Source organism: Erythrolamprus reginae (genome assembly GCF_031021105.1).
Source record: "Erythrolamprus reginae isolate rEryReg1 chromosome 13 unlocalized genomic scaffold, rEryReg1.hap1 SUPER_13_unloc_1, whole genome shotgun sequence".
Lineage (NCBI taxonomy): Eukaryota > Metazoa > Chordata > Lepidosauria > Squamata > Dipsadidae > Erythrolamprus > Erythrolamprus reginae.
Genome location: NW_027248436.1, coordinates 1,046,617 through 1,190,795, shown reverse-complemented (window position 1 = coordinate 1,190,795; position 144,179 = coordinate 1,046,617). Strand labels below are relative to the sequence as shown.

General features: G+C 41.9%; 2 protein-coding genes and 2 long non-coding RNA genes across 4 annotated transcripts; 2 read left to right on the top strand and 2 right to left on the bottom strand.

Annotated features, from left to right (window-relative positions):
• Positions 1-52,655: 52,655 nt before the first annotated feature.
• On the bottom strand, positions 52,656-80,265 carry LOC139155135 (vomeronasal type-2 receptor 26-like). Its single transcript, XM_070730218.1, has 8 exons — positions 80,194-80,265; positions 74,818-75,052; positions 68,638-68,818; positions 67,922-68,210; positions 63,541-64,332; positions 55,557-55,769; positions 54,865-54,991; positions 52,656-53,566 (listed from the first exon to the last, which is right to left on the bottom strand). Exons 1-8 carry the CDS (start codon positions 80,263-80,265, stop codon positions 52,656-52,658), a joined length of 2,820 nt encoding a protein of 939 aa, XP_070586319.1.
• Positions 80,266-86,627: 6,362 nt separating this feature from the next.
• LOC139155128 (uncharacterized) lies at positions 86,628-88,048 on the top strand. Its single transcript, XR_011557031.1, has 2 exons — positions 86,628-87,026; positions 87,950-88,048. It is a non-coding gene; the product is annotated as an uncharacterized lncRNA (long non-coding RNA).
• Positions 88,049-89,112: 1,064 nt separating this feature from the next.
• LOC139155123 (vomeronasal type-2 receptor 26-like) lies at positions 89,113-104,327 on the bottom strand. The gene is made up of 4 exons (XM_070730212.1): positions 103,539-104,327; positions 92,740-92,952; positions 92,034-92,160; positions 89,113-90,638 (listed from the first exon to the last, which is right to left on the bottom strand). The coding sequence occupies exons 1-4, from the start codon at positions 104,268-104,270 to the stop codon at positions 89,728-89,730; spliced, it is 1,983 nt and encodes a 660-aa protein (XP_070586313.1). The 5' UTR covers positions 104,271-104,327; the 3' UTR covers positions 89,113-89,727.
• On the top strand, positions 94,175-97,265 carry LOC139155129 (uncharacterized). The gene is made up of 2 exons (XR_011557032.1): positions 94,175-94,270; positions 96,883-97,265. It is a non-coding gene; the product is annotated as an uncharacterized lncRNA (long non-coding RNA).
• Positions 104,328-144,179: the final 39,852 nt, after the last annotated feature.

Here is a 144,179-nt window from a genome sequence, read left to right as displayed (position 1 = left end):
CAAAGAAATGCAAAGGTGGCCACAACGAATGAGAGATGATGCCGACTCCTTTGGAGGTTTTTGAGGGAGGATATGCCTTGAGTTGGACGCAGAATCAAATGGGAAGTCAGGATAGTTTGAAGTGAGATCAGTATGTGCAAAAGAAAAATGGTCTCATGATAAAATGTGTGCTTTTAATAGGCAATGTGTGTTTATAGGTTTGTTAGTCAAATTTTGTTTGTTTTATTTTAATTCAAATATTTAATAAAGATTATTTAAAAGAAAAAGAAAATTAAAAAAATAATATTTCCTTGGCTTCAGTTGTACAGATAGCTGCTCTTTGGCCTCAACCCACTGCAGCCAGGGCTGGTGGCATGGCAGTTGCAATTTAAAACAGGACTCAATGTTCTGATTCCATGGGAGCAGACTTTCAGTTGCCTTGCGATGATTTGAAATATTGCTTGTAGGCAGATGCTGATTGCCACCTGAATTTGCTTTCTTAGCCAGAGATAGGGGGACAACTGCTGTTTTCCAGCTCTGCCAAATTGCTAATAGCTCATAAGGTTTCCCTAATAAATCCCCCTTGGGGGCATGTTTGTTTGTAAGGGATTGCTAGTGCTGGATTTTGTCTGCATCTTACACAAATGTTTGAATGGAGGTGAAGTACTTAGAGTTGGCGTAGTTCTAATGTAAAGGCATAATTTACTGCATAATCGGTGAGTCTTCTTATCTCAACTAGGTTATATCTTGTTCTTCTCAAGTAAGTCTTCATTTTTAGTTAACTGAAACTTAGTTAACAATAGCTAGTAAACAATAGTGTCAGTTAACCGTTGCTTAACATTGCTAAATCTATGCCTGACTTCTCAAATTATCTCAGTGCTGGTGTTTTCCACCTGGTGCGTAGATATTATAGTTTATCTATGGTATGTTGTGTGTATGTCTTTTTAAATTATGGGTTTTAGATTTTTAAATATTAGATTTGTATTGTACATTGTTTTTTACTATTGCTGTCAGCTGCCCAGAGTCTAGGGAGAGGGGCAGCATACAAATTTAATTAATTAAATAATAATAACAACAACAATAATAATAATAATGGCTTTCGGGATGTGTAAAGCTTGCCTGCTGTTAAATGAAGAATTACCTATCCAAATTGTGTACTATGACACACAAAAATCCTTGTCAAAAAGTAGATCCAAATTGTTACCATGGCATCAACTTGTTGGAAAGTTATGGATTTGGACTGGAGATGGTTGAGTGGAGACTGGGTGAGTGGTACAGTGGCTGTGAGTTTGATCCTAGGTAGAGGATCATATTTCTCCCTCTGAGCATGATGAGAATATGTCTGCTGAATATAACTCCACATTGGTGACAGGAAAGGCATCCGGCCAGTAAACCCTCATCTCAGCCCTATACTGCTTAAACCGTTGTCTGGATTCTAAGACTTCTTCCCTAGCCTGGGAGGCCCTAAAGAAGATCTCCCTGCTAAAAATGTCCCCTTCATGCAAATAATGATTAGCCTGTTGAGAAGAGATTTAACTCTTTGAAATCTTATCTGTGCTCTGAATTGGTGGTTGAGAGCTTTTCACTGCTTCACAATAATCAAATCTATTCCCTGAGTGCCTTTTCCCTATGTATTGTTAAAAAAGGTTTTTTCTTTCTTTTATTCTTCCTGCAGAACTTATCCTTGAGTTGCAGGGACTCTTGGTGGCCTGTTTCTTGGGATTTGGCAGAATTTGATGAAGCCTGCATGCTGTGTCATACAGACACAGTAAGTTGTGTGTGTGTGTGTTCGGTGTTTATTCTGTAATTAATTGTGTGTGTGTATGTGTGTCTGTATCTGTGCAAGTGATTTTTGGGTAAGAAAATTAATAAATTAAGGCTTGCAACAAATTCAGTAGCGGGTTCTAAAACCCTTTACTACCACTTCTGCACAGAAGCATCCCAGGCTTTTAAAAAAGTCCCTATACAGAGTTTACAATCTATGTTTATTCTTTAATTTAATCTATGTTTCTCGTAATGTTAAATTCCAAAAGCAAAAGGAAGGAATTAAATGAAGAATCTGCCGGTTGTTATACCTCCTGCACCTGCTTAAAAGGAGTCAGAGATTTCATATTAACCTCAGTAATAGCAGTATAAAGGGTTGAATGTATGGGTTCAGCTGTATATTCATTTAGGGTCCAATTTATATGTGGTAGGTTTAGGTCACCAAGAAATATAAGAGGATGTGGGTAGGAGACTGCCCAAGTTAGCAATGAGGTTAGCTTGTCATAATCAGGAGCTCTATAACATAGAAGGAAGTGAACTGTGGTATCTAAGGTCAATTCACAGATGATAGTTTCAGGAAGTTGAAGTTCATGTTTAACTTTTTTTAGGTTCAGAGATTTCTTATAGAAGATTGCAACTCCACCTCCTCTATAGGTTTCTCGATCAGATCGGTAGACATGATAGTCTCTGGTTGAAATAATGGAGTCAGGAAGGGATGAATTTAGCCATGTTTTGCAGAATAATATTATGTCGAGATTACCGATTTTCAGCAGAAGTAGTTCAGTTATTTTGTTGACTATGCTTCTTGAATTAATGAGTTTGCATTTAAGATTATTAGAGGTTGATATAGAGGAAGTAAGGGGGGGGTGCATACCTAGTCTTGGTTTGTTGGGAGTCAGTTTAGGTTTGAGGAGGATTGAATTTTAAGATAGCTTCGGGTAATGTTGGTTTGGGGGACGTGGTTTAAGGTTGGTTGATCTTGGTTGACGGTGGATTGGAAGATAGAATGGTTTTGGTTGACAAATGTTGCAGGGTTGGTTGGTGGGAGACAGGTCTTTGTTTTGATGCAACCAGCACAGTAATTGATGTAAAGGTCGGCTTGTCCTTGGTCTTGGCGTTTTTAAGATCAGCTCTGAGTTCACGGGATATTGATAAGTTGGGCCTTGAGCATAGTATTTTTGAATTGGAGTCATTTCTGTTAATAGAGTTTATAGTGTTGATGAATATTTGTTTGCTGAGTTCAGTTTCGCAGACAACTCTACAAAATATAGGTGCTATCGAGCCATCTCTGAATTTAAATTCAGGGCCATCTCTATATATTTCAATTATTTCCTCTGCTGGTAATTTTGGTGCAATAATCTTACGTATCTTATCTATATCTGGTTCGTTTGTGACATCAAGACCAAAATAGAATGGCATTATTGCGTTTCTGCTCCCCTTCCAGGGTGTCTTTGATAAGTAAGTATATATTGTTTGGGTTGTTTGTGTATTGATGAGGGAGTGGTTGTTGAAGTCGGGAGTATGGTGGAGGTGGTGATTGTTGAGGTGGTTGTTGATGAGTTGGAATAAGATTATGATTGTTTGAGTTACCATTTTCTTGAATTGAAATTTTATTGTCCAGAGATGTAAAGTACGCTTGTAAGTGGGCTTCAATTCTTAATTCCATAGAATCAATGTATTCTTTTTGAGATGATAAGGTTATTGGTCTCTGGGAGGTATGCGGCAGGAGACCGTTTATATATATATGGGGAGTGGGGGTGGGTGTACACTTACATACACACACAAAAAACTTACAAAGAACTGATAAAGAAGTAAAGGGAGACTCAACATTGACCTGAAAGATAGGCCCCCTCCCTAAGGGGTGACATTCAAATTTCCCCCTACTGGTTCTGTGGGCGTGGCTTGGTGGTGGGGTCATGTGATTGAGTGGGTGTGGCCAAAAACTGAGGAATTTGGAGGCAATATGCTGACTTTGTAACCTGCTTAGAGAGGGCTGTAAAACACTGTGAAGTAGTATATAAGTGCTCTTACTTCCTCCCTCCCTCCCTTCCTTCTCTTCCTCTCTTGTCCTTCCTTCCTCCCTCCCTCCCTCCCCCCCTCCTTCTCTTCTTCTCTTGTCCTTTCCTTCCTCTCTTCCATCCCTCCCCCCCTTTCCTCTCCCTCCCTCCCTCCTTCCTTCCTTCCTTTGGGTTCGGGTTCGGGTAGTTAGTGTTAGTGTTAGTCTAAGTGCTATTGCTGTAACTGATCATTGTTGTAATCCCCATGCAAATAGAAGAAGGATCGGAGATGAAGTGTGGTGAAGAGGTCAGTTACTTATTTTGGAAGGTCATTTGGACAAGATCATAAAGACAAAAGAGAGAGTAGATGAAAGATCTGGACCTGCTGCTATCCATGGCTCCGAAACAGGAAGACTCAGGTATTATCTTGGACCTCCTGAAGAAAATCTGAGAATTTCCAGATCATGACTTGGAAAACACAGTCTGAGGGATTGAAGAGAGAATTCCTGCCCCTCCCTCAGCCACCTTTAGCCTGATCTTAACCTCTTCATTATCTGGGGGTTGTACATTCCTAGGCCTTACCTGCCACCTGATCTGGAGCTGAGTATAAGGGGATTTTAAAATTTGCAATCCCAGGTCACCTGGACATGGAAGCTTCTTTGAGGAGAAACTTGCCCCGAAATATTTTTTTTCAATTAAATGTTTATGTACATGCTCCTGTAATGAATATTATTTGCAAGGGGATGTTGGATGATTCATAGATACCATGAGCTACTTATTTTGAATCGCTTTAACAGCAAAAACAACCAAGATTACTCCTTGACCTTGGCAATTTTAGGGAGGTTCATGATACATATTTTTTTTTGCTTTTATTGGGGGAGAGGACATCTAAGTTTACAACAATGAAATCAATGCTACCGATATATAGTATAGCACAGTGATGGTGAGTCTATGGCACAGGTGGCACGCGGAGCCATATCTGAGGGCACGCAAGCCGTTGCCCTAGCTCAGCTCCAGCATGCATGTGTGCATGGGCCAGCTGATTTTTGGCTCACACAGAGGCTCTGGGAGGGCATTTTTGGCTTCCAGAATTCCTCTGGGAGGATGTGGGAGGGCGTTTTTGTCCTCTCCAGGCTCTGGGAACCTGTGAAGCCTGATGATGGTGAAAAACGGGCCTATCGGGCCCACCAGAAGTGGGGAAATAGGCTGGTTTTGGCCTCCAGAGGGCCTCTGAGGGGCAGGGGAGGCAATTTTCACCCTCCCCAGAAATTGAATTGTGGGTATGGACACTAGCGCAGGCGTGACTGTGTGTGTGCACATGCTTTCAGCACCTGAGGGAACAATGGTTCGCCATCTCAGCTATAGCATCTCCAAACTGCAGTCTAACCCATTACAATTAATGGGATGTTTTTCTTGAGGCCGGCTTCCCCTGCTACTGGGGTGCTCCGCGTCCCGCTCTGTGTCTCCAGAGGTCATGCACACCTGTCTGATTCGAGATTTTGCTTCTGCGCATGCATGGAGAGCAAAATCTCACGAGTGGATGCGTGCACTCACTAAATATTGGCGGTTTGCCAATATCACAAGATAGAATTTCGCTCACATGAAGTAATTATTCCTCTCTAAAGTACTTTGGTACGACCAGAGTGCGCCTTCTCCGGGTCCCGTCAACAAAACAATGTTGTTTGGCGGGGCCCAGGAAAAGAGCCTTCTCTGTGTTGGCCCCAGCCCTCTGGAACCAACTCCCCCCTGAAGATTAGAATTGCCCCCACCCTCCTCACCTTTCGTAAGCTCCTTAAAACCCACCTCTGCCATCAGGCATGGGGGAACTGAGATATTCTTTCCCCCTAGGCCTTTACAATTCATGCATGGTATGTTTGTGTATAGACATGGTATATTTGGTTTCACAATAAGGGTTTTTAGTTGTTTTAGTATTGGATTCACATGCTGTTTTTATTACTGCGTCTACGGAGAGGGGTGGCATACAAATCTAATAAATAAATAAATAAATAAAATAAATACTGTGTTCAGTTCTGGGGGCCCCAATTTAAAAAGGACATTGATAAACTAGAGCAAGTTCAAAGGAGAGTTACAAGGATGGTGAGTGGTCTGGAAACCATGTCCTATGAGGAGCGGTTAAAGGATCTGGGGATGTTTAGTCTCCAAAGAAGAAGAGCCGGGGTGGCGCAGCAGGTAGAGTGCTGTACTGCAGGCCACTGAAGCTGACTGTAGATCTGCAGGTCAGCGGTTCAAATCTCATCACCGGCTCAAGGTTGACTCAGCCTTCCATCCTTCCGAGGTGGGTCAAATGAGGACCCAAATTGTGGGGGCAACAGGCTGGCTCTGTTCAAAAGTGCTATTGCTAACATGTTGAAGGCGCCCTGAGTCTAAGGAGAAGGGCGGCATAAAAATCGAATAAATAAAAATAAATAAATAAGACTGAGAGGAGACTTGATAACTGCCCCAAATATCTGAAGTGCCGTCACAGAGCAGAGGGATCAGCATTGTTCTCATTAGCACATGGAAGGACTAGAAACAATGGAATGAAACTGCAAGGCAGTAGATTTAGATTAGATATAAGAAAAAACTTTCTAACAGTAAGGGTGATAAACCAGTGGAACAGTTTGCCACAGGAGGTGGTGGCCTCGCCTTCACTTGAGCTCTTCAAACAGAGACTGGACAGTCATCTTTCTGGGATGGTTTAATGAATACTACATTGAGCAGAGGGTTGGACCTGATGACCGTAGAGGTCCCTTCCAACTCTATGATTATATGATTCAGATATATTCTTAAAATATGATGTTCTGAGTAGCCCAGTTTTTTGCAGTTCTGCTGTTGTTATTGCAGGAAGCTGCAATTTCTTGATGTCTTTTGTGAAATTCCAAGTGGTTCCAATTTCCACGATGACAATAGGTATCACTGTTACATGTTTCATCCATAGCTGTGTAGTTTCGATGGCCAGGTCACGATATTTTGTAATTTTTTCCAGTTCTTTTTCTTCGACTCTGGCATCTCCTGCTGCAGCGATATCAATAATCTGTACGCTTTGCTCCTTGACAACCGTGATATCTGGTGTATTGTGTTCCAAAGGACAATACGTCTGTATCTGAAAGTACCACAAGATCTTCACCATCTCCTTTTCAGTAACGTTTTCCACTTTGTGCTCGCATGGCTTTTCAGATACAGGTATGTCGTATTTTTTACATAATGACCAGTGGACTAATTTAGCAACTCAACCATGTCTAGCTTTGCAACTGGTTTGCATGATATTGCTGCACTCACATATTAAGTGTGAAACAGTTTCAACTTTGTCATTGCAAACTGGGCAGTTTGGATTGTCAGTGGATTTCTGTATCTTTTCCTTCATGGCAAATTCTTGAGCAGCGAATATTAAACCTTCTGTTTCTTTCTTGAGGGTTCCCATCTTCAGCCATTCCCATGTAACGTTGTCATCACATTTTCCTTCAATGTTTTTCAAGTGTTGTCCATGCAAAGCTTTGGTTTTCCATCTATTTAATCTGACAACCAGCAGTTTTTCCTTATATTCTGCCTTTGTTTCTGTTGTTTTTATAACTTTCTCTGTTATTACAGCTTGCAGCATTTTTTCTATACTTTGGTTCACATGATCATTCAAACTTCATTTTCTTCTTCTACAGTTTGATGGATTTGCAAGAGCCCTCTGCCTCCTATTTTTCTTGGCAGGTACAACTTGTCGATGTCACTTCGTGGATGTAAAGTGTGGTACATATTCAAGTGTGTTTTCCAGCCCGTTTTCCAGTTTAGCCAAAGTCCATCTTGACATTTAATCCTCAGTTAGGCATGAAAATCATCTGGTTCAGAGTTCTAATCCTCCCTTAGCATATCAACATCCTGGATGACTTTGGGACAATCACCAGGAGACTCCTGAGTTCCAACTCCACCTTAGTGCTTTTTGATTGTGAGCATGAAACTTGCAAAAAAATGTCTCCGATTAATGGGGGGATACCAGAATTGGGGATTCCTAGAATCAGTGATGGGCTCCTATGGGTACAGTCATGTACGCAGAACTGGTAGAAAAATTTTGGTCAGGTAGGCAGAACCAGTAGGAAAAAAAATTGATCCCCCCCCCCCCTTCTGGGCTCTGTTTTTCCTACTGCAGTAAATGAGGTTCACTATGAATAATTTCAGAAGAGCTGTGCATGTGTGTCTACATACACATACAGTTTATATAGTAGATAATGTATATTTTTGTGTGCCTGTGTGTAATATGTATGTACACATATAGCATATATGCATAGGATTAAACAGTATATTTTGGATGTTCAGTAATAGTAAATAGAGAGGGAAATTGTGTCTCTTTGAGGCAAGGAGAGGCCAGGCACCTTAACCCAAATTCTTGATGTAAGTGACGTCACATTGACCAATTTTAAGTCAGTCACATGACCTTTAAGTTACCCCCTGGTCACATGGCTGGCTCATAAAATAAAGGTCAGTGTGTTAGTAAAAATGTTTGCAGCCCTTCACTGCCTGGAATGTAAGATGGCTGAGTGTCCAATCTTGTGTGGTGAGATGGAGGAAAGGGAAATCGAGGGAAAATGCCTGTTCCATGTTAGACAAAGCGATAAATCTCCACCTTCTGTTTATTTGTGTGGTCACTGTGCATCTGGGACTGACCTTCATCTGATCCATCAGAGCTTTTCTTATTTCCTTAAGATGGAAGTTGCAAAGGAATTTCATTTACTATTAGGAGTAATTTTGAGACCTAAACATTGATTCCCAATTGATCAGCAATCTGTGTTGTTGGAAAGCAGAACAGTTTCCATGGGAGCCTCTTCCAAAAATCTATATGTTCTTAGCAGTGGTGAGATTCAACCAGATCACACCACTTCAGTACTGGTTATTAACTTTCTGAGCAGTTTGACAAACTGGTTGTTAGAAGAAATGATTAGGGGAGAGAATAGGTTGTTAATGTACTTGAATCCCACCACTGGTTCCCAACCTTATTCACTCCCTTTTTGGACCTGGATGAATATTATGCAGCATTGAACTTTTGCCTTTAGACAGGCAACCTCTTCCTGGGAAGAGTCCCCAGGTTCTTTTTCTCTGGAAATCTTCTCTAGCCCTTCACAGACAAGACAAACTTTGAAGATGAACAGAGAAAATGCTTTAGGCAGAAATTGTAGAGTGGAAAATTAAAGGATCTGAAAACTGTCATTTTATTTTTCTGCTTGAAAGAAAAAAAACACAGCGGAAATTTCATTGGAAACTTTATTTTTTAAAATTTACTCTCTTTTTTGGTGCAAAATACAGAAACAAAAAAATAATAATCCCAAATTGAAATCCCAAACAGCTGTTCTGCTGAACACTTTCTGCACAGGAGGTTTTATCAGGAAATCAAGAAAGAATTATATAAAAATAAAAACAACTTTTTTAAAAAGAAAGAATTATATAAGAGGGATCAAGATTTCTCTTCCAAGTCAAGAACCAATCAAACATGACATTTCACATTATTCTGGCATTCTCACAGAGAGGATCAGGCAACCAGGCTGGTACTTGGTCCCAACAACTTCATCCTGGCCTCTTTTCCTACTCATTCTCTCCCACAAACATTTTTAGCTGCTGTCAATAGGAAAGAGTGTCCACAGTATTTTATCTAAGCTTTCACATTCAGTAGTGTTGCTGAACAGCTGAATTCTTCTGAATTTTACAAAGATCTCTAGCAAGATTTATTGAAATGGGATGGAGCTGCAAGAATTCCCATCGTTCAACAATTTCCCACTTTGAAACATATAGACATGGTTTTCTTTGACTTTTGCATACTATCTAAATGGAAATCAAATAAAAGTCACATTAACAATTTTTCCAATATCTCAATGGTGTTATATATCATGTTTTTACATTTGATCTGGCTGTGAGATGCTCCTTTGTGTTCAGGTCTGGCCTCAGAAGGATAATGTAGCACTTGGGGATGAAGATGCAACCTAGCAGACCAGCACTGGAGCCCAGGATGGAGAAGACTTGAACAGCTACCATGTATTTCCCTTTGGTGCTCAGGTAGGTGGGCACAAAAGTCACCCAGACACTGCAGAAGACCAGCATGCTGAAGGTGATCAGCTTGGCTTCGTTGAAGGCCCCAGGCAGATTCCTGGCCAGGAAAGCCACCGTGAAGCAGATGGCAGCCAAGAAGCCCATGTAGCTGAGGGTGACGTAGAACATGACAACAGCCCCTTCGTTGCATTGCAGGATGATCTCTCCATGCTGGGAGAGGAAGTCAGATTCAGGGAAGGGTGGAGAAACTCCCAGCCAGATGGAACAGATGACAATTTGGACAGCAGAGCAAGACAGGATGATGGAGTTGGCCAAGCTCTTCCCCAACCATCTCTTCATTTGGTTTCCTGGCTTTGTGGCTAGAAAAGCCAGCACCACTGTGATGGTTTTGGCCAAGAGAGAAGAAACGGCAACTGAGAAGATGATGCTGAAAACTGTCTGTCGGAGAAGGCAGGTGGCTTTCCTTGGTTGACCAATGAAGAGAGAAGAAGACAAGAAGCAAAGTAGGAGGGAGACCAGGAGGATGTAGGAGAGGTCCCGGTTGTTGGCTTTGACAATGGGGGTTTCTCGGTATTTAATGAAGATGATTAAAACAAGGTCTGTGATTAAGAACAACAGTAGGGCAAAAGAGACCAGGATTATGCCCAGAAAGTCTACATAAGACAGGAAGGTTATAACTTTGGGGATACATTGGAATCTGTGCTCATTTGGATATTTATCATCCGGACACTTGGTGCATTTTTCAGTATCTAAAAAATAAAAAGGAATATTTCTTTTATATTTTTTTTACATTACAAGAAATATCTTTTTTGGACAACACCTAATTCCAGGAACATTTTCCAAGAACTATTTCTGAACTATTTCATTAAAAAGAGCTAAGAAGGGTATTTTAAAAAATATAGCTAATTATATGAAGTTGAGTAGAGTCATAGGATGTTAATTATTCTCTTTGTAATGTGTAGAATCTTCATAGGAACCTATATTATTACAGGTTCATAATGAATCATAAAATCTTTTTAGCCAAACATCCTGAGTCCTGCCCCATGGCAGTTAATATAAAAGGCTTGGAGGATGCCTAGATGCCTATATCATCTGGAAGCAATATGGAATTAAGGAGAAACTTCCTAACAGTGAGAACAATTAACCAGTGGAACAGCTGGCCTCCAGAGCTTTTGGGGTCTTCAATATTAGAGGTTTTTCAGAAGAGACTGTACAGTCACTTGTCTGAAATGGTATAGGTCCGTGATGGCAGACTCTGGCACGAGTGGCAGAGGTGGCACTCAGAGCCCTCACTATGGGGACGCATGCCATTGCCAGCTGATCTTCTGATTTCCAGTGTACATGTCAGTCTTTGCAGGCACTGGAGCACTGGGAAACAGCCTGCAAACAGCCTGAAAAATAGTCCAGGAAACAGCCAAAAGATAGAGAGTTTTCAGGCCATATTTCAGACCAAAAATGATCTGAAAAACTCCCTGAAAATGGCCCCCCAAAACAGCTAAAACAGGCATGTATGTCTTGTCCAACTGGTCTTTGGATTTCTGGTGTGTTCCGGTTTGGTTCTCCATCACTGGTATAGATTCTGCCTTTTGAGGAGGGGGGGCAGATTGGAAGATCTTCCTTCCAGCTCTATTTTGACTGATTGATTGATCGATATGACTGGCAGAATATTTGTGTATTGAGTTTCCCCCAAAACTATCCACGGCACCACAATATGGACCTTCTCAGTGATCCTCAAGGAAAAGCCAATATATAGTGAATTGCCAGGTTGCTCAAAGGTGGATCTGAAAGACTTCATTAAGTTTCAAAGATCTCAGATGTTCCTAGATGTTCTGTCTGGGTCCCCCCCAGACGCCAACACCAACCAAAAAGAGTAGCCAGACAGACTGGTAAAAAGCAAAGGCAGTTTATATACTGGAAAGCAAACACAGGTAACAAAAACTGTTCTTACAGACAGGAACACGATGAAGCTTCACAGAGGTTTCACGAGGGCCAGGCAATAAAACAGGATTGTGTTCTTACAGACAGGAACACGATGAAGCTTCACAGAGGTTTCACGAAGGCCAGGCAATAAAACAGGATTCTTGCTGGCAAAAACAACACTGGAGATAATAAAACCCACGCCTCCCCCAAGTCTTTCAGCCTTCTAGGCCACAAGCCAAGATCAGAGACGCCAAGAATCGAAGCAAGGTCACAGGACTCCCAGTTGATAACTCTCCACAAGACTGTAAGGGCGGGCCTGCCTTTTCAACCCTGCTGAGGAGAACCACACCCAAACCCAGCTGTTGCCAATTCAGGGATGGAAATACCTTTCTAATTGGCCCCTTCTTTGAGCTGCACGTCTCTGCCTCATGTCTATTATAGCCTGTGCGTCTTCATCCAATGAATCCAGGCTACTAGCTGGGGAGAGCCCCCCCCCCGGGGGTCTCAGGCTGCTCTCCCTCCTCCTCTTCCTGACGTTCCTCTCCCCCGTCTGCCTGGTCCTCCCCCTCCTGGTCACTGTCCACCTCCTCTGGGCATGGATCCAGCAGAGCTCCAGCCGGTCCCTGAGGAGCCTCAGGCTGAATCACAGCACTAGAAAGGTAAACTTAGCAGCACTTATCCAAACTAAAAAGCAGAAGAGATATTTCCTGTGCTGTTAGTAAAGATTGACCAGTCTTCCACCACCTCCTCCCATCTTTTTCCAGCCCTCCTTCAAAGTCTTTTTGATTTACTGCCTTTTAGATAAGAAATTGTGCAGGTTAAAAATAAAAATCCAGGTTTGCTTCAATCTGCCTTTTAACTTACACTTTCTTGAAAAGGTTCTGGATGGATCCAGTTCCACGAAGACTCCCACTTTTCTCAGTGTCACCCACCTTCCTGAGTGGAGAAGGTCCCCTGTGGACAAGGAATGCAGTCGTAACAGCAACCTGGCTCTCCTTCTCGAGCCCTCTTGACAAAACCAGGATGACAACTTTCCACACATTTGGACTCAGGCAGGGACTGAGCAGAAAAAAGAGAATGTGTTAGGAAATATGTTAGGACTCTCCATCTATAGAAAACGGAGATAGAAATGGATGGAGACAAGTAGCCCCTGGTCTTCACTGAGGTTAATATGAAATCTCTGACTTCTTCTGAACAGATGCAGGAGGTATAACAACTGGTGGATTCTTCATTTAATTCCACCCTTTTGCTTTTGGAACTTTACATTACAATAAAGTACTTTTCTATTTAATAAAAGTCTGGAGGGATGTAATTGCAGAAAAAAGATTTAAGTATGAGGATATATTCATATTAAAACTGAGAATAAAGTTTACTGTAAAAGATTTAGGAAACATTCAGTTTTTTAATATGGAATAAAACTGTGATGAAGAAAGAAACTTGAAAGATCTTGAAACATTTCCATAAACCATGACAAAGCTGCTGCACTTAGGTCCTGTCTCTTGAAGAACTTCCATTAGATGACAGCAACTGGCATGGAAGGCCAACCACCCTGGAGACTCTTGACTTTCCCCACTTGAAATGGAACCTCAGGCTTTGGAAAACAGAGAAAAGACAGCAAAATATCTCCCACCTTATTGAGCAACTTTAGCCGTGAAAGAGCATCTTGGTCAATAGAAAATCTCTCTCTTTCAAAATACGCCAGATCCTCTCTCCTGGGATCCTCGTTGGGGAGAACCAAGTAGTAGGCAATGCCCACATCTGCGTTTATCTCTCCATTTTGGTCCAAGTACAGTTTAAAGTGTGAAATATTCCAATATTCATTCTTCTCCAGAAAGGGATGAAACTAGAATGGGAACATCCAGGAATTTGAAATACAGAAAACATTGTTTCTTATCCCACATTAAAATATTTCTTGTACAATTGTTGAATCTCCAAATATGGTTAAATAATGCTGCCATTGTCTTCAAAAGTGAATGAAAATGTTTGAGAAAATTTGTCAATCATATCCTGACAAAATATAGAGAAAATATAATTGACACAATTGGTCAATTATAGGGAGCATTCTAGAGCAGATGAGAAATAAAATGAACAGAGAGAGAGAAAAAAGATGATTCATAAACTCTTTAGAAACCACAGATAGATTCCCAGAAAGCATGGGTGTATCAAGAAGAAAGGTGTCAGGCTAATCATCTCTCTTGTCATCCTGATGGAAAACACCTCCAGATGTCCTAATTCTACTTGATTGTAATGCAACATTAACCAAATGTTGCAAATCTGAAAGAACAAATCTCCCACCAACTCTTTTCTCAGCCTGAAAAGTTAGCCAGGATCCTTTCTGAGTTTCTTTCTCTCCCATTATGCAGCTGCGGGATTCTCCCCTCTGATCTGATCCTTCCCTAGGCAGCCTCTCTTCTCCTCATCCCTAAAGTCGTTCTCAGATACCATTACACTTCCTAAATACCATATTTTTGGAGTATAAGACACACTTTCTCTCCCCCCCAAAAGAGGGTGGAAATGTTGGTGCATCTTATACACTGAACACAGCCATTTTTGGCCTCCCTAAGGCCAGATCCCTGTGAAAACTGGTGAGTAGAGGGTTTGGGAGGTCTGAAAATGATCCTGGGGGCTGAGGGAAGGCAAAACCTTTTTTTCTTATTTACCTCTTTGAAATCTTGGTGTGTCTTATGCACAGGGACCACACTGGAAGTTATAAAGATGATGGATAACCATTTATCTGAAGCGGTGTAGGGTTTGCTGCCTAGTCAGGGGGTTGGATTAGAAGACCTTTAAGGTCCCTTCCAACTCTGTTATTCTATGTTCTAATACAGAGATCCTCAAACTACAGCCCATGGGCTAGATACGGCCCACCAATGCAAAGTATCAGGTGCATGGAGTGGTGAAATTAAGCCCCTCCCCTTCCCCCTCCCCTCACCATTGGCCTTATCTTCCCGCGAGCATCTACTCCAGTGGTGTTTCTGTCATTGCTTGAGCTGCCCTTCTGATGACACAGCTGCTGCCGGTGGGTGAGATGGGGAGGGGCTGCTTTGAAAAGTAGCCCTTTAAAAGTGGGTGGGTGGGTGGGGGACGTGTCTCCATGTCTCCAAGCTTATTCAAAATCAGCTGAAGTTGGCTAACACTCATTCAAGTGCAACCGCAGTGTAAAGCCTGAAGGAGAATTCACCCACTGCTTTCGTTCTTGCCATATATAACATATCCACTCAATTGGTTGCTGAACAATTTTGGTAGCTTTCCTGTGTGTGGATACATATGCACAAGTGTGGCAAGAAGCAAATCAGAGTGAATTCTCCTTCTAGCTTAAAATCTGAAATAACTAAAAGAAGGAGGCTGGTCTCCCCCCCCCTTCCCTGGCCCCCTCCCCTGCTGGCAGGCACTCACAGCTCTGCAAAGCCAGAAGCCTTTGGCTGGAACCCACGGGGAAGGACCTACATGGGCCCTTAGAGAGGAGAAGGGGGGGGTTTGATTGACAGCTTCTCTCAACCTTTCATGACTTCTGTGCTCTGTGATCAGGAGTTATTTTTAAGGAAATCCTGTTCCTTTCATTCTTTTTTTAATGGCCTCATCAGCTGTTTCAGTCTGCAAGGATTGCCATAGGCTATTGCCATCTCTGCATGCTCCATTTTCTGGGTGGTGGGGATCAGAATGGGTGGGAAATGGGGCACACGGAGGCAGCAATGTGAATCTCTCAGCCTGAAACAGCTGAGGGCCGTGTGGATGTTTGTGTTAATCAGGCTGTGCTGAAACTGAAACAGGCTGTTTACCCTTTGCTGCAAGGAGGCAAATTGCTGGGAGGCAGAGGCCAAAGGGTGGGGATCGGTGGGTTGGTGGTGGGTCCACATTTGGTGTGTAAGATGGACTCAAATTTTCACCCTCTTTTTGAGTTGGAGCAATATTGGGTTGCTACCAGTATGGAAATGGGTGGCGCATTGGTAGCATAAGTTGAGCTGCGCATGTGTGTCCCAGTGAGATTTTGCTTGTGTGTGTGCAGAATGGGAATCCACCCCAGGTGGGGGAGAGTGCATCTTATACTCCGAAAAAATCAACTGTGGCGAGGCGGACGTTTGCCCAGGCTCGTCTGGTGCACCAGTTGCGGACATATCTAGACCGGGACTCACTGCTCACAGTCACTCATGCCCTCATCACCTCGAGGCTCGACTACTGCAATGCTCTCTACATGGGGCTACCTCTGAAAAGTGTTCGGAAACTTCAGATCATGCAGAATGCAGCTGCGAGAGCAATCATGGGCTTTCCCAAAAATGCCCATGTTACACCAACACTCCGCAGTCTGCATTGGTTGCCTATCAGTTTCCGGTCACAATTCAAAGTGCTGGTTATGACCTATAAAGCCCTTCATGGCATCGGACCAGAATATCTCTGGGACTGCCTTCTGCCGCATGAATCCCACCGACCGATTAGGTCCCACAGAGTGGGCCTTCTCCGGGTCCCGTCAACTAAACAATCTTGTTTGGCGGGTCCCAGGGGAAGAGCCTTCTCTGTGGCGGCCCCGACTCTCTGGAACCAGCTCCCCCCAGAGATTAGAACTGACCCCACTCTCCTTGCTTCCTGTAAACTCCTTAAAACCCACCTTTGCCGTCAGGCATGGGGGAACTGAGATATCTCCTCCCGGCCTATACAATTTATTTATGGTATGTTTGTATGTATGTCTGATTAATAATGGGTTTTTAAAAATGTTTTTAAATTATTAGATTTGTTATGAATTGTTCTATTGCTGTTGTGAGCTGCCCCGAGTCCATGGAGAGGGGTGGCATTCAAATCTAATAAATAAATGAATGAATGAATGAATGAATGAATGAATGAACGAACGAACGAACGAACGAACGAACGAACGAATAAATACGGTAAGGCAAGGAAGAGATCAAAGGAGCCGCTCGTAGCCTTGAGGAAAGAGAAGAAGGAGGAGAGCTGAAGATCGGGAGGAGTCTGGGAGCCCCTTTTCCAATGGACACCATCTCTCGACTGAGGAGGGGAGGATGCAGCCCTCTTCCCATCACTGACACACGTCACACACCAGCCTAAGATCTGCTCACTGTTACTCCAGGGTGTCACACAGGGGAAAATGAACTCAGTTACAGGAGAGGAGACTTTAGCTGAACGAGAGAGAGAAATATCATAAAAGGATGAGCTCTTTTAGAGCTGAGCCAGGAAAGCAGAGAAGTTCAGTCTCCCCTTCGTGGATTCTCTGGATGCAAAGACGGAGCCGCCATCAGTCAGAGAAGCTTTAACTGGGATGGCTGCAGAGAGGAGGGGTTGGGCTAGATGGTCTCAGGGGTCTCCTCCAAATTCATAAAGGTCAAATTCCACAATGCTAATCACAAACCTATACAGCATTTTCAAATTAACAGTGTTTAATAACGAAATGCCATGGGATCTAGTCTTTGGAACAGGGGTGTGTTCCTACCGGTCCAGTCCAGTCCAGTCCAGGCACAACGGTAGCCTCGTACTGGCCTCGTATCAGTCCCCAGGGTCTGCCACTTCCACCCAAATTGTTTTGAATGTCTTTTTGATTTTGGGATTTCTTTATTTTTTTCTTCTTCTGTGCATGCACAGAAGCCAAGTTTTCAGCACTGCACATGTGTCACCACTTTGTTTTTGGTGGCTTTAAAAAAAATAAATTTAAATGTTTTTCCTTCTGTTTTTTGGCCCACTCATGATGGTCACTGGCCTGGTACTGGTCTCTGGGGGTTGCATTTTTTTTCCCAATTTTTTTCTGAATATTTTTTGATTTTGGGGGGATTTCTTTAATTTTTTCTTTTTCTGAGCATGTGCAGAAGGAGGGAAAGAAAGAAAGAGGGGGAGAGAAAGAGAAAGAAAGAAAGAAAGAAAGAAAGAAAGAAAGGGCACGGGGGAGGGAGGGAGGGAGTGGAGGGTGGAAGCTCTGAGAAGGAAGTTTGGGTGGGTGGCAGTGAGGGAGGGAAAAAGAAAGAGGGGGAAAGAAAGAGGAAGGAAGGAATGGAGAGAGAGAAAGAGAGAGGGAGGGAGGGGGGAAGGAGGGAAGGAGGAAGGAAGGAAGGAGAAGTGTAGCAGGTGGGTGGAAGGAATGGAAAGAAAGAAAGAAAGAGGGAGGAAGCAAGGAAGGAAAGTGAGAAGGAAGATTGAGTGGGAGGGAGGGAGGAAAAGAAAAAAGAAAGGAGAGTGAGAGGGAGGAAGAACTGAGGAGGTTTTTTTCTTTTTATGAGCATGTGCAGAAGGAGGGAAAGAAAGAAAGAGGGGGAGGGAAAAGAAAGAAAGAAAGAAAGAAAGAAAGGGGGAGGGCGGAGGGAAAGAGTGGATGGCGGAAGGAGTGAGGAGGAAGTTTGGGGTGGCAGTGAGGGAGAGAAAAAAGAAAGAGGGGGAGGAAGAGAAAGGAAGAAAGGAACAGAGGGTGAAAAAGAGAGGTGGTGGGAGGGAGGGAGGGGGAAGGAGACAGGGAGGGAAGAAAGGAGGAAGGAAGGAGAAGTTTAGTGGCTGGGTGGAAGGAACGGAGAGAAAGAAAGAGAGGGGGAAGGAGGGGGAAGGAGGCAGGGAGGGAGGGAAGGAGGAAGGAAGGAAGGAGAAGTGTAGCGGGTGGGTGGAAGGAATGGAAAGAAAGAAAGAAAGAGGGAGGGAGGGAGCAAGGAAGGAAAGAGTGAGAAGGAAGATTGAGTGGGAGGGAGGGAGGAAAAGAAAAAAAGAGAGGAGAGTGAGTGGGAGGAAGAACTGAGGAGGTTTTTTTCTTTTTATGAGCATGTGCAGAAGGAGGAAAAGAAAGAGGGGGAGGAAGAGAAAGGAAGAAAGGAACAGAGGGTGAAAAAGAGAGGTGGTGGGAGGGAGGGAGGGGGAAGGAGACAGGGAGGGAAGAAAGGAGGAAGGAAGGAGAAGTTTAGTGGCTGGGTGGAAGGAATGGAGAGAAAGAAAGAGAGGGGGAGAGAAAGAGAAATAAAAGGAAGAAAGAGAGAGAGAGAGAGAAAGAAAGAAAGGGGAGGAAGGGGGAGGGAGGGATGGAGTGGAGGGAGAAAGGACTGAGGAGGAAGTTTGGGTGGGTGGGAGGGAAAGAAAGAAAGGGGGAGAGAAAGAGAAAAAAGAAAGAAAGGAGGGAGGGAGAAAGAAAGAAAGAATGAATGAAAGAAAGAAAGAAAGAAAGAAAAGGAATGAAAGAAAGAAAGAAAGAGAAGTGATGGAGGGGTGGACGAACAAAGGAAGGAAGGAAGAAAGGAGGGAAGAAGTTGGAGGGAAAGTAAGAGAGGGAAAGAGAAAGAGAAAGAAAGGAGGGAGGAATGAATGAATGAATGAAGAAAGGAAGGGAGGGAGGAAGGAAGGAAGGAAGAGGAAAGTTGGGTGGGTAGTCAGGAGTGAAGGAAAGAAAGAAAGAAAGAAAGAGGAGAGATAAGAAGGAAGGAAGGAAGGACTGAGGAGGAGGTTTGTGTGGGTGGGTGGGAAAGAAGGAGGGAAAGAAAGAAAGGGGAGAGAAAAGAAAGAAAGAAAGAGAAAGAAAAAGAAAGAAAGAAAGAAAGAAAGAAAGAAAGGGGGAGGGCGGAGGGAGGGAGTGGACGGCAGAAGGAGTGAGGAGGAAGTTTGGGTGGGTGGCAGTGAGGGAGGAAAAAAAGAAAGAGGGATAGAGGAAGAGAAAGGAAGAAAGGAAGAAAGAGAGAAAGAGAGAGGGAATGATGGAGGGGGAAGAAGAAGTTGAGTGGGTGGGTGGAAGGAATGGAGAGAAAGAAACAGAGGGGGAGAGAAAGAAAAGAAAGAAAGAAGGAAAGAAAGAGAAAGAAAGAAAGAAAGGGGAGGGAGTGGGATGGAGGGAGGGAGTGGAGGTAGGAAGGACTGAAGAGGAGGTTTGGGTGGGTGGGGGGGAAAGAAAGGAGGAGAGAGAGGAAAAAAGAAAGAAAGGAGGGAGGGAGAATGAAAGAAAGAAAGAAAAAAAGAGAAGTGAGGGAAAGTTGGACAAATAAAGGAAGGAAGGGAGAAAGGAGGGAAGAAGTTGGATGGGAGGGAGGGAAAGTAAGAGAGAGAAAGAGAAAGAAAGGAGGGAGGGAGGGAGGAATGAATGAATGAATGGAGGGAGGGAGGGAGGGAGGAAGGAAGAGAAAAGTTGGGTGGGTAGTCGGGAGGGAGGGAAAGAAAGAAAGAAGAGATAGAGGAAGGAAGGAAGAAGTTGGATGGGTGGGTGGGAGGGAGGGAGGAAAAGTGAGAAAGAAGGAAAGAGAAAGAGAGAAAGAAAGGAAGGAAGGAAGGAGGCAAGGAGGGAAGCAAGAGGGAGGGAGGGGGGAAGGAAGGATGGATGGAGGAAGTTGGATGGGTGGGTGGGAGGGAGGAAAAGTGAGAAAGAAGGAAAGAGAAAGAGAGAAAGAAAGGAAGGAAGGAAGGAGGCAAGGAGGGAAGGAGGGAAGCAAGAGGGAGGGAGGGGGGAAGGAAGGATGGATGGAGGAAGTTGGATGGGTGGGAAGGAGGGAAAGAAAGAGAAAGAGAGAGAAAGGAAGGAGGGAGGGAGGAAGGAAGGAGAAAGAAAAAGAAAGAGAGAAAGAGAAAAATCCTATTATTTTTAATTGTTCCATGACATGACCACCAAGCATCACCTGCTGAATCACATGACCATGAAGCCGTCCCCCACCTGGTCACATGGCTAGTAAGCCCCTCCCACCCAATCACATGACCATCAAGCCATAGTCACATAATAAGCCACACCCACAGAGTGGTAGTAAAATACTTGGGAAACACATACAGACACACACACACACGCACACACAAACACACACACACAGCTTTGGAAACATTATTCCCTGAGTAATTAAATTGGGCAGATCTGTTGAGGTGGTTCCCCTCCTTTTCCTCGGGATTCCTCCTCCAAAGGATCTGAGATTCATGGATCCATATCGGGACCCCCTACCTGCCACGGCTGCAGCCTTGGAGACCTTGACCTCTTTTCTCCCTCCGTCCTTCTCCTCCTCCATCTGGGGGAATAGGCGGCATTCAAGACATGGGCCAGAGTCTTCATGAGGATGTAAATGTCATAGGGATTTATGATCTTTCTTCTGTTCCATTTCCCCTGGGTCTCCAGTGGGGCTTTCTGGGTGCATCTTCTGCGGCCTTTGACAGAAAAGACGTTCTTTGAAAGAGAACAGAGAAAATAAAGATCTTGAAAGTTTTCTTCCGCAAAGAAATGGGGTTCAAAGGCTTCATCTTTTGGCCTTCTTTTGGGCAGATAACCAAAGTTCACAAAGCTGTGGATGTATTTGAGAAGTCTGGGCTTGTCCATTCTATACGCTATAAAAGTTGTGAGGATCCAGACTTTCCCTTCAATGAGTCCCGGCAAGAGCTGAAATGTTAAATGGAAAGGAAGAATTCTGTCCCAATGGGAATCAGTTTCCATGAAGTGAACATAGACATTGACTTGTCTCCACTTAGAGAGGGCATCCCTGAGATAGGCTGTATACCCTGTTGTTGAGAATCGTTGTGATAGAACCACACAAATTCCATTCCTGACAAGCACAGGAGGGAAAGTCCTCATGAAATTCTCTCCCTTCTCTGTGTCTGAAGCAAAGAGGCCAATCAAGGTCCATCTGAAATGGAGGAGCAGTTGGACAATGGCTGGGTACTGGACCCCTTCTTTCTCTTGCGTCTGGTGGAAAAAGGGGAATTTGCTTTTATCACTCAGAGCCTCTGAAGCAATTCTATAACTTATCTGAAAAAGCAATGAAAATGCTGTGTCATATTTGGGGTCAGATCAAATCCAAAATGTTAGATTTTAATAAATCCAACCTGCTCCTCATAAATGTATTAGAACAATTTGTAGTTAGACATTGTTTGAAATATTAAAGACAGAATATTAGCAAGATTGTATAATAAAAATGAAAAAGAATAAATTTTAAAAACTATAAACATTGTGAATAATATTACTGTACCACCTCTACAATTTACTACAATTAGATTAACACATTGAAATGCTGACTGAGGTATTATATTCCAATAAAGGGCCTATTATAATTTTTGAGGATTGGTGCATCTTTTTCTGATTCTGTATCCCAGATTTTTTCTGGGGAAATGTTTTTAGCTTCTTCTCCAGTTATACAAGAAACAGGGAGACCTCAGTTCCTGATACGATTTGTCAGTTGTATAATCCAAGATTTCTCTTTAATTGAAATTTTGTCTGTTTTCGGAGACTGTCAGTTTTCGTAGACTCAAATTTATGCCGATATCCATATTTTCTGAATTTAGACATAGCAGAAATTGTATAAATTCACAATACAACCGTGAGGGCAGCAGCTGGAGTCCTTTTACTCACCCCAAGACCTCAGAGGCCGTGATGGCGTTGGTTCTGCTAGAGATTTCTCTCTGAGGGTTTAGGACTTTTTGCCTCCACCAGTTGGACGAAGCTCTTTCTTCCGCCGCAGCTGATCGGCCGCTGCCTTCTCTCCCTCACCCAAAGGCCCCTAGCTCTTGGTCCCAGCCCTTTTGTCACAAAAATCCACCTTCAGCCACAGCCTTTTGGCCACATGGGACACTTCGCCACTTCGAACGGTTCTTAGAAAATGCTACTTTTGGAAGGAAAGAATGGGACAGTTTGCTCTTTCATACACACACACACACCAGTTGAATGATAGAGATGGAAGGGACCTCAGTGGCCATCTAGTCTGACCCCCTTCTCATTCAGGAGACTTATAGAATGATAGAACGGAAGGGACCTCAGTGGCCATCTAGTTTGACCCCCTTCTCCTTCAGGAGACTTACAGAATGATAGAGGGGGATGTTTATTTTTGCCACAAAAGGGCCACCCCTTGCTGTGTGCCATTATTTTCACTTTTTAAATATATTTGGCTAGAAATATTTCGAATATCCTTTTGAAAAGCAAGCACATTGTAGCCAGACAACTAATTTTATGAAAGAAAGTCATTTTACTAAAAACAAGTATGTAAGTTTGAAATTAACAATAAACAAATATTCATCAATATTTCCAGTTCAATTTTCATATCATTATGTTCAGAAATGTTCAAGCTACCAATCCCACACCAAGTTTAGTAAAATAGAATGCATTTTGCAAGCAAAACTATCCATAAATTGAAAAATATTTTACAAAAATGGGGGGGGCATGCATTCTATCAGCAAAATAAACCAATAAGCATTACTTTTTTCATTTCAATTTTCATTTCAATGTGTGCAGAAATGTTCAAACTTGTTTCCAAGTGAAAAAAGCTTTCAAAAAGACCAAATATAAGTACCTAAAATGAACAATTTGCGGTCTGGGTCAAATAGACCCGGGAACATAACATTTGTTTTTCATAACACTTGCACTATTCGGGTCTATTTGACCTGAAACAAAAAAAAATTCTTTTAGGTACTTGAATTTGGTCTTTTTGAAAACTTTTCTCACTGGGAAACAAGTCTGAAGATTTCTGAACATAATGATATCAAAATTGAACTGAAAAAAATGATGCTGAAAAAAATTAAAACAGTGTGGGGGGAGGCTTTTATATGCAAAATAAACAAATATGCATCAATTTTTCCAGTTCAAATTTCATATCATAATGTTCAGAAATGTTCAAGCTACCAATCCCACACCATGTTTAGTAAAATAGAATTCATTTTGCAAGCAAAACTATCCATAAATTGAAAAGTATTTCACAAAATTGGGGGGGCATGCATTCTATCAGCAAAATAAACCAATAAGCATTACTTTTTTCGTTTCAATTTTCATTTCAATGTGTGCAGAAATGTTCAAACTTGTTTCCAAGTGAAAAAAGCTTTCAAAAAGACCAAATATAAGTACCTAAAATGAACAATTTGCGGTCTGGGTCAAATAGACCCGGGAACATAACATTTGTTTTTCATAACACTTGTACTATTCGGGTCTATTTGACCTGAAACAAAAAAAAATTCTTTTAGGTACTTGAATTTGGTCTTTTTGAAAACTTTTCTCACTGGGAAACAAGTCTGAAGATTTCTGAACATAATGATATCAAAATTGAACTGAAAAAATTGATGCTGAAAAAAATTAAAACAGTGTGGGGGGAGGCTTTTATATGCAAAATAAACAAATATGCATCAATTTTTCCAGTTCAAATTTCATATCATAATGTTCAGAAATGTTCAAGCTACCAATCCCACACCATGTTTAGTAAAATAGAATTCATTTTGTAAGCAAAACTATCCATAAATTGAAAAGTATTTCACAAAATTGGGGGGGCATGCATTCTATCAGCAAAATAAACCAATAAGCATTACTTTTTTCGTTTCAATTTTCATTTCAATGTGTGCAGAAATGTTCAAACTTGTTTCCAAGTGAAAAAAGCTTTCAAAAAGACCAAATATAAGTACCTAAAATGAACAATTTGCGGTCTGGGTCAAATAGACCCGGGAACATAACATTTGTTTTTCATAACACTTGTACTATTCGGGTCTATTTGACCTGAAACAAAAAAAAATTCTTTTAGGTACTTGAATTTGGTCTTTTTGAAAACTTTTCTCACTGGGAAACAAGTCTGAAGATTTCTGAACATAATGATATCAAAATTGAACTGAAAAAATTGATGCTGAAAAAAATTAAAACAGTGTGGGGGGAGGCTTTTATATGCAAAATAAACAAATATGCATCAATTTTTCCAGTTCAAATTTCATATCATAATGTTCAGAAATGTTCAAGCTACCAATCCCACACCATGTTTAGTAAAATAGAATTCATTTTGCAAGCAAAACTATCCATAAATTGAAAAGTATTTCACAAAATTGGGGGGGCATGCATTCTATCAGCAAAATAAACCAATAAGCATTACTTTTTTCGTTTCAATTTTCATTTCAATGTGTGCAGAAATGTTCAAACCTGTTTCCAAGTGAAAAAAGCTTTCAAAAAGACCAAATATAAGCACTTCAAATGAAGAGTTTTCGGTCCGGGTCAGGGTGACCTGGGAACATAACATTAGGGAGTTTTATCGAACAGAACATGGGGGTTAAAACACAATAAAAGAATTGGAAGGGACCTTGGAGGTCTTCTAGTCTAACCTCCTCCGCAATCAGAGGACTGTATACTCTTCCAGACAAGTAGCTGTGTGGTCTCTTTTTAAAAATCTCCAGTGTTGGAGCACACACAACTTCTGAAGACAAGTTATTCCACTGATTAATTGCTCTAAGTGTGTCCTTAGTTCTAGGTTGATTCTCTCCTTGATTAGTTTCAATCCAATGTTTCTTGTCTTGTTTTCCAGTTTTTAGAAAATAGGTCAACCCATCCCCCCTATTCTTTGGGGCAGCCCCTGAAATATTGAACACTGTTGTTAGGTCACTGTGAGAAAAGGAAAAATAATGACACAGGAGCCAGGTGAACAGGAACAGACGTTTACTATCTCGTTACTCAAGGAGAGTCCAACTCAGGTAGAGAATCACCCCTGAAGAAGGCAATTGACATCTTCACACCTCCATTTTTATACCAAATCGACAATTCATACGTGACTCCCAGTATAGCGAACACTCCCATAAGTCATGACGTGAGCAATGACATATGGTCTTGATGTGGTTTTTCCTCTTACTTAGGGACTAGCCCCAGTTTCATATCCTGTTTTTCACACAATGAGCTAAAAATACAATATGTGTTCATAATTCTGCTTCACACGCATGGTTATATAATGGAACAGAGGGAAGGTCATTTGAGTATAAAAGACAACTTGATATCACAATATGGCTCCACTTTGGTTCCCTTCTTTACACAATAGAAACCATCTTTACATTTTCCTCTCAGTCACTCAAAGTCCTTTTCATTCAACTAGACATATTCAATTCCTGTAACTGTTCTTCATATGTTTTAGTCTCCAGACCCTTAATCATATTAGTCTCTACATTTTTAAAATAATATTGTGATCAAAATTGGATGCAGTATTCCAAGTGTGGTCTTGCCAAGGCATTATAAAGCGATACTAATACTTCACATGATTTTATCCATCTGTTGATGCAAATGTTTTGGGCTTTTTTGGCTGGTGCCAAACATTGTTGGTCCATTTTTAAGTGATTGTCCACTAAGACTCCAAGATCCCTCTCACAGTTACTACAATTGAGGCATATTTCACCCAATCTGTAAGTGTACATTTGGTTTTTCCAGCCTAAGTGTAAAACCTTACATTTCTCTACATTGAATTTCATCTTGTTAGGGTTCAAGTCTATCTAGATCCTTCTGGATCTTCACCTTATCTTCTGGGGTGCTGGCTATTCCTGCCACTTTAGTGTTGTCTTCAGATTTGATGATTTCCCCATTTCTCCCCTCATCCAAATCATTCATGAAGATGCTAAGAGTTCTGGGCCTATAATGGAACCTGGGGGTCCCCCACTGCTGGTTTCCCTCCAGGGAGACGTAGTTCCATTGAGGACCACCGGCTGACTTCATCTGGGCATCAGGCTGCCTATCTCACATAGTTTTAGTTTACCAAGAAATAGGTTGTGGTTGACTTTGTCAAAGCCTTTCTCAAATCCAAAGTGCTGTATACTATGTGCATTGCCTTTCACTGGTCCACTAATTTAGTAAATGAAATAACATATATTTATGATCTATTATAGTCCTAGTAAGTGATTCATATCTATACTGAATAACAAGGGTTCAAATATGTATCTTTCCTTTCCCTGCTTGCTAAGCACAGATCCTTCTTCTCGTGGCCCCATTGAGCCCAAACCTCCCTCTCCAACAAGGGCTGGGATCAGAGCCAACAGGCTGAGCTCCATTTGGAGGGCAATCCATTTTCTCCATCCTTTTTTTTCAAACATTTACAATTTACTTATATAGTACACGTAGGAGAGGGAGAAAAGAAGAAAGGTAGGGGGTTGGGGAAGAAGGGAAAGAGGTATAAGGGGAAGGGGGATAGGAAATTGGAGGGGAGTGGTAAGAATTGAAGGCCAGCGTTAGAGCTGGGGCTTTCATGCTTTGCGGCCTGTGGTTTGAGCACATAGGTGGTGTAAATTTCCCTAAAGTTTTATCCATATGTTTTTGATGTAATTATTAGTGCCAATACCTATCAGTGGTTTAAGGGTTTGTTTTCTTTGTAATTTAAAATTCGTGTCAATCGATGTTTACAGTTTGTAGTTTCAATTTGATATTATGATTTGTGATGTAGGTTGCTAGTTTTTCAAGTTGTTTTTGTTGGATACTTTTCTTGATGAATAATTTTTAAGTAATTCCTTTTTTTTAACCAGAGGTACCATTTGTCCCATGCTTTGTAGAAATCTGTCTCATCCCTGTTTTGCAGTTCCATTGTTAGCTTGGACATTTCTGCACATTCCATTATTTTAATCAAAAGTGATAGAACGGTTGGGTTTTTTCTTGTTTCCAGAATTGTGCATATAAAATCCTTGCGGCTGTAATAATGTGAATTATAATATATCTGTTTTCTTTACTAAAGTTTTGTCTTATGATTCCTAATAAAAATAGTTCAGGTTTTGCATGGATGATCTGGGAAGTAATTTGTTCTAGCATAGTTTTGATTTTATACCAATATTTTTGGGTGGCTTCACATGTCCACCAGATGTGGTAGTAGGTACCTGGTTTTTCCCTGCACTTCCAACATAGTGGTGATAGGTTTGGATACATTTTCGCAAGTCTAGTAGGTGGCAAGTGCCACCTGTAGAACATTTTGTAATGATTTTCCTTATATGAAGTTGCCATCATTAGTTTATAGTTAACAGTCCAATTTTTTTCCCATTCGTTTAAATAAATTGTGTACCCCAAATTTTGTGACCACGCTATCATAGTTCCTTTAACTATTTCTTCTACAGTATCGTGTTGAAGGAGGATCTTGTATATGTTTGATATTTGTTTTTTTTGTGGACCAAAAATTATCTTGTCAAGAAGATTGTTTTTTTGAAAGCCTAATTTGTTCTTATCTTCATTATATTTTGATTTAATTTGTAGGTGGTGTAACCAAACCACTTTAATACCTTTTTCCATGAGTTTTTGTTTAGGGATTAGATCATGATTTTCGTTTAACAGTTGGTCGTATGTTATAATTTTGTCAGGGGTTAATGCATTCGGGTATATAATTGCTTCTGTTGGGGATATCCATTTTGGGATACAGAGGTAATGGGTTTTTTTTAATAAAGTGCCAGGTGTTAATTAAAGTTTTTCGAATGTAGTGTGATCTGAAGTACAGTATGTTGGTATTTTACCTATGTCTGCCATCAGAAACTTTTCTCCATCCTATTTCTCCGTTCATTGAGTCAAATGCTGCACTAACATCTAGAAAGCCTGCAAACCTTGTTTTTCCTCACTGATATAGATTAGATATTTCACGACCAATTTGAGCCAATAGATGATCATTAATTTATGCATTGTTTCTTATAAAATCTACATCGCTTTTAACTCTACTTAAAACCTTCTGGTTCTTCTGCAAGGAATGCATTTTTCTCAAGTTTAACTAAGAGGATCATGGCATAAATTTTAGCAACAATATCTGCTAGTCCATTTGGTCCATAATTGCTAGAGTCCTTTTTATTCCATATTCTAGTTACATGAAATGCAACTATTGCCCACTTCAATCCGAGTGGATAGGGCAGGTCTTGTCTTCTAAAATGAAGATGCCAATATGGTCCCCAACAACTAGAGATATTTTTGGATCAATTAACTAGTTGGTAGAATGTCTTCCCCAGGGAAGGTATTGCTTACATCTCAGGCCTTTTATGATTAATCTCCACATGAACATAATGGGGGAGAACATTGACATTTTTGCTAATATGGAGGAAATCAGTTCCTGAATTCCATGCAGAAAAGTTGATTGCATCTATTGCTCATCTACCATCACCCAACACTTACTTTTAACAGATGGAGAAGAACACACACAAACCTGTGGGACTTTGTAGATGTCTCCTATTGTTGACATCTGGATGGAGATTTCCTTGCGAGCGGAATCAAGAAGAGCCATAAGGTTGTCCTTCCTTCCACAGCCGTAGTTGGGGACATTGGCTTCTCCAGTGGAGAGAAGGTCCAGCAAGGCATCTGAAGTGTGGAAAGTGCTCAGATAGTTGTCATGGATATTGTAGCCAAGTGTGAGGTTGTACATGAACTGGGGATTCTTGTTGATCAGTTGAGTGTTGAAAATGAATATTAAGCCAACAAAAAGACCATAAATATCCCTATTGTAAAAAGTATGTTATTATACTCAACAGCAACAACAAATACTTCTTTTAATATATACTACTCAAAAAAATAAAGGGAACATTCAAAGAACCCATCCTAGATCTGAATGAATGAAATATCCTCATTGAATACTTTGTCCTGTACAAAGTTAAATGTGCTGACAACAGCATGTGAAAAGCAACACAATCAGTGTTGCTTTCTAAGTGGACAGTGTGATTTCACAGAAGTTTGATTGACTTGGAGTTATATTCTGTTGTTTAAGTGTCCCCTTTAATTTTTGGATCAGTGTATAATCTTCCACATGCCTAGTGAACCAAAACAAATAATGATCAGTTACACAAATATGGAAATCGACTGAGGTACGGCAACTACAGCTGATTCCCCAATTACTTCAAATAAAATTCATTACTCAAGGGATAAATTAAGGATTGAACAGAGAGGGGAAAATAATCTCCAGCACTTTCAGCTTTTTCTCAGACCCCTTTTTGAGTCTCTTTCACAAAATCAGACAAAAACGAGAAGCTGTGGAAATCAAAATCATTCAGGAAATTAGATATACAGTATTTACAATATAGGAATAAATGAGGAAAAAAACATAAAATAAGGAGAGTGTTTGAACAGAGAGAGTGCAACTCCATCACCCTGAATGACTTACAGATGAGGAAGAGAAGGAGCCACGTTGAAAAGCAACTTTACATGCAATGTGTCATGTCCAGTGGTGACTATACCAATGAGATGGTCTCCTGGACTGTAAACGCTCCATGGTTGTTTTCCATCCTGGTGCTCCAAACTCAGTGGGCATTTCCTTCTCAGCTTCCCAGAGACTGGATAGGACACAAGCAGCACCACAAACAGAAGTAGGAGGTCCATCATCCACGGGGTGAATCAATCAATCTCCTTCCTGTTCCTAAAGAAGAATTCAGAGGATTTTCAAAAGGTGGGACATGATCCAGTGGCTTTCCTGATTGAAACACAGCTTCACCTGGAAAGGAGAGAGCTGTACATGCAAGAGACTCTGCCTGTCTCCAAACTCCCTATTTCTCTGCCCAAAGTCTCCCCTGGAGGATTTAGCCCAAGAGCAGAGCTGAAACGTTGATTGTAATAATTCTCCCTCTCAGGAGAGATCCCTGGATGATTCAACTTTGGGGGGTTCTCTAGAGAGGAATGAAAGGGAAATAATCCCCCTATGGCACCTAATGGCAGGGGCAGAGATTGAATTAAATGGGTCATCTAGAATTGAGAGGTTTGGGAGCTCCGTGCTGGAAATTGACCCCGACGGGAATACACGGCAACTGTGGCTGAAGAAATAAACAAATCTGACATTTGTGAGCACAGAGACAAAATCCCAGGGGCCAGTTATTGCCAGAGCATCTCACAGGTCTGAAATAGCTGCCTGCTGAGTTAAAGCCAACATGGATTTAACTTTATTTTGAAAACTTTATTTTGAAACAAAAGGGCTGATGCAACTTTAGTGGAAAACTAGTTGCCAGAACTTTGCACAGTTAAAAAAAAATTCTCTTTATCACACAAACACACATACACGAACAGACAAACAAGGGGGAAAAACCCAGAGAGAAGTTAGAAAAAAACTGACTAGCTTAGCAACCTGAAAATGATTGGACTTGAACTCCCAGAATTCCACAGTCAACACTAAAGGAACTTCCTCCCTTGGGCCTTTCCATGCTTTAGCTGTTCTTCTCGCTGCCTGTAGGGGGCAGCCTGGGCTCTGGCTGTTAAATCCTAACTGGCCTCGTCAGGCAATGATTAGGACAGCTAAAGCTGGCACAGACACATGTGGTGATTTTTTTTTTTTAGGCCCATTCTCACCAGGCCTTTTGAACCTGTTTGTTTGAAGATAAATAAATGTAGGAATGGGCAGATGTGGTCACATGTAGAACTACATCATCCAGAGTGCAATTTCACTACATTCCCCCTAATGAAAATGTCTTAAAGAAATGTGTCTCAATACAATCTCACTATTTCTGCCTGTGGTGTCTGTTTGGGGTCCGAGGATGGCCACAGGTTGGGGAGAAGTGAGCCCTTTCCCCTCCCCTGCCTCCGTCTCTCCCTCTCCCTCTGGGAAGCATCTTGAAGGGCTTTGGGCCTTTTGTGGCCCCTATGATGAAAAGGCCTTTCCATCTAGAGGTGCCTTGAGGGCATCAATACAGGCAGCCCTCAACTGACAATGGTTCCCTCGGAGACTGTTTGTAGAAAGAAGAGACTCAGGACCATTGTCCACCCTTATGACCCTTGCAGCATCCCCAGGGTCATGTGATTGACATTCTGATGCTTTGTGACTGACTCACATTTGTGACGGACACAGTGTCTGGGAGTCACGTGATCCCCTTTTGGGACTTCCTGACAAGCAACATCAATGGGGAAGCCAGGTTCACTTCACATCCTGTGTGAGTCACTCCACAATCGCAGTGATTCAGTCAACAACGGTGGCAGGATAGGTTGTACAATGGGGCAAAATTTGCTTCACAACAGTCTCGCTTAGCAACAGATAATTTGAGCTCCACTGTGGTTGCAGCAAGTCAAGGAAGACCTTCATGATGGACATAGAAAGTATGCAGAGATGGTTCTGAGATGCAAATTCAAAGAAATCAAACCAAAATAAGTATCTTTTCCACCACCTTTAATACAACAAGTAAGCAACTCAGTTCAACTGAAAATCTATTTGAAATCTTTTAGGTGGAAAAATAACAATAAGAAAAAATGTTCCCTCTAACTTGCACAGCGCGCTGGGGTGCAGGCAAATCCCAAAGACGGTGCAGCGTTTTCCAACCCCTTCCAATGGAGCCGGCGCCACTTCTCCCTGCCCGACAGCTGATCCGCCCCCCCCCCCCAAGCTGTCCATGGGGGAGAAACCCCTGGCTTCTCCGGCTCTGTCTGGGGCTGTGGTCGCGCGCACACCGCTTCCTCTGTGACCTCAGAAGTTCGAGTGCCCCGTATCACTTGCCCAGCGGAGGGCGTTTCTTGCAGGATCCCTGCTGGCACCATCCCCAGTTTGGATGGGGGTGGCTAGTCACTGCAGGCATCCAAAATGGGGGTACTGCTAGCATGGACCCCGGGAGAAATGCCCTCTGCCAGACAAGTGATACGGGAAATGCGAACAGCTGAGGGGAAGCGGAAGGGCGTCCGTAGGAACTCTGTGTATCCAGATGCTCGAGAAAGCCTGCAGGGCGGCCTTGATCAGCGCGAGGAGGCTGGTCTCCATCAGCCCCACCCCCACCCCAATCCTGCAGCACAAGAGAAAGAAAAAGGGAGGGAGAAGTACACAGAAATGAGAGAGACCTGGAGGGAAAGAAAAAGAGAGGGGAAAAGAGGGAAAAGAGAGAGAGAGAGAAGTGGAGTGAAAGAAAGAAAGAAAGAAAGAAAGAAAGAAAGAAAGAAAGAAAAGGGAAAGAGAGGGAGGGAAAGGGAGAAGTGGAGAGGAAGGAGGGAGGAAGAAGGAAGGATGAATGAAATGAATGGAGGGACTGAAAAAGGAAGACCTTTTTTGTATGTGCGGGGGTAAATTATTTTATTTATGTATTTTTATTTATTGGATTTGTATGCCAACCCTCTCCGCAGACTTGCAACAAAACAGCATATACTAAAACTAAAACAGTTAAAAACCCTTATTATAAAACCAAACATACGTACAGACATACCATGCATAAAATTGTAAAGGCCTAGGGGGAAAGAGTATCTCAATTCCCCCATGCCTGGCGGCAGAGGTGGGTTTTAAGCACCTTACGAAAGGCAAGGAGGGTGGGGGCAATTCTAATCTCTGGGGGGAGTTGGTTCCAGAGGGCCGGGGCCGCCACAGAGAAAGCTCTTCCCCTGGGTCCCGCCAAACGACATTGTTTAGTTGACGGGACCCGGAGAAGACCCACTCTGTGGGAACTAATTGGTCACTGGGATTCGTGCAGCAGAAGGCAGTCCCTGAGATAATCTGGTCCGGTGCCATGAAGGGCTTTATAGGTCATAACCAACACTTTGAATTGTGACCCAAAACTGATCGGCAACCAATGCAGACTGCGGAGTGTTGGTGTAACATGGGCATATTTGGGGAAGCCCATGACTGCTCTTGCAGCTGCATTCTGCACGATCTGAAGTTTACGAACACTTTTCAGAGGTAGCCCCATGTAGAGAGCATTACAGTAGTCGAGCCTCGAGGTGATGAGGGCATGAGTGACTGTGAGCAGTGACTCCCGGTCCAAATAGGGCCGCAACTGGTGCACAAGGCGAACCTGGGAAAACGCCCTCCTCATCACAGCTGAAAGATGTTTCTCTAATGTGAGCTGTGGATCGAGGAGGACGCCCAAATTGCGGACGCTCTCTGAGGGGTCAATAATTCTCCCCCCAGGGTAATGGACGGACAGATGGGATTGTGCTTGGGAGGCAAGATCCACAGCCACTCCGTCTTGTCTTGGTTGAGTTTGAGTTTGTTGACCCCCATCCAGGCCCCAACAGCCACCAGGCACTGGCACATCACTTCCACTGCTTCGTTGACTGGACATGGGGTGGAGATGTATAACTGAGTATCATTGGCATATTGATGATACCTCACCCCATGCCCTTGGATGATCTCACCCAGCGGTTTCATATAGATATTAAATAGCGGCGGGGGGGAGAGAACTGACCCCTGAGGCACCCCACAAGGAAGAGACCTAGAGGTTGACTTCTGACCCCCCCCCACTAACAGCAACTGCAACCAACCGGAGAGGTAGGAGAAGAACGACTGGAGAACAGTGCCTCCCAGTCCTAACCCCTCCAGCCGGTGCAGAAGGATACCATGGTCGATGGTATTGAAAGCCGCTGGGAGGTCAAGAAGCAAATAGATAGATAGATAGATAGATAGATAGATAGATAGATAGATAGATAGATAGATAGATAGATAGATAGATAGACAGACAGACAGACAGACAGACAGACAGACAGACAGACAGACAGACAGACAGACAGACAGACAGACAGACAGAGTTGAAAGGGACCATGCAGGTCATCGTCCAACTCCCTGCCTGAGCAGGAATCCTAAAGCACCCCAGCCAAGTAGCAGTCCAATATCTTCTTGAAATGGTCCAGAGTTGGGGAGTTCACCACCTCCGCAGGCAGGTTGTTCCACTGGTTGATTGCTCTGACCGTCAGGAAGTTCTTCCTTACTTCTAGGTTGAATCTCTCCTTGGTCAGCTTCCAGCCGTTGTTCCTGGACCGACCCTCTGGTGCTCTGGAGAATAGAGTGGCCCACTCCTCTCTATGGCAATCCCACATATACCTGTATACAGCTATCATGTCCCCTCTGCCCCTCCTTTTCTCTAGGCTACCCATGCCCAGTTCCCGCAATCTCTCTTCGTAAGTCTTGGTTTCAAGTCCCCTAATCATTTTGTTTGCTCTTTTCTGCACCTTCTCCAGAGTTTCAGTGTCTCTTTTGAAGTGTGGTGACCAGAACTGGATGCAATACTCCAGATGTGGTCTGACCAGGGCGTAGTAGAGTGGTATTAATAATTCCCTGGTCTTGGAGTGTATCCCCCTGTTGATGCAGCTTAGGATGGTGTTGGCTTTTTTGGCCGCTGCTGCATGTTGCTGGCTCATGTTTAGTTGATTATCCACCAAGACTCCAAGATCTCTTTCGCAGTCACTACTGCTAAGAGGGGTTTCTCAAAGGCTGTACGTGTGTCTAGTTTTTTTTTTTACCAAGGTGAAGGACTTTGCTCTTGTCGACGTTGAACTTCATGTTGTTAGTGTGGGCCCATAGTGTTAATCTGTCTAGGTCTTTCTGTATTTTGAGCCTGTCCTCTAGGGTGTTGGCTACCCCTGCCAGCTTGGTGTCATCTGCGAATTTAATTAGTTCCCCTTCTACTCCCTCGTCCAGGTCATTGATGAAAATATTGAAGAGTACAGGGCCCAGGATGGAACCCTGTGGTACCCCACTGCCTACCTTCTTCCATGTGGATTTGGAACCATTGAGGACAACTCATTGCGTGCAAACAAAGAGCAAACAAAACAATACTCCAAGCTTAATCAACTTCTCAAATACCAATTTCTTTAATCTAAGCAGAACTTTGAACTGAACCCTTTTCTTTTTAATGTTTTTGTATCCCCTTTTAATCCCCTTTTCCATTTTATTCTTTATTCTTTGGATCAAACTTTGGACACTTGACAATGTATTTATGATGGTGGCAATGTCCCAGGGTTGCGTGAACATCTTTTTGGATCTTCTGACAAGCAACTGCAGGGATTCACTTAACGACTGTGGCAAGAAAGGTGGTAAAGTGAGGCAGAACTCACTTAATCACCGTCTTACTCAGGAGATAGAAACGTTGGCCTCCATTGGGGTCAGAACAGAAGTCGAGGATTATCTGTCTGACCAGTGCACTCTTTTAGAAGCAGATCAGCAGATCAGGAGTCCCATTTTGAAGCTCCACAGAAAACATTTAGGGGGGAAGGCAGGTTGACCTCGACTTACAATGGTTCATTTACTGACCGTTCAAAGTCGCAACGGCCCTGAAAAAAGTGACTTATGCCCCCTTTTCACACTTAGGACCTTCGCGGCAGCCTGATGATCGCAGGATCAAAACATGGCTGCTGTTTCATATTTATGACCATTGCTGTGTGTCCTGAGGTCACATGACTCCCTTTTGTTTCTAACCAATCCATGCCCAGGCATGAAAATGTGCTGCTCAGATGTTATACTTTTCTCTGTCCACACCGAAAAAAAATTAGAACGAACATTGCCTCCAAGGTCATTTCCAACTCTGTTGTTGTTATTATTATCATTCAAAATAGTATTGTGTTAGTTCTGTGTTAGCAAATACTTCAGAAGAGAAGGATTTAGAGGTAGTGATTTCTGACAGTCTCAAAATGGGTGAACAGTGCAGTCAGGTGGTAGGGAAATCAAGTAGGATGCTTGGCTGCATAGCTAGAGGTATAACAAGCAGGAAGAGGGAGATTATGATCCCGCTATATAGAATGCTGGTGAGACCACATTTGGAATACTGTGTTCAGTTCTGGAGACCTCACCTACGAAAAGATATTGACAAAATTGAACGGGTCCAAAGACGGGCTACAAGAATGGTGGAAGGTCTTAAGCATAAAACGTATCAGGAAAGACTTCATGAACTCAATCTGTATAGTCTGGAGGACAGAAGGAAAAGGGGGGGACATGATCGAAACATTTAAATATATTAAAGGGTTAAATAAGGTCCAAGAGGGAAGTGTTTTTAATAGGAAAGTAAACACAAGGACAAGGGGACACAATCTGAAGTTATTTGGGGGAAAGATCAAAGGCAACGTGAGAAAACATTATTTCACTGAAAGAGTAGTAGATCCTTGGAACAAACTTCCAGCAGACGTGGTTGGTAAATCCACAGTAACTGAATTTAAACATGCCTGGATAAACATAGATCCATTGTAAGATAAAATACAGGAAATAGTATAAGGGCCGACTAGATGGACCATGAGGACTTTTTCTGCCGTCAGACTTCTATGTTTCTATGTTTCTATGTATAACAAAGGGGGGGAAGATCAGTTAAAAAAAGACATTTCATTCAGAAGGGAAGGAAGTTTAGGAGAGATCAGAGAGCCATTTTCAAGGCTGAATCAGCATAAACCAATGATTCTAAAACTTGGTGACTTTCAGACTTTCACCTCCCAGAATTCCCCAGCCAGCTAAACCTAAGAAACATTGCAGTAAATGAAAGTTAACTGCACAATACACAAGTTCCATTGCTGTCTAAAGGTTTTGAGGGTCATTCAGAGGGGTTGAAACAGCAGCCTCAAATCTCTGCTTATGAACCCATTTTGCTCTTTAACCTTCATTTGATCCAAGAAAAGTCCCGGTTTCTGAACCTTCCCTCTCTAGAGGTGCTGAAGGGATCAAGAAAGAACATTGATGGGTTTCCTGCACCTAAGGAAACATACAGAGAGACACAGAACTTTGGTAGTGCTACAGGGTGGACAAAAAAATGGAAACACTTGACTTTTTGGCATCATAATGTTTGAACATGTTCAAATCCATCAAAACTTGACATATTTTAATGTTTTTTTAAAAAAAAAATCTGTTATTTAATATGTTTTTTAAACTACCTTTTTTTAAAACAGAAATTTAAGGAAATTGGTTATAACCTTCTGGAAATGGCAGACCTCTCAGACTTTCCAAGAGGCCAAATTGTTCAACATTATTGAGCCTTTATGGTCGATTTTAAAGATTCAAGTAAGAAGTCGATTTCCACCACCATTGTCTCTAAAAGAACTGGAGGGTGCTTTAACAGAAGAATGGGCTAAAATTCCTTTGGAAACAATTCACAATTTGTATGAATCAATACTTCGGAGAATTGAGGCTGTATTTGCCGCAAAAGGTGGACCAACGCCATATTAAAATATATTTTGATAATTTTTCTAGGTGTTTCCGGTTTTTTGTCCACCCCCTGTAATTTAGAGCAGTATTTCTCTGCCTTGGCATGTTTAAGGGGGTTGAACTTCAACTCCCAGAATTCCCCAGTCCTCAATCTGTGCTGGCTATGGAATTCTGGGAGCTGCAGTCCAGCCATCTTGAAGTTGCCACGGTTGAGACACCCTGAGCCAGGGGGTGAACTGAGGTGAGTTAAAGGTGCTTAAAAGAAGCACCTCCTTCTCTGGGCATGAAGCACATGATGGGACCACAATGGAAAAAGTGGGACTCCTTTGTGTCAGGATGACGCACAAACAAAAATCTAATAATAACAATAAATAGAATTCATAATAAGTAAAAAATTAAATGAAATAGATAAAATTTTAACAGGCCCCGACAAGAAATTTATTACCAAAATGTATAACTATCTACTAAATTACGGAAACATAGAAGAGATAGTTAAACACAATATGATAGCGTGGATGACCAATTTTGGCTATGCTATCCAACTGGAAGACTGGGAAAAATTATTGAAAATAAACTATAAGATAACACTATCTATACCTTACAAAGAAAATCTATACAAAATGTTTTTCCGTTGGCACTACGCCCCAGCAAGATTAGCTAAAATTCATACTAATACAAGTAACAAATGCTGGAAATGCAAAAAAGAGGTATCACATGTGGTGGCTATGCGCAGAAGCAAGGAAATTTTGGAACCAAATTCAGATCTGGATGGAAGAAATATTAGGTTATAAATTAGAGTGGAAACCTGAAATGTATTTACTAGGAATAATTAGAGGACAACACAGTAAAGAAAATTATTATCTAATAATCCATATATTAACTGCAGCAAGATTGGCATTTGCGCAAATTTGGAAGCAAGAAAAAACGCCAAATGAAGAGATGGTAATTAAAAAAATATTACACTGCGCTAAATTAAGCAAATTAACTTACGAAATGCAAAATCAACAAAATAAAAACTACTACAGAGTATGGGAAAAATTGTACAACTGGATCGAGAGAAAAAAGAGAAACTAGCAGTAAAAGACTATTATGTACAGTAAATGGAATTGTAAAAAAATCGATTTGTGTTTTATGTATACATAGGGAAATGTAAATGTTTAATGTTAAATGTCTGTGTGTTGGTTTGTCAAAAAACTCAATAATTTTTTTTGAAAAAAACAATAAAAGTAAAACAGAACACCTGACTCTTGTGGGATTATTTTTTTCAGGAATGCAATTTAATCTATTTAATTTAAGATGTTTCAAGGAATCTAAATTGGGGTTGGGGTGATATGTACAAAGCTACCTTCAGAAAAAAGATTGTGTGTGCCTATTTCCCCTTTCTAAAAGGTATCACAGTGTATTGAGAAGTCATAATTGGCCTTTCAGTGATTTAATAAGAGCAACAGGGAAAGTGGCACCAAGAGGCAATGGAGCAGGAAGCCATCATTGGATTCAAGCATTCAGAGAGTACCAGGTTTCCACAAGCAGCAAAATTAGAATCACAGTTCCTGCTTTTGGCCTGGTCCTTCATAATTGCCCTGGAGACACTTTGATGGGAAGGGATCCAGGCAGACGTGATCTTCATAGGAAGGGGAGGGGGGAGAGTGACCAAAGTCTGAAATTATCCTTAGATGCTTTTTTTAATATATAATATTTTTATTGGTTTTTCTTTAAGACAAACAAGACAAACAACATTTAACATTTAAAGGAGCTACCATTGCTCCACTAAGTCTAGAAGTCTTACTAATACAGAAAAAAAAATCTAATTGTGATTTAGATCAATACAGAAAGATAATTCATGATAGACTACTATAATATAACATCTACTTTGGTATTTCCATTTTAACATTGTAATTTAAATAATTGGAATCAATTCGAATATAGTGAAAACTTTTCCATAACATTTCTTAATGTACTACTGTAATATAACATCTACTTTTATATTTCCATTTTAACAATATAGTTAAAATAATTAGAATCAATTAATGAAACAAAAAGCTTATACTTAAAATTTCTTAATATACTACTATACTATAACGTCTACTTCAAGATTTTCATTATGATTGAAATAATTGAAAACAATTTATAATGTTAAAAACTTATCCATAAAATTTCAATATATTATTTATTCAATTTAAAAAATTTAAATTTTCTAATGTTCATTTATATATTGTTAATAATCTTTTTTTAACATTCCACCAATTATACACTTAGATGCTTTTTGTCTGAAACCAAGTTCTCCAACAGGAAAAGTTTTCATTTGGGGCCTTTGGGATGAGAGGGAGAAGAGAGACGCTGCCCCCCTCCCCAACAATCCCTGGGTCTCTGCACAAAATCTCCCCTGGAGGATTCAGCCAAAAATCAGAGCAGAAACTTTTATTACAATTCTCCCACTAGTTCTTGGACTTTGAGATTGTTGGACATTTCTCTGGAGGGAAATGAAAGGGAAATAATGCCCAAGTGGCTCATAATGATAGGGGCACAGACTGGATTAATTGAGGCATGAAGAACTGAGATGTTTAGCACCTCCATTCTTGAAATTGGCCCCAGGGGGAATACATGGCACCTGTGCCTGAAGAAAAAGAAAGGTGACATTTGTTGGCATCGTGGCTGATGAGAAAATCCCAGGAGGACGGTTAATGCCCAAGCATGTCACAGATCTGAAATAGCTCTCTGTTATTTCAGGGAGGGGATTCAATTTACTTTACTTTGAAAGTTGATACCCAAAGGCATCACCACAAAACAGCTGATGCAATAGTGTGGCCATTCTCCCAGAATGGCTCAGTCAAAACTTTTTGTAGTTAAACAAAAAACCCACATACACAGAGGGAGGGTGTTCTGGATCTTGTTTACAGGTTCACTTTTAGTTATGCAGAGGAACCATAGCAGGTGTCACACACGTCTCCCCTATAATTTTGGAAGCCCTGGGGATTTCTTCCTCCCTCTTTGCTTTCCAAGAAGTTTTCTGTCACCTTGGAAACAGCCTTTGTGGGTGAGAAACACAATGCAAAGTTACATTGCTGCCCTCAAGGGAAACAATAACTGGCTTGGCCTGAGATGTAGGCCTTGTGTAAGGTGACCAGACATCCTGCTTTCAGCAGGACAGTCACAATTTTTAACTATTTGTCCTGCGTCCCACTGCATTTTTTAAAAGTCCCTATTTTTTTGAAAGAATCACCTTTACTTTTGATGCACATAATCGGGCTGCATAACTGTTACCCATTGCAAAGTTTCTTGAGAGAGAGAGAGAAAGAGGCCTCGCAAGGAGCCAGTGCCCCTCGGGCGCCTAGCATTCTAGGAATTGTAGTTTGAATGTCCTGAGGCACTGATTGTTTTGAGTTGACAAGAAACTACAGCTACCAGAATGCTCTGCAATGTGCCATAATAGAGAAATTCAATTCAATGCAATTTATTAGATTTGTATGCCGCCCCTCTCTGCAGACTCAGGGCAGCTCACAACAATAATAAGACTGTACAGAAAACAAATCTAATATTTAAAAATATCTAAAAACCCATTATTTAAAAGAACATACAACACAAGCATACCATACATAAAGCTATATAGGCCTGGGGAAGATGTCTCAATTCCCCCATGCTTGATGGCAGATGTGGGTTTAAGGAGTTTGCGAAAGACAAGGAGGGTGGGGGCAATCCTAATCTCTGGGGGGAGCTGGTTCCAGAGGGTTGGGGCCACCACAGAGAAGGCTCTTCCCCTGGGTCCCGCCAGACGACACTGTTTAGTCAACGGGACCGGAGAAGGCCAACTCTGTGGGACCTAGCCAGTCGCTGGGATTCGTGTGGCAGAAGGCAGTCTCAGAGATATTCTGGTCTGATGCCATGAAGGGCTTTATAGGTCATAACCAACACTTTGAATTGTGACCGGAAACTGATTGGCAACCAGTGCAGACTGCGGAGTGTTGGTGTAACATGGGCATATTTAGGGAAGCCCATGATTGCTCTCGCAGCTGCATTTTGCACGATCTGAAGTTTCCGAACACTCTTTAAAGGTAGCCCCATGTAGAGAACGTTACAGTAGTCGAACCTCGAGGTGATGAGGGCATGAGTGACTGTGAGCAGTGACTCCCAGTCCAGATAGGGTCGCAAATGGTGCACCAGGCGAACCTGGGCAAACGCCCCCCTCGACACAGCTGAAAGTTGGTTCTGTGTGTCAGTCTGTGTCTGTTTTTTAAAGGCATAGACGCTTAATTTTAGCTCTGCATGTTTTTCCCAGTCAGATTCCTTATAATTATGTTGGATCGCAACGAACTGTCCCAAAAGCTGAATGGGGTGACTGGGATTTTATCTCAGCCTATTTGGAACACACTGGGTGGGAGAAGATTGAAAGACACAATCACATCATGAATAGGCCCAAAAGACAAATAAAAGATGCTGTTTTGTTTTAAAACTTTATTTTCAAAATGGGTGGGATGGGTGATGGAGGAAGTCAGAGTGTTACTCATATACTTTTCCAACAGTTGCTGGATTTTCAATAAGACAAAGTAGGAAACTTAGTATCTTACAAGCAAGAAAGTTTAAGAAATGAAGTCCACTAGTCTGGGAATCCAAATTCCTAAAGCACCCCAGACAATTGGCCTTTGCTTAAATACACCTAACGAAGAGCAGAACATCATGTCTTATATAATTGTTGGAGTGGACCCAATTGGAATGATGTTATTGTAACTACAGCGCAGGTACCAAAACCTCTATTCATCAACCATTAACCCTAACCCTATTTGGTTGTGAGATCAGGACAGATGAAATAAACGGCCATTTATTTAAATTCACTGGAGAGCAAAAAAGGATCAAAAGCAGGGGTGAAATCCAGCAAGTTCTGACAGATTCTGTAGAACTTCTAGTGGAAATTTTGAATAGTTCGGAGAACCCCCCCAAATCTTTCTTCTGTCTGGCCCCAGAGTGAGGTGGGAATGAGGATTTTGAAGTATCCTACTCCTGCCATGTCCACCAAGCCACTCCATGCCCACCAAGCCATGCCCAAAGACAGGGGTGGGCTTCTGCCCGGATGTGGGGGAAACACAGTGGGGTAGCGAAAATGGAGCTCCACCCCAGAGCACCCAATTTGCACTGAAAGATGTTGAAAGAAAATGAAGGGCGTCCCGCATAAGCCACGGCCACAATGTGGTAGTAAAAATTTTGGTAGCCCTTCACTGCCCACAGAACAGATAGTAAAAAAAAAATGGATTTCACCATTGAACAAAAGCCCTCTTTTTAGGCAAGTTATTTATGTATTTGTTTGTTTGTTTGTTTATTTAATAGACCGAATGAATTAGTATAGAATGAATTAGTATATAGTATAACTAACTTAGAAGTGTATATTCTTTCATTTTTCTCTTTCTTCTGTATTACTAATAACTTTTCTTTTTTGTTTAAGTATAGAATATTTTAAAATATAAAGAAATTTAAATATTAAGTTTAATATTATAAAAATAGAGTTGAATTTAATAAGAATGTAACTTACATGTGTGGTATTACTGCTTTGATCTGATTACAGTTAAGTTTTTTATATTTCTGTAATAGTTAGACTTCTATGATAAGCGGAGCAATGGCAGCTCCTTAAATGTTTAATGTTGTATGTCTTTGTCTGTCTTTTTTGAAAATCAATAAAAATATTAGAAAAAAAAAATAGACCGAATTTTTAATCAAGGAACAACCCCCCACCCCCCCAAAATCAATGATGTCCCACTCTAGCAATGTTAAAATCTGGTCACCTAAATATAGACCAAACTTTTAATCAAGTCAGCTCTCCCCCCCCGCCCCCCATCAATGGTGTCCCACTTTACCAATTTTAAAATCTGATCACCTTATATTACCTACAATTCCAATCGAGATATAACAAAGGTAAGGCGAAATACGGCTTTCAAAAAATAAATGCCTTAGTTAAAATCTTAACAGGCCCAGACAAACAAATAATATCTATAGCTTTTCATTACAATTTGAATTCCTTGATGAACAAGTTAAAGGTAATATGATTGCTTGGGCCCAAAATTTTGGACATCCTGTAACCTTAACAGAATGGGAGAAAATTTGGACACTAAATTATAAAAATGCAAGCATCAAATTACAAAGAAGATCTATACAAAATGTTTTATAGGTGGCATCTTCACCCACCCCCACCCGTGTTGCAAAAATGTTTACATCCATGTCCCCAACTTGCTGGAAATGCAAACAGGACATAGGATCCTACTACCACTTATGGTGGACCTGTCCCAATTTGAGAACTTTCTGGCTAAAAATTAAAAAAATTGTTTGGAACAAATTATTTTAAAACCTATCCCATTCAACCCAGAACTTTTCCTTCTATTTTATTTATTTATTTTATTTATTGGATTTGTATGCCGCCCCTCTCCGTAGACTCGGGGTGGCTTACAACAGTAACAAAAAACAGCATGTAAAAAACAACAACTAAAAAAACCTTATTGTAAAACCAAACATCCATCATACAAACATACCATACATGAATTGTAAAGGCCTAGGAGGAAAGAATATCTCAGTTCCCCCATGCCTGACGGCAGAGGTGGGTTTTAAGGAGCTTATGAAAGGCAAGGAGGGTGGGGGCAATTCTAATCTCCGGGGGGAGTTGGTTCCAGAGGGCCGGGGCCACCACAGAGAAGGCTTTTCCCCTGGGCCCCGCCAAACGACATTGTTTTGTTGATGGGACCCGGAGGAGGCCCACTCTGTGGGACCTAACCGGTCATTGGGATTAGTGTGGCAGAAGGCGGTCTCGTAGATAATCAGGTGTAATCTGATTATTGTAGGTATAATCAGGCACCAAATTGATAAAGAAGAGAGTTATCTGTTAATAAACATTTTAACTGTTTCAAAATTGGAAACTTGGTCATAATACCCCCATGATTTTACATTTTATTAATAAGACAATGGAGTGTGCTGAGCTGACCAAGATGACCCTGGAACTTCAAGACAAAAAAAGAATCACAATTCTACAAAGCCTGGGGAAAGTGGTTCACCTGGCTAGGCCAGAAAAATAATTTCAAAACCTGTCTGAATGCCAAAAAAACCTTAGAAACCTTCACATATGGTGTTGAAACTATACATAAATGATTTTCTAGACAACTCTAACAGGATAAAGCTTTAATCTTAGAAATTGAACTTTCCTTTATACAAACCTACGACCACAAAAACGTCAATAATTAACTGAAATGCAACAAGACTATAATGGCTGTGAGAAACAGAAGGCAACAAAGAGGTTGACCTGTCCCTTTTGTATATATATGTACAGTTGCTTTTCACTTTTTCTTCTTTTTTTCTCTCCTTTTCTTTTCCTTCTTCTCTTCTTCTACTCTCCCTTTTTACTTTCCCCCTTTTTATTATACTAAGATCTAATGCAAAAACGATATATCTGTATGTTTGCTTGTGCTTATATTTTCTCCATGTTTATCACTTCTACTTGTAGACACATTTGTATTGTGCTGTTGTTCCTTTTTTTAATAAAGATTTTTTTTTAAAAAAAATGTCTAAAATAAAAATGAGGATAAATGGTGCATTCAGAGAAATGAAATGCTAATGAATTTTAGAGTGATCCTCTTTCCCAAATCTTGGGGTTTCTAGTTGCAGTCTTAATTGGCGCAGTTGCAACTCTGGTTTATTGTGTGATCTTCTTAAACCTAACCAGCAGTTATTTTGAAGGAAATGGGGGAACTGAGACTCCTCCCTAGGCTTTTATATTTTACGATTGGTATGTATGTGTTGTTTGGTTTTAAATGAGGGGTTTTATATGGTTTTTTTTTAAATTTTAGATTTGTTCTTTGACATTGTTTTTACTATTGTTGTGAGCCACCCCGAGTCTTCGGAGAGGGGTGGCATACAAATCTAATAAATAATAATAATAATAATAATAATAATAATAATAATAATAATAATAAATCCTCTTTGTTTTATTCTTTTTTAATGGCCTATTTTAATAAGCCTAAAACTGCTGTTGTACTAAAATTAGGTAAGCAACATGAAAGCCTGTGCTCTTTTCCCTTGCGGGAGAGGTCTCATTAAATAAATAGATGCGCTTGGGTTCAACAAGTACAGCTTAGGAAGGACAAAGGCAAAATGGACTGCTAAATTGGCCACACCCACCCAGTCACATGATCACCTGACCAAGCCCACCTAGCCATGCCCACCCAATCACATAACAGCCACGCCCACCTAGCCAATGCATCCCCCCCTCTGTCTGAGGGACAATGAATTGGCCTAATTAAAAAGTCTGAGGGCCTTAGAGCCATAGTCAAAGGAAGATGACAAAACAGGGTTGGGAAGGGATCTTGGAGGTCTTGGCAGGATTCTCTCTCTTCAACTAAACCATGTTGCTTTCCAGAAATAGGACTCAGCAATCCTGGCTTGTTAACTGGCAATTCCTTCCAGTCTATGATCTTCTCTAAGAAAATCCAAACTGGGGGAGGGGGAACAGGATTGGAGGGGAAGAGACAACCCCCCACGGTTTCTAACCCAAAGGGGTGAGAGATTCAGTGCAGCAACACTGCAGAGAGGAGAAGGATCTCTTGGAAATGCATCTGGGGACCAAGAGCTTCAATGTTCAGGAGAAGTCTATACTGTTGGAATAAAAATCCAAATTCAAACCAGGAGAAAGGCATTGGAAATAAAAGAGAGGCTGGAGGCAAATTGGAAAAGGACAGTTCCCTTTATCGTTGAAGAGTCTGGATCCACTGACCAATTATAGCTAGATTGGTGCCAGGATTTTTATACCGGTCCTGGAATGCTGCTTTGGGTGGGTGGGTGTAAGAGGGCAATTTCTATTTTGGCTAATGGCTTTCATCCTGTTCTGGGTCTTGGGAGAGGAGCTGTTTGTTCTAATCCTACCATTCTGCTTTGGCCAGCTGTCAAATTTGGCTGTAAGCAGTTTTGAAATCTGTCTTGAATGGGCTTCTGCCTGCAGTCTTAGCTTTGCTTATGAATGGAGCCATCTAGATAGTTGGCTCCCCTTTTTCAACAAGCTCTGTATCTCCCTTAATTGCTGGCATCTGCTGTGGGGTTATTAGACTTGGGGCTGCTTTCTCTGCCTCTTAATACATTTCTCCTTTATGGAAATATAATCAAATATTTCCCAAAATAGTTTATTCTCCTGGGGCAGGGGCTTCCCACAAAACCTTTATCTGGAGCAGAAGGCAATTAAAAACAATGGAGGCGGGATGGATTGCAAGTCCTCCTAACTCAGGGCCATCTGTTCATATCTGTCCCACAAGACTCCCATCCACCCATCTAACCAAGCTATAATTCCCACATTGGGGTAAAGAAGCATGCTGTGGCCCAAGAAATTAAACTCTGTTCTGGTGTTAAGGAGACAGCTTAGTTGAGATAAGGGAGTGTTTATGCATATGTTTTGGGAATGCCCGGTAGTGCAGAACTTTTGGAAAAAAGTACAAAAGGATATTAATAGGATGTTAAACATACGATGGACAATTACAAAGGAAATGTTGGTATTAGTTAAAAGGAATGAGAGGGGAGAATTTAGAGAAATAAAAGAAGCAGCGACAGAAAGTGCTCAGGTGGTAATAGTCTTAGGCTGGAAGGATGCGACAAAATGGACCATACAAAATTGGTATCGGAATATGGTGGATCATATTCAATTTGAGATTATGGATAAGAGGATGAATTCGGCCAATGAAACTGATCTGTGGAAACTGATGGGACAATGGGACAAGATAAGAGGATATATGGTCAGTAGAATTCGAGACCAAGCCATAAAGAATAAATTAGAATCACTTTATAATATGTAAATAGATATATTTCTCTTGAGTTAAAATGCTATATACAAAATATGCCCCCATTTTGGTAGAGTATGAATGTTGTCGGGTAGTGGGCACTAAGTACACTGGGCATACTGTTACATGTTGTGTGTATGTTTTATTGTTAAAAATCAATTCTTTTCATCCTAATTTTATTTTAAAAATTGAGTAGATATAGCTTGTCCAAAATGATTAATTTTATTTTTTTTAATTGTAGAAGTATAATAAAGTAGTCATCTGAGCATTAAAAAAAATCAATTAAAATATTTTTTTTAAAAAGGAGACAGCTTAGTTCCCACAACAAAGACACTACTACGCATAAACCACAAACATTTTTCTTTTCACTCCTCCCAAGCTTGAAGTTAGCCGAATAAGGTAAAAAAAAGCAACTTTAGACCCAACGTTTTGCATCAAGAACGAGCTGTTAAAAGGACATTTTACTCCCTTCAGTTGACCTGAATTCTTAGTCTTTTTTTCCTACTTCCAGACTTTTCAAACTGACAAAAGCATCCAAGGTTATTTTGCTTCATAAATTTTATTTTAACCGAAGCTTTAGCTGAAAAACAGCACCAACAATCAGTAACTGGGGGGGGGGGGGGGGGGAGACTATACTTGCAAGTCTCCAGGCTGCGTCTCTCTCTTGTCTCCACCCAGTAAAAAAAGCCCCAACGAACCTTCAGCCCCAAACTTTCCCTCTGTCCCTGTAAAGCGATGCAACCGAACCTCCCTTTGCTGTCTATTTCAAACCTAACCCCGCCTTCCTCTGCCCCGCCCACCCGCATTTCAGCCAATCCCATCCAGCGGTTCGTTACCCGTTCCCAGCCCAGCCCTTCTTGCCAACTGCCGACATCCTCGGGGTCGCGCGCATGCGTGATCCTCTCCCTCCTCGCTAGCTTCTCCCCTTCCCTCCCTCCGCCCGTGCAGAGTCCTTCTGGTGTCCTCGGTCTGCTTTGCCCTTCGAGCCTCTGGGGGTTCAATGCCAGGGAAGGAGGGGCTCCTTTGTGGCAGAGGAGCCCCGTGTCGGCTTTATCGTGGTGGGAAACCGGGTGGTTTCAGTCTGGTTACAATTTGGACTGAATGATTGAATGTCAATCATTAAAATACAGGAAATAGTATAAGGGCAGACTAGATGGACCATGAGGTCTTTTTCTGCCGTCAATCTTCTATGTTTCTATGAAAGATCTTGGGCTAAATGACTTGAGGAAGGAGAGAGAAAGAGAGAGGGGTGGGAGGAAGAAGGAAAGGAGGGAGAGAAGAGAAAATACAGGGAAGGGAGGAGTGGTGGCATTTATATGGTTCTCCTTGGTTCAGGAGGTTGGGAGTTCGATCCTAGCCAGAGCCAGATGTAAGGTTCCATTGTTTGGACAGGGGGGTTGGATTAGATGTCCTGCAAGGTCCTTTCCAACTCTGTTGATGTGTTTATTTGAACAGGCTGAATTGCCTGGCCCTGGCCCCTCCTTCTGGACTCCCCGGCCCGGCCCCGCCCTGCTTCCCCCCTCCATTCTGCAGCGTCATCGATCTCCGGGCAGACTCTCCCTTGACCCCCTGGAGGAGAGTTCCGCCCAGAGAAGAAGCCCCAGTTGGTTCTTCAGGCCCAGATCCCCCCTCCCTCCCCTCCCCCTTTCCCCACTTCTCTCTCTCCCCCTTCAGGTGAAGCCACAAAGGACTCTGCCCAGAAGCCGATGACGCTCAAGCAGGCAGAATTCCCATTGGTGCTGTCCCTCGTTCTGGCCCCTCCCACCTCCAACGGCAGAGATAAACGCTTCCTCGTGACACCCCCCCCCCCCCCATGCAGAACCTCGGATTCTTCCTCTGGGGCTGGAAACATCTGGCTGCACATACACACATACGCAGACGCACACACACACACACACGTCCCCCCCGGGAAATTTGAATAATCCATCCTAAAACAAAAGGCTCCTTTTATTAGTTTTATTATCATGGCCTCAAATAGAAAATAAAAGTAGTAAAGAAACGAGAAAAGGGGGAAAGAGGGGGGAGAAAAAGTGTGGAATAAAGAGGAAAAGAAAAAGGAAAGAAAAGAGAAAGAAAGCAAAAGGAAATGCAAAGGGAAATGAAGGGGGAGGGGAAAGGAAAAGGAAAAGAAGCTAGAAGAAGGATAGAAAGGGAAAGGAAGGGGGGAGGGAAAAGGGAAAGGAAGATAGAAGGAGAGAAAGGGAAAGGAGTCGAAGGGAAGGGCTGAAAAGCCAAATCTCAGGATCTCCTGTTTCCCTTTAGATCTAGCAGTGAGATTCCCCACCAGTTCCCCCTCTGAGCAAAGCGAAGTGGTCGCGGAGAAGCAGCCCAGCCCTGAATGGGGCTTCAGGCAACGCCCGGCCGGAGAAACGCCGGAGGGGCCGAGAAAGGCCGCCTACAACCAGCCAGGCCCGTTGTGCGAGGAACCCCAGAAGCCCCCCGCGGCTCTTTCGGGAGGGAGGGAGAAGATGCGGCCGCTCAGTCCCAGAGACGGTGAGGGGGCTGCATGTGGGGGGGGGGGAGCTTTTGCCTGGAATTTCGGAAGAGGGAGGGCCGGGAAAAGCGGAAGTACCAATGGGAATCCCCCTTTGTTTAGCGCCATCTGTCTCCCGGCAGAGTCTCCCTGGACCAGAGGGAGGAGAGTTTAAAGGGCAGAGAGAGAAGCGGAGGGACGAGGAATATTCTCAGTCTTGGGGGGCCGCAGCTCAAGGGAGGGTCATGGCAGTCCTGGAGGGAAGGGTGGACTTCCTTCTGCCCTCCCCCATCCATCTATCATGCAGAGGTGGGTTGCAGTGGGTGACTGAAGGGGAGACTCAGACCCACAGCCAGGGGGGACTTGGGGGTCTCAGAGGGCTGACTGAGGCAGTGGTGGGATTCAAAGGATTGAACAACTGTTCTGTGCCCTAATGAGGATTTTAACTATAAAAATCCCAATTTTAAATCTTTTTTGGGAGGAATGTCTGACTTTATAGCAGGTGGGGGGGCACAGAGGGAAACTGCATATAATTCAGCACTTGGCGCCCAGATTGCTTTTGTTTCTGTCCATTTGACTCATAGCACGGACAATAGAACCCTTATGATCTGTGTTAAGGTTATAGAGAAGAGCAGATTGAAGAGTATCAGAATGAGGATGGTGTGTATTTTATATACTTGGTCCTGAGAGCATCAACCAGGCAGGGCAACTGTGTAGTGTTGAAAAATGAATTAAAGTAATAAAGCCAGTGAGAGACTCATTATCATCTGGAGCATTCTTTTAAAAAAACCTGTAATTCCCTTCGTAATGGCCGAATGAGAAACATTCTAGCTGGCAGAACCCAACTTTCCTTCCCAAAAGAAATGGAGCTTTTGTGCAGCACAAGATCCAAAGAGTCTTTCAGAGGAATCTCAAACTGGCCTTGAACTAAGACACTCGATGCTCTTTTTCATGAGTGGAAAAACTACATTGAACAGGAGCTTGTCAAGGGGGAGAGAAAGCCCCAGGGAGGCTTCCATCCACGGACACCTCTGGAAAAGCCAGGTGTTGGCTCCTCTCTTTCCCTCCAGCCAGAAGGACCTTGGAAGGAAGGAATTCGGGGGGGGGGGGGCATCACTTAGAGAAATGAACAGGGGCTGCCAGATCCCTCCTCCCCAATTCACTCTGTCAATCACAAGGGAGGATGAAAGAAGGGAGGGAGGGAGGGAAGGGAGGAAGGAAGGAAGGAAGGAAGGAAGGAAGGAAGGAAGGAAGGAAGGAAGGAAGGAGACCCATCAGGAGAAGAGGGAAATCAGAGGATCCTTTAGGCTGAGTTCATAGCTGGGAGGAGACAAAGATCAGACACCAGGACATGGCATGAAAAAAGCAGTTAGTGGGAGTCCACAAATTATGACCATAACTGAACCCAACATTTCTGTTGTTGGAGGAGATATTTGTTAAGTTAATTCTGCCCCACTTTTCGACCTTTCTTACCACAGTTCCATTTCTATCAGAGTTGTTGAGTGAGTCTGGCTTCCCTGTTGACTTTGTTTGTGGGAAGGCTGCAAAAGGGGATCCCGGGACCTTGGGCTCAGTAGCCTTTTTGTGATCCCTTCACTTTGCACAGAGAGGGAACTGGCAAGGAATCCCACTGCCTGAGCCTAAGGGATCCAGGAGATCTTGAGACAGATAGTTTTCTCCTGGGAGGGACCCTCAGGAGGGGAGGAGCCAGGCAAGGGAGGCCAGTAGAAGGGTCCAGGGCCAGGCAATTTAGATGGTTCCCTAAACTGGACATAAAATTAAACGGTTCTAGCGAAACAGGGAGAACCAGCTTAAACACGATTAACTCCATTAAACCTTCAACACAACCTAAGCATAGCCCATAAAATCATCTGCTACAATGTCCTTCCTGTCAATGACTACTTCAGCTTCAAACACAACAACATACGAGTACACAACAGATTCAAATTGAAAGTAAACTGCTCCAAACTCGACTGCAGGAAATACGACTTTAGTAACTGAGTAGTTGATGTAGGGAACTCACTGACTCAGTAGTATCATCACCTAACCCCCGAAACCTTTCCCTTAGACTCTCCACTGTTGACCTCTCCTGAATTCTAAGAGGTCAGTAAGGGGGATGTATAAGTGCACCAGTGTGCCTTCCGTCCCCTGTCCTAATGTTTCTCTCTTACTAGTATCATGTATTTAAATATTGTTATATCTTTGCATACCACCAATACGTACTTGACAAAACAAACAAATAAAAATAATTAAACCAGCTGAATCCCTCCACTGCTCCCTTCCCTGTATTTTCTCTTCCCTCCCTCCTTTCCTCTTTCTTCCCTCCTCTCTCTCCTTCTCTCCTCCCTGCTCCCAAGTCGTTTAGCCCAAGGTCTTTCCTAGGTCTTTCACTCCCCATTTATTCTATTCATTCCACAGACTTTACCTGGGACTCTCCAAGTGTCTCTTTCAGCTTCCAACCCTCTGTCTTGAAAGAGCCACAGTGGCTAGTGGGTCTCTGAGGAAACACCCCCAGCACCTCCCCAAAGCTGGATCAAAGGTTGTGACATAACACCAAATGTCAGGAAACCTTTCCTGGGCTGATCGTGGACTGGGCTCCATGGGGTCATCCATCAGGGCTCCCTCTGCTTTAGGCAGAAATTGTAGAGTGGAAAATTAAAGGATTTGAAAACTGCTATTTTATTTCTCTGCTTGAAAGAAAAAAACACAGTGGAAATTTCATTGCAAACTTTATTTTTTAAATTTAGTTTATTTTTTAAAAATTTTACGGCAAAATACAGGAACAAGAAATAATAAACCCAAAATGAAATCCCAAAGAAAGAAAGAATTATATAAGAGGGATGAAGATTTCCCTTCCAAGCTAATAACTGATCAAACCTGTCATTTCACATCATTCTGGCATTCTCACAGAGAGGATCAGGCAACCAGGCTGGTATTTGGTCCCAACAGCTTCCTCCTGACCTCTTTTCCTACTCATTCTCTCTCACAAACACTTTTAGCTGCAGTCAATAGGAAAGAGTGCCCACAGTATTTTCTATAAGCTTTCACCTTCAGTAGTGTTGTTGAACAGCTGAATTCCACTGAATTTTACAAAGATCTCTTTAGCACAATTTATTAAAATTAGGATGGAGCTGCAAGAATTCCCATCATTCAACAATTTCCCATTTTGAAACATATAGAGATTTTTTTTTCTTTGACTCCTGCATACTATCTAAATGGAAATCAAATAAAAGTCATGTTAACAATTTTTCCAATATCACAATGGTGTGATATATCATGATTTTACATTTGTTCTGGATGTGAGATGCTCCTTTGTGTTTAGATCTGGTCTCAGAAGGATAATGTAGCATTTGGGGATGAAGATGCAACCTACCAGACCAGCACTGGAGGCCAGGATGGAGAAGACCTGAACAGCAACCATGTATTTCCCTTTGGTGCTCAGGTAGGTGGGCACAAAAGTCACCCAGACACTGCAAAAGACCAGCATGCTGAAGGTGATCAGCTTGGCTTCGTTGAAGGCCCCAGGAAGATTCCTGGCCAGGAAAGCCACCATGAAGCAGATGGCAGCCAAGAAGCCCATGTAGCTGAGGGTGACATAGAACATGACAACAGCCCCTTCGTTGCATTGCAGGATGATCTCTCCATGCTGGGAGTGGAGGTCAGAGTCAGGGAAGGGGGGAGAAACTCCCAGCCAGGTGGAGCAGATGATAATTTGGATAGCAGAAGAAGACAGGATGATGCAGTTGGCCAAGCTCTTCCCTAACCATCTCTTCACTTGGTTGCCTGGTTTTGTGGCCAGGAAGGCCAACACCACCATGATGGTTTTGGCCAAGAGAGAAGAAACGGCAACTGAGAAGATGATGCTGAATCCTGTTTGTCGGAGAAGGCAGGTGGCTTTCCTTGGTTGACCAATGAAGAGAGAAGGAGACAAGAAGCAAAGCAGGAAGGAGACCAGGAGGATGTAGGAGAGGTCCCGGTTGTTGGCTTTGACAATGGGGGTTTCTCGGTACTTAATGAAGATGATTAAAACGAGGCCAGTGGTTAGGAAGAAAAGTAGGGCAAAAGAGACCAGGATGATGCCCAGAAAGTCTTCATAAGACAGGAAGGTTATAACTTTGTGGATACATTGGACTCTGTGCTCATTAGGATATTTATCATCCGGACACTTGGTGCATTTTTTAGTATCTAAAAAATAAAAAGCAATATTTTTTTATAGATTTTTTTACATTACAAGAAATATCTTTTTTCGACAACACCTAATTCCAGGAACATTTCCCAAGAAGTATTTCTGAACCATTTCATTCAAAAGCACTAAGAAGGGTATTTTTAAAAAATGTAGCAAGGTATATGAAGTCATAGGATGTTAGCGTTGCTCTGTTAAAAAAGTGCTAACATGTTGTAAGCTGCCCTGAGTCTAAGGAGAAGGGCGGCATAAAAATCTAATAAATAAACAAACAAACAAACAAACAAACAAACTTTTTGGAGTCCTGTCCCGTGACAATTAATATATGGGACTTGGGGAATGCCTACAGTATCCTGTAACAACTGGAAGCAATATGGAATTAACAAGAAACTTCCTAACAGTGAGAACAATTAAACAGTGGAACAGCTGGCCTCAAGAGGTTTTGGGTTCTTCAATATTGGAGGTTTTAAAGAAGAGACTGGACAGTCACTTGTCTGAAATGCTATAGGTCCGTAATGGCAAACTATGGCATGGGTGGCAGAGGTGGCAGGTAGAGCCCTCACTGTGGGCACGAGGGCCATTGCCAGCTGACCTTCTGATTTCCAGTGCACATGTCAGTCTTTGCAGGCACTGGAGCACTGGCAAACAGCCTGAAAATGGCCTGGAAAATGGCTAAAACAGGCATATGCACATTGGTCAGCTGGTCTCTGAGTTTCTGATGCTCCAGCATGTGTATCTGCATGTTCTGGTTTGGTCATTCGGTGCCAAAAAGGTTCATTATCACAGGTATAGGTTCTCCTGTTTGAGAAGACCTCCAAGGTTCTCATCGAGCTCCATTTTGATTGATCGATATGACCTGCAGAATATTTGTGTAAGGAGTTCCCCCCCCATAACTGTCCACAACACCACATTATGGACCTTCTCAGTGATCCTCAAGGGGAAGCCAATATACAGTGAATTGCCAGGTCTTTCAGAAGGTGGACCTTAAAGAATTCATCAAGTTTCAAAGATCTCACATGTTCCTAGAAGGGTAAACTTAGCAGCACTTCTCCAAACTAAAAAGCAGAAGAGATATTTCCTCTGCTATTAGTAAAGCTTGCCCACTCTGTCATCCCCTCCTCCTGTCTCTTCCCAGCCCTCCTTCAAAGTCTTTTTGATTTACTTCCTTTTAGATAAGGAATTGTGCAGGTTAAAAAAAGAACAAGTTTGCTTCAATCTGCCTTTTAACTTGTACTTTCATGAAAAGAATCTGGATGGATACAGTTCCACAAAGCCTCCCATTTTCCTCAGTGTCACCCACCTTCCTGAGTGGAGAAGGTCCCCTCCGGACAAGGAATGCAGTCATAGCAGCAAACTGGCTCTCCTTCTCGAGCCCTCTTGACAAATCCAGGATGACAACTTTCCACACATTTGGACTCAGGCAGGGACTGAGCAGAGAAAAGAGAATGTGTTAGGAAATATGTTAGGACTCTTCATCCATGGAAAGCGGAGGTAGACAAGTAGCCTCTGGTCTTCAATGAGGTAAACATGAAATCTCTGACTTCTTCTAAACAGATGCAGGAGGTATAACAACTGGCAGATTCTTCATTTAATTCCTCCCTTTTGGTTTTGGAATTTAACATTACCATAAAGTACTTTTCTATTTAATAAAGTCTGGAGGGATGGAATTGCAGGAAAAAAGATTTAAGTATAATGATATTCATATTAAAACTGAGAACAAAGTTTACTGTAAAAAGTTTAGGAAACTTTTATTTCATTCAGTTTTTTTAATGTACAATTAAACTGTGATGAAGAAAGAAACCTCTGACGAGTAAGATCTTGAAAGTTTTCAATAAAACATGGCAAAGCTGCTCCACTTAGGTCCTATCTATTGAAGAACTTCCATCAGATGACACCAACTGGCATGGAAGGCCAACCACCCTGGAGACTCTAGGCTTTCCCCACTTGAAATGGCTTTGGAAATCAGAGAAAAGACAGCAAAATTTCTCCCACCTTATTGAGCAACTTTAGCCGTGAAAGAGCGTCTTGTTTGATAGAAAGTCTCTGTCTTAAAAAATATGCCAGAGTCTCTTCCTTGACATACTCCTTGGGGAGAATGAAGAAGCCACCAATGCCCAGATCTGCTTTTATCTCTCCATTTTGGTCCAAGTACAGTTTTTGTTCTGAAATATTCCAAAATTCATTCTTCTCCAGAAAGGGATGAAACTAGAATGGGAACATCCAGGGATTTGAAATACAGAAAATATTGTTTCTTATGCCACATTCAGTCTTTCTTCTACAATTTTCTAATCTCAAAATATGGTTAAATAATACTGCCATTATCTTCAAATGTGAACAAAAAAGTTTGAGAAAAATTTGTCAATCATATAGAGAAAATATAATTGACACAATTGGTCAATTATAGGGAACGTTCTAGAGCAGATTAGAAATAAAACGAATAGAGAGAAAAAGCATGATTCATAAACCCTTTAGAAACCACAAAAAGAAAGCATGGGTTCATCAAGAAGAAAGCTGTCAGGCTAATAATAATAATAATAATAATAATAATAATTATTATTATTATTATTATTATTATTATTATTATTATTATTATTATTTATTAGATTTGTATGCTGCCCCTCTCCGAAGACTCGGAGTGGCTCACAACAATAATGAAACAATGTAACATTGAAACAAATCTAATATTGAAATAAAATATATATAAAAACCCCGGTAGTTAAAACCATACAACACCCACATACCAAACATAAAATATAAAAGCCTGGGGGAGATGTCTCAGTTCCCCCATTCCTGGCGATATAGGTGGGTCTTGAGTAATTTGCGAAAGATAAGGAGGGTGGGGGCTGTTCTTATCTCCAGGGGGAGTTGATTCCAGAGGGCCGGGGCTGCCACAGAGAAGGCTCTTCCCCTGGGGCTCGTCAAACAACATTGTTTGGTCAACAGGACCTGGAGAAGGCCAACGGTGGGACCTTATTGGCCGCTGGGATTTGTGCGGCAGAAGGTGGTTCTGGAGATATTCTGGTCCAATGCCATGTGACTGGAAACTGATCGGCAGCCAGTGCAGGCCACGGAGTGTCGTTGAAACTTGGGCAAATCTGGGAAGCCCCACGATAGTTCTTGTGGCCGCATTCTGCAGGATCTGAAGTTTCTGAACACTTTTCAAAGGTAGCCCCATGTAGAGAGCGTTGCAGTAATCGAACCTCGAGGGGATGAGGGCATGAGCGACTGTGACTAATGACTCCCTGTCCAAGTAGGGCTGCAACTGGTGCACCAGGCAAACCTGGGCAAACGCCCTCCTCGCCACAGCCGAAAGATGATGTTCCAATGTCAGCTGTGGATCAAGGAGGACGCCCAAATTGTGAACCCTCTGTGAGAGGGTCAATGATTCCCCCCTGGGTAATGGACGGACAGATGGAATTGTCCTTGGGAGGCAGAACCCACATCCACTCCGTCTTGTCTGGGTTGAGTTTGAGCTTGTTGACACCCATCCAGGCCCCAACAGCCTCCAGGCACCGGCACATCACTTCTTCGTTGACTGGACATGGGGTGGAGATGTATAACTTGGATGATCTCACCCATGTCTCCATGTCTCCATGGCTTTTTCAAAATCAGCTGAACTTGGCTAACAGTAATTCAAGTACAACTACAGTATAATCCCTGAAGGAGAATTCACCCACTGCTTTGGTTCTTGCCATATATAAAGTACATGCATCAAATTGGTTGCTGAACAATTTTGGTAGCTTTCCTGTGTGTGGATACATATGCACAAGTGTGGCAAGAAGCAAATCAGTTTGAATTCTCCTTCCATCTTAAAATCCCAAATAACTAAAAGAAGGAGGCTGGTCTCCCCTCCCTCCCCTGGCCCCATCCCCTGCTGGCAGGCACTCACAGCTCTGCAAAGCCAGAAGCCTTTGGCTGGAACAGAAGGGGAAGGACCCACGTGGGCCCCTAGAGAGGAGAAGGGCGAGGGCTTGATTGACAGCTTCTCTCAGCTTCTTATGACTTCTGTGCTCTGTGATCATGAGATATTTTGAAGGAAATCCTGTTTCTTTCATTCTTTTTTTAATGTCTGTTTTTAAAGAGCCTGAAGCTATTGTTGCAATGAAGTTAGGCAAGTGGCAAGGAGGTTTCCACTCTTTTTCCCTTTGGGGGGAGGCTTGTTAAATAAATAGATTTCTTGGGGTGAGCAAGTACAGCTCAGGAAGGAGAAAGGCAAAAAAAATGGACTGTTAAATTGCCCATGCCCATCCATTCACATGACCACCTAGCCACGCCCATCCATTCACAAGTCCATCCAGCTGGTCCAGCCCCCCAACCATCTGCGGGGCTGTGAATCTGCCCCCTGTTTAAAACGTTTGAGGACCCCCTTTCTAGTATTCAACTGGGGGACAATATATGTGTATGAGGTTTTGTCTGTTTTTAAATGCACAATAAAAAAATGTTTCACCTATTTTAGTTCAATTTTTTGAAGCTTGTTTTTTACCTTTTTGAATAAGATAAAATTTAATGAGCGGAATATTTGCAGAAAAAATATTTATGATTTTCACACAGAGAATGGTGCACAAGTAAAAAGCAGTAGAAAAACATCTGTTTTTTTAGCAACTAGGACTTGACTAACAATAGAGTTCATATAAGAACATTAATGATGGAATGGAAGAAAAATGATGGACACCAAACTTGATGTGCATGTTTGTTAAAAGAACCTCAAAATCATAGTTAATTAGAAACAGAATATGAGTCAGCAGGGAGATGTTCATGGAAAGAAGGCAAAGACAGCCATAGGAATCTCAGGAAGTGGACCTTCTGGCTTGGGGAGACCCCAACTCAAGGAAAAGGTCCCCTTGCAGGCAATAAGCTTTAACAGGGATTCCTGCAGAGAGGAGGGGTTGGGCTAGATAGTCTCAGGGTCTCTTCCAAATTTATAAAGCTAAAATTCCACAACACTAATCACAAACCTATACAGGATTTTATTTTTTAAAGGAATACAGTAGTTTCAATTAACAGTGTTTAATGTAGAAATGCCATATTATCTAGTCTTTGACAGGGCTGTGTCCTACTGGTCCAGTACCAACACATTGGTAGCGGCCTGCTGGTGATGTCACCACACCTGGAACTGGTCCTTAGGCGCTGCCATTTTCCCACCGATTTTTTAAAATACTTTTCAATTTGGGGGGTTTTCAATTATTACATTTTTCTTCTTCTCCTGAGCATGTGCAGAAATCAAGTTTTCAGCAGTACGCAAGCATTGCCATTTTGTTTTGGGTGGGTTTTTAATATCTTTTTTTATTTTTTCCTTCTGAGCATGTGCAGAAGCCGAGTTACGGAACCGTACATACGACTGCCAATTGTTTTTCGGCTTTGGGTTTTTTTTGCCACACTCTGCCGGAGGAAGCAAATGGGCCTGTTTTAGTTTGACCTGGTGACACCTGATGAAGTGGACAAGGCCATTGGAGCTGTGAGTTTCGCCACCTGCTTATTGGACCAGTGTACCTCCTGGTTGGTTTCGACCAGCAGGAAGGTGACACGGAGTTGGGTCCAGGAGATTATCAATGCTTCATTGAGGGAAGCCTTCCTTGGGTCCAGCCCTATTTAACAACTATTGTCCTGTCTCCAGGAGAAGGTGGTGTCACTCCAGCTCCAGTGGTCCTTGGAAGAAGCCGATTATCTAGGCCCTCGACAGTCAGGATTCATACCCAGCTACAGCACGGAAACTGCTTTGGTCGCACTGATGGATTATCTCTAGTGGGCCCAGGACAGGGGTTTATCCTCTGTCCTGGTGCTCCTTGACCTCTCAGCGACTTTTGATACCATCGGCCATGGTATTCTTCTGCACTGCCTGGAGGGGTTGGGAGTGGGAGGCACTGTTCTACGGTGGTTCTCCTCCTTCCTCTCTGGTCAGTTGCAGTTGATGTTAGTGGAGGGTCAGAGGTCAGCTCCTAGGTCTCTCCCTTGTGGAGTTCATCAGGGATCAGTCCTCTCCCCCCTGCTGTTTAATATCTACATGAAACCACTGTGTGAGATCATCCAAGGGCATGGGGTGAGTTACCACCAGTATGCTGATGACACTCAGCTATATATCTCCACCCCATGTCCAATCAGTGAAGCAGTGGAAGTGATGTGCCAGTGTCTGGAGGCTGTCAAGGTCTGGATGGGTGCCAACAGGCTCAGACTCAATCCAGACAAGATGGAGTGGCTGTGGGTACTGCCTCCCAAGGACACGTCCATCTGTCCATCCATTACCCTTGTGGGGGGAATGGTTGACCCCCTCAGAGAGGGTTCACAACTTGGGCGTCCTCCTCGATCCACAGCTGACTTTAGAACACCATCTTTCAGCTGTGGCAAGGGGGGCGTTTGCCCAGGTTTGTCTGGTGCACCATTTGCGGCCCTATTTGAACAGGGAGTCTTTGCTCATGGTCACTCATGCCCTTATCACCTCAAGGTTCGACTACTGCAATGCTCTGTACATGAGGCTACCTTTGAAGAGTGTTCAGAAACTTCAAATCGCCCAAAATGCAGCCGTGCGAGTAGTTATGGGCCATCCAAGGCATACCCATATTTCGCCATCACTCTGCAGACTGCACTGTCTGCCGATTAGTTTCCAGACACAATTCAAAGTGTTGGTTATGACCTACAAAGTCCTACATGGCATCGGGCCAGATTACCTCCAGTTCTCCTTCCTTCCTTTCTTCCTTCCTTCCTAGCTTCCTTCCCCCCTTCCCTCCTTCCTTCCTCTCCACTTCTCTCTTCCCTCTCCCTTCTTTTTCTTCTCTCCCCTTTGTTTCTTTTTCCTCTCCCTCATTCTTTCCCTCCGTCATTTTCTCATTTTTCTCTTTCTCTTTTTCTCTCTCACATTCCCTCCCCTTCTGAAATCAAAACAGCAGCTTTGGAAAGACTCAAGCAGTAGTGGTATTAGGGTGGAAGGACAGCAATAAGTGGACAATTCAGAATTGGTACTGGTACATGGTGGACTACATTCACTTCGAAATTATGGAAATAAGATTAAATAACTTTGATGAAAATAAATTGGAGAAGCTGATGGCATGATGGAATAAGGTGAAAGATTATATTTTAAGTAGAATATATGACGAAAATGTGAAAAATAAACTCCAATCACTCTTTGTATGTAAAGAAATGTAAACCGGAGCCAAGGAAGAAATTGAAATTTACTGTAAACAATTTAACCCCCTAAATGGTGGAGGGGTTATTGGTGTTGGGCACTTTTTCTTTAAGATTCCTTTGTTTGTTTGTTGTGATAAAATTTTAATTAAAATTTTTTTTAAAAAAAAAAATTCCCTCCCCTTCTCACTTCCCCACCCCCACTCTTCCCCTCTGTCTCTCTGCCTCCATCTCTGTCTGAGCCAATAGGGAGGGAAGGGGGGGGTGATATTTCTCCCAAATTCCTGGCTTGGGGCAAGTCTAAAAGAAGAACTGGCAGAAGGCTTACATTTAATAGACTTTGAGCAGCTGAACAAAAAAAAAGCGGTGCGCTTCCCTCTCCTTAAGAGAGCCTTCAGGGCTTACTGAGCACCCTTCTCCCAGTCAGACCCCTCCGGCAACCGTCACCTCACTTCTCTTCTCCCTCCGGCCCGGTGAGGTAGCCGCTACCGCCCCAACACATTCCGCCAGCAACAAAGATCGGCAGCCCTTTGCGAAAGGCAACTGCTTAACCCTTCCTGCCCCGGCGCCCGATTCAAGGCACGTACCCCAAAGACGGCAATCTGAAGGGGTGACTGCAGGGCACGCAAAGTGGGAGTCCGCCTGATGGAACAAAAGCAGCCCTGGCTGCAATGGCCACTCCACCTCTCACACTCCTCAGCTCCGGTCAGTTGGTTGGCCCGCCTGGCCGTTGTTTGCAAAGATATCCTCCTCCTACTCTGGATGCATCAATCCCAGCTGGCCGCTCCCCCCGCCTTTTTTTTGACCCCTGCTCTCCAGGCATGCTCAAATCCTCGGTGTGTGTCCTTAGCCTCCAAGAGAGTGAGCAGCCTTCGGGTGGGAAGAAGTGGCACCCGGCTCCTGCACAGCATTAAAAAATTGCACGGGAGGCCGTTGGTGAGTGCGCCAGGACGCACTGCGCAGCTTAGGGGGAAACACTGCCTTGGGCTATTAGATCTTAGCCCCCTGACGAACAAGTGTTTTAGTGTATTCATGGAGTGGATGATGATGAATGTTTTTAAAATTATGTTGGAGTTTTTAAGTTGTTTTAGTCATATTAATTGGATCTTTTGAGATGTACAGTATACTGTTTTGTATTTTTGATATTTTGTGAGACACTCTGAATCTTGGGAGAGGGGTGGCATACAAATCCAATTAATTAATAAATAAATAAATAATAAATTGGTAGCAAGCTAAGTCACAACCCAACCCTGCTGCCAGAGTCCCCGGGGCCCCTTTTGGCTCCCAAGGGGATGTAGAAAGGCTTCCTAGGCCCAAAATGGGACACTGGGTTGGGTGTTAGGCTAGTTGGCCTGTTTTGTATGGAAGTCACCCCAATTTATCAACTCCTTACATACCCTGTTGTAGTAGGAGAAAGAAAGGAAAGGAAAGGAGGGGAGGAAAGGGAGGGGGAGGGAGGGATGGAAGAAGGAAGGAAGGAAGGTTGGGTGCGAGGGAGGGAGGGAAGAAAGAAAGAGAGGGAGGGAGGAAGGAAAAGGAAGGAAGAAAGGAAGGTTGGGAGGGAGGGAGGGAGGGAGAAAGAAAGAAAGAAAGGGGGCAGAACTTAAGAAAGAAAGAAAGAAAGAAAGAAAGAGATGGAGGAAGGGAGGGAGGGAAAGAAAGGCAGGCAGGAAAGAATGAATAAATGAATGAAGGAATGAAAGAACGAAGGAATAAAGGGGGAGGAAGGTTGGGTGGATGGGAAGAAGGAAGGGAGGGAGGACGGAAGGAAGGAGGATGGGAGGTAGGGAAGGAGGGAAGGAAGGGGTAGATGAGAAAGAGAAAGAAAGAAAGAAAGAAAGAAAGAAAGAAAGAAAGAAAAGAAGAGTGATTTTACTGCCTTTCTTTTGCCCAGGGCTACCACATATTTTTCAGGGATTTACATGCATTCAATGTTTATAGTCCAGAGCATAAATATGGGTGTCTTTATTTTGTACATTAGGTTGATAAGTCCATCTTAATATGCTATTCCATTCCATAATCAGCCACATCAGCCATAACACTAATGACTGTTTTGAACAATATGCAGGTTGTATTCCACGAATGGCAATTTTATATGTGAAATTATGACCAAAATATTTCTGCACCTCTATTGGTTCTCACTGTCAGGAAATGTTTCCTTAGTTTTAAGTGGCTTCTCTCTTTCTTCAGTTTCCATCCATTGCTTCTTGTTTGGCCTTCTGGTGCTTTGGAAAATACATTGCCCCCCTTCTTTCTGGTAGCCCCTTAAGAGCCTGTTGCCTCTCACACTCTGGGGCAAAGCATGGGAGCCATTTCCTCCTTTCAGGGGTTCATGAAAGGACATCTACAATATATAAAGTGGGAAAAAGGCGAACAACATTGTTGCAGAACTGCAGATTCATTGAGGCTGAGTGTGACAAGGAATGGCTGGGAGGGGAGGGGCCATGTGAGACACCCCTTGACATGAGTGACATTGAGTTGGCCACACCCACCCAGTCACATGACCACCAAGCCTTGCCTGCTGAATCTCATGACTTTGAAGCCACTCCCACCAAGTCACAACTGCAAAGCCTCCCCCACCCGGTCACATGACCATCAAGCCATTTCCACAAAATAAGTCATGCCCACAAAGTGGTAGTAAAAATATTAGGAACAACCCCCCCACCCCCCTTTTGGAACCATTATTCCCTGTGTTGAATCCCTATGTAAATAGCTGTCTCTATGTAAAACGCTGTCTCTCCGGACTCTTCACCCTGAGTAATTAAATTGTACAGATTTTTTGAGATGGTTCCCCTCCTTCTCCTCTGGATTGCTTCTCCAAAGGATCTCAGATTCATGGATCCATATCAGGACCCCCTACCTGCCACGGCTGCAGCCTTGGAGACCCCAACCTCTTTTCTCCCTCCTTCCTTCTCTTCAATCTGGAGGAATAGGCAGCATTCAAGGCCTGGGCAAGAGTCTTCATGTGGCTGTAATAGTCATAGACATTTCTGAACCCTCTTCTGTTCCTTTTCCTCTGGGACTCCAGTGGGGCTTTCTGGGTGCATCTTCTGCGGGCTTTGACAGAAAAGATGTTTTTTGAAAGAGAACAGAGAAAATGATGATCTTGAAACTTTTCTTCTACAAAGAAACCAGGTTCAAAGGCTTCATCTGTTGGCCTTTCTTTGGTCAGATAACCAAACATCAAAATACTGTGGATATATTTGAGAGGTCTGTGCTTGTCTATTTTATACCTTGCAAAATTTGTGAGGATCCAGACTTTCTTTTCAATGAGTCCCGGCAAGTGCAGAAATGTTTCATGGAAAGGAAGAATTCTGTCCCAAAGGGACTCAAATTCCATGAACTGAGCAAAGACATTGACTTGTCTCCACTTAGAGAGGACATCCTTGAGGGAGGCTGTATGTTCAGTTGTTGAGAATTGTTGTGATATAACCACACAAATTCCATTCCTGACAAGCACAGGAATCATAGTCCTCATGAAATTCTCTCCTTTCTCTGTGTTGGAAGCAAAGAGGCCAATCAGGGTCCATTTGAAATGGAGGAGCAGTTGTACAATGGCTGGGTACTGGATCCCTTCTTTCTGGACCATTTGGTGGAAAAAGGGGAATTTGGTTTTATCACTCAGAGCCTCTGAAGCAGTTAAACGACTGGTCTGTAAAAATAATGAAGAATGTTGTGTTATATTTGGGGTCAGATCAAATCCAAAATATTAGGTTTTAATAAATTCAAACTGCTTCTCATGAATGTATTAGAACAATTTGTATTTCTACATTGTTTGAAATATTAAAGACAGAATATTAGCAAGATTGTATAATAAAAATGGGAAATAATAAATTTAAAAACTATAAACAATGTGAATAATATTACGGTATCACCTGTACAATTTACCACAATTAGATTAACACATAGAACGGCCTATTATGATTTTTGAGGATTGGTGCATCTTTTTCTGTTTCTGTATCCCAGATTCTTTCTGGAGGACTTTTTTTAGCTTCTTCTCCAATTATACAAGAAACAGGGAGACTTCAGTTCCTAATACAATTTGTCAGTTGTATAATCCAAGATTTCTCTTTAATTTCAATTTTGCCTGTTTTCAGAATCGGCTTTTTCCAAGGACCGCTGGAGTTGGAGCGCCACCACCTTCTCAACAACCTTCCCCATAAAGGGAAGGTTGGAGACTTAAGCACAGCTGGGTCCAGGAAAGGCTTCTTGAGGAGGGGGCGCACAAGTGCCTCCTTATAAGGAGCCGGGAAGGACCCCCTCCCCAAGGAGGCGGTGACAATCTCCTGGACCCAGCTCCGTGTCACCTCTCGACTGGCCGAAACCAACCAAGAGGGGCACGGATCTAGTAAGCAGGTGGCAGAATTCACAGCTCCAATGGCCTTGTCCACTTCATCAGGTGTCACCAAGTCAAACTCCTCCCAGACAGGTGGACAAAGACGTTTAGCCCCAGTCACCTTGACTGACTCATTGTTAGCTGATACTGCTATGCAATTGGAGTCGAGTTCCACTCGGATCCGAGCAACTTTATCAGCGAAAAACGAGTTAAATTCCTCAGCACTGCCCTGCAAGGGTTCCCCAACTCCCCCCTGATTTAGAAGGGAGCGGGTCACCCTAAAAACAGCCGGGCGGGATTCCGCTGATGCAATCAAGGCGGCATGGTACGCGCATCTTGCCGCCTTGAGCGCCACTTTATAAGTCGTAATAAAAGCTCTTACAAGTGTTCGGTTGGATTCAGACTTACTCTTCCTCCATCGCTTCTCTAGACATCTCTTCCGGCGTTTCAACTCCCGGAGCTCCTCGTTGAACCATGGAGCTCTATAGGGTCTAGTGCCACAGAGAGGTCGCAGTGGCGCAATTCGGTCAAGAGCCTCCGCTGCAGCCTTGTTCCAGGCCTCAGCAAGAGACTCTGCTGCGCTGTGGACAAGCGAATCTGGTAAAACCCCAAGCGCCTTCTGAAAGCCCTCAGGGTCCATCAGGCGTCTGGGGCGTAACCTCCTAATTTTATGCCGATATCTATATTTTCTGAATTTAGACAAAGCAGAATTTGTATAAATTCCCAATTCAGTGATACCTTGTCTTACGAACTTTTTGTGATACGAACCCAGGTTTACGATTTGTTTGCTTTGTCTTAAGAACCATTTTTGTTTTACGAACCCGAGCCCGGGTGCCTGGGCTCTCTTACTGGGTGTGTGCTCTCGTACTGCGCATGCACTCTCTGACTGCCACAAGGATCCCCCTGCCTTGTGATTGTCACTGCCGGGATTTCCCATTTCATTACAGCCCCCGCTGGGATTCTAGTCTAACCCCCTGCTCAATCAGGGGGCCCTACACTATTCCAGACAAATAGGCTTCTAGTGTCTTTTTAAAAACCTCCAATGTTGGAGCACACACAACTTCTGGAGACAAGTTATTCCACTGATTAATTGTTGTTCCACTGATTGTTGTTCCACTTATTAATTGTCTCCTTAGTTCTAGGTTGTTTCTCTCCTTTCAACCTTGAATCCATTGTTTCTTGTCTTCTGGTTTTTGGAAAATAGATTGATCTCCCCTAATCTTTGTGGCAGCCCCTGAAATATTGCACCCTGTTATTATGGCACTCCCAGTCCTTTTCACTAGACTAGACATACCCAATTCCTGCAACTGTTCTTCATATGTTTTCATCTCCAGACCCTTAATCTTCTTAGTCTCTACATCTTTTTTATAATATTGTGATCAAAATTGGATGCAGTATTGCAAGTGTGGTCTTGCCAAAGCATTATAAAGAGATACTAATATTTCACATGATTTTATCCATCTGTTAATGTTTTTGGCTTTTTTGACTGGTGCCACACATTGCTGGTCCAATTTTAAGTGATTGTCCAGTAAGACTCCAAGATACATCTCATAGTTACTGCTATTGAGGCAGGTTTCACCTAATCTGTAAGTTTACATTTGATTTTTCTAGCCTAAGTGTAAAACCTTACATTTCTCTACATTGAATTTCATCTTGTTAGATAGGCTCAGGGTTCAAGTCTATCTAGATCCATCTGGATCTTCACCCAATCTTCTGGGGTTTGGGTATTCCTGCCACTTTAGTGTTGTCTTCAAATTTGATGATTTCCTCATTTCTCCCCTCATCCAAATCATTCATGAAGATGTTGAAGAGTCCTGGGCCTAAAATGGAAACTTGGGGTCCCTCACTGCTGGTTTCCCTCCATGCAGACGTAGATTCATTGAGGATCACAGGCTGACTCCATCTGGGCATGATGCTCTCGATCCCACATATTTTTAGCTTTCCAAGAAATAGATTATGGTTTACTTTGTGAAGACTTTCTGAAATCCAATTGCCATATACTCTTTGGACTTCATTTCACTGGTCTGTTAGTTTAGTAATTTTTGTCAAAAAATGAAATAACATTTATTTATGATCTGTTTTGTTATCCTGCATTACTCTAGTAACTCATTCATATCTATAGTGAATAACAAGGGTTCAAATATGCATCTTTCCCTTCTTCCTTGGTAGTAGATCCTTCTTCTTGTGACTCCATTGAGCCCAAACCTCCCTCTCAAACAAGGGCTTGGATTAGGCTAACAGGCTGAGCTCCATTTTGAGGGCAATCCATTTTCTCCATCATATTTCTCTGTTTATTGAATCAAAGGCTGCACTAACATCTATAAATCCTGCAAACCTTGTTTTATTTCACTGATGTAGATTAGATATTTCAAGACCAAGTTGAGTCAATATATGATTATTAATTTATGGATTATTTCTTATAAAATCTATATAGCTTTTAACTCTAACTAAAAAATTCCAGTTCTTCTGCAAGGAATGCATTTTTCTCAAGTTTAACTAAAAGGATCATGGCACAGATTTTAGCTAAAATATCTGCTAGTCCACTTGGTCTATAATTGTTAGAGTCCTTTTTATTCCACATTTTAGATAGATAAAATGCTACTATTGTCAACTTCAATCCAAGTGGATAGACTGAGTCTTACTTATATGTGAAAATGAAGATGCCACTAGAGGCCCCAACAACCAGGGGAATTAAATAGTTGGTAGAATGTCTTCTCCAGGAACTGTATTGCTTGCATTTCATGCCTTTTATAATTAATCTCAAAATGAAAATGGGATAAAATATTGAGATTTTTGCTAATATGGAGAAAAGCAGCTCTTGAATTTCATGGAGAAGACATGGTTGCATCTGTTGCTCCCCACCACCACCGACCACTCACTTTTACAAGATGGAGAACACACAAACCTGTGGGACTTTGTAGGCACCTCCTATTGTTGACATCTGGATAGAGATGTCCCTTTCAGCTGCATCAAGAAGAGCCAGAAGGTTGTCCTTCCTTCCACAGCCGTAGTTGGGGACATTGGCTTCTCCATTTGAGAGAATGTCCAGCAAGGCATCTGAAGTGCGGAAAGTGCTAAAGTAGTTGTCATGGATATTGTAGCCAAGTGTGAGGTTGTGCAGGAACTGGGAATTCTTGTTCATCAGTTGAATGTTGAAAATTAATAGTAAGCAAAAGGAAAAACCATAAATATCCCTATTGTAAAAAAAATGTTATTATAATCAAAAGCAACAACAAAATGTTATTATAATCAACAGCAAAAACCACAAGCCGATTGAGCCTTAAGCCAATATTAAACCAAAAGCAATGATCAGTTACACAAATATGGAAATTGGCTGAGATACAGCAACTAGAACTGATTCCACCATTACTTTATTATTCAAAATTCATTATTCAAGTGATAAATTAAAAACTGAACAGAGTGGAAAATAATTTGCAGCCCTTTCAGCTTATTCTCTAACCCCTTTTTGAGTCTCTTTCACAAAATCAGACAAAAGAGAGAATCCATGGAAATTAAAATCATTCAGGAAATTAGTCATTTTCCCCAATATAGGAATAAAAGGGAGGAAAGCAGTAAGGAGAGTTAGAACGGAGTGCAACTCCATCACCCTAAATGACTTACCAATCATGGAAAACAAACTGAAGAGAAGGAGGCACATTGAAAAGCAACTTTGTAGGTGATATTTCATGTCCAGTGAGGACTATACCAATGAGATGGTCTCCTGGGCTGTAAAAGCTCGGTGGTTGTTTTCCATTCTGGTGCTCCAAACTCAGCAGGCATTTCCGTCTCAACTTCCCAGAGACTGGATGGAAGAAAAGCAACCCCAGAACTAGAAGCATGAGGTCCATAATCCATCGGGTGGCTCAATCAATCTCCTTCCTGTTCCTAAAGAAGAATTAGAAGAATTTAGAGGATTCTTGGAAGGAGGAATATGATCCAGTTGCTTTCCTGATTGAAAATGCAGCTTCACCTGGGAAGGAGAGAGACGTACATGCAAGATAACTGGATAATTCAACTTTGGGGGATTTTCTGGAGAGAAATGAAAGGGAAATAATCCCAATATGGCACATAATGGCAGGGTCAGAGATGGAATTAAATCGGTCATCTAGAATTGAGAGGTTTGGGAGCTCCATGCTTGAAACTGACCCCAGAGGGAATACACGGCAACTGTGGTTGAAGAAACAAATAAATCTGAGATTGGTTGGCATGAAGACAAAATCCCAGGGGCCAGTTAATGCCAGAGCATCTCACAGAGCTGAAATAGCTGCCTGCTGAGTTAAAGCCAACGTGTATTTAACTTTGTTTTGAACATTAACGCTCAAAGGCTCCATACAAAAGGCTGATGCAACTTTGGTGAAAAACTAGTTGCCAGAACTTTGGAGATTAAAAATACTTTTCTCTCTCTCTCTCTCTCTCTCACACACACAGCCACACAAATACACACACACACACACACATACACACACCCCAAACCATAGAGAAGTTAGAAAACACTGGCTAGCTTAGCAACCTGAAGATGAGTGGACTTCAACTCCCAAAATTCCACAGTAAGCACTCAGGGATCTTACTTTCCTGGGCTTTTCCATGCTTTAGCTGTCTCTTCTCGCTGCCTGTAGGGGGCACTCTGTGCTCTGTGCTCTGGCTGCTAAGTCATAACTGGCCTACTCAGGCAGTGAGTTGGACAACTAAAGCTGGCAAAGACCCAAATCGTGTTTTTTTTAAGGCCCATTCTCACCAGGCCTTTTGAACATGTTTGTTTAGAGATAAATAAATAAATATAGGAATATGCAGGAATAGGAAGATGCATATGTAGTCACATGGAGAACTACATTACCCAGAGTGCAATTTCACTACATTTCTCCTAATGCAATGTCTTAAACTTAAGAAACATGTCTCAATGCAATCTGACTATTTCTGCCTGTGGTGACTTTTTGGGGGTCTGAGGATGGCCACAGATTGGGGAGAAGGGAGGCCTTTCCCCCCCCCTCCTGCCTCTGTCCCTCCCCCCTCCCTCTGGGAAGCGTCTTGAAGGGCTTTGGGCCTTTTGTGGCCCCTGTGAGGAAAAGGCCTTTCTGTCTAGAGGCGCCTTGGGGGCATCAATACAGGTAGCCCTCAACTGACGACGGTTCCCTCAGAGACTGTTTGTAGAAAGAAGAGACTCAGGACCATTTCCCACCCTTATGACCCTTGCAGCATCCCCAGGGTCACGTGATTGACATTCTGAGGCTTTGCGGCTGACTCACATTTGTGACGGTCGCAGTGTCTGGGAGTCATGTGATCCCCTTTTGGGACCTCCTGACAAGCAGAGTCAATGGGGAAGCCAGGTTCACTTCACATCCCGTGTGAGTCACTCAACAACCGCAGTGATTCACTCAACAACTGTGGCAGGATAGGTCGTACAATGGGGCAACATTCACTTAACAACAGTCTCGCTTAGCAACAGATAATTTGGGTTCCACTGTGATTGCAAGTCAAGGACCCCCCCTTCATGGTGGACATAGAAAGTCTGCAGAGATATTTCTGAGATGCAAATTTTTTTAAAAAACCCCAAAATAAATCCCTCTCTCCCCACCTTGAATACAACAAGCAAGCTATTCAATTCAACTGAAAATCTATTTGAAATCTTTGAGGTGGAAAAATAACAATCCAGAAAGTAGACAAATGTGGCAGTGCAAACATTTCCCGATCTTTCGTTTTCCCTGAGTATTTCTAATATACCTGATAAATGGATGCACCTTTTTTTCTTGTAAGGCGAAGCTTCTGATCGTCATAGCAGAAATAGCAAAATTGGATTTTTATATGGGCAACTACATTAAGGTGACCTCTGTTGTTTAGCTGATGGGACATGGAGGAAGCCAACTCTGTGTGCTCTTATAGGTCCTAGGGTGGTATGTGGCAGGAGGCCGTCCCATAGATAGCCTGGCCCTGAGCTAGAGAGGACTTTATAGGGAATCCCCAATGCCTTGAATTGTGCCCAGAGACGAATAGGGAGCCAATGCAGCTCGCGGAGTATAGGTATTGTATGGGTGCGCTGAGGTGCACCCATGAGAACTCATGCGGCTGCATTCTGGACCATTTGGAGTCTGCGAACACTTCTCATTTAAAAAAAAAAATGTTTTTATTGATATTCAAAACAAAAGACATAACATAACATACAACATTTAACATAGAAAGGAACTACAATTGCTCCGCTCAGCATAGAAGTCTTCTTAATACAGAAAAAAAGCTAATTATAGTTTAGATCAGTACAGAAAAGTAAACATATCTATAATATATCTATATATGATATATGCTATCGTAGAAATTTCAACTTTTCAATATTTTCCATCAAATATATAATTGTAATTTATTCTAATTCAGAAAAATTAACTTATCTATCAAATATCTCTATATGGTATATTTCATCTGGTAAATTTAACTATTTAACACTTTATTTTAATATCTTTAAAAAAAATTAAAAATCTTTTTTCATGTTCCACCTTCTGCCAAGTTTTATAAAATTCTGTTTCAACTTGGGGTAGCATTAAGCAGTGTTCCTTCTAATTTTTTTTTGCGGTGGGTGGAAAAGTATAGTGTCTGAGCAGCAGTCCCTTCGGGACTGGGCGGCACAGAAATAATAAATAAGTAAGTAAGTAACTAAATAAACAAACAAACAAACAAACAAACAAATAAAAAACCCACCCTGTTTTGCCTCAGAGAATTTCAAAATAAAATACTGTACTGTGTGCCTGTAAGTGAGCTCATAATAGGGCAACTCTATCAATATCAAAATGCCACTTAAATAGTTGAGCTAGTTTCAAACTAGATTTTGATTTTCTCTCTTCCTTACTCCCATTCTTTTTCTTTTCCTTCCTCTCTTTTTTCTATCTGTTTCTCTCTCTTCCTCTCTTCCTCTCTCTCTCCTTCCCTCTCACTCTTTCCCTCTCGGCTTCTGAGTTGATGATGATTTTTAAGTGAGCGATTGCTCACTGCTCAGCTTAGAGGGAACTATGGCCTCAAGGGTAGCCTCATGTAGAGCAGTGTTTCCCAACCTTGGCCACTTGAAGATATCTGGACTTCAACTCCCAGAATTCCCCAGCCAGCATTCACTGGCTGGGGAATTCTGGGAGTTGAAGTCCAAATATCTTCAAGTAGCCAAGGTTGGAAAACACTGATGTAGAGCACATTGCAATAATCAAGACAGGAGGGGATGAGGGCCTGACTGTGTGTAGAGCCTCTTGGTCCAAATATTTAAAATAATCTTTATTGATTTTCTACACATAAAAGAAACATTCAAAACAGGCAAACATACATGGGGAAAGGGGGGATAAGGGGTGAAAGGGGACAAAGCAGTATGTTAATGTATATAATATTAAATTTCAATAGTGAATAAAAACAAAAACAAACATAAGTCGTCAACCATATTGTTGACTATCGTTGTTGAGCGACCCTAGGTTAGGTGTTGATGTCTAAGGCAGTGTTTCCCAACCTTGGCAATTTGAAGATATCTGGACTTCAACTCCCAGAATTCCCCAGCCAGCAAATGCTGGCTGGGGAATTCTGGGAGTTGAAGTCCAGATACAGTATCTTCAAGCTGCCAAGGTTGGGAAACACTGGTGTAAGGCATGGAATTGTATACTTGTTTTTTTAAATTGTAAATATTTTGTTGATATTTCTCTTAGGCATTTTTGGTGGGAGGCAAGCTTTTTTTCCCCCTGGGGGGGGAAGTTGAGTTCTATCATGGTGTAGTATTTCTCTATTGTCATTGCGTTCAGCTATGAGAGGAAGGAGTGTCCAGGCTGCCTGAGGTAAAGCCCCTGCCTTTCCTCCCTTCTTCCTTCCCTCGTTCTCTCAGGGTGGGGTGGGGGAGATACAGCCCCAGAACAAGGAACCTTTTTGGCTGCAGGTAAGAAATCTTTCTCCCAAACTCCCTCAGAAATGAGTCTTCATGGCTGCGCAGCCTTCTCTGAGCGAAAATGGAGAAGTGGTTGACAGAAATTAGAGACAGAAATAGAATTTACCCCCCAAAGGCTTTTTACTTGGAATCTGGAATAAAAAAATATCGTAGACACATATTATATTTAGTCACACACATAATCACCGCAACTAGAATAGTTTATGCCCAGATCCGGAAAAATAATAAAAATATACCCTCAGGTCAAATTATTGAAAAGGTATAGATGTGCAGAATTGGATGAGATGGCAAGGGATATTAAAGGAACAAAATAATAATAATAATAATAATTATTATTTATTAGACTTGTATGCTGCCCCTCTTTGAAGACTTAAAGCGGATAATGATAAAGACTTGGAGCGGATAAAGATAATGAAACCATTGAAATTTGGGAGAAATGGCCCAAGTGGATTCAAAAAAGATACCAGATAGAATGATAGTTAACTTCAGGTGTACCGAAATATTTGACCACCTTTCCTTCAAATGGCTTATTTTAAATATTTGTATATGCCCACAATTTTTTTTCTATTTTAATATCTTTCTTTTTTGTATTGAAGTAAGTTTTCCATTTTTCTTTCTTTTAATACAGAAGTGAAGACAAATGATAATTGTATATTTTTTAAAAAGGGCAATGGTCTGTAAATGGATGTTTTTCTTTATGTACCAAAAACAATAAATAAAACATTAAAAAAAAAAGAAAATGGAGAAAGATTCCTTGTAGTGCAGCGTGCAGCCAAAAGGTCCGTTGTCTTGGTGCTGGGCCTTAACGTGCACTCTTTCCGCCCGAGCGTTTTCTGCTCTGCAGGGATGGCTGAGGCAACGGAAGCCCCTACCGCCCCCTGCAGGCCAAGCTCAGCTGCGGGCAGACCTGTGTCTGTCAGGGCTGCTCTCAATATGGCTGCCTGGCGCCTTTTTGCAGGGAAGAGTAAGCGGAGCCTGGGATTGGAGGGAGTCCAGGCTAGAGTCCCTGTGAGGCTCCCCTCCCCAGGAAGAGTCCAGCTCAGTTGCCGTCCGTCTGGGGGTTGGAAGCCGCAGGGCTGGCGTTGAGGATGGTGGGAGAGAGAAAGAGAAAGAAAGGAAGATAGACAGACGTTTGATTGCACGCAAAGAAACCGGCAGAAGCCTCTCTTTCTTTCTCTCTTCCCCTCCCCCCACAACTCCAGCTCTGTGGCTTCCCAACCCCCAAGCAGGCCAGCAGCCGATCTGATTGCCCTTCCTGCTCTATGGTGACGGTCAAAGGAGGCCTCCCTTTCTCTCCCGCCCCCCCCCCCCCCCCCATTACAAGGCCAAAAAAAAAAAAGGTATTCTTTTCGGGGAATCGCGGACCTGCTCCTGGGCGGGGACTGCTTCGGGCTGCGATTTTGCGCGTGCGCAGAAAACAAGTGCGGGCGGGCGTATTCCCCTCTCATCATGAACAGCTGTCCTTTACTACCCCCGCCCCAAAGCCTCGAGCAGTGCCTGCGCGTCAAATCCCCCCATCACTTCAACGCAAGGAAAATGGAGGGGCCAAGTCTCCCTGGTCGGATTGCCTGCTCCACCCCCAAATCTCTTCCCCCAAGGCTTGAGAGAAGCCCTTGAGTCTCGCGCGCAGAACGGCAGCTTCAAAGGACCAACGGGATATGCGCGGGAGAACGTTTCCTCTCTAGGACTTCATGCCTCTCTGGCCTTAACCCTTGCGCTGCCACTCGATCAGGCATAGGTGATGCAGTCTGTCCCCCCCCCCGTTTCTCTCTCTGCCCCTGAACTCGTCTCCCTCGGGTGAAGTCCAGGGAGACTCTGCCCTGAGACCGATGACGCTAAAGAAAAATGAATTCCCATTGGTCCTTCCGCTTTTCTGGGCCCTCCCTCTTCCGAAGTTCGAGGCAAACCTCCCACCCACATGCAGCCCCTCCGTCTGGGGCTGAGCGGCTGCATCCTCTCCCTCCCTCCCGAAAGAGCCTCGTGGGCTTCGGGGATTCCTCGCACAACGGGCCTGGCTGGTTGTAGGCGGTCTTTCTCGGCCCCTCCAGCCTGGCGTCGCCTGAAGCCCCATTCTGGGCTGGGCAGGCTTTCCGCCATCCCGCCGCTTTGCCCAGACGGGGAACTGGCGCAGAATCCCACTGCCTGAGCGAAAGGGATCCCGGAGATCCTGAGACTTGGCTTTTCAGCCCTTCCCTTCCACTCCTTTCCCTTTCTCTCCTTCCTCTATCTATCTTCCTTTCCCCTTCCCTTTCTTTTTATTTCCTTTCCTTCTCCTATCTTCTTTCCTTTCCCTTTCTTTTCTTTTCCTCTTTATTCCACACTTTTTCTCCCCCCCTCTTTGCCCACTTTCTCGTTTCTTTATTACTTTTGTTTTATGTCATGATAATAAAAATAAAAAGGAACCTTTTGTTTTAGGGTGGATTATGCAAATTTCACTGGGGGGGGACGTCTCTCTCTCTCTCTCTCTATGCGTGCGTGCAGCCAGATGCTTCCAGCCCCAGAGGAAGAATCCGCGGTTCTGCATGGAGGGGGGGGGGGGGTGTCGCGAGGAAGCATTTATCTCGGCCGTTGGAGGTGGGAGGGGCCAGAACGAGGGGTAGCACCAATGGGAATTCTGCCTGATTGAGCGTCATCGGCTTCTGGGCAGAGTCCTCTGTGGCTTCACCTGAAGGAGGAGGGAGAGAAGCGGAGAGAGGGGTAAGGGGGAAGGAGGGGGGGATCTCGGCTTCTTCTCTGGGCGGCACTCTCTCCTCCGGGGTGTGAAGTCGAGGAAGAGTCTGCCCGGAGACCGATGACACTACAGAAGGGAGAATTCCCATTGGTCCTCCTCCTTGCTGACTGCTCTCAATTCCTAATTTCGAGGAAGCCCCTGTCTGGGCTCAGCAGCCTTTCGATGACCCCTTCGCTTGGCGCAGAGAAGGAACCGGCGGGGAATCCCACTGCCTGAGCCCAAGGGATCCACGACCACGGGATCTTGAAACAGGTGGTATTCTCGGGGGGGGGGGACCATCAGAAGGGGAGGGGGAGGCAGAGCGGGGCCAGGCAATTCAGCCGGTTCAGATGAACACATCAACAGAGTTGCAAGGAACCTTGCAGGTCATCTAGTCCAACCCTCCGCCCATGCAACGGAACTTACATCTGCCTTTACCTAGGATCAAACTCCCAACCTCCTGACAAAGGGAGAAGCAACTAAATCCCACCACTCCTCCCTTCCCTGTATTTTCTCTTCCCTGCCTCTTTTCCTTCTTCCTCCTCCTCTCTCTCTCTCTTTCTTCTTCTCTCTCCCCAATTCATTTAGCCCAAGAGCTTTCCAAGGCCTTTTACTCCCCGTTTTTCCCTATTGATTACACATACTTTTAAAAAAAAACAGTTTTAAAAACATATAAATACAAATATACATATGTACAAAACCAACTTTCAAAAGACACCACATCACATTACATAACGCAAGAAGACCCAAACAGTAAAAATTAATAGCGGTAATGCATACATTTTAGTAGTAACATAGTTCAACCAAAGCTTACAAGGTTTGCTAATACTTTTATCTTATCAATAATATTTCTACACTCAAAGCTTTCCGGAGAACTTGGTACCTGGATCTTGTCCATCACCTTAATAGACAACCATTCTTCGGCAGGAAGGCAGATGGTGGGGCTTCCATCAATTGCTATTATCCCTGCCTAAAAAGCAGCTCAGTCAGTGAATAACCACGCCATCCCCAAAGCTATTGCTATATGCTAAATAATAATTAATATATGAATTACAAAACAGTGGGTTATCCCTAAACTCTCATGAAGTTGCGGGCATCATGCTTAAATATGTATGGAGAACAAAAAGCACCTGCCATTACTGCCTTTTACTTTGCAAGAGTATCAGGGGTTCAGTTTTGATTTATTCTGATGCCCTTCTTGGTTAAATCCATTTCAACAGCAGCAAGTCCCTCCCTTTTGAACTCCTACATTATCTTTAAAGTGTGTAGACTTTTCAGACTTTTGATATACAAGACAACTCAACTTGGACAAACTGAACTCGCAGAAGACCCTCACTCAGTCAAAGACCTTGGAGTACTCATTCCCAATGACCTAAGTGCCAGAGCCCACTGCAACAGCATTGCCAAAAAGTACTAAGAGTCACAAACTTAATTCTATGCAGCTTCTTCTCTAGAAGCACCGATCTACCAGAGCATATAAAATATTTGTCAAACAAATTCTTGAATACAGCTCACCTGTATGGAATCCACACTGCATAATAGACATTAATACAATTGAAGGAGTCCAGAAATACTGTACTTCACAAGAAGAGTCCTCAACTCCTCTTCACACAACAAATTACCTTCTCCAGATTTCAATTACTATGTTTAGAAAATTTACAGCTATGCCCTTCAAACTAATTTAACGGTTGTTCATAAAATCATACATCACAATGTACTCCCTGTTAGCGACTACTTCACCTTTAACAACAACAACACAAGAGCATACAATAGATACAAACTAAATGTAAATCACTCCAGACTAGATTGCAGAAAATACGATTTCAGCAATAGAGTGGTAAATGCCCGGAATTCACTGCTGGACTCTGTTGTTTCTTCCCCCAATCCCAAAATCTTCAACCTTACATTTTCTACAATAGACCTCTCCCCTTTTCTAAGAGGTCTGTAAGGGGCGTGCATAAGTGCACCATTGTGCCTACCTTTCCTGTGCTAATGTCTTTTTATCTTTTCTATCTCTACTTTATACTTATATTATGTTAAACATACTACAATACTATACTATATTTATATGACAAATAAATAAAATAAAATAAATAAATAAATAAATAAAATGAATAAACTTGTTAGAAGCTTTCTAAAACATGTGGTCATCTATGTTAGATGGCAGGTGACTCAGATGTGTTTTATTTTCCTTTCCTGCGGGATCTTTGGTGCTATGAAATGTACAGGAAAGAGGAGAAGGAAGCTTTATATTGTATTCCTTCTTTTGCTTACAGGAGAATACTGAGGGTGTATTCAACAAGACTTGTGCTATCAGCTACAGCTCCTATCGAAATGTCTTCCCCATCTGGACCCTGGGGTGCTTTTTGTCTCTATATCCTGCCAGCCCCCTTTCAGGCAAATGCTCAACAAAGGCAAGAAATAGGAGGAAAATACTGGTTACAGAAATGACCAATGAACATAGTTCAGGATTTGCTGCTCTGTAAATGTGGGGTTTGTAGCCAACCTTAAAGGAACACCCCATCTGTTTATCTGAGGTTCTTTTTGAGACAGGAACTTGAGGCCAATCAAAAGACTCTTTTCCAAGGAACCAGTGAAGAGAGAAATCAGTGAAACCCTGTTGCTACTGCTGCCCTGTTGGTTATTGCTCCTTGTAAGGTATCTCTAAATTCAGCTACATTTAGAAGAAAAGAGCCCTAATCTGGCAAAGACAAACACATCTGAGGAAGAATGCAAATATGGAGTCTTGAAGGTTTGTGGAACTTTGCTCTTCTGACTAGTTGAAGCTCCCTTCTCTTAAGTAGAAATAAGAGGAAAATATTAGCCACTTTTATTCTGTCCAGTCATTTTATGCCCCATTTGGACAAAACCCTAACCCTAAGATTCCCCCCCCTTTCTTTCTTCCTTTTAATATTTTTAAAGATATCCCTACTTCCTTTTGCAATTTTTCTTTATCTCTATATTTCATCCCTGTCCACTATTTCTCCTCCACCCCTTGAAGAATTTGTTTTATTAAGATCCTTATTACATAGTTTTCAATTCCTGCTTTTTAAATGCTTGACTTCTATATGTATGATCTAAGTTTTCTGACTTTTCATTCATCATAGATCTTCTTTAATAAACAATTTTTAAAATATTTGTAATCTTTTATGTCCTTAGTTTTAGTTTTCAGGTTTCCCCTGGTTCTCTCAGCTCATTATCAAAAAGATCATATTTGCATACAGCATGCAAAATTTAGTGTATTAACACTTTGTTTGCATAAACAGGAATTATCCAAATTATATTAGCTTTTGGACTAATCCCTAGCCTGATCTACTGCAAATAGTTGTGTAAGCTCAAAACCAAAAATTCCTATACTAATATAGGCTATTTTTTATTAAGGAATATAAATAACATTAGGGAAATATGACCTGGTACATCCACAGTTTTTATAGGTAGTAATAAAAAGTATAGGTTTTAGAAAAATTAAAAGATGACAGGTGAAAAGATTTTATTCTTGTTTTCTTAAATATGGATGTCTTTTCTTTCCCTTCATTTTTAAAAGGGAACGCTTATTTTTCCCCGAATCAGATGGGGTTCTCCAATAGATCAACATGCATGCATGCATACATACATATTGTATTTCCCTGAAAATAAGACCTTGTCTTATATTTTTTGAACCCTTTAAATATGCATTTGGCCTTATTGCCATGCACTCAAAAGCCCAATTGGCCTTATTATCAGGAGATGTCTTATTTTTGGGAAAACATGTAGAAAAGGAGGGCAAATTGAAGGCATCGAGAATTCTGAGAAAAGTCCATAAATATTGCACTTTCTTCTTATACTAGAACTTGAAGCATTTTATAATGGTTATAGTATCTTAGTTATTCAGTTTGTGTGACCATCCACACAAATGTAACTTTGGTGAACTAACATCCAGTTAAAAAACAGATGAAAACCTATGAGCTCTAAAAATTGGGGCTTGTTTTAAAGGTTTATTTTTATGACTTAATTATCCTGCTTCCAAGCATTTGAGGCCACATTGAAACGATTGTGCATTAAAAACCCATAATTACTGAAAAGCAGTTGTTTACGTTCTAAAATTTAAAAAGATAAAAAAACCCAAGCAAAACTGCCCACAGGTTTACTGCTGGCACAGTTGTATCTACATCTGGAAGAGTTTTGAGGGTGCTACCAAAATAGCTGTCAAGTAAAGTAAACCTGAGACTCAAATTATAGCCTTGATTGCTTTTTATTACTTTTGAACACATCACAAAAATTCACCTCACAAAGGAGGGACGGAGAAGAGAAGGGCGCCTTCCCACGAATCCCCCCTCCCTCCCTGGCGCTCCTGCAAGAGACCCCACCCCACTCCGCCGAAGGGAGTCCCCCCTCCTCAGAGTTAAGCGGGGCCCCTCTCTTAGGTTTGAGCGGAGACCCCCTCCCCGAAGGCGAGGGGAATGCAAAGCTTCCACGCCGGCCCTTTCCCTCCCCCCGTCTCCCGAAGCAAGCGGTGGTTGCCTCTGAGCGCGGGCAAAGCGCGCGCCGTTCCACCCCCCCCCCTCGCTCCCAACTGTCTGTGGGGCCAACTCACCTGGGAAGATGGGCGGCTGACCGTCTTGCGGGAAGAGGGGAAGGGTGGTAAACCGGATGCCGGCAATGCCATGTCTGCCTCCAGGCTGCCCTCTCCAAACTCTCTTCCCAGCAGCGCTGTGGGAGGCCTGGCCGACGGCGAAGAGCTTCTTAAAAGACGTGCCAAGCTAGCTTGCATGCCAAAGGCGCGGCCTGAGGAAATATGTCTCTGAGGCGGAGGGGGGCGCTCGGGAGACGTACAGGGATCCCTCCCGCCTCATCGAGGAGGCCTCCATTGAGCTCCCCTAGAAAAGGAGCAGCGGTAGAGTTGGGACGGAGCGGAGGAAGTCACTCCAATTGAAGCGGCTGCTGGTTTTTCGGCTGTGGTGATACCCGGCATGGAGGGGAGCCCAGCTAGTCCTGAGGAGGTGAAATCCTGGAGCAAAAATGGAGTAAAAGCTGCTTGTTGGACGTGGAAAGGAGTTCATCTGGATTTGCAGGCCGCTATGTATTTTATCAACAAAGTGTGATATTTGTTCCTCAGGGCTGGCCGTGGGTTATTGTTTCCCAGAAGGGAACAAAACGGTAGTGAAAATCACAGTTCCTTCAGCACTTGTTCCACAGCTACTGAAGAAAGCCTGCAATTCTCCCTTTGTAACTGTCCCAGAAGAGAAGGACGAGAAGCGATCAAGGGTATTGTGGGTTTGTGTTTTAAAATCCTGCCTTGGAAAACGGCTCAAGATACGTACGCCGATTTCTCCGTCCAACACAACCTCGTCTTTGAAAATCCAAGGCAGGTTTTGGCTCGGACCTTCTCTGCCCGCCTTCAGCCCAACGGAACCTGCCCCTCCTCCCGGGAGCAGAAGCCACAGAGGCCGCTGCACTGGAGGAGTGGTGGGTTTCTCTGTTGGTCTCACGCCCTCGTTGTTTTGGTTCCCGCCGCTGGCCAGCCACCCTTCGAAACCTTCCAGGCGGCCCACAGCGCCTCCTCCCGGCCCGCCGCGGCAGTGCAACCAACGGCAGAGACCTGGCAAGTGGCCGGCTTGGCAAAAAAAAAAAAAAAGCTTCGGGCACCCCTCCCAGTTTGTTTTTGTCGTTGTGGGGGTGGGTGGGGGTCTCCCTCCTTTGGGGGCTCACTCTCCTTGGCAAGGGCTGTTTCCCGGGTGTGACCGTTCGCCCCCCCTCCCGTCCAAACAACCGGGCAGGGTTTTTATTCACTCCCCGCCCCATTATTTGCCCCCGTCAAGCGTGTGGTGGCGGCGGCTGCGCCTTTAAGAGAAGGGAGGGGGCCCTGCTTCTTCCCCCCTGAGAGTTCACGGCAGCATACGGGGCTTTGCATCCACTGTGACAGGCAGGGCAGGCAGGCAGGCGAGTGAAGGCCCAGCCAGAGGTGGGAGGGAATGCTATGGGGGTAATGAAAATTTTAGGAGACCGGCAGGACCACATCTTTAAAAAAAAAAAAAGTTATTTATTTATTTTAATCATTTGCACATACGTTGTTGTGCTAGCCAGCAGATCTAACCGGGATGAGGAAAAGGGAGGGCGAGGAGAAGGCTGTGTAGCTCAGAGAGAATCAAACAGGCTGCGGTGGCCTTCCGGAGCTGCATAAAGCAAACGGCCAGCCCGCAGCTAAGGAGCTTTTTTACTTTGGAGGTAACCCAGAGCTTAGGATCCACTGCGCCTCTCAATTGTGCCCTCTCCCTGGACTGGGAGCAGCCGTGCATGGGGGGACGGGACGAGTTGCCTTCTCTCCTCATCAGCCCACCCCCACCCCTCCGTTTCTCTCTTTCTCTTTTTTTAAACCCCCCCCCCCCCCATCACCAGTTAGGGCAGGCCAGCTAAGATAACGCTTTGAAATGAAACAACTCTTTCCCCTCTCAACCCCCGAATCTATGCATTCTTCTCGCAGTGGGGCAAATATTCATCCATCCATCCATTCTATTTTTATGCCGCCCTTCTCCTTAGACTCAGATACTTCCAGCCTCAGAGGAAGAATCTGTGGTTCTGCATGGGGGGGGGGGGGGGGGCTCGCGGAGAAGCGTTTATCTCTGCCGTTGGAGGTGGGAGGGGCCAGATCGAGGGACAGCACCAATGGGAATTCTCCCTGCTTGAGCGTCACCGGTTTCTGGGCAGAGTCCTTTGTGACTTCACCTGAAGGAGGAGAGAGAGAGAAGCGGGGAAAGTGGGAGGGGGAGGGAGGGGGGATCTTGGCCTGAAGAACCAACTGGGGCTTCTTCTCTGGGCGGAACTCTCTCCTCCAGTGGGTGAAATCAAGGGAGAGTATGCCCGGAGACCGATGATGTTGCAGAAGGGAGAATTCCCTGCCTGGCTTCCCCGGCTCTGTTTGGGACTGCCGTCGGGCGCACCCACCTCCCCTGTGACCTCAGAAGAAGGCAGAAGATGGGGGGGGGACTGATGGAGGCCAGCCCCCTCGTGCCAATCAAGGCGGGCTTTCTCTAGCACAATGTTTCCCAACCTTGGCAACTTGAAGACATTTGGACTTCAACTTCCAGAATTGCCCAGCCAGCATTTGCTACCTGGGGAATTCTGGGAGTTGAAGTCCAAATATCTTCAAGTTGCCAAGGTGCTCTAGCATATGGATATAAAGCGCCAAGGGACGGCCTTTCGCTTCCCCTCAGTTGCCGCCGCGCGCGCCGTGTCACTTGCCGGACGGTGGGCGTTTCTCGCGGGGTCCTTGACGGCACCCCCCCCCCTCAGTTTGGATGGGGGCGGCTAGTTACAATGGGCATCCAAAATGGCGGCGCTTCCGGCAGGTATCCCGTGAGAAACGCCCACCGCTGGACAAGTGACAGGGTGCACACGGCGGCAACTGAGGGGAAGCGGAAGGGCGTGTCCCTGGGTGCTCTGTATCCAAATGCTGGAGAAAGCCTGCGGGGTGGCCTTGATCGGCGCGAGGGGGCTCACTCCATCACCCCCCACCCCATTCCTGAAGCCTGAGAGATGAAAGCAGGAGAAAAACAGAAATGAAGGTGACAGAAATAATAGTAGTAATAAATAATAATTGCCCGCCCGCTGAAGTTCAGCCGAGTCTCCTCCCCACCCTGGCGCTGGGCCAGGAGCGGGGTCTTGGAGGCGGGGGGGGGGGTGAGCTCTGGAAAGGGGCTCCCCTCAGACCAGGAAGGGACCGGCAGCCCTGAGGCCCCTCCGCAGCCGCTCTCCGCCTTTGCTGCCTCTGCATCGAAACGGGAAAGGTGCTTATTCCAGGCAGTTCCGGGGCTACGTGGAGCGGGCCCTGCGGGGGCCTCCAGAGTCTCCCATTTGCTTTCACCAATGCTGCTTAGCAGGTCCGGGGCCGCCCTGGCATTTCAATGACCCCGTAGTGAAAACAGGGCTCCGCAGAGCGGCTGCTAAACTTTCTTCTCCCGAGCCCCTTCTCCCACTTTTAAAAACAATGCTGGAGCATAAAAGGGCTTTTATGGGGTTCGTTTACTGGCAGTTACTGTTAAAATTGACACGTTTTCTACTCCAGATTGTTCAGTGGTATTTTAACTTGATAAGTTTAGGGGAGAGGGAGGGGGGCGGAAGAGAGAGAAAGAAGGAGGAGGGGAGGAAGAGAGAGAGAGAAAAAAGGATGTATTAATTAGTAAAACTGGATTAGACTTTTAGAACTATATAGAATCACATAGGTAAAATTAATGGATATATATGATAAATAAGGGTTTTATGATATGTACTGTATGGTTTTATGAGTTTGCATTATGAATTTAAAATATACTTGGAAATGTACAAGATTGATGAAAGTTAATAATAGTAAAAGCTAAGTCTACAGAGAGGGGCGACATACAAATCTAATAAATAAGTAAGTAAGTGCCTAAAATTAATTGAACTTGGAAATATTGAATGAAACAGAAAAGTAAATATGGAAATACATTAATTGATGCATTGATGTTCAGATAGATTTTCATAGTATTACTAGATTACTATAATATAAATATTTAAGAAATGAAGATTTTAAAGCATGGGTTTATTAATAGTTGTGTTTTTAGTTTTGCTGATTGTTTTAGTTTGAATAGTAATAGATTTTGGTTTTGTTTTATTATTAATTTCTTTTAATAAAAAAGAAGGGATTTTTTAAATTTATTTATATTTATTCATTTATTTATTTTTGACTTCTATGCCACCCAGTCCCAAAGGGACTGCCACTCAGACACTATACTTTTCCGCCCACACTGAAAAAAAATTAGAGGGAACACTGCTTGAGACAGGTAGTTTTCTGGAGGGGGGACCCTCAGGAGGGGAGGGGGGAGGCAGGGCGGGGCCAGTCAAGGGAGGCCAGAAGGAGGGGCCAGGGCCAGGCAATTCAGCCAGTTTAGATGAACACATCCACAGAGTTGGAAAGGATCTTGAAGGTCACCTAGTCCAACCCCTCTGTCCAAGTAACGGAACCTACATCTGTCTCTACCGAGGCTCGAACTCCCAACCTCCTGAACCAGGGAGAGCCTGCTAAATCCCACCACTCCTCCCTTCCCTGTATTTTCTCTTCCCTCCTTCCTTCCCTCCTTCCTCCTCTTCTCTCTCTCTCTCTCTCCTTCTCTCTTCTTTCCAAAGTCATTTAGCCCAACATCTTTCCAAGGCTTTTCACTCCCCTGTTTTTCTATTCATTCCACAGACCTTTTAAAAAAATAAAAAAATAATTTGGATTATGATTAATGATTCGCCAAAAGAAAATCAAAAATAAACTCTGAAATTGTTTAGAGGAACAAAAAGGACCGGAAATGAAGGAGCGGCTATTGTGGTATGTGGGTACAAGAGAGAAGTAAAAGTAGAAGGGATAAACAACTAAAGATTTTGAACTGTTTTAAAAGACTGGACAAACCTTTAAAAACTTGATTGGAAAAAACTTAGAGGTAATTTGAAAATTGGATTTGATTCCATATAATAAGAATAATATTAGACAATAAAAGAAAAGGCAGAGCTGGCGGGCAGAACATAAGACGCCATCTAGTGGTTGGAGGAATAAATACTATGATGAAAGATGGTTAGTTTCCTGCCCAGCTGCTGTCCTTGAAAGAGAGGAAAACAAGAAAGGGAAGGATTTCTAGAAGCAGATCCTTCACTTGTTATGGCTTGGAAAGAGCAATTGGATTTTGGCAAAGAGGATGAACCGAATAGTTATCACAAACAATAAGGGACATAAAGTCTTGGACTTTTAATTAATACAATGAAATAAATAAACAGAAGGCTGTGGAATATAACTTGTTAGCAGCTGAACTGATAGTGAAACTTGGTGATGGTTGATGAGAGGCTGGATGGCAACTTTGAAGGAAAGTGGAAATTGGAACTGAATTGACTCTGCCAATGCAAAAAGATTTATTTTTCTTTTTTTTTATTATAAAACTGAGGAGTGTATTTTTAAAGACATGGAGAGAATTGACCAAGAAGAGCTTATGGAGTTCTTTAAAGAATGTTTTAACGATCTTAGAAGATCTCTTGAAATTATCATTTGTGACAAAGAAAAGAATGGAAGAATGGAAAATAAGAAGAACAGAGAATAAGATGAATATTGATAATGAAAATTTGACTATTGATCCTGTTGACAAACAATACAATACTATAATGATGCTACTTGGGTTCATAGTGATAAAGGAGAAAATGATTATAAAAATAATGATGTTCAAACTAAAGATGATGATGAGGGGTTTGCGAAGCATGAGGTTATAAAAGGAGTGGGGGGAAATAGATTTTCACATAAAATTGAGTTGAGAAAGAAAAGAAGAGGGGGAAGAAAGAAAAAGAGAAGTTTTTCTTATAAGGGTAAAGGAAAGATTATGAACAAAAGAGGGAGATGGAGACATTATGCACTGCTAAAAAAAATAGAGGGAACACGTAAACAACACAATATAACTCCAAGTCAATCAAACTTCTGTGAAATCAAACTGACCACTTAAGAAGCAACATTGATTGACAATCAATTTTACCTGCTGTTGTACACATTCAACTTTGCACAAAACAAAGTATTCAATGAGAATATTTCATTCATTCAAATCTAGGATGTGTTATTTGAGTGTTCCCTTTATTTTTTTGAGCAGTATATTTATAAGAAGAAAGTGGTTGGAAAGATCTGGAAGGAAATATGGACAGAGAGACGGAGACAGTGCAAAAGCAAAAAGGAAATAGCTGAGAAATTAAAAGAGAATGGATCAGAGGTGTTGGAATAATAAAGAAAGGGATTTTTTTGTAGTTAATTCTTAGTTTATTCTGTATTAGTGTTTTAGCTTTAGCCAGCTGAGCTGCTTCTGCCATGGCCAGGGCTCCCTACCTGCAGCTGAGCTTGCCCTGCAGGGGGCCAGGTGGGGCCTCCATAGACAGGGGCAGCAAAGGCAGCAGCAACACCTGCAGCACCTCAGCCATCCCCGCTGAGCAGAAGCAACTGGTGACCAAACCTGAGCTGACAGACTAACCTCTAGCCGAGTGCAGCAGCAGAAGCAGCCAGTGAGCAAACCTTTCAGGTGGTGGTGGTGGGGAGAGCGCAGGTGAGACACAGCACCAGGACAAGGAACCTTTTGGCTGCATGCAAGAAATCTTTCCCCCCTTTCAGCCCAAGAGGCTGCGCAGGTGCCATGAGTCTCATGAAGGCTCATTTCTGGCAGAGCTTGGAAGAGAGAAAGATTCCTTCTGTCTCCTTTCTCCGCTGTCCCTCCCCTCCCCACCTGTCAATCCCTCTCACCGGCCGAGATCGGCAGGCCAGATTCGGGGAGCTGGATGCGCTGCCACCACCCAGGAAGAGAAGAACATGAGACATGGGCTCTCTCGCAGCCCCTCCCCTCTCTCTCCTTCTCCTGAGTGGCAGCAAAGACCGGCCGAGAAAGAGAAGCAGAGAGCTGCCAGACTCTGGTAAGATGTTCCGGCACAATTTGAGAGTGGCAGATGGGACAGGGGATTAATGTAGGTTGTTGGGGAAAGGGGCCTATTTGGGGGAGGGCTTATTTCAACACATGTCCTGAAATATCCTGTCCCATTTATCAGAATATGTCTTGTTATAAGGGAAACATGGTATTATTATTATTATTATTATTATTATTATTATTATTATTATTATTATTATTAATCATTATTATTAATCATTATCATCATTATTATCATTATTATTATTATTATTCCTTTTACTCATTAATTCAATTCAATTCATTAGACTTGTATGCCGCCCCTCTCCGCCAGCTATCCATCCGACATTGAGTCTGCCCTTATACTATTTCCTGTATTTTATCTTAGGATGGATATATGTTTATCCCAGGCATGTTTAAATTCAGTTCCTGTGGATTTACCAATCATGTCTGCTGGAAGTTTGTTCCAAGCATCTACTACTCTTTCAGTAAAATAATATTTTCTCATGTTACTTCTAATCTTTCTTACTTAATCAGTTTGGATGATATTGCTGCAGTCACATATTAAGTGTGAAATCATTTCAACTTTGTCATTGCAAACTGGGCAGTTTGGATTGTCAGTGGATTTCTGTATCTTTTCCTTCATGGCAAATTCTTGAGCAGCGAATATTAAACCTTCTGTTTCTTACTTGATGGTTCCCAACTTAAGCCATTCCCATGTAAGGTTGTCATCACATTTTCCTTCAATGTTTTTCAAGTGTTGTCCATGCAAAGCTTTGGTTTTCCATCTATTTAATCTGACAACCAGCAGTTTTTCCTTATATTCTGCCTTTGTTTCTGTTTTTATAATGTTCTCTGTTTTCACAGCTTGCAGTATTTTTTCTGTACTTTGGTTCACATAATCATTCAAACTTCATTTTTCTTCTTCTACAGTTTGATGGATTTGCAAGAGCCCTCTGCCTCTTATTTTTCTTAGCAAGTACAACTTGCCAATGTCATATTGTGGATGTAAAGCTTGGTACATATTGAAAAGTTTGTGCGTTTTCACTCTATGTTTTCCAATTCAGCCAAAGTCTACCTTGATTTTATTTATTCATTGGATTTGTATGCCGTCCCTCTCCGCAGACTCTAATCCTCACTTAGGCATGGAATCATGTGGCTCAGAGTTCTAATCCTCCCTTAGCATGTCAACATCCTGGATGACTTTGGGCCAATCACCAGGTGACTCCTGAGTTCCATTCCGGCCTAAGTGCTTTTTGATTGGGAGTATGAAACTTGCAAAAAATTTATTAGATTTATGTGGAATACTAGAATTGGGGATTCCTATTATGTAAGATGTCTTGGTGTCCAATCCTGTGTGGTTAGATAGAGGAAAGTGAAATCGAGGGAAAATGCCTGTTCCATGTTGAGAAAAGCCATAGGTCTCCACCTTCTGCTCGTGGGAGAACCAGAGGTATTTGTGTGGTCACTGTGCATCTTGGACTGACCTTCATCTGATCCATCACAGCTTTTCTTATCTCCTTAAAATGGACGTTGCAAATGGTTTCCATTCGCTATTCAGAGCCATTTTGAGACCTAAACATTGATTCCCAATTGATCAGCAATCTGTGTGGTTGGAGAGCAGAACAGCTTCCATGGGAGCCTCTTCCATAAATCTATATGTTCCCATCAGTGGTGAGATTCAGCCAGATCACACCAATTCAGGAGAACCGGTTGTTAACTTTCTGAGCAGTTTGGCCAACTGGTTGTTGGAAGAAATCATTAGGGCAGAGAACAGGTTGTTAAATTACTTGAATCCTCCCCCCCTGGTTCCCCCCCTTATTCACCCCCTTCTTGGACCTGGATGAATATTATGCAGCATTTAATTTTTGTGACCTACTTTTAGAGAGAATCCCTTCAACCTCCTCCTGGGGAGAGTCTCAAGGTCTCCTTTCTCTGGAAATCTTCTCCTGTCCTTCACCAACAAGACAAGCTTGGAAGAGGAGCAGAGAAAATGCTTTAGGCAGATATTGTAGAGTGAAAAATTGAAGGATCTGAAAACTGCTATTTTATTTCTCTGCTTGAAAGAAAAGAAAGTGGAAAATTAATTACAAAACTTTTTTTAAAATTTACTTTATTTTTTTTTTATTTTGGTGCAAAGTACAGAAACATAAAAATAAGAATCTCAAACTGAAATCCCAAAGAGCTGTTCTGCTGAACACTTTCTGCAATGGAGGTTTTATCAGGAAATCATGGAAGAATTATATAAAATAAAAAACCTTTTTAAAAGGAAAGAATTATATAAGAGGAATCAAGATTTCCTTTCCAAGCTGAGAACTGATCAGACCTGGAATTTCACACAATTCTGGCATTTTCATGGAGAGGATCAGGCAACCAGGCTGGTACTTGGTGCCAACAGCTTCATCCTGATCTCTTTTCCTACTCATTCTCTCTCACAAACACTTTTAGCTGCTGTCAGTAGTAACAAGTGCCCACATTTTTTTCTATAAGCTTTCACATTCAGTAGCTGTTGCTGAACAGCTGAATTCCTCTGAATTTTACAGAGCAAGATTTATTGAAAGGGGACGGAGCTGCAAGAATTCGAATTGTTCAACAATTTCCCACTTTGAAACATATAGATATGTTTTTCTTTGACTCCTGCATACTATCTAAATGGAAATCAAATGAACATCACATTAATAATTTTTCCAATATCACAATGGTGTTATATATCATGTTTTTACATTTGTTCTGGCTGTGAGATGCTCCTTTCTGTTCAGGTCTGGCCTTAGAAGGATAATGTAGCACTTAGGGATGAAGATGCAGCCCAGAAGACCAGCACTGGAGGCCAGGATGGAAAAGATCTGAACAGCCACCATGTATTTCCCTTTGGTGCTCAGGTAGGTGGGGACAAAAGTCACCCAGACACTGCAGAAGACCAGCATGCTGAAGGTGATCAGCTTGGCTTCATTGAAGGCCCCAGGAAGATTCCTTGCCAGAAAAGCCACCGTGAAGCAGATGGCAGCCAGGAAGCCCATGTAGCTGAGGGTGACATAGAACATGACAACAGCCCCTTCGTTGCATTGCAGGATGATCTCTCCATGCTGGGAGTGGAGATCAGATTCAGGAAAGGGGGGAGAAACCGCCAACCAGATGGAGCAGATGACAATTTGGACAGCAGAAGAAGAAAGGATGATGGAGTTGGCCAAGCTCTTCCCCAACCATCTCTTCATTTGGTTTCCTGGTTTTGTGGCCAGAAAAGCCAGCACCACCGTGATGGTTTTGGCCAAGAGAGAAGAAACCGCAACTGAGAAGATGATGCTGAAGACCATTTGTCGGAGAAGGCAGGTGGCTTTCCTTGGTTGACCAATGAAGAGAGAAGAAGACAAGAAGCAAAGCAGGAGGGAGACCAGGAGGATGTAGGAGAGGTCCCGGTTGTTGGCTTTGACAATGGGGGTTTCTCGATATTTAATTAAGATGATTAAAACAAGGTCTGTGATTAAGAACAACAGTAGGGCAGAAGAGACCAGAATGATGCCCAGAAAGTCTTCATAAGACAGGAAGGTTATAACTTTGGGGATACATTGGACTCTGCGCTCATTAGGATATTTATCATCTGGACACTTGGTGCAATTTTTAGTATCTAAAAAATAAAAAGCAATATTTCTTTTATAGATTTTTTACATTACAATAAATATTTTTTTGGACAACACCTAATTCCAGGAACATTTTCCAATAGGTATTTCTGAACTATTTCATTCAAAAGAGCTAAGAAGGGTATTTTTAAAAATGTAGCTAGGTATATGAAGTTGAGGGGACTCATACGATATTAATTATTTTCTGTGTAGTGTGTAGAATCTTCATAGGAACCTACATTATTAGAGGTTAATAATGAATCATATAATCTTTTAGCCAAACATCCTGAGTCCTGCCCCATGGCAGTTAAAGGGACTTGGAGAATGCCTAGAGTATCCTACAACATCTGGAAGCAATATGCAGTTAAGGAAAAACTTCCTAACAGTGAGAACAATTAACCAGTGGAACAGCTGGCCTCCAGAGGTTTTGTGTTCTTCAATATTGGAGGTTTTAAAGAAGATATTGGACAGTCACTTGTCTGAAATGATATAGATCCAGGATGGCAAACTACGGCATGGGTGTCAGAGGTGTCACACAGAGCCCTCACTCTGGGAATCTGTGCCATTGCCAGCTGATCTTCTGATTTCCAGTGCAGGCAGTGGAGCACTGAGAAACAGCCTGAAAACAGCCTGGAAAATGGTGCAAGAAACAGCCAAAAGAAAGAGAGTTTTCATGCCATTTTTCGGACCAAAATTGACCTGAAAACCAGCCAGAAATAGCCAGAAAATGGCCCCCAAAAAGGCCACAAAAGGCATGTTCACACTGGCTAGCTAGTCTTTGAGTTTCCAATGCTCCAGCATGTGCATCTGCATGTTCTGGTTTGGCCACTCGGTTGGCCAAGAAGGTTCACCATCACTGATATAGGTTCTCCTATTTGAGCAGGGGGCTGGACTAGAGGACCTCCAAGGTCCCTCCCAGCTCTATTTCCATTGATTGATGGATCAATATGATGGGCAAAATATTTGTGTAAGGAGTTCCCCCCAAAACTATCCACAACACAACATGATGGACCTTCTCAGTGATCCTCAAGGGGAGGCCATTATACAGTGAATTGTCAGGTCTTTCAGAAGGTGGACCTGAAAGAATTCATCAAGTTTCAAAGATCTCAGATGGTCCTAGAAAGGTAAACTTAGCAGCACTTATCCAAACTAAAAAGCAGAAGAGATGTTTCCTCTGCTGTTAGTAAAGCTTGACCAGTCTGCCACCCCCTCCTCCCGTCTCTTCCCAGCCCTCTTTCAAAGTATTTTTGATTTACTTCCTTTTAGATAAGAAATTGTGTAGGTTACAAATAATGGGAAAAGAATAGGTTTGCTCCAATCTCCCTTTTAACTTGCACTTTCACGAAAAGGTTATGGATGGACCCAGTTCCACCAAGCCTCCCATTTTCCTCAGTGTCACCCACCTATCTGAGTGGAGAAGGTCCCCTCCGGACAAGGAATGCAGTCGTAGCAGCAAACTGGCTCTCCTTCTCGAGCCCTCTTGAGAAATCCAGGATGACAACTTTCCACACATTGGGACTCAGGGAAAGACTGAGCAGAAAAAAGAGAATGTGTTAGGAAATATGTTAGGACTCTCCATCTATAGGAAATGTAGGTAAAAATGGCAGGAGACCATTAGCCTCTGGTCTTCACTGAAGTAAGCATGAAATCTCTGACTTCTTCTAAACAAATGCAGGAGGTATAACAACTCTTCATTTAATTCCTCCCTTTTGGGTCTGGAATTTAACATTACGATAAAGTACTTTTCTATTTAATAAAGTCTGATGGGATAGAATTGCAGAAAAAAGATTTAAGTATGAGGATATCTTCATATTAAATCTGAGAATAAAGTTTACTGTAAAAGGTTTAGGAAAGTTTTATTCATTCAGGTTTTTTTAATGTATAATAAAACTGTGATGAAGAAAGAAACCTCTGACCAGTAAGATCTTGAAAGATTTCCATAAAACATGGCAAAGCTGCTTCACTTAGGTCCTGTCAGTTGAAGAACCTACATTAGATGTCACCAACTGGCATGGAAGACCAACCACCCTGGAGACTCTAGGCTTTCCCCACTTGAAATGGGACCTCAGGCTTTGGAAAACAGAGAAAAGACAGCAACATTTCTCCCACCTTATTGAGCAACTTTATCCGTGAAAGAGCATCTTGGTCGATAGAAAGTCTCTGTCTTATAAAATACCCCAGAATCTCTTTCTCGGGATCCTCCTTGGGGAGAACCAAGTAGTAGCCAATGGCCAGATCTGCTTTTATCTCTCCATTTTGGTCCAAGTACAGTTCAGCGTGTGAAATATTCCAATATTCATTCTTCTCCAGAAAGGGATGAAACTAGAATGGGAAAATCCATGAATTTGAAATAGAGAAATAATTGTTGCTTATCCTACACTGAATCTTTCTTCTAGAATTGTCTAATCTCCAAATATGGTTGAATAATACTGAGGAATCTTCAAAAATGAATGAAAAAGTTTGAGAAAAATTTGTCAATCGTATATTGAAAAAATATAGAGAAAATATAATTGACACAGTTGGTCAATTATAAGGAACATTCTAGAGCAGATGAGAAATAAAATGAATGGATAGGGGGGAGATGACTCATAAATGCTTTAGAAACCCCAGGTAGATTCCCAGAAAGCCTGGGGGTTTATCAAGAAGAAAGGTGTCAGGCTAATCTTCTCCCTTGTCATCCTAATGGAAAACAGCTCCAGATGTGCTATTTCTACTTGATTGCATTGCAACATTAACCAAATGTTGCAAATCTGAAAGAACAAATCTCTCACCAACTCTAATTTCAGCCTGAAAAGTCAGCCAGGACCCTTACTGAGTTTCTTTCTCTCCCATTCTGCAGCTGCAGGATTCTCCCCTTTGATCTGATCCTTCCCTAGGCAGCCTCTCTTCTCCTCATCCCTAGAGTCATTCACAGATACCAGTACACTTCCTAAATTCACCCACGTTTCTAGGCTTCCAAGATTCACCCACGTTTCCACAACACTCCTTGGCGTGCACTGGCTGCCGATCGGTAATGATTGGTAATGACCCATAAAGCCCATCATGGCATTGGACCAGAATACCTCCGGAACCGCCTTCTACTGCACGAATCCCAGCGGCCGATAAGGTCCCACAGAGTTGGCCTTCTCCGGGTCCCATCGACCAAACAATGTCGTTTGGCAGGCCCCAGGGGAAGAGCCTTTTCTGTGGCAGCCCCAGCCCTCTGGAACCAACTCCCCCCGGAGATTAGAACAGCCCCCACCCTCCTTGTCTTTCGCAAGTTAATCAAGACCCACCTATATCGCCAGGCATGGGGGAACTCAGACATCTCCCCCAGGCTCTCTTATATTCTATGTTTGGTCTGTATGTGTTGTATGGTTTATTTTAACAGTTGGGGTTTTTACTATAATTCTTATTATTAGATATGTTCCATTGTCTATACTGTTTTTTATTGTTGTTGTGAGCCGCCCCAAGTCTTCGGAGAGGGGCGGCATACAAATCTAATAAAATAAATAAAATAAATAAATAAATAAATACTATATTTTTGGATTATAAGACACACTTCCTCTCCCCCCCAAAAGTGGGTGGAAACGTTGGTCCATCTTATACACTGAATGCAGCCATTTCTGGCCTCCCTAAGGCCAGCTCCATGTGAAAACAGGTGAGTAGACAGTTTGTAAGGTCTGAAAATGATCCTGAGGGCTGAGGGAAGGCAAAACCTTTTTTTCTTATTTACCTCTTTGAAATCTTGGTGTGTCTTATGCACAGCTGCATCTTATAGTCAACACTGGAAGTTCTAAAGATGTTGGATAACCATTTATATGAAGTGGTGTAGGGTTTCTTGCCTAGGCAGGGGGTTGGACTAGAAGACCTCTAAGGTCCTTTCCAACTCTGTTATTCTATGTCCTAATACAGGGATCCTCAAACTAAGGTCCGTGAGCTGGATATGGCCCACCAATGCAAAGTATCCCATGCACGGAGTGGTAGAACTAAGCCCCTTCCCTTGCCCCACCCCTCGCCATTGGCCTTATCTTCCCACGAGCATCTACTCCAGTGGTGCCTCTTTCACTGGTTGAGCTGCCCTTCTGATGACACAGCTGCTGCCGGTGGGTGAGTTGGGGAGGGGCTGTTTTGAAAAGTAGCCCTTTCAAGGTGGGTGGTGGGTGGGTGGGGGACATGTCTCCATGTCTCTTAGCTGTTTCAAAATCAGCTGAAGTTGGCTAACACTAATTCAAGTGCAACCACGGTATAAAGCCTGAAGGAGAATTCACCCACTGCTTTGGTTCTTGCCATATGTAAAGTACATCCACCAAATTGGTTGCTGGACAATTTTGTTAGCTAAATAACTAAACAAACAAACAAACAAACAAAGAAACAAATAAAGAAGGGGGGGCTTGATTAACAGCTTCTCTCAGCCTCTCATGACTTTTCTGCTCTAAGATCAGGAGTTATTTTGAAAGAAATCCTGTTTCTTTCATTCTTTTTTAATGGCCTTTTAAAAAGAGCTTGAAGCTGCTGTTGTGATGAAGTTAGGCAAGTGGCAAGAAAGTTTGTGCTCTTTTTCTCTTGGGGGGGTGGTTCTTATTAAGTAAATAGATTCCTTGGGGTGAGCAAGTACAACTCAGGAAGGAGAAAGAGAAAAAATTGGACTGTTACATTGGCCACGCCCACCTAGTCACATGACCACCTGCCCACCCCCCCAGCCATCTGAAGGACTGTGAATCACCCACCTATATTTGAGGACCCCCGTTATAGTATTCAACTGGGGGACAATATACAGTATATATATGTGGGATTTGATTGTTACTAAATACAGTGATCCCTCGGTTAGCGCGGGGGTTACGTTCCAAGACCTCCCGCGCTAACCGATTTCCGCGTTATACTGGATGCGGAAGTAAAAACACCTTCTGCGCATGCGCGCCCTGGCCGCACATGCGCAGAAGGTGGAGCGACGCAAATTCGGAGGCTGGCAATGCAATGGTGATTTTTCCGGGCTCCTTGCCGCTACCCCCCGCCCGCCCGATTCGCCCCGCTCACCGTCATTCTTAAAAGCTCTGAAGGACGAAAGGAATGGAGAATTGCCAGAGCGCCATGAGAACAACAAACTGGAGGATGTGGATGGTGAACCGCGGGCCGCCTCGCCTACGCTCTCCGGACCGGCGGCAGCTGAAAGAGAGTCCAACCCGAGGGGCGCCGGGCCGAGAAGCGGTGACGCGGGCTGGCCGGCCCGAGGCGCCTCGACCCCGCATCCTCCCCTCTGCTTTCCGCGGCGTTTGGTCTCGCCCGCGCCTCCGCTCCCTGCCATGTTGGATTGCACGGCCGGCGCCGGGGAGAAGTTGGAAGTTTAGTGCCTGTCGGGAGAGCGGGCGGAAGGCGCGAGGATTTCCCGGCAGGCTCGCGCGGGAGCCCCTTTCAGGAGTTGCTGCCGCCGCTCCGCAACCCGCTCGCGGCGCCCCCTCAGGTCGCCGCCCCGATGCGGCCGCAGTAAAGCACGGGGGAGGCAGGCTGCTGCGCCGCCACCCTCCAGGAGACGCGGGGCCCGACCCCCCAACCGCCCCCAGGCGAGCTTAAGAGAGGCAGCGGCGGAAAGGTTGGCAATCCCGGCCGGGCGCCGGCAGCGGCCGCCATGAACAACAGCCAGCAGCAACAGCAGCAGCCCCCGCCGCCGCGGAGGGTCTCCAACGTGGGCTCCCTGCTGCTCACCCCGCAGGAGAACGAGAGCCTCTTCGGCTTCCTCGGCAAGAAATGCGTGACAATGTGCTCTGTGGTGGTCCAGATATATGCAGCGGAGCGCAATGCTACGGTATGTGGTCAAAGAAATGCTGTGGTGTAGCTTGCCTTGTAAAAGACAATCCACAAAGATCCTATTTTATCAGAATATATGATATCAAGGATGGAAAACAATTGTGGGAACAAGAATTATATAATAACTTTGTATATAATAGTCCTCCCCGTCATCGGGCGGGAAAAACCGCGGTGTAGGGAAAAAAACGCGGACTTATTTTTTAATTAATATTTTTTGAAAAACCGCGTTGCAGCGTTTCGCGCTAATCGAGAACGCGTAAATCGAGGGACCACTGTATACAGTTTTTAAAATATGTTTCAACTACTTTTGTTTTGTCTTTATAATAGTTCAATTTTTGGAAGCTTGTTTTTTATCTTTTTAAATAAGAGAAAATTTAATGAGTGGAATATCAAGTTTGCAGAAAAAATATGTATGATTTTCACAGAGAGAAGGGTGCAGGAGTAAAATCATCTAGGGTTTTTTTTTAGCACATAGGACTTGACTAACAATAGAGTCTCATATAAGAACATTAATGATAGACTGGAAGAAAGATAACGGACACCAAACTTGATATCCACGTTTGTGAAAATGACCTGAAAATCGTAGTTAACTGGAAACAGAACATGAATCAGCAGGGAGATGTTCTTGGAAAGGAGGCAAAGGCAGCCATAAGAATCCCAGGAAGTGAATGTTCTGGCTTGGGGAGACATCAACTCAAGGACCAAGTCCACTTGCAGGCACCAAGCTTTGTGGAGAATTTGCAAAAAATCTACATCAAGTTCAGGGAAGGACAAATACAGTATTTCCGAGTCTGCGGAGAGGGGCGGCATACAAATGTAATAAATTATTATTATTATTGTTATTATTACTATTAATACTATTATTACTATTATTACTATTATTACTATTATTACTATTATTATTATTATTATTATTATTATTATTATTATTATTATTTTCAGAGTATAAACAGCTCCAGATTATCAGATGCACCTACTTTTTTGGGGGAGGAAAACAAGGGGAAAAAATCTGCCTCCCAGAAATTTGCCTCCTTGCAGCAAGCATCCTGTTTCAGCTTCAGCACAGCTTGATTAGCACAAGCAGATGATTGTTGGTTGGATCAACCTCATCAGCTGTTTCAGGCTGCAAGGATTGCCATAGGCTATTGCCGCCTCTGCACGCTCCATTTTCTGGGTGGTGGGGATTGGAATGGGTGGAAAATGGCGCACACGGAGGCAGCAATGTGAATCTCTAAGCCCGAAACAGCTGAGGGTCGTGTAGATGCTTGTGTTAATCAGGCTGTGCTGAAACTGAAACAGGCTGTTTAGCGTTTGCTGCAAGGAGGCAAATTGCTGGGAGGCAGAGGCCAAAGGGTGGGGGCCGGTGGATGGGTGGGTCTACATTGGGTATGTAAGATGGACCCAAATTTTCACCCTCTTTTTGGGGTGGAGCAATATTGGGTTGCTACCAGTATGGAAAAGGATGGCGCATTGGTAGCATAAGTTGAGCTGCGTGTGTGTGTCCCAGCGAGTTTTTGCTTGTGTGTGTGCAGAATGGGAATCTGCCCCAGGTGGGGGAGAGTGCATCTTATACTCTGAAAAAATCAACTGTGGCGAGGGGGACGTTTGCCCAGGTTCGCCTGGTGCACCAGTTGTGGACAAATCAAGACCGGGACTCACTGCTCACAGTCACTCATGCCCTCATCACCTCGAGGCTCGACTACTGCAATGCTCTCTACATGGGGCTACCTCTGAAAAGTGTTCGGAAACTTCAGATCGTGCAGAATGCAGCTGCGAGAGCAATCATGGGCTTTCCCAAAAATGCCCATGTCACACCAACACTCCGCAGTCTGCATTGGTTGCCGATCAATTTCCGGTCACAATTCAAAGTGTTGGTTATGACCTATAAAGCCCTTCATGGCATCGGAGCAGAATATCTCCGGGACTGCCTTCTGCTGCATGAATCCCACTGACCGATTAGGTCCCACAGAGTGGGCCTTCTCCGGGTCCCGTCAACTAAACAATGTCGGTTGGCGGGTCCCAGGGGAAGAGCCTTCTCTGTGGCGGCCCCGACTCTCTGGAACCAGCTCCCCCCGGAGATTAGAACTACCCCCACCCTTCTTGCTTTCCGTAAACTCCTTAAAACCCACCTTTGTCGTCATGCATGGGGGAATTGAGATATCTCCCCCCGGCCTATACAATTTATATAGGGTATGTTTGTATGTATGTCTGATTAATAATGGGTTTTTAAAAAATGTTTTTAAATTATTAGATTTGTTATGAATTGTTCTATTGCTGTTGTGAGCTGCCTCGAGTCTAAGGAGAGGGGGTGGCATACAAATCAAATCAAATCAAATCAAATAAAATAAAATAAAATAAAATAAAATAAATAAATAAATAAAAAAATAAATACGGTAAGGCGAGGAACAGATAAAAGGAGCCTCTCGTAGCCTTGAGGAAAGAGAAGAAGGAGGAGAGCTGAAGATCGGGAGGAGTCTGGGAGCCCCTTTTCCACGGACACCATCTCTCGACTGAGGAGGGGAGGATGCAGCCCTCTTCCGATCACTGACACACGTCACACACCAGCCTAAGATCTGCTCACTGTTACTCCAGGGTGTCAGACATGGAAAAATGAACTCAGTTACAGGAGAGGAGACTTTAGCTAAATGAGAGAGAAAAATATCCCAAAAGGATGAGCTCTTTTAGAGCTGAGCCAGGAAAGCAGAGAAGTTCAGTCTCCCCTTCGTGGATTCTCTGGATGCAAAGACGGAGCCGCCATCAGTCAGAGAAGCTTTAACTGGGATTACTGCAGAGAGGAGGGGTTGGGCTAGATGGTCTCAGGGGTCTCCTCCAAATTCATAAAGGTCAAATTCCACAATGCTAATCACAAACCTATACAGCATTTTCAAATTAACAGTGTTTAATATCGAAATGCCCTGGTATCTAGTCTTTGGAACAGGGACGAGTTCCTACCGGTCCAGTCCAGTCCAGTCCAGGCACAATGGTAGGAGCCTGCTGGTGACATCACTGGCCTCGTACTGGCCCCGAGGTACAAAATTTTTTTGAATGTCTTTTTGATTTTGGGATTTCTTTATTTTGCACAGAAGCCAGGTTTTCAGCACTGCACATGTGTCACCACTTTGTTTTTGGTGGCTTTAAAAAAAATAAATTTAAATGTTTTTCCTTCTGCTTGTTGACCCACTCATGATGGTCACTGGCCTGGTACCGGTCCCTGGGGGCTGGCATTTTTCCCCCAATTTCTTTTCTGAATATTTTTTGATTTTGGGGGGATTTCTTTATTTTATTTCTTTTTCTGAGCATGTGCAGAAGGAGGGAAGGAAAGAAAGGAGGAGAGAGAGAAAAGAAAGGAAGGAAGGAAGGAAGGAAGGGGAAGGAGGGAGAGAATGGAGTGCGGAAGGACTGAGGAGGAAGTTTGGGTGGGTGGCAGTGAGGGAGGGAAAGAAAGAAAGAAAAAGGGGGGAGAGAAAGAGGAAGGAAAGAACGGAGGGAGAAAAAGAGAGATTGAGGGAGGGAGGGGGGAAGGAGGCAGGGAGGGAGGGAAGGAGGAAGGAAGGAAGGAAGGAGAAGTTGAGTCGGTGGGTGGAAGAAATGGAGAGAAAGAAAGAAAGATGGGGAAGGAGAAAGAAAGAAAGAAAGAAAGAAAGGTGGAGGGAGGGGGAGGGAGGGAGTGGACGGTGGAAGGAGTAAGGAGGAAGTTTGGATGGGTGGCAGTGAGGGTGAGGAAAAAGAAAGGGGGGAGAGAAAGAGAAAGGAAGGAAGGAATGGAGAGAGAGAAAGAGAGAGGGAGGGAGGGGGGAAGGAGGCAGGGAGGGAGGGAAGGAGGAAGGAAGGAAGGAAGGAGAAGTTGAGTCAGTAGGTGGAAGGAATGGAGGGAAAGAAAGAAAGAGGGGGAGAGAAAGAGAAAGAAGGAAAGAAAAAGAAAGAAAGAAAGGTGGAGGGAGGGGGAGGGAGGGAGTGGAGGGACTGAGGAGGAAGTTTGGGTGGGTGGCAGTGAGGGAGGGAAAAAAGAAAGAGGGGGAGAGAAAGAGAGAGGTAGGCAGGAAGGGGGGAAGGAGGGAGGGAGGGAATGAGGAAGGAAGGAAGGAGAAGTTGAGTGTGTGGGTGGAAGGAATGGAGAGAAAGAAAGAGAGGGGGGAGAGAAAAAGAAAAAGAAAGAAAGAAAGAGTGAGGGAGGAAGTAAGTAAGGAAGGCAAGAGTGAGAAGGAAGATTGAGTGGGAGGGAGGGAGGAAAAGAAAGAAAAAAGAGAGGAGAGAGGGAGGGTGGAAGAACTGATGAGGTTTGGGTGTTTGGGTTGGTGGGAGCATGGGAGGGAAAGAAAGAAAGAGAGGGGGAGAGAAAGAGAGAGGGAGAAAGAGGAGGAAGGACTGAGGAGGAAGTTTGTGTGGGTGAGTGGGTGGGAAAGAAGGAGGGAAAGAAAGAAAGAAAGAAAGAGGGAGAGAGAAAGAGGAAGGAAGGAATAGAGGGAGAGAAAGAGGGAGGGAGGGAGGGGGGAGGGAGGGGGAGGGAGAGGAGGGGGGAAGGACTGAGGAGGAAGTTTGGGTGGGTGGCAGTGAGGGAGGTAAAAAAGAAAGGGGGGAGAGAAAGAGAAAAGAAGGAAGGAACGGAGGGAGAGAAAGAGAGAGGAAGGAAGGAGAAGTTGAGTGTGTGGGTGGAAGGAATGGAGAGAAAGAAAGAGAGGGGGAGAGAAAGAGAAAGAAAGAAGAAAGGAAGGAAGGAAGGAAAGAAGGAAAGAAAGAAAGAAAAAAAGGAAGGAAGGAAGGGGGAGGGGGGAAGGAGGGAGGGGGGAGAGAGAGGAGGAGGGGGAAGGAAGGACTGAGGAGGAAGTTTGGGTGGGTGGCAGTGAGGAAGGTAAAAAAGAAAGAGGGGGGAGAGAAAGAGAAAAGAAGGAAGGAACGGAGGGAGAGAAAGAGAGAGGGAGGGAGGGGAAGGAGGAAGGAAGGAAGGAAGGAGAAGTTGAGTGTGTGGGCGGAAGGAATGGAGAGAAAGAAAGAGAGGGGGAGAGAAAGATAAAGAAAGAAAGAAGAAAGGAAGGAAGGAAGGAAAGAAAGAAAAAAAGGAAGGAAGGAAGGGGGAGGGGGGAAGGAGGGAGGGGAGAGAGAGAGGAGGAGGGGGAAGGAAGGACTGAGGAGGAAGTTTGGGTGGGTGGCAGTGAGGGAGGAAAAGAAAGAAAGAAAGAGGGAGAGAGAAAGAGGAAGGAAGGAACAGAGGGAGAGAAAGAGGGAGGGAGGCGGGAGGGAGGGAGGGGGAGGGAGGGAGGGGGACTGAGGGAGGGAGACTGAGGGGAGGGTGGAAGTACTGAGGAGGAAGTTTGGGTGGGTGGCAGTGAGGGAGGTAAAAAAGAAAGAGGGGGAGAGAAAGAGAAAGGAAGGAAGGAACGGAGGGAGAGAAAGAGAGAGGGAGGGAGGGGAAGGAGGAAGGAAGGAAGGAGAAGTTGAGTGTGTGGGTGGAAGGAATGGAGAGAAAGAAAGAGAGGGGGAGAGAAAGAGAAAGAAAGAAAGAAGAAAGAAAGGAACGAAGGAAAGAAGGAAAGAAAGAAAGAAAAAAAGGAAGGAAGGAAGGGGGAGGGGGGAAGGAGGGAGGGGAGGGGAGAAGGACTGAGGAGGAAGTTTGGGTGGGTGGCAGTGAGGGAGGTAAAAAAGAAAGAGGGGGGAGAGAAAGAGAAAGGAAGGAAGGAACAGAGGGAGAGAAAGAGAGAGGGAGGGAGGGGAAGGAGGAAGGAAGGAAGGAGAAGTTGAGTGTGTGGGTTGAAGGAATGGAGAGAAAGAAAGAGAGGGAGAGAGAAAGAGAAAGAAAGAAAGAAGGAAGGAAGGAAAGAAAGAAAGAAAAAAAGGAAGGAAGGAAGGGGGAGGGGGGAGGGGGGAGGAGGGAGGGGAGAGAGAGAGAGAGGAGTAGGGGGAAGGAAGGACTGAGGAGGAAGTTTGGGTGGGTGACAGTAAGGGAGGTAAAAAAGAAAGAGGGGGGAGAGAAAGAGAAAGGAAGGAAGGAACGGAGGGAGAGAAAGAGAGAGGGAGGGAGGGGAAGGAGGAAGGAAGGAAGGAGAAGTTGAGTGTGTGGGCGGAAGGAATGGAGAGAAAGAAAGAGAGGGGGAGAGAAAGAGAAAGAAAGAAAGAAGAAAGAAAGAAAGGAAGGAAGGAAAGAAACAAAGAAAAAAAGGAAGGAAGGAAGGGGGAGGGAGGGAAGAGAGAGAGACAGGAGGAGGGGGAAGGAAGGACTGAGGAGGAAGTTTGGGTGGGTGGCAGTGAGGGAGGAAAAGAAAGAAAGAAAGAAAGAAAGAAAGAAAGAAAGAAAGAAAGAGGGGAAAGAGAAAGAGGAAGGAAGGAACAGAGGGAGAGAAAGAGGGAGGGAGGGGGGAGGGAGGGAGGGGGGAGGGAGGGAGGGGGAGGGTGGGGAGGGTGGAAGGACTGAGGAGGAAGTTTGGGTGGGTGGCAGTGAGGGAGGTAAAAAAGAAAGAGGGGGAAGAGAAAGGAAGGAAGGAACGGAGGGAGAAAAAGAGAGAGGGAGGGAGGGGAAGGAGGAAGGAAGGAAGGAGAAGTTGAGTGTGTGGGCGGAATGAATGGAGAGAAAGAAAGAGCGGGGGAGAGAAAGAGAAAGAAAGAAAGAAAGAAAGAAGAAAGAAAGGAAAGAAGGAAAGAAAGAAAGAAGGAAAGAAAGAAAGAAAAAAAGGAAGGAAGGAAGGAAGGAAGAGGGAGGGGGGAAGGAGGGAGGGGGGAGAGAGAGGAGGAGGGGGATGGAAGGACTGAGGAGGAAGTTTGGGTGGGTGGGAGTGAGGGTGGGAAAGTAAGAAAGGGGGAGAGAAAGAAAAAAGAAAGAAAGGAGGGAGGGAGGAAGTACGGAATGAAGGAAACAAGGATGAAATAGATGAGAAAGAAAGAAAAAGAAAGAAAGAGAGAAAAGAAAAAGCCACAGCCACAAAATAAGCCACACCCACAGAGTGGTAGTGAAATACTTGGGAAACACACACACACACACACACACACACACACACACACACACACAGAGCTTTGGAACCATTATTCCCTGAGTAATTAAATTGGGCAGATCTGTTGAGGTGGTTCCCCTCCTTCTCCTCGGATTCCTCCTCCAAAGGATCTGAGATTCATGGATCCCTATCGGGACCCCCTACCTGCCACGGCTGCAGCCTTGGAGACCCCGACCTCTTTTCTCCCTCCGTACTTCTCCTCCTCCATCTGGGGGTATAGGCGGCATTCAAGACATGGGCCAGAGTCTTCATGAGGATGTAAATGTCATAGGGATTTGGGAGCCCTCTTCTGTTCCTTTTCCACTCGGTCTCCAGTGGGGCTTTCTGGGTGCATCTTCTGCAGCCTTTGACAGAAAAGACGTTCTTTGAAAGAGAACAGAGAAAATAAAGATCTTGAAAGTTTTCTTCCACAAAGAAATGGGGTTCAAAGGCTTCATCTTTTGGGCTTCTTTTGGGCAGATGAGCAAAGTTCCAAATACTGTGGATGTATTTGAGAAATCTGCGCTTGTCCATTATATATCCTGCAAAATTTGTGAGGATCCAGACTTTCTCCTCAATGAGTCCCGGCAAGCGCAGAAGTGTTAAATGGAAAGGAAGAATTCTGTCCCAAAGGGGATCATGTTCCATGAAGTGAACAAAGACATTGACTTGTCTCCACTTAGAGAGGGCATCCGTGAGATAGGCTGTAGATCCTGTTGGTGAGAATTGTTGTGATAGAACCACACAAATTCCATTCCTGACCAGCACAGGAGGGAAAGTCCTCATGAAATTCTCTCCATTCTCTGTGTCTGAAGCAAAGAGGCCAATCAGGGTCCATCTGAAATGGAGGAGCAGTTGGACAATGGCTGGGTAGTGGAACCCTTCTTTATGGACCATTTGGTGGAACAAGGGGAATTTGCTTTTATCACTCAGAGCCTCTGAAGCAATTCCATATTTGATCTGAAAAAGCAATGAAAATGCTGTGTCATATTTGGGCTCAGATCAAATCCAAAATATTACATTTTAATAAATCCAACCTGCTTCTCATGAATGTATTGGAACAATTTGTAGTTAGACATTGTTGGAAATATTAAAGACAGAATATTAGCAAGATTGTATAATAAAAATGAAAAAGAATAAAATTTAAAAACTTTAAAAATTGTGAATAATATTACTGTACCACCTCTACAATTTACCATAATTAGATTATCACATTGAAATGCTGACTGAAGTATTATATTCCAATAAGGGGCCTATTATAATTTTTGAGGATTGGTGCATCTCTTTCTGTTTCTGTATCCCAGATTTTTTCTGGAGGACTTTTTTTAGCTTCTTCTCCAGTTATACAAGAAACAGGGAGACCTCAGTTCCTAATACGATTTGTCAGTTGTATAATCCAAGATTTCTCTTTAATTGAACTTTTGTCTCTTTTCGGAGCCTGTCAGTTTTCATAGATTAGAATTTATGCCGCTATCCATATTTTCTGAATTTAGACACAGCAGAAATTGTGTAAATTCCCAATACAACTGTGAGGGCAGCAGCTGGAGTCCTTTTACTCACCCCAAGACCTCAGAGGCCGTGATGGGGTTGGTTCTGCTAGAGATTTCTCTCTCAGGGTTTAGGACATTTTGCCTCCATCGGGTGGACGAAGCTCTTTCTTCCTCAGCAGCTTATCGGCCGCTGCCTTCTCTCCCTCGCCCAAAGGCCCCTAGCTCTTGGCCCCTCCCCTTTCCTCACACAAATCCACCTTCAGCCACAGCCTTTTGGCCACATGGGACACTTCGCCACCATCCAATCAGAACGGTTGTTACAAAATGCTACTTTTGGAAGGAAGGAATGGGACAGTTTGCTCTTTCATACACAAACACACCAGTTGAATGATAGAGAGGGAAGGGACCTCAATGGCCATCTAGTCTGACCCGACTTCTCCTTCAGGAGACTTACAGAATGATAGAGAGGGAAGGGATCTCAGTGGCCATCTAGTCTGACCCCCTTCTCCTTCAGGAGACTTACAGAATGATAGAGAGGGAAGGGACCTCAGTGGCCATCTAGTCTGACCCCCTTCTCCTTCAGGAGACTTACAGAATGATAGAGAGAAAAGGGACCTCAGTGGCCATCTAGTCTGACCCCCAATTCTCATTCAGGAGACTTACAGAATGATAGAGAGAAAAGGGACCTCAGTGGCCATCCAGTCTGACCCCCTTCTCCCTCAGGAGACTTACAGAATGATAGAGAGAAAAGGGACCTCAGTGGCCATCTAGTCTGACCCCCACTTCTCATTCAGGGGACTTACAGAATGATAGAGAGGGAAGGGACCTCAGTGGCCATCTAGTCTGACCCCCTTCTCCTTCAGGAGACTTACAGAATGATAGAGAGAAAAGGCACCTTGGTGGTCATCTAGTCTGACCCCCACTTCTCATTCAGGAGACTTACAGAATGATAGAGAGGGAAGGGACCTCAACAGCCATGTAGTTTGATCCCCCTTCTCACTCAGGAGACTTACAGAATGATACAGAGGGAAGGGACCTCAGTGTCCATCTAGGCTGACCCCCTTCTCACTCAGGAGACTTACAGAATGATAGAGAGAAAAGGGACCTCGGTGGTCATCTAGTCTGACCCCCCTTCTCCTTCAAGAGACTTACAGAATGATACAGAGGGAAGATACCTCGGTAGCCATCTAGTGTGACCCCCTTCTACTTCAGTAGACTTACAGAATGATAGAAAGGTAAGGGACCTCAGTGGCCATCTAGTCTGACCCCCTTCTCCTTCAGGAGACTTACAGAATGATAGAGAGAAAAGGCACCTTGGTGGTCATCTAGTCTGACCCCCACTTCTCATTCAGGAGACTTACAGAATGATAGAGAGGGAAGGGACCTCAGTGGCCATCTAGGCTGACCACCAGGTCAAGCAGGAAAATGGAGGAGACTTCAGTGGCCATCTAGTCTGACCCCCCTTCTCACTCAGGAGACTTACAGAATGATACAGAGGGAAGAGACCTCAGTGGCTATCTAGGCTGACCCCCCTTCTCATTCAGGAGACTTACAGAATGATAGAGAGGGAAGGGACCTAAGTGGCCATCTAGGCTGACCCCCCCCCCCCCTTCTCATTCAGGAGACTTACAGAATGTTACAGAGGGAAGGGACCTCAGTGGCCATCTAGGCTGACCTACATTCTCATTCAGGAGACTTACAGAATGATAAAGAGAGAGAGAGAAATGCAAAGGGAGTTTGAGAGAGGACCATGTAGCAGTGTGTTTCCCCGGCCAATTTAGCAGGTCAGAATATGTCAAATGTGTATGGGTGGAAGAACGGGGTGGGAATGTATGACCACCAAGGTCCCTTCCAACTCTTGTTAAATGTGTATGGGTGGAGGGCGGGGGTGGCCCCCTACCCTCACTTCTGGGCCCTCCGAGTTTTTGCCTCTCTCGACACTTTCTTTTGTCACAAGTGCTCCATGCATTGTAAAAAATCCAAATATTACCATGAGGAGCAGGTCATAAAGGGGCCCCAGACAGTAACCAGTAACTTCACATCTGTCCTTTGCTAAGAGAATGCTACCTAGCTCTCTCTCCCACCCCTCTTTTGAGAGGACTGCTCTGTTTGGGTTCCCAAATTAGCTTTTAAAGGATTAACTTATTGTGAGGCAGGGAGTTCCACCAGCCAATTTATCAGCCCATGAATTTGACTGGAAGACCAATTCTCCTGCTTGCAAAGGGGGTTGGACTAGATAGTCTCTGAGGTATCTTCCCTCTCTATCATTCTGTTTCATTCTCCTGCTTGAGCTGGGGGTCACACTAGATCGCCTCTGAGGTCCCCTCCATTCTCCTGAATGAGAAGGTGGTCAGACTAGATGGCACTGAGGTCCCTTCCCTCTCTATCATTCTGTAAGTCTCCTGAATGAGAAGGCGGTTCAGCCTAGATGGCCACTGAGTTCCCTTCCCTCTCTATCATTCTGTAAGTCTCCTGAATGAGAAGGGGGGTTAGACTAGATGGCCACTGAGGTCCCTTCCATTTCTACCATTCAACTGGTGTCTGTTTGTGTATGAAAGAGCAAACTGTCCCATTCTTTCCTTCCCAAAGTAGCATTTTGTAAGAACCATTCTGATTGGATGGTGGCGAAGTGTCCCATGTGGCCAAAAGGCTGTGGCTGAAGGTGGATTTGTGTGACGAAAGGGCTGGGGCCAATAGCTAGGGCCTTTTGGCGAGGGAGAGAAGGCAGTGGCCAATCAGCTGCGGCGAAAGAAAGAGCTTCATCCAACTGGTGGAGGCAAAAGTCCCACCACCCTTTCTGAAGCCCCAAACATCAGAGGGGTGAAGAACATGGGGAAAACCTTGGCCTCTTATGCTTTGAGAGTTGGGGCTGAGGAAGCTGGAGAGCTATGAGGTTTTCATTTAAGTACCGCTCTCACTCAGGCCCTTTCTCTGACTGAGCTCCTTTGATGATGAGGGTCCCAGATTCAGTCTCAGAGAAAACAACCCCAGGTAAGGAAAGGTGTTACACGCTCCATTGACTTACCAACTCTGTCACTTCCCAAAGACCGTAGCTTTTAAACTGGATTGATTAATTATCTGATAATTATTATGACAAAAGAATCCAAGTCTTGTTCATAGAGTATACAATCCAATGTGTAAGTATAATACTGTACTATCATTTTGTTATTGTAAATTAGTGAGTTCCAAGAGGTATTTAGCATGCTCAACATGTGTACCTATAACAGAACTTAAAACAAAATAAAAGAATTGGAAGGGATCTTGGAGGTCTTCTAGTCTAACCTTCTCCTGAATCAGGGGACCGTATACTCTTCCAGACAAGTAGCTGTCTGGCGTCTTTAAAAATCTCCAGTGTTGGAGGACGCAGAACTTCTGGGGACATGTTATTCCACTGATTAATTGCTCTAAGTGTCAGGAAATTTCTCCTTAGTTCTAGGTTGTTTCTCTCCGTGATTAGTTTCAATCCAATGTTTCTTGTCTTGTTTTCCAGTTTTTGGAAAATAGATGAACCCATCTCCCCTATTCTTTGGGGCAGCCCCTGAAATATTGCACACTGTTATTAGATCACTGTGAGAAAAGGAAAAATAATGACACAGGAGCCAGGTGAACAGGAACAGACGTTTACTATCTCGTTACTCAAGGAGAGGCCAACTCAGGTAGAGAATCACCCCTGAAGAAGGCAATTGACCGAACACTCCCATAAGTCATGACGTGAGCAATGACATATGTTCATCATGTGGTTTTTCCTCTTACTTAGGGACTAGCCCCAGTTTCAGATCCTGTTTTTCACACAATGAGCTAAAAATACAATATGTGTTCATAATTCTGCTTCACACACATGGTTATATAATGGAACAGAGGGAAGGTCATTTGAGGTCCTCTCAGTCACTCAAATCCTTTTCATTCAACTAGACATATTCAATTCCTGCAACTGTTCTTCATATGTTTTAGTCTCCAGACCCTTCATCATCTTAGTCTCTACATTTTTTAAACAATATTGTGATCAAAATCGGATGCAGAAGTGTGGTCTTGCCAAGGCATTATAAAGCGACACTAATACTTCACATGATTTTATCCATCTGTTGATGCAAATGTTTTGGCCTTTTTTGGCTGGGGCCAAACATTGTTGGTCCATTTTTAAGTGATTGTCCACTAAGACTCCAAGATCCCTCTCACAGTTACTACAATGGAGGCAGATTTCACTCAATCTGTAAGTGAACATTTTGTTTCTCTAGGCTAAGTGTAAAACCTTACATTTGTCTATATTGAATTTCATCTTGTTAGGGTTCAGGTCTATCTAGATGCATCTGGATCTTCACCTTATCTTCTGGGGTGCTGGCCATTCCTGCCACTTTAGTGTTGTCTTGAAATTTGATGATATTCCCATTTCTCACCTGATCCAAATCATTCATGAATTTGTTGAAGAGTCCTGAGCCTAAAATGGAACCTGGGGGTCCTCCACTGCTGGTTTCCCTCCATGCAGACGTAGTTCCATTGAGGACCACCAGCTGACTCCATCTGGGCATCAGGCTGCCTATCTCACATAGTTTTAGCTTACCGAGAAATAGGTTGTGGTTGACCTTGTCAAAGCCTTTCTGAAATCCAATTGCTGTATACTATGTGCACTGCCTTTCACTGGTCCACTATTTTAGTAAATGAAATAACATATACTGTATTTATGATCTGTTTTTTATCCTGTTTTAGTCCTAGTAAGTCATTCATATCTATACTGAATAACAAGGGTTCAAATATGTATCTTTCCTTTCCCTGCTTGGTAAGCTCAGGTCCTTCTTATCGTGGCTCCATTGAGCCCAAACCTCCCTCTCCAACAAGGGCTTGGATCAGGGCCAACAGGCTGAGCTCCATTTGGAGGACAATCCATTTTCTCCATCCTATTTCTCTGTTCATTGAGTCAAATGTTGCACTAACATCTAGAAAGCCTGTAAACCTTGTTTTTCCTCACTGATATAGATTAGATATTTCACGACCAATTTGAGCCAATAGATGATCATTAACTTATGCATTGTTTCTTATAAAGTCTACATAGCTTTTAACTCTACTTAAAACCTTCTGGTTCTTCTGCAAGGAATGCATTTTTCTCAAGTTTAACTAAGAGGATCATGGCATAAATTTTAGCCACAATATCTGCTAGTCCATTTGGTCCATAATTGCTAGAGTCCTTTTTATTCCATATTCTAGTTACATAAAATGCAACTATTGCCAACTTCAATCCGAGTGGATAGGGCAGGTCTTGTCTTCTAAAATGAAGATGCCAATAGGGGCCCCAACAACTAGAGATATTTTTGGATCAATTAACTACTTGGTAGAATGTCTTCTCCAGGGAAGGTATTGCTTGCATCTCGGGCCTTTTATGATTAATCTCAACATGGACATAATGGGGGAGAACATTGACATTTTTGCTAATATGGAGGAAATCAGTTCCTGAATTCCATGCAGAAAACATGATTGCATCTATTGCTCATCTACCATCACCCACCACTTACTTTTACCAGATGGAGAAAAGCAGAAACAAACCTGTGGGACTTTGTAGATGTCTCCTATTGTTGACATCTGGATGGAGATTTCCTGGTGAGCTCCATCAAGAAGAGCCAGAAGGTTCTCCTTCCTCCCACAGCCGTAGTTGGGGACATTGGCTTCTCCAGTAGAGAGAATGTCCAGCAAGGCATCTGAAGTGTGGAAAGTGCTCCTATAGTTGTTATGGATAGTGTAGCCAAGTGTGAGGTTGTGCATGAACTGGGGATTCTTGTTCATCAGTTGAATATTGAAAATGAACCGAAACCCATTAAAAACAGCATTAAAATCCCTATTGCAAAAAATATGTTATTATAATCAACAGCAACAACAACTACTTTTTTAAATATATACTACTAAAAAATAAATAAAGGGAACACTCAAAGAACCCATCCTAGATCTGAATGAATGAAATATCCTCATTGAACACTTTGTTCTGAACAAAGTTGAATGTGCTGACAAGAGCATGTGAAAAGCAACACAATCAGTGTTGCTTCCTAAGTGGACAGTTTGATTTCACAGAGGTTTGATTGACTTGGAGTTATATTCTGTTGTTTAAGTGTTCTCTTTTTTGAGGAACAGTATATAATCTTCCACATGCCTAGTGAACCAAAAGCAATGATCAGTTACACAAATATGGAAATCGACTGAGGTACGGCAACTACAACTGATTCCCCAATTACTTCAAATAAAATCCATTATTTAAATGATGAATTAAGGATTGAACAGAGAGAGGAAAATAATCTGCAGCCCTTTCAGCTTTTTCTCAGACCCCTTTTTGAGTCTCTTTCACAAAATCAGACAAAAACGAGAAGCTGTGGAAATCAAAATCATTCAGGAAATTAGACATATTCACAATATAGGAATAAATGCAGAAAAAAAAGATAAAATAAGGAGAGTGTTAGAACACAGGGAGTGAAACTCCATATCCCCAAATGACTTACGGATCAGGAAGAGAAGGAGCCACGTTGAAAAGCAACTTTCTATGAAATGTTTCATCTCCAGAGAGGACTACACCAATGAGATGGTCTCCTGGGCTATAAAAACTCGGTGGTTGTTTTCCATCCTGGTGCTCCAAACTCACTGGACATTTCCTTCTCAGCTTCCCAGAGACTGGATGGGACAAAAGCAGCACCACAACAAGAAGCAGGAGGTCCATCATCCATGGGGTGACTCAATCAATCTCCTTCCTGTTCCTAAAGAAGAATTCAGAGGATGTTCACAAGGTGGGATATGATCCAGTTGTTTTCCTGATTGAAACACAGCTTCACCTGGAAAGGAGAGAGACGTACATGCAAGAGACTCTTCCTGTCTTCAAACTCCCTATTTCTCTGCCCAAAGTCTCCCCTGGAATATCCAGCCCAAGAGCAGAGCTGAAACGTTGATTGTAATAATTCTCCCTCTCAGGAGAGATCCATGGATGATTCAACTTTGTGGGATTATCTGCAGAGAAGTGAAAGGGAAATAATCCCCCTATGGAACCTAATGGCAGGGGCAGAGATGGAATTAAATGGGTCATCTAGATTTGAGAGGTTTGGGAGCTCCATGCTTGGAACTGATCCCGGAGGGAATACACGGCAACTGTGACTGAAGAAAAAATAAATCTGACATTTGTGGGCACGGAGACAAAATCCCAGGGGCCAGTTAATGCCAGAGCATCTCACAGATCTGAAATAGCTGCCTGCTGAGTTAAAGCCAACATGTATTTAACTTTATTTTGAAAGATAAGGCTCAAAGGCTCCACACAAAAGGGCTGATGCAACTTTAGTGAAACACTAGTTACCAGAACTTTGCAGAGTTAAAAAAAAACTTTCTGTCTCTCACATACACACACACAAAAGGGCTGATGCAACTTTAGTGAACTTTGAACTTTTTCAAAACTTTGCAGAGTTTTAAAAGAAACATTTCTCTCTGTGTCTCTCTCACACACACAAACACACAGACACGCAGAAACAAACACATGCACAAAAATCAGAGAGGAGTTAGAAAAAAACTGGCTAGCTGAGCAACCTGAAGATGAGTGGACTTCAACTCCCAGAATTCCACAGGCAGCACATAGAGACCTTCCTCCCCTGGGCCTTTCCATGCTTTAGCTGTCCTTCTTGCTGCCTGTAGGAGACAGTCTGGGCTCTGCCCTTTAAATCCTAACTGGCCTCCTCAGGCAGTGAGATGGACAACCAAAGCTGGCAAAGACCCATCTGGGTTTTTTTTAAGGCCCATTCTCACAAGGTCTTTTGAACATGTTTGTTTGTAAATAAATAAATAAATAAATATAGGAATGTGCAGATGTGGTCACATGTAAAACTACATTACCCAGAGTGCCATTTCACTACATTTCCCCTAATGCAATATCTTTAAGAAACATGTCTCAATTCAATCTGACTATTTCTGCCTATGGTGACTTTTTGGGGTCCGAGGATGGCCACAGATTGGGGAGAAGGGAGGCCTTTCCCCCCTCCTGCCTTCATCCCTCCCCCTCCCTCTGGGAAGCGTCTTGAAGGGCTTTGGGCCTTGTGTGGCCCCTGTGATGAAATGGCCTTTCCGTCTAGAGGCACCTTGGGGGCATCAATACAGGCGGCCCTCAACTGACGCCAGTTCCCTCAGAGACCGTTTGTAGAAAGAAGAGACACAGGACCATTGTCCACCCTTATGACCCTTTCAGCATCCCCAGGGTCACGTGATTAACATTCCGAGGCTTTGCGGCTAACTCACACTTGTGACGGTCACAGTGTCTGGGACTCACATTGTTGTGTTTGGGCCTGGGCTGGCTGCTGCTCCCACATATGTGAGAGATGCGTCACAGAGCGATTGTGAAAGCATGGCTGACAGCCAGGGAAACTTGGCCGACAGCCCAGAGGATTTGGCAGATAGCTCAGAAGAGTTGGCAGAGAGCCCAGAGGAGCTGGCAGACAGCCCAGGGGACTTGGCAGGCAGCCCGTTGGATAGCCTCTCTTCTCTGGATTCAAATGCCAAACAGATAATCAATATGCGTAGTCGTAAAGCAATGCAATGTAGGGCTCAATTATGGGATTACCCAAGGTGATTATGGTGTCACCTGTGTTTGGGTGTGGTCCACAGAATGAGGGCTGGGTATGGTCCCCATAATGAGGGCTACAGTTACAAAAGGGAACAGAGGCAGAGGCAAACTGTGGACGTTTATCTGTGTGGTTTGTGTGGCTTTGCTGTTCCCTGCTTTGAGATCTTTGCTCTGTGTTTTTGTATTCAACCCAGCATTTTCAGGCAAGTGGGCATTGGAAAACCTGTGAATCATGGCTTCTATCATGCCTCGTGACTTCGGAGAACTCCTGGAACTTTCCTGCTACGTGAACTTTGTATTTGGTTGCTTTTTCACTTCACATGCACTTTGTATCTATCTGAACTTTCGCTTAGCATTGTGGTTTACTCCTGAAGAATAAGGACATTTTGTTTAGTTTTTCGTTTTGTGTTTAATACAATTGTGCTGTTTATCACTGCCCGGAGGGGGAGGATGTCGATGCTGCAACGAGGCCATGCTGAGAGCGTCTGGAGGCCGTGCGGTGCCACTTGGCGGATGGAGAGCGAGAAATGCCGTGCGGCAACAACGGAGCCATCGGACGCCAACTGAGGGTCAACCAGAGAGAGACGGGGGTGCTGTGGGAGCGGAGGATCTGGAGACAGAACCGGGACAGAGAGAGAAGACCTAGGAGTGGCAGCCAGTGGCAGCGGCTGGCAGCAAAGAGCTGGGGAGCATCTGGAAGAGACCAGTGTGCCCAGGACTCTGACATTTCCCCACGGGACATTGAACAATCCTAGAACTTAGCAATTGAGAACTTGGTGCTACTTTGCAGCACGAAGCTTATAACTTCAGCCTGATGATGGTGAATGTGATTTCACCGAAACGTCGCATAGACACTCAGAATGTTACACGGGGCGGCTTCCGGTTTGGCGGTGATCGCGGCGGGACATCCTTGGCAGGGCTCTGCCAAGCGATCCCTTCTACCCCCTTCGAAGGTCGCATTTGCGATCGGATCGGGCCCGGATGGCCCGATCCCAGAACAGGGGGCTCCCCTCTGCCCGAGGAGCCATCGCTGAGACTCCAGAGGCAGCGGTTCGCCCCGCAGCTTCGAAGACGGGAGAACCGATCCTCTTTGCCTGAGAGGACCGGCCAGCGCTTTCTCCCCTCACCCAGCGGGAAGCTGAGAAAAAGCTCTAAACTGAAAGTTCTACATTTAACTAACTGAAAAAGAATACATCCGATAAAGGACTCAAGGTAAAAAATTTCCTCTTTGTTTCAAGACCAAAATCTGAAGATTTGATCGTTCGCAAGCCTCAAGGGAAAGCTTTCTTTAACGAGGCGAAAGTGAAAGTTTTTTTTTTTTCTGAGTCTCATCCGCAAATAACAGCCGAGACTAAATTCTCTCATTTTCATTGTTTCCATTTTGTATTTGAATTTTGGAATCTATAAAACATTTTTTTTACCCTATGCTTTAATAAAAGATCTTGAACTGGAAATGACTATTTAGAAGATTTCAACTCTTAAAAGAAATTAGTAAAGATGACTAAAATTTCTTTTTTATAGTCTGTCAAAACATTGTGTTCCGGGCTGACATCTTAACAGCGGAGGAATATAACTTTGTTGCCTTATTTTTTTTTTTCTCATCCTGTTGTCTCTGCAACATAATAACATTACATAACAACTTGAAAATAAATGGGAAATAGAAGGAACTGATACCTTTCCTTTGGAATATTTACCTTTGGATTAACCTATTTGGATTATTTGCTGATTGCCTTTTTCCTTTGGGATTATTTTTTTCTTTGAGAACCTTTCCACATCTGCCTGGTCATATGAACTTCTGACTTCTAACCTGACTCCATTTTGGGATCTATTTCTTTTGCCTTTGTCTTGAATTTGGAAAAGAACATAGACTCCATTTTAACCACAAGAAAACTATTAATTTGATTTTTTTTTTCTTTTCCTGAGACCTGCAACTGGGATTAAGTACAATTGTATTTTCTGATACTTGGATTCACATTCTTTATTCATCTAGTATAATTTCCTGATTTACAAGAAGAACATAACTATATATACTGTGTTTTCTTTTTGATTAATTAACTTTTTTTTTCTTGATCTTCTTCTGATTTTCCTTCTTTTTATTCTTTTCATTCCTATTTTTAAAAGAAGCTTGAATTGAAGATTATGCACTGTTAGCAAACCTTGGTTTCCTGCTCTATTCTATTATTTGAATTGAAATATTCCCCATTTCTTTTTTCTCTCTCTCCTTTTCTCTCCCTCTTCTTGCTGCCTTATTAAGTCTTTTTTCTCTTCCTTTTTTTTTTCTGTACTTCCTTAAAATCTCCCTTTTTAAAATAGTTATTATTCTTTCTTTGCTGTCATTTACTTTGTCTTTTTATTAGACCATTTATTTTTAACTTTTACTGGTTTTCTATTCCTAAAAGTATTATATCTGTTTTTTGAGTTATAATATCTTTAAATTTTTAAATTTCTAAAATAATAACAATAATAATAATAATAATATATATTGGATTTTGAATTTTGAATTTTCTTGATAATTGAATAGCTATAATTTAAGTGTAACCGCTAATAAAACAGATTGAATAGATTTGGAATTTATAGAAATTTTCTCCTTTTCACCATATATAAATTTAGATTGATTTAAATTAATTCAAATCTCAAACAGCGGATTCAAAATTGATAATGTCAACTTATTCAACCGTTGTTAAAACAGTCAAAAAACAACCTACTGCAACAATCTCTTCTCCACAAGTGTCGCCGCGTCCCTCTCCGACGCACCAGGCGTCAGCTATGTCTTCCAAGGACAAAGAAAAAGACAAAACAATGCAGTCCAACTTTGCAACACTACAAGAAACTTTAAACAATATGCAGGACTTTATGTTTAAATCTCAAGAAAATGCCACTCAACAAAGAGAGGCCATAAAAGAGGATGCAACACAACAAAGAGAAGCTATAAAGGCAGATTTGACAGAATTTAAAAAGGAGATGGCCCAATTGAAAGTTGATATGGCCGAGGTGAAAGACCAGATAAAGGTGATTCAACAAACACTACAAGAAAGCGATGATCGAGTGAAAAAAGTTGAAGAGAAATCCGACAAAAATGCAAAAAGAATAGACTATCTTGAAGGGAGAGCTGATGCAAGACATAGAAGACATGATGAATCAATCATTCAGCTGGAGATGCAACGTGCTTCGTATGGACTACGATTTCAGAACATGAAAGAGGAAAAAGATGAAGATTTAAAAATGACTATGGCGGAAACTATTGGAGGAATACTCCAGGAGGATCCTGCTGCGCTAGCGAAAGAAATCGATGAAGTTTTCAGAACTTCGAATAGTTACATCCGTCGCCACAATCTCCCAAGAGAGATTCACATCAAATTCACCAGGAAAACTTTGTGAGATGACATACTCCACTGGGCAAGAAACTCCAAACTTCAACATCAAGGAGTGGAAATAAAAATATTAAAACAAGTTCCAAGAAGTGTCAGAGAGAGCAGAAGAGATTACCATTTTCTCACCAGAATTTTGATCAAAGAAAACATAACCTATCGTTGGTTAATTCCACAAGGTCTTTCTCTGACATGGCGTTCTACAAGATACAAGCTGGAAAATGTAGAACAGGCTAGATATTTCTTTGAAAATAGTGGCATTAGCCACATGGACTTTTCAGACAATCAACAAGAGGCTCAACAACAATCAGCACAACAACAACCAGTGGAGAAACCAGCAATCCAACAAGAAGAACTTTTGGGGGCCACTGCCCTGGCAATAGAGCAGGACCAAGGTGCTAGAAGAGTTCAACCCCAGCGAGAAACCAAAAAACCTACCAAATGACAACAACTAAAGATCTAAAGATCTTTTCGGTAAATGTCAATGGACTAAATGAACCAAGGAAAAGGAAACAAATCTTTTCCAAAATCAGAAGTCAAAATGCTCAAATTGCAATATTACAAGAAGTACATATTAAAAAAGATAACCAAAAATTATTGTTGAATCCTAAAATTGGAAAAATGTATGCTGCATTAGCAGATCAAAAAAAAAGAGGTGTGGTGATGTATGTAGAGAATTCTATAAATTCCAAACAAATATACAAAGATAATGATGGTAGAATACTAATTGTACAAGTTGATATTGAACCTAGACCTATAGTGGTTGTCTCTATTTACGCTCCCAATGAAGACCAAATGTCATTTTATAAAAATTTACACCAAATAATAATAGAGTTAGCTATTGAGAATGTATTAATAATAGGTGATTTTAATGCTATTGTGAATAGGCAACTAGATCATTCAGGGGGGGGGGAGCAATAATAAAAGGAAAAAAACAAAAAGAAATTTACTACCTAGTACTTTCCAAAAAATGAAAACAGAATTACTGTTAAATGATATATGGAGAGAAAGACACCCCCATAAAAGACAATTTACGTTTTATTCTAATCCCCATAAAATTTGGACAAGAATAGACATGGTATGGACATCAAAAATGGCCGCAGAACAAATAAGGGAAGTAGAGATAGATGTTAATACATGGGCCGACCATAACCCAATAGTGGTTTATATAAGAACGAATAATAAACAGAATACTTGGTGGATGAATAGAAATATATTAAAAGATAAGAAATATAAGGATTGGATTCAAAAGGAATTAAAAATATTTCTTGAAATTAATAAAACCTCAGACACCACTCCACAGAATTTATGGGATACACTCAAAGCTTATATAAGAGGGTTAACAATATCCTATATAGCAAAATACAACAAGGAAAATAAACTAAAGTATGTACAATTAATAAATGAATTAAAACAACTGGAATTCGCATCGCAGCAACACACCAAGAACAGAGATTTTAAAACAGAAATAAATGTAACTAAACATAAAATTAGAATTTTAGAACAAAATCAAATAACTGAAAAAATTAAAAGAGCAAAACAGCATTATTTCGAACACGCAAATAAACCGGGAAGATGGTTAGCATATAAACTTAGAAAGCAGAGTCAATCCAAATTGATAAAAAAATTAGAAGATAAAGATGGTACAATAAAATACGATACAGAAGGAAAGGCGGATATTGTCTATAATTTCTATAAAGATCTCTATGCCAAAGACAATGTTAGCGAAGATGAAGTTTTCAATTACTTACAGGCTTCTAATCTACCACAAATAACAGAAGACCAACAGACTATGTTGGATGGACCAATAACCATGGAAGAACTCCTAACTACAATTAAAAAACAGAAGAACAATAAGGCCACCGGCCCGGATGCTATACCGGCAGAATGGTATAAGATAGAAAACGAAATAGTAAGAAATCACATGTTAGAAACTTTTAATATATGTAGACTTGAGGGTAAAATTCCGAAATCCTGGTCAGAATCGTTGACAACTTTAATACACAAACCCGGTACTGACCCAGTAAAAATCAAAAATTATAGACCCATATCGTTATTAAATGTAGATTATAAAATATTTATTGCTATTTATGCAGATAGACTTAAAAGAATTATAAATGGAATAATACATCAAGACCAAAATGGATTTTTACCAGGGCGACAAATTAAAAACAACCTGAGAACGGTAATAAACACATTAGAATATTATGAACAACATTCAGATAAGACAGCATCTTTAATGTTTTTAGATGCTCAAAAGGCCTTTGACAACGTTAACTGGACATTCATAAAAATGCAATTAAACAAAATGAGGTTTGGCCCAAAATTTGTTAACTTAATAGATACTATATATTCTAAACAAACGACTAAGATAATATTAAACAATAACCAACTACAAACACTTGATATAAACAAGGGAGTTCGCCAGGGATGTCCTATATCACCATTGCTATATATTATGACACTTGAAACTTTATTAATTAAAATAAGAGCTGATTCTGATATAAAAGGTTTAACAATAGGAGACGAAACTTACAAACTTCAAGCTTTTGCAGATGACTTAACGTTTATAATTGAAGAACCGATAGCAACAGTTCCTTCTTTATTACAAACTATTGAACAATTTGGAAATGTAGCAGGTTTAAAGATAAATAAAAGTAAAACTTCTTTTTTAACTAAAAATATGAATAAAATACAAGAAACCAAATTAGAAAATATTTCTGGAATAAAAATTGTAAAGAAAGTAAAATACTTAGGAATAAATTTAACAGCGAAAACAATAACATTAAAAAATGATAATTACATAAAATTATTAGCAGAAATTAAAAAAGATTTAGAAACGTGGAATAACTTGAAAATATCATTTTTAGGAAGAATTGCTACAATTAAGATGAATATTTTGCCTAAGGTTTTATTTCTTTTCCAGGTAATCCCAATAAATCCAGGGGGAATTTTTTTTAGAACCATGACAAATTTAGTTAAAAAATTTATATGGCAAGGGAAAAAAGCAAGGATAAAAATAAACTGTTTAGAAGACATCAAAGAAAGAGGAGGATTTGGTCTTCCAAATTGGAAATTATATTACCAGGCCGCCGCCTTAACATGGATTAAAGATTGGATAACTTTAGAGAATAAAAGAATATTAAATCTAGAAGGACATGATCTCATGTTGGGTTGGCATGCATTTATATGGTATGATAAGGAAAAAAACCACTCATATTTTAAAAGACACACATTAAGGAAGTATTTATTAGAGGTTTGGAAAGATATAAAGAAAAATCATTTCTTAAATGTCCCAGAATGGATAGCCCCCCTAGAAGCAATAACACATCCAAAGTCCATAAAAGACACGAAAATATTTTATAGATATAAAGAACTATTAAATGACCAGATGAAGTTAAAACCTAGGAATAAACTACAAGAAGAAGGAATAATAATAGACTGGTGGCACTATGCCCAGATCCGGTCTAGATATCAGAAGGATAAAACTCTTTATATTTTTAATAAAAGTAAAAATTTGCTAAGTAATTTAATTATTACCAACTCACCAAAAATGATAGGGAAAATATATAAATTTCTTATTGCTCACAAAAATATAGAGCTGACTTTAAAAGATACCATGATAAGATGGCGCAGAAACATAGGTAAGGAAATAGATATAGACACTTGGGAAAAAGTTTGGATTAATAACTGGAAAATGACCAAGTCAGTTTCATTAAAAGAAAATCAAATTAAAATGTTTTATAGATGGCACCTCCCACCAAACAGGATAGCAAAAATGTTTCCAAAAACATCCCCACTATGTTGGAAATGTAAGAAAGATATAGGAACCTATTACCATCAATGGTGGTCATGTGGTAAAGCCAAAACTTACTGGAAGATGATTGAGAAGATATTAAAAGAAATACTAAAGCATGACATAGATAACACCCCGGAATTCTATTTATTAGGAATTACTAATCAGACTTATAAGAAAGAAACTCTTTATTTAATCATACATATATTAACTGCGGCTAGAATAATATATGCGCAAAATTGGAAGGGGGAGGAAATCCCCAAGAAAGAAGAAGTTATAGCCAAAATATTAGATTGCGCAGAAATGGATATGATGACAAGACGATTAAACGATCAAGAAGATACTAAATTTTATGAAACATGGAATAATGTATATAGATGGTTAGATAAGAAAAAATAAGAGATAGATTTGTTTTTATTTAGGTAATAACAATATTATTACTAGTTCAAATGTATTTGTTGAGGATTTTGTTACAATAGTTTACTTATAAGCAACATATTAAGAATTATGTTTTATTTGTTTAAACTTTTGATTAGATGAATATACTACCTATAAACAATATATAACAAGATCTGTCTTTATTTAGGTAATAATAATATTAATAGTAGTTCAAATGTATTTGTTGATGACTTTGATATAATAGTTTACTCATAAGCAACATATTAAGAATTTTGTTTTACGTATGTTTAGTAACTGAGATCTGTTTAAATGTTTGATTAGATGAATATATTACACATAAACAACATATTAAGAATTTTTACTTATACTGTACTAACATTGCATTTAAGATTTGAAAATTTTTTACTAGACTTTTTAACATTTAACAAATGTTTGATTATGTATTCTTTTTTCATTTGAATGTATACTTTCAAAAGAAGCGGGGAAATATATCCCCATTCTATGTTTAATGTTTGTATGTCTGTATGTCTATTTTATGAAAAATAAAAAAAAATATATATATATAAAAAAAAAAAGACCTCATGGTCCATCTCGTCTGCCCCTTTACTATTGCCTGTATTTTACCTTAGGATGGATATATGTTTATCCCAGGCATGGAAGTTTGTTCCAAGCATCTACTACGCTTTCAGTGAAATAATATTTTCTCATGTTAGAAACATAGAAGACTGACGGCAGAAAAAGACCTCATGGTCCATCTCGTCTGCCCTTATACTATTTCCTGTATTTTGTCTTAGGATGGATATATGTTTATCCCAGGCATGGAAGTTTGTTCCAAGCATCTACTACTCTTTCAGTGAAATAATATTTCCTCATGTTAGAAACATAGAAGACTGACGGCAGAAAAAGACCTCATGGTCCATCTTGTCTGCCCTTATACTATTGCCTGTATTTTACCTTAGGATGGATATATGTTTATCCCAGGCATGGAAGTTTGTTCCAAGCATCTACTACTCTTTCAGTGAAATAATATTTTCTCATGTTAGAAACAAAGAAGACTGATGGCAGAAAAAGACCTCATGGTCCATATCGTCTGCCCTTATACTATTTCCTGTATTTTACCTTAGGATGGATATATGTTTATCCCAGGCATGGAAGTTTGTTCCAAGCATCTACTACTCTTTCAGTGAAATAATATTTTCTCATGTTAGAAACAAAGAAGACTGATGGCAGAAAAAGACCTCATGGTCCATATCGTCTGCCCTTATACTATTGCCTGTATTTTATCTTAGGATGGATCTATGTTTATCCCAGGCATGGAAGTTTGTTCCAAGCATCTACTACACTTTCAGTGAAATAATATTTTATCATGTTAGAAACATAGAAGACTGACAGCAGAAAAAGACCTCCTGGTCCATCTCGTCTGCCCTTATACTGTTTCCTGTATTTTACCTTAGGATGGATCTATGTTTATCCCAGGCATGGAAGTTTGTTCCAAGTATCTACGACTCTTTCAGTGAGATAATATTTTCTCATGTTAGAAACAAAGAAGACTGACGGCAGAAAAAGACCTCATGGTCCATATCGTCTGCCCTTATACTATTTCCTGTATTTTATCTTAGGATGGATCTATGTTTATCCAAGGCATGGAAGTTTGTTCCAAGCATCTACTACTCTTTCAGTGAAATAATATTTTCTCATGTTAGAAAAATAGAAGACTGACGGCAGAAAAAGACCTCATGGTCCATCTCGTCTGCCCTTATACTATTGCCTGTATTTTATCTTAGCATGGATCTATGTTTATCCCAGGCATGGAAGTTTGTTCCAAGCATCTACTACTCTTTCAGTGAAATAATATTTTCTCATGTTAGAAACATAGAAGACTGACAGCAGAAAAAGACCTCCTGGTCCATCTCGTCTGCCCTTATACTGTTTCCTGTATTTTATCTTAGGATGGATCTATGTTTATCCCAGGCATGGAAGTTTGTTCCAAGCATCTACAACTCTTTTAGTGAAATAATATTTTCTCATGTTAGAAACATAGAAGACTGACGGCAGAAAAAGAACTCATGGTCCATCTCGTCTGCCCTTATACTATTTCCTGTATTTTATCTTAGGATGGGTATATGTTTATCCCAGGCATGGAAGTTTGTTCCAAGTATCTACGACTCTTTCAGTGAGATAATATTTTCTCATGTTAGAAACATAGAAGGCTGACGACAGAAAAAGACCTCATGGTCCATCTCGTCTTCCCTTCCACTATTTCCTGTATTTTATCTTAGGATGGATCTATGTTTCTCCCAGGCATGGAAGTTTGTTCCAAGCCTCTACAACTCTTTCAGTGAAATAATATTTTCTCATGTTAGAAACATAGAAGACTGACGGCAAAAAAAGACCTCATGATCCATCTGGTCTGCCCTTCTACTATTTTCTGTATTTTGTCTTAGGATGGATATATGTTTATCCCAGGCATGGAAGTTTGTTCCAAGCATCTACTACTCTTTCAGTGAAATAATATTTTCTCATGTTAGAAAAATAGAAGACTGACGGCAGAAAAAGACCTCATGGTCCATCTCGTCTGCCCTTATACTATTTCCTGTATTTTGTCTTAGGATGGATATATGTTTATCCCAGGCATGGAAGTTTCTTCCAAGCATCTACTACTCTTTCAGTGAAATAATATTTTCTCATGTTAGAATCATAGAAGACTGACGGCAGAAAAAGACCCCATGGTCCATCTTGTCTGCCCTTATACTATTGCCTGTATTTTACCTTAGGATGGATATATGTTTATCCCAGGCATGGAAGTTTGTTCCAAGCATCTACTACTCTTTCAGTGAAATAATATTTTCTCATGTTAGAAACATAGAAGACTGATGGCAGAAAAAGACCTCATGGTCCATCTCGTCTGCCCTTATACTATTTCCTTTATTTTATCTTAGGATGGATCTATGTTTATCCAAGGCATGGAAGTTTGTTCCAAGCATCTACTACTCTTTCAGTGAAATAATATTTTCTTATGTTAGAAGAATAGAACACTGACGGCAGAAAAAGACCTCATGGTCCATCTTGTCTGCCCCTTCACTATTGCCTGTATTTTACCTTAGGATGGATATATGTTTATCCCAGGCATGGAAGTTTGTTCCAAGCATCTACTACGCTTTCAGTGAAATAATATTTTCTCATGTTAGAAACATAGAAGACTGACGGCAGAAAAAGACCTCATGGTCCATCTCGTCTGCCCCTTTACTATTGCCTGTATTTTACCTTAGGATGGATATATGTTTATCCCAGGCATGGAAGTTTGTTCCAAGCATCTACTACGCTTTCAGTGAAATAATATTTTCTCATGTTAGAAACATAGAAGACTGACGGCAGAAAAAGACCTCATGGTCCATCTCGTCTGCCCTTATACTATTTCCTGTATTTTGTCTTAGGATGGATATATGTTTATCCCAGGCATGGAAGTTTGTTCCAAGCATCTACTACTCTTTCAGTGAAATAATATTTTCTCATGTTAGAAACATAGAAGACTGACGGCAGAAAAAGACCTCATGGTCCATCTTGTCTGCCCTTATACTATTGCCTGTATTTTACCTTAGGATGGATATATGTTTATCCCAGGCATGGAAGTTTGTTCCAAGCATCTACTACTCTTTCAGTGAAATAATATTTTCTCATGTTAGAAACAAAGAAGACTGATGGCAGAAAAAGACCTCATGGTCCATATCGTCTGCCCTTATACTATTTCCTGTATTTTATCTTAGGATGGATCTATGTTTATCCAAGGCATGGAAGTTTGTTCCAAGCATCTACTACTCTTTCAGTGAAATAATATTTTCTCATGTTAGAAAAATAGAAGACTGACGGCAGAAAAAGACCTCATGGTCCATCTCGTCTGCCCTTATACTATTGCCTGTATTTTATCTTAGGATGGATCTATGTTTATCCCAGGCATGATAGTTTGTTCCAAGCATCTACTACTCTTTCAGTGAAATAATATTTTCTCATGTTAGAAACATAGAAGACTGACAGCAGAAAAAGACCTCCTGGTCCATCTCGTCTGCCCTTATACTGTTTCCTGTATTTTATCTTAGGATGGATCTATGTTTATCCCAGGCATGGAAGTTTGTTCCAAGTATCTACGACTCTTTCAGTGAGATAATATTTTCTCATGTTAGAAACAAAGAAGACTGACGGCAGAAAAAGACCTCATGGTCCATATCGTCTGCCCTTATACTATTTCCTGTATTTTATCTTAGGATGGATCTATGTTTATCCAAGGCATGGAAGTTTGTTCCAAGCATCTACTACTCTTTCAGTGAAATAATATTTTCTCATGTTAGAAAAATAGAAGACTGACGGCAGAAAAAGACCTCATGGTCCATCTCGTCTGCCCTTATACTATTGCCTGTATTTTATCTTAGCATGGATCTATGTTTATCCCAGGCATGGAAGTTTGTTCCAAGCATCTACTACTCTTTCAGTGAAATAATATTTTCTCATGTTAGAAACATAGAAGACTGACAGCAGAAAAAGACCTCCTGGTCCATCTCGTCTGCCCTTATACTGTTACCTGTATTTTATCTTAGGATGGATCTATGTTTATCCCAGGCATGGAAGTTTGTTCCAAGCATCTACAACTCTTTTAGTGAAATAATATTTTCTCATGTTAGAAACATAGAAGACTGACGGCAGAAAAAGAACTCATGGTCCATCTCGTCTGCCCTTATACTATTTCCTGTATTTTATCTTAGGATGGGTATATGTTTATCCCAGGCATGGAAGTTTGTTCCAAGTATCTACGACTCTTTCAGTGAGATAATATTTTCTCATGTTAGAAACATAGAAGGCTGACGACAGAAAAAGACCTCATGGTCCATCTCGTCTTCCCTTCCACTATTTCCTGTATTTTATCTTAGGATGGATCTATGTTTCTCCCAGGCATGGAAGTTTGTTCCAATCCTCTACAACTCTTTCAGTGAAATAATATTTTCTCATGTTAGAAACATAGAAGACTGACGGCAAAAAAAGACCTCATGATCCATCTGGTCTGCCCTTCTACTATTTTCTGTATTTTGTCTTAGGATGGATATATGTTTATCCCAGGCATGGAAGTTTGTTCCAAGCATCTACTACTCTTTCAGTGAAATAATATTTTCTCATGTTAGAAAAATAGAAGACTGACGGCAGAAAAAGACCTCATGGTCCATCTCGTCTGCCCTTATACTATTTCCTGTATTTTGTCTTAGGATGGATATATGTTTATCCCAGGCATGGAAGTTTGTTCCAAGCATCTACTACTCTTTCAGTGAAATAATATTTTCTCATGTTAGAATCATAGAAGACTGACGGCAGAAAAAGACCCCATGGTCCATCTTGTCTGCCCTTATACTATTGCCTGTATTTTACCTTAGGATGGATATATGTTTATCCCAGGCATGGAAGTTTGTTCCAAGCATCTACTACTCTTTCAGTGAAATAATATTTTCTCATGTTAGAAACATAGAAGACTGATGGCAGAAAAAGACCTCATGGTCCATCTCGTCTGCCCTTATACTATTTCCTTTATTTTATCTTAGGATGGATCTATGTTTATCCAAGGCATGGAAGTTTGTTCCAAGCATCTACTACTCTTTCAGTGAAATAATATTTTCTTATGTTAGAAAAATAGAACACTGACGGCAGAAAAAGACCTCATGGTCCATCTTGTCTGCCCCTTCACTATTGCCTGTATTTTACCTTAGGATGGATATATGTTTATCCCAGGCATGGAAGTTTGTTCCAAGCATCTACTACGCTTTCAGTGAAATAATATTTTCTCATGTTAGAAACATAGAAGACTGACGGCAGAAAAAGACCTCATGGTCCATCTCGTCTGCCCCTTTACTATTGCCTGTATTTTACCTTAGGATGGATATATGTTTATCCCAGGCATGGAAGTTTGTTCCAAGCATCTACTACGCTTTCAGTGAAATAATATTTTCTCATGTTAGAAACATAGAAGACTGACGGCAGAAAAAGACCTCATGGTCCATCTCGTCTGCCCTTATACTATTTCCTGTATTTTGTCTTAGGATGGATATATGTTTATCCCAGGCATGGAAGTTTGTTCCAAGCATCTACTACTCTTTCAGTGAAATAATATTTTCTCATGTTAGAAACATAGAAGACTGACGGCAGAAAAAGACCTCATGGTCCATCTTGTCTGCCCTTATACTATTGCCTGTATTTTACCTTAGGATGGATATATGTTTATCCCAGGCATGGAACTTTGTTCCAAGCATCTACTACTCTTTCAGTGAAATAATATTTTCTCATGTTAGAAACAAAGAAGACTGATGGCAGAAAAAGACCTCATGGTCCATATCGTCTGCCCTTATACTATTTCCTGTATTTTACCTTACGATGGATCTATGTTTATCCAAGGCATGGAAGTTTGTTCCAAGCATCTACTACTCTTTCAGTGAAATAATATTTTCTCATGTTAGAAAAATAGAAGACTGACGGCAGAAAAAGACCTCATGGTCCATCTCGTCTGCCCTTATACTATTGCCTATATTTTATCTTAGGATGGATCTATGTTTATCCCAGGCATGGAAGTTTGTTCCAAGCATCTACTACTCTTTCAGTGAAATAATATTTTCTCATGTTAGAAACATAGAAGACTGACAGCAGAAAAAGACCTCCTGGTCCATCTCGTCTGCCCTTATACTGTTTCCTGTATTTTATCTTAGGATGGATCTATGTTTATCCCAGGCATGGAAGTTTGTTCCAAGTATCTACGACTCTTTCAGTGAGATAATATTTTCTCATGTTAGAAACAAAGAAGACTGACGGCAGAAAAAGACCTCATGGTCCATATCGTCTGCCCTTATACTATTTCCTGTATTTTATCTTAGGATGGATCTATGTTTATCCAAGGCATGGAAGTTTGTTCCAAGCATCTACTACTCTTTCAGTGAAATAATATTTTCTCATGTTAGAAAAATAGAAGACTGACGGCAGAAAAAGACCTCATGGTCCATCTCGTCTGCCCTTATACTATTGCCTGTATTTTATCTTAGCATGGATCTATGTTTATCCCAGGCATGGAAGTTTGTTCCAAGCATCTACTACTCTTTCAGTGAAATAATATTTTCTCATGTTAGAAACATAGAAGACTGACAGCAGAAAAAGACCTCCTGGTCCATCTCGTCTGCCCTTATACTGTTTCCTGTATTTTATCTTAGGATGGATCTATGTTTATCCCAGGCATGGAAGTTTGTTCCAAGTATCTACGACTCTTTCAGTGAGATAATATTTTCTCATGTTAGAAACATAGAAGGCTGACGACAGAAAAAGACCTCATGGTCCATCTCGTCTTCCCTTCCACTATTTCCTGTATTTTATCTTAGGATGGATCTATGTTTCTCCCAGGCATGGAAGTTTGTTCCAAGCCTCTACAACTCTTTCAGTGAAATAATATTTTCTCATGTTAGAAACATAGAAGACTGACGGCAGAAAAAGACCTCATGGTCCATCTCGTCTGCCCTTATACTATTTCCTGTATTTTGTCTTAGGATGGATATATGTTTATCCCAGGCATGGAAGTTTGTTCCAAGCATCTACTACTCTTTCAGTGAAATAATATTTTCTCATGTTAGAATCATAGAAGACTGACGGCAGAAAAAGACCCCATGGTCCATCTTGTCTGCCCTTATACTATTGCCTGTATTTTACCTTAGGATGGATATATGTTTATCCCAGGCATGGAAGTTTGTTCCAAGCATCTACTACTCTTTCAGTGAAATAATATTTTCTCATGTTAGAAACATAGAAGACTGATGGCAGAAAAAGACCTCATGGTCCATCTCGTCTGCCCTTATACTATTTCCTTTATTTTATCTTAGGATGGATCTATGTTTATCCAAGGCATGGAAGTTTGTTCCAAGCATCTACTACTCTTTCAGTGAAATAATATTTTCTTATGTTAGAAAAATAGAACACTGACGGCAGAAAAAGACCTCCTGGTCCATCTTGTCTGCCCTTATACTATTGTCTGTATTTTATCTTAGGATTTATCTATGTTTATCCCAGGCATGGAAGTTTGTTCCAAGCATCTACGACTCTTTCAGTGAGATAATATTTTCTCATGTTACAAACATAGAAGACTGACAGCAAAAAAAGACCTCATGGTCCATCTCGTCTGCCCTTATAATGTTTCCTGTATTTTATCTTAGGATGGATCTGTGTTTATCCCTGGCATGGAAGTTTGTTTCAAGCATCTACTACTCTTTCAGTGAAATAATATTTTCTCATGTTAGAAACATAGAAGACTGACGGCAGAAAAAGACCTCATGGTCCATCTTGTCTGCCCTTATACTATTGCCTGTATTTTACCTTACGATGGATCTATGTTTATCCCAGGCATGGAAGTTTGTTCCAAGCATCTACTACTCTTTCAGTGAAATAATATTTTCTCATGTTAGAAACATAGAAGACTGACGGCAGAAAAAGACCTCATGGTCCATCTTGTCTGCCCTTATACTATTTTCTGTATTTTACCTTAGGATGGATCTATGTTTATCCCAGGCATGGAAGTTTGTTCGAAGCATCTACTACTCTTTCAGTAAAATAATATTTTCTCATGTTAGAAACATAGAAGACTGATGGCAGAAAAAGACCTCATGGTCCATCTCGTCTGCCCTTATACTATATCCTGTATTTTATCTTAGGATGGATATACATTTATCCCAGGCATGGAAGTTTGTTCCAAGCATCTACAACTCTTCCAGTGAAATAATATTTTCTCATGTTAGAAAAATAGAAGACTGACGGCAGAAAAAGACCTCATGGTCCATCTCGTCTGCCCTTATACTATTTTCTGTATTTTATCTTAGGATGGATCTATGTTTCTCCCTGGCATGGAAGTTTGTTCCAAGCATCTACTACTCTTTCAGTGAAATAATATTTTCTCATGTTAGAAAAATAGAAGACTGACGGCAGAAAAAGACCTCATGGTCCATCTCGTCCGCCTTTATACTATTGCCTGTATTTTACCTTAGGATGGATATATGTTTATCCCTGGCATGGAAGTTTGTTCCAAGCATCTACTACTCTTTCAGTGAAATAATCTTTTCTCATGTTAGAAACATAGAAGACTGACAGCTGAAAAAGACCTCCTGGTCCATCTTGTCTGCCCTTGTACTATTTTCTGTATTTTACCTTAGGATGGATATATGTTTATCCCAGACATGGAAGTTTGTTCCAAGCATCTACTACTCTTTCAGTAAAATAATATTTTCTCATGTTAGAAACATAGAAGACTGACGGCAGAAAAAGACCTCATGGTCCATTTTGTCTGCCCTTATACTATTGCCTGTATTTTACCTTAGAATGGATATATGTTTATCCCAGGCATGGAAGTTTGTTCCAAGCATCTACTATGCTTTCAGTGAGATAATATTTTCTCATGTTAGAAACATAGAAGACTGATGGCAGAAAAAGACCTCATGGTCCATGTCGTCTTCCCTTCCACTATTTCCTGTATTTTATCTTAGGATGGATCTATGTTTCTCCCAGGCATGGAAGTTTGTTCCAAGCCTCTACAACTCTTTCAGTGAAATAATATTTTCTCATGTTAGAAACATAGAAGACTGACGGCAAAAAAAGACCTCATGATCCATCTGGTCTGCCCTTTCTACTATTTTCTGTATTTTGTCTTAGGATGGATATATGTTTATCCCAGGCATGGAAGTTTGTTCCAAGCATCTACTACTCTTTCAGTGAAATAATATTTTCTCATGTTAGAAAAATAGAAGACTGATGGCAGAAAAAGACCTCATGGTCCATCTCGTCCGCCTTTATACTATTGCCTGTATTTTATCTTAGGATGGATCTATGTTGATCCCAGGCATGGAAGTTTGTTCCAAGCATCTACTACTCTTTCAGTGAAATAATATTTTCTCATGTTAGAAACATAGAGGACTGACGGCAGAAAAAGACCTCATGGTCCATCTCGTCTGCCCTTATACTATTTTCTGTATTTTACCTTAGGATGGATCTATGTTTATCCCAGGCATGGAAGTTTGTTCCAAGCATCTACTACTCTTTCAGTAAAATAATATTTTCTCATGTTAGAAACATAGAAGACTGACGGCAGAAAAAGACCTCATGGTCCATCTCGTCTGCCCTTATACTATTTCCTGTATTTTGTCTTAGGATGGATATATGTTTATCCCAGGCATGGAAGTTTGTTCCAAGCATCTACTACTCTTTCAGTGAAATCATATTTTCTCATGTTAGAAAAATAGAAGACTGACGGCAGAAAAAGACCTCATGGTCCATCTCGTCTGCCCTTATACTATTTTCTGTATTTTATCTTAGGATGGATCTACGTTTCTCCCAGGCATGGAAGTTTGTTCCAAGCATCTACTACTCTTTCAGTGAAATAATATTTTCTCATGTTAGAAAAATAGAAGACTGACGGCAGAAAAAGACCTCATGGTCCATCTTGTCTGCCCTTGTACTATTTTCTGTATTTTACCTTAGTATGGATATATGTTTATCCCAGGCATGGAAGTTTGTTCCAAGCATCTACTACTCTTTCAGTAAAATAATATTTTCTCATGTTAGAATCATAGAAGACTGACGGCAGAAAAAGACCTCATGGTCCATCTCGTCTGCCCTTATAATGTTTCCTGTATTTTATCTTAGGATGGATTTGTGTTTATCCCTGGCATGGAAGTTTGTTTCAAGCATCTACTACTCTTTCAGTGAAATAATATTTTCTCATGTTAGAAACATAGAAGACTGACGGCAGAAAAAGACCTCATGGTCCATCTTGTCTGCCCTTATACTATTGCCTGTATTTTACCTTACGATGGATCTATGTTTATCCCAGGCATGGAAGTTTGTTCCAAGCATCTACTACTCTTTCAGTGAAATAATATTTTCTCATGTTAGAAACATAGAAGACTGACGGCAGAAAAAGACCTCATGGTCCATCTTGTCTGCCCTTATACTATTGCCTGTATTTTACCTTACGATGGATCTATGTTTATCCCAGGCATGGAAGTTTGTTCCAAGCATCTACTACTCTTTCAGTGAAATAATATTTTCTCATGTTAGAAACATAGAAGACTGATGGCAGAAAAAGACCTCATGGTCCATCTCGTCTGCCCTTATACTATTGCCTGTATTTTACCTTAGGATGGATATATGTTTATCCCTGGCATGGAAGTTTGTTCCAAGCATCTACTACTCTTTCAGTGAAATAATCTTTTCTCATGTTAGAAACATAGAAGACTGACAGCAGAAAAAGACCTCCTGGTCCATCTTGTCTGCCCTTGTACTATTTTCTGTATTTTACCTTAGGATGGATATATGTTTATCCCAGACATGGAAGTTTGTTCCAAGCATCTACTACTCTTTCAGTAAAATAATATTTTCTCATGTTAGAAACATAGAAGACTGACGGCAGAAAAAGACCTCATGGTCCATTTTGTCTGCCCTTATACTATTGCCTGTATTTTACCTTAGAATGGATATATGTTTATCCCAGGCATGGAAGTTTGTTCCAAGCATCTACTATGCTTTCAGTGAGATAATATTTTCTCATGTTAGAAACATAGAAGACTGATGGCAGAAAAAGACCTCATGGTCCATGTCGTCTTCCCTTCCACTATTTCCTGTATTTTATCTTAGGATGGATCTATGTTTCTCCCAGGCATGGAAGTTTGTTCCAAGCCTCTACAACTCTTTCAGTGAAATAATATTTTCTCATGTTAGAAACATAGAAGACTGACGTCAAAAAAAGACCTCATGATCCATCTGGTCTGCCCTTTCTACTATTTTCTGTATTTTGTCTTAGGATGGATATATGTTTATCCCAGGCATGGAAGTTTGTTCCAAGCATCTACTACTCTTTCAGTGAAATAATATTTTCTCATGTTAGAAAAATAGAAGGCTGATGGCAGAAAAAGACCTCATGGTCCATCTCGTCCGCCTTTATACTATTGCCTGTATTTTATCTTAGGATGGATCTATGTTGATCCCAGGCATGGAAGTTTGTTCCAAGCATCTACTACTCTTTCAGTGAAATAATATTTTCTCATGTTAGAAACATAGAGGACTGACGGCAGAAAAAGACCTCATGGTCCATCTCGTCTGCCCTTATACTATTTTCTGTATTTTACCTTAGGATGGATCTATGTTTATCCCAGGCATGGAAGTTTGTTCCAAGCATCTACTACTCTTTCAGTAAAATAATATTTTCTCATGTTAGAAACATAGAAGACTGACGGCAGAAAAAGACCTCATGGTCCATCTCGTCTGCCCTTATACTATTTCCTGTATTTTGTCTTAGGATGGATATATGTTTATCCCAGGCATGGAAGTTTGTTCCAAGCATCTACTACTCTTTCAGTGAAATAATATTTTCTCATGTTAGAAAAATAGAAGACTGACGGCAGAAAAAGACCTCATGGTCCATCTCGTCTGCCCTTATAATGTTTCCTGTATTTTATCTTAGGATGGATTTGTGTTTATCCCTGGCATGGAAGTTTGTTTCAAGCATCTACTACTCTTTCAGTGAAATAATATTTTCTCATGTTAGAAACATAGAAGACTGACGGCAGAAAAAGACCTCATGGTCCATCTTGTCTGCCCTTATACTATTGCCTGTATTTTACCTTACGATGGATCTATGTTTATCCCAGGCATGGAAGTTTGTTCCAAGCATCTACTACTCTTTCAGTGAAATAATATTTTCTCATGTTAGAAACATAGAAGACTGATGGCAGAAAAAGACCTCATGGTCCATCTCGTCTGCCCTTATACTATTTCCTTTATTTTATCTTAGGATGGATCTATGTTTATCCAAGGCATGGAAGTTTGTTCCAAGCATCTACTACTCTTTCAGTGAAATAATATTTTCTTATGTTAGAAAAATAGAACACTGACGGCAGAAAAAGACCTCATGGTCCATCTTGTCTGCCCTTATACTATTGTCTGTATTTTATCTTAGGATTTATCTATGTTTATCCCAGGCATGGAAGTTTGTTCCAAGCATCTACGACTCTTTCAGTGAGATAATATTTTCTCATGTTACAAACATAGAAGACTGACAGCAAAAAAAGACCTCATGGTCCATCTCGTCTGCCCTTATAATGTTTCCTGTATTTTATCTTAGGATGGATCTGTGTTTATCCCTGGCATGGAAGTTTGTTTCAAGCATCTACTACTCTTTCAGTGAAATAATATTTTCTCATGTTAGAAACATAGAAGACTGACGGCAGAAAAAGACCTCATGGTCCATCTTGTCTGCCCTTATACTATTGCCTGTATTTTACCTTACGATGGATCTATGTTTATCCCAGGCATGGAAGTTTGTTCCAAGCATCTACTACTCTTTCAGTGAAATAATATTTTCTCATGTTAGAAACATAGAAGACTGACGGCAGAAAAAGACCTCATGGTCCATCTTGTCTGCCCTTATACTATTTTCTGTATTTTACCTTAGGATGGATCTATGTTTATCCCAGGCATAGAAGTTTGTTCGAAGCATCTACTACTCTTTCAGTAAAATAATATTTTCTCATGTTAGAAACATAGAAGACTGATGGCAGAAAAAGACCTCATGGTCCATCTCGTCTGCCCTTATACTATTTCCTGTATTTTATCTTAGGATGGATATACATTTATCCCAGGCATGGAAGTTTGTTCCAAGCATCTACAACTCTTCCAGTGAAATAATATTTTCTCATGTTAGAAAAATAGAAGACTGACGGCAGAAAAAGACCTCATGGTCCATCTCGTCTGCCCTTATACTATTTTCTGTATTTTATCTTAGGATGGATCTATGTTTCTCCCTGGCATGGAAGTTTGTTCCAAGCATCTACTACTCTTTCAGTGAAATAATATTTTCTCATGTTAGAAAAATAGAAGACTGACGGCAGAAAAAGACCTCATGGTCCATCTCGTCCGCCTTTATACTATTGCCTGTATTTTACCTTAGGATGGATATATGTTTATCCCTGGCATGGAAGTTTGTTCCAAGCATCTACAACTCTTTCAGTGAGATAATATTTTCTCATGTTAGAAACATAGAAGGCTGACGGCAGAATACTTCTGATTTTCAAGTCCAATTAGACGCTGGATGTTTTGCCAGGGGGGAAGTGTCTTTAATAGGAAAGTGAACCCAAGAACAAGGGGCAGGGCCACCATCAGGAATTTTGGGGCCCCATACAGCCTAAGTGTCTGCCCCCCCCTGTCCATTTTAAAACTACTGCCCCCCAAATCCCGTGCCATGCCCACCATGGCCACACACCCTGGGCAAGCCCTCCCCCGGCCCTCTGAGGTCAAACACAGCCCTGATGTGGCCCTCAATGAAATTGAGTTTGACACCCCTGGCCTAGAGGCTAAATCCTATGAACAAGGGCTTAGAGAATGAGTATGTTTAGCTCAATAAATAGAAAACTGAGGGGCAATATAATAGTAGTTTCCCAATCTTTAAATGGCTGCCACAGAGCAGATGGCATCTATTTATTCTCCATGCCACCTGAAGGTAGTACAAGAAGCAATGGGCGGAACCTCACCAAGAAGAAATGCAATCTAGAAATAAGGAAAAACGTGGGACTGGGCGGCATAGAAATAAATAAAAAATAAATAAATAAATAAATCCCTTCTTTTTTATTAAAAGAAATTAATAGAAACATAGAAACATAGAAGACTGATGGCAGAAAAAGACCTCATGGTCCATCTAGTCTGCACTTATACTATTTCCTGTATTTTATCTTAGGATGGATCTATGTTTATCCCAGGCATGGAAGTTTGTTCCAAGCATCTACAACTCTTTCAGTGAAATAATATTTTCTCATGTTAGAAACATAGAAGACTGACGGCAGAAAAAGACCTCACGGTCCATCTCGTCTGCCCTTATACTATTTTCTGTATTTTGTTTTAGGATGGATATATGTTTATCCCAGGCATGGAAGTTTGTTCCAAGCATCGACAACTCTTTCAGTGAGATAATATTTTCTCATGTTAGAAACATAGAAGACTGACGGCAGAAAAAGACCTCATGGTCCATCTCGTCTTCCCTTCCACTATTTCCTGTATTTTATCTTAGGATGGATATATGTTTATCCCAGGCATGGAAGATTGTTCCAAGCATCTACAACTCTTTCAGTGAGATAATATTTTCTCATTTTAGAAACATAGAAGACTGATGGCAGAAAAAGACCTCATGCTCCATCTAGTCTGCCCTTATACTATTTCCTGTATTTTATCTTAGGATGGATATATGTTTATCCCAGGCATGGAAGTTTGTTCCAAGCATCTACAACTCTTTCAGTGAAATAATATTTTCTCATGTTAGAAACATAGAAGACTGACGGCAGAAAAAGACCTCATGGTCCATCTCGTCTTCCCTTCCACTATTTCCTGTATTTTATCTTAGGATGGATATATGTTTATCCCAGGCATGGAAGTTTGTTCCAAGCATCTACGACTCTTTCAGTGAGATAATATTTTCTCATGTTAGAAACATAGAAGGCTGACGGCAGAAAAACACCTCATGGTCCATCTCGTCTTCCCTTCCACTATTTCCTGTATTTTATCTTAGGATGGATATATGTTTATCCCAGGCATGGAAGTTTGTTCCAAGCATCTACGACTCTTTCAGTGAAATAATATTTTTTCATATTAGAAACATAGAAGACTGACGGCAAACAAAGACCTCATGATCCATCTGGTCTGCCCTTCTACTATTTTCCGTATTTTGTCTTAGGATGGATATATTTTTATCCCAGGCGTTGAAGTTTGTTCCAAGCATCTACTACTCTTTCAGTGAAATAATATTTTCTCATTTAGAAAAATAGAAGACTGACAGCAGAAAAATACCTCACGGTCCATCTCGTCTGCCCTTATACTATTTCCTTTATTTTATCTTAGGATGGATCTATGTTTATCCCAGGCATGGAAGTTTGTTCCAAGCATCTACAACTCTTTCAGTGAGATAATATTTTCTCATGTTAGAAACATAGAAGACTGACAGCAGAAAAAGACCTCATGGTCCATCTCGTCTTCCCTTCCACTATTTCCTGTATTTTATCTTACGATGGATATATTTTTATCCCAGGCATGGAAGTTTGTTCCAAGCCTCTACAACTCTTTCAGTGAAATAATATTTTTTCATGTTAGAAACATAGAAGACTGACGGCAAACAAAGACCTCATGATCCATCTGGTCTGCCCTTATACTATTGCCTGTATTTTATCTTAGGATGGATCTATGTTTATCCCAGGCATGGAAGTTTGTTCCAAGCATCTACTACTCTTTCAGTGAAATAATATTTTCTCATGTTAGAAACATAGAAGACTGACGGCAAAAAAGACCTCCTGGTCCATCTTGTCTGCCTTTATACCATTGCCTGTATTTTATCTTAGGATGGATCTATGTTTATCCCAGGCATGGAAGTTTGCTCCAAGCATCTACTACTCTTTCAGTGAAATAATATTTTCTCATGTTAGAAACATAGAAGACTGACGGCAGAAAAAGACCTCATGGTCCATCTCGTCTGCCCTTATACTATTTTCTGTATTTTACCTTAGGATGGATATATGTTTATCCCAGGCATGGAAGTTTGTTCCAAGCATCTACTACTCTTTCAGTGAAATAATATTTTCTCATGTTAGAAACATAGAAGACTGACGGCAGAAAAAGACCTCATGGTCCATCTCTTCTGCCCTTATACTATTTCCTTTATTTTATCTTAGGATGGATCTATGTTTATCCCAGGCATGGAAGTTTGTTCCAAGCATCTACAACTCTTTCAGTGAGATAATATTTTCTCATGTTAGAAACATAGAAGGCTGGTACAGCAGAAAAAGACCTCATGGTCCATCTCGTCTTCCCTTCCACTATTTCCTGTATTTTATCTTAGGATGGATATATGTTTATCCCAGGCATGGAAGTTTGTTCCAAGCCTCTACAACTCTTTCAGTGAAATAATATTTTCTCATGTTAGAAAAATAGAATACTGACGGCTGAAAAAGACCTCATGGCCCATCTCGTCTGCCTTTATACTATTGCCTGTATTTTATCTTAGGATGGATCTATGTTTATCCCAGGCATGGAAGTTTGCTCCAAGCATCTACTACTATTTCAGTGAAATAATATTTTCTCATGTTAGAAACATAGAAGACTGACGGCAGAAAAAGACCTCATGGTCCATCTCGTCTGCCCTTATACTATTTTCTGTATTTTACCTTAGGATGGATCTATGTTTATCCCAGGCATGGAAGTTTGTTCCAAGCATCTACTACTCTTTCAGTGAAATAATATTTTCTCATGTTAGGAAACATAGAATGTTGACGGCAGAAAAAGACCTCATGGTCCATCTCGTCTGCCCTTATACTATTTCCTGTATTTTATCTTAGGATGGATATACAGTATGTTTCTCCCAGGCATGGAAGTTTGTTCCAAGCATCTACTACTCTTTCAGTGAAATAATATTTTCTGATGTTAGAAAAATAGAAGACTGACGGCAGAAAAAGACCTCATGGTCCATCTCGTCTGCCGTTATACTATTTCCTTTATTTTATCTTAGGATGGATCTATGTTTATCCCAGGCATGGAAGTTTGTTCCAAGCATCTACAACTCTTTCAGTGAGATAATATTTTCTCATGTTAGAAACATAGAAGGCTGGTACGGCAGAAAAAGACCTCATGGTCCATCTCGTCTTCCCTTCCACTATTGCCTGTATTTTATCTTAGGATGGATCTATGTTTATCCCAGGCATGGAAGTTTGTTCCAAGCATCTACAACTCTTTCAGTGAGATAATATTTTCTCATGTTAGAAACATAGAAGGCTGGCGGCAGAAAAAGACCTCATGGTCCATCTGGTCTGCCCTTCTACTATTTTCTGTATTTTATCTTAGGATGGATCTATATTTATACCAGACATGGAAGTTTGTTCCAAGCATCTACTACTCTTTCAGTGAAATAATATTTTTTCATGTTAGAAACATAGAAGACTGACGGCAAACAAAGACCTCATGATCCATCTGGTCTGCCCTTATACTATTGCCTGTATTTTATCTTAGGATGGATCTATGTTTATCCCAGGCATGGAAGTTTGTTCCAAGCATCTACTACTCTTTCAGTGAAATAATATTTTCTCATGTTAGAAACATAGAAGACTGACGGCAGAAAAAGACCTCATGGTCCATCTTGTCTGCCCTTATACTATTGCCTGTATTTTATCTTAGGATTGATCTATGTTTATCCCAGGCATGGAAGTTTGTTCCAAGCATCTACTACTCTTTCAGTGAAATAATATTTTCTCATGTTAGAAACATAGAAGACTGACGGCAGAAAAAGACCTCATGGTCCATCTCGTCTGCCCTTATACTAGTTCCTTTATTTTATCTTAGGATGGATCTATGTTTATCCCAGGCATGGAAGTTTGTTCCAAGCATCTACAACTCTTTCAGTGAGATAATATTTTCTCATGTTAGAAACATAGAAGGCTGACGGCAGAATACTTCTGATTTTCAAGTCCAATTAGACGCTGGATGTTTTGCCAGGGGGGAAGTGTCTTTAATAGGAAAGTGAACCCAAGAACAAGGGGCAGGGCCACCATCAGGAATTTTGGGGCCCCATACAGCCTAAGTGTCTGCCCCCCCCTGTCCATTTTAAAACTACTGCCCCCCAAATCCCGTGCCATGCCCACCATGGCCACACACCCTGGGCAAGCCCTCCCCCGGCCCTCTGAGGTCAAACACAGCCCTGATGTGGCCCTCAATGAAATTGAGTTTGACACCCCTGGCCTAGAGGCTAAATCCTATGAACAAGGGCTTAGAGAATGAGTATGTTTAGCTCAATAAATAGAAAACTGAGGGGCAATATAATAGTAGTTTCCCAATCTTTAAATGGCTGCCACAGAGCAGATGGCATCTATTTATTCTCCATGCCACCTGAAGGTAGTACAAGAAGCAATGGGCGGAACCTCACCAAGAAGAAATGCAATCTAGAAATAAGGAAAAACGTGGGACTGGGCGGCATAGAAATAAATAAAAAATAAATAAATAAATAAATCCCTTCTTTTTTATTAAAAGAAATTAATAGAAACATAGAAACATAGAAGACTGATGGCAGAAAAAGACCTCATGGTCCATCTAGTCTGCACTTATACTATTTCCTGTATTTTATCTTAGGATGGATCTATGTTTATCCCAGGCATGGAAGTTTGTTCCAAGCATCTACAACTCTTTCAGTGAAATAATATTTTCTCATGTTAGAAACATAGAAGACTGACGGCAGAAAAAGACCTCACGGTCCATCTCGTCTGCCCTTATACTATTTTCTGTATTTTGTTTTAGGATGGATATATGTTTATCCCAGGCATGGAAGTTTGTTCCAAGCATCGACAACTCTTTCAGTGAGATAATATTTTCTCATGTTAGAAACATAGAAGACTGACGGCAGAAAAAGACCTCATGGTCCATCTCGTCTTCCCTTCCACTATTTCCTGTATTTTATCTTAGGATGGATATATGTTTATCCCAGGCATGGAAGATTGTTCCAAGCATCTACAACTCTTTCAGTGAGATAATATTTTCTCATTTTAGAAACATAGAAGACTGATGGCAGAAAAAGACCTCATGCTCCATCTAGTCTGCCCTTATACTATTTCCTGTATTTTATCTTAGGATGGATATATGTTTATCCCAGGCATGGAAGTTTGTTCCAAGCATCTACAACTCTTTCAGTGAAATAATATTTTCTCATGTTAGAAACATAGAAGACTGACGGCAGAAAAAGACCTCATGGTCCATCTCGTCTTCCCTTCCACTATTTCCTGTATTTTATCTTAGGATGGATATATGTTTATCCCAGGCATGGAAGTTTGTTCCAAGCATCTACGACTCTTTCAGTGAGATAATATTTTCTCATGTTAGAAACATAGAAGGCTGACGGCAGAAAAACACCTCATGGTCCATCTCGTCTTCCCTTCCACTATTTCCTGTATTTTATCTTAGGATGGATATATGTTTATCCCAGGCATGGAAGTTTGTTCCAAGCATCTACGACTCTTTCAGTGAAATAATATTTTTTCATATTAGAAACATAGAAGACTGACGGCAAACAAAGACCTCATGATCCATCTGGTCTGCCCTTCTACTATTTTCCGTATTTTGTCTTAGGATGGATATATTTTTATCCCAGGCGTTGAAGTTTGTTCCAAGCATCTACTACTCTTTCAGTGAAATAATATTTTCTCATTTAGAAAAATAGAAGACTGACAGCAGAAAAATACCTCACGGTCCATCTCGTCTGCCCTTATACTATTTCCTTTATTTTATCTTAGGATGGATCTATGTTTATCCCAGGCATGGAAGTTTGTTCCAAGCATCTACAACTCTTTCAGTGAGATAATATTTTCTCATGTTAGAAACATAGAAGACTGACAGCAGAAAAAGACCTCATGGTCCATCTCGTCTTCCCTTCCACTATTTCCTGTATTTTATCTTACGATGGATATATTTTTATCCCAGGCATGGAAGTTTGTTCCAAGCCTCTACAACTCTTTCAGTGAAATAATATTTTTTCATGTTAGAAACATAGAAGACTGACGGCAAACAAAGACCTCATGATCCATCTGGTCTGCCCTTATACTATTGCCTGTATTTTATCTTAGGATGGATCTGTGTTTATCCCAGGCATGGAAGTTTGTTCCAAGCATCTACTACTCTTTCAGTGAAATAATATTTTCTCATGTTAGAAACATAGAAGACTGACGGCAAAAAAGACCTCCTGGTCCATCTTGTCTGCCTTTATACCATTGCCTGTATTTTATCTTAGGATGGATCTATGTTTATCCCAGGCATGGAAGTTTGCTCCAAGCATCTACTACTCTTTCAGTGAAATAATATTTTCTCATGTTAGAAACATAGAAGACTGACGGCAGAAAAAGACCTCATGGTCCATCTCGTCTGCCCTTATACTATTTTCTGTATTTTACCTTAGGATGGATATATGTTTATCCCAGGCATGGAAGTTTGTTCCAAGCATCTACTACTCTTTCAGTGAAATAATATTTTCTCATGTTAGAAACATAGAAGACTGACGGCAGAAAAAGACCTCATGGTCCATCTCTTCTGCCCTTATACTATTTCCTTTATTTTATCTTAGGATGGATCTATGTTTATCCCAGGCATGGAAGTTTGTTCCAAGCATCTACAACTCTTTCAGTGAGATAATATTTTCTCATGTTAGAAACATAGAAGGCTGGTACAGCAGAAAAAGACCTCATGGTCCATCTCGTCTTCCCTTCCACTATTTCCTGTATTTTATCTTAGGATGGATATATGTTTATCCCAGGCATGGAAGTTTGTTCCAAGCCTCTACAACTCTTTCAGTGAAATAATATTTTCTCATGTTAGAAAAATAGAATACTGACGGCTGAAAAAGACCTCATGGCCCATCTCGTCTGCCTTTATACTATTGCCTGTATTTTATCTTAGGATGGATCTATGTTTATCCCAGGCATGGAAGTTTGCTCCAAGCATCTACTACTATTTCAGTGAAATAATATTTTCTCATGTTAGAAACATAGAAGACTGACGGCAGAAAAAGACCTCATGGTCCATCTCGTCTGCCCTTATACTATTTTCTGTATTTTACCTTAGGATGGATCTATGTTTATCCCAGGCATGGAAGTTTGTTCCAAGCATCTACTACTCTTTCAGTGAAATAATATTTTCTCATGTTAGGAAACATAGAATGTTGACGGCAGAAAAAGACCTCATGGTCCATCTCGTCTGCCCTTATACTATTTCCTGTATTTTATCTTAGGATGGATATACAGTATGTTTCTCCCAGGCATGGAAGTTTGTTCCAAGCATCTACTACTCTTTCAGTGAAATAATATTTTCTGATGTTAGAAAAATAGAAGACTGACGGCAGAAAAAGACCTCATGGTCCATCTCGTCTGCCGTTATACTATTTCCTTTATTTTATCTTAGGATGGATCTATGTTTATCCCAGGCATGGAAGTTTGTTCCAAGCATCTACAACTCTTTCAGTGAGATAATATTTTCTCATGTTAGAAACATAGAAGGCTGGTACGGCAGAAAAAGACCTCATGGTCCATCTCGTCTTCCCTTCCACTATTGCCTGTATTTTATCTTAGGATGGATCTATGTTTATCCCAGGCATGGAAGTTTGTTCCAAGCATCTACAACTCTTTCAGTGAGATAATATTTTCTCATGTTAGAAACATAGAAGGCTGGCGGCAGAAAAAGACCTCATGGTCCATCTGGTCTGCCCTTCTACTATTTTCTGTATTTTATCTTAGGATGGATCTATATTTATACCAGACATGGAAGTTTGTTCCAAGCATCTACTACTCTTTCAGTGAAATAATATTTTTTCATGTTAGAAACATAGAAGACTGACGGCAAACAAAGACCTCATGATCCATCTGGTCTGCCCTTATACTATTGCCTGTATTTTATCTTAGGATGGATCTATGTTTATCCCAGGCATGGAAGTTTGTTCCAAGCATCTACTACTCTTTCAGTGAAATAATATTTTCTCATGTTAGAAACATAGAAGACTGACGGCAGAAAAAGACCTCATGGTCCATCTTGTCTGCCCTTATACTATTGCCTGTATTTTATCTTAGGATTGATCTATGTTTATCCCAGGCATGGAAGTTTGTTCCAAGCATCTACTACTCTTTCAGTGAAATAATATTTTCTCATGTTAGAAACATAGAAGACTGACGGCAGAAAAAGACCTCATGGTCCATCTCGTCTGCCCTTATACTAGTTCCTTTATTTTATCTTAGGATGGATCTATGTTTATCCCAGGCATGGAAGTTTGTTCCAAGCATCTACAACTCTTTCAGTGAGATAATATTTTCTCATGTTAGAAACATAGAAGGCTGGTACGGCAGAAAAAGACCTCATGGTCCATCTCGTCTTCCCTTATACTATTTCCTGTATTTTATCTTAGGATGGATATACAGTATGTTTCTCCCAGGCATGGAAGTTTGTTCCAAGCATCTACTACTCTTTCAGTGAAATAATATTTTCTGATGTTAGAAAAATAGAAGACTGACGGCAGAAAAAGACCTCATGGTCCATGTCGTCTGCCCTTATACTATTTCCTGTATTTTATCTTAGAATGGATCT

Excerpts from the sequence above, each read along its gene's own strand:
- LOC139155135 (XM_070730218.1), bottom strand. The coding sequence starts at position 80,265 with ATGGCATTGCCGGCATCCGGTTTACCACCCTTCCCCTCTTCCCGCAAG. Across the intron at positions 64,333-67,921 it reads GTGCCTACAAAGTCCCACAG|ACCAGTCGTTTAACTGCTTC; the intron begins GTTTGTGTGTTC and ends TTATTTTTACAG. Across the intron at positions 53,567-54,864 it reads GACCTTCTCCACTCAGGAAG|ATACTAAAAAATGCACCAAG; the intron begins GTGGGTGACACT and ends TTTATTTTTTAG.
- LOC139155123 (XM_070730212.1), bottom strand. The coding sequence starts at position 104,270 with ATGGTCCATAAAGAAGGGTTCCACTACCCAGCCATTGTCCAACTGCTC. Across the intron at positions 92,953-103,538 it reads CAAGGCTGCAGCCGTGGCAG|TTTCATCCCTTTCTGGAGAA; the intron begins GTAGGGGGTCCC and ends TTCCCATTCTAG. Across the intron at positions 92,161-92,739 it reads GGATAAAGTTGCTCAATAAG|TCTTTCCCTGAGTCCCAATG; the intron begins GTGGGAGAAATG and ends TTTTCTGCTCAG.